We start from the raw sequence: 144,179 nt of genomic DNA, 5'->3' as shown, positions 1-144,179 counted from the left end.
TTCCATCTGTTTGACTTGCAGCCCAAGAAAATAGGTTAGTTCTCCAACTAGACTCATTTCAAATTCAGATTGCATCTGATCAACAAAATGTCTAGTCATCTTGTCTGACATCCCACCAAATACAATATCATCCACATAGATTTGAGCTATCAGAATCTTCCCTCCTTCATCTTTAACAAAGAGAGTTTTATCTATCCCTCCTTTCCTGTATCCGTTGCTAGTAAGAAACTCAGTTAGTCTCTCATACCAAGCTCTAGGGGCTTGTTTCGGACCGTAAAGAGCTTTTCTTAATTTGTATACATGATCAGGATGGTTTGGATCTGCAAAACCTTTAGGTTGTTCTACATAGACTTCCTCATTCAAATATCCATTCAAGAAAGCACTCTTCACATCCATCTGGTATAGTTTGAATTTCAGAATACATGCAATCCCTAACAATAGCCTAATTGACTCAAGTCTGGCAACAGGAGCAAAGGTTTCATCAAAGTCAATTCCTTCAACTTGGGTGTATCCTTGAGCAACTAGCCTTGCTTTGTTTCTGATAACAGTTCCCAGTTCATCTGATTTGTTCTTGTAAACCCATTTAGTTCCAATGACATTAGTACCTTTAGGTCTTGGTACCAGCTCCCATACTTCATTTCTTTCAAACTGGCCTAGTTCTTCTTGCATGGCATTAATCCAGAACTCATCTGTTAATGCTTCCTTGACATTTTTAGGTTCAATTTTTGACACAAAACAAGAGTTTGAGACAACTTCTCTTGACCTTGTAATAACTCCACTGTTGAGATCTCCTATAATAAGATCTTTAGGATGATCTTTCTGAATTCTTATAGAAGGACTCTTGTTAGGGGGTTCAGTCTCAGCTTCTGTGATAGTGGGACTGCAATCATCTTCTCTTGTAGAACCTTCTGCTGTAAAATCCCAGAATGTTCCGACATCTTCTGTGACATCTGCTTGATTGTGAACATCATCAACCACAACATTTATGGATTCCATTATTATTTTGGTTCTTGAGTTGAATACTCTATAGGCTCTACTGTTTGTAGAGTAGCCCAGAAAGATTCCTTCATCACTCTTGGGATCCATCTTCCTCCTGTGATCTCTATCAGCAAGAATGTAACACTTACTACCAAACACATGGAAGTATTTGACAGTGGGTTTTCTTCCCTTCCAGATCTCATATAGGGTGGTAGAGGTTCCTTTTCTTAAGGTAACTCTATTATGGACATAACAAGCAGTATTCATGGCTTCAGCCCAGAAGTAGATAGGAAGATTCTTAGCATGGATCATGGCTCTTGCTGATTCTTGAATAGTTCTATTCTTTCTTTCAACAACCCCATTTTGCTGTGGAGTAATAGGGGAAGAGAATTCATGATGTATTCCTTCAGAGGAGCAGAATTCAGCAAACTTTTGATTCTCAAATTCCTTTCCATGATCACTTCTAATTCTCACAACACCATTTTCTTTTTCTCTTTGAATTCTTTGACATAGGTCCTTGAAAACATCAAACACATCTGACTTTTCTCTGATGAAGTTTACCCAAGTGTACCTGGAGTAGTCATCCACAACCACATAAGCATATTTCTTTCCTCCAAGACTTTCTATTTGCATTGGTCCCATCAAGTCCATATGTAGAAGTTCAAGAACTCTGGAAGTAGTCAGATGTTTAACCTTTGGATGTGACATCCTGGTTTGTTTTCCTACCTGACATTCACCACATATTTTTCCTTCATCAATTTGTAGCTTAGGAATTCCTCTTACAACTTCCAGAGAAATAATTCTTATCATACCTCTTAGATGAAGATGACCAAGTTTTTGGTGACACAGCTTTGCTTCTTCTTCTTTAGAACAAACAGTAGAATAGCTGGATTCATGAGAGACCCACAAGTAGCAGTTATCTTTGGATCTGACACCCCTCATTACAACTTCCTTTTCTTCATTAAAAACCACACACTCAGCTTTGGTGAAGTTGACTTGGTATCCTTGGTCACAGAGTTGACTGATGCTTATGAGATTGGCAGTCAGGCCTTTGACCAACAAAACACCTTCTAAATTTGGCACTCCTGAACAATCTAATTTTCCAACTCCTTTGATTTCTCCTTTAGCTCCATCACCAAAGGTTACATAACTAGTAGAATGACTCTTGATATCAACAAGCAGATTTTTGATTCCAGTCATGTGTCTGGAACATCCACTATCAAAATACCAGTCTTCTTTGGCTGAAACTCTAAGAGATGTATGGGCTATTAAAGCCATACTTTTAGGTTTCCATTGTTGCTTCTGGATGGGCATGATCTGCTTAGGTTTGTAAGAAGGAATTTGATCTGGATATCCATATAGTCTGAAGCAAAAAGGCTTAATGTGTCCAAATCTTCCACAGTAATGACATCTCCATCTTTGAAACTTTCTCTTCATTTTACCTTTCTCGTGATGTTGAGTCACATGTATTGACATCGGCTTCAACATCTCAGCTTCAGGTTTGGTTCTGCTACTATCTTGGACATCTTTCTTTGCACCAACAAATCCTATACCAGACATATCTCTTGAACTCTTTCCAACCTGCAAGATCTCCTCCAACATATCCGTGCCACTGTTTAACATTTTTACTGATTTTGACATCTGATCAAGTTTGGATTGTAACAGGATAATTTCACCATTCAGTTCAGATATAGTTTCATTAAGCTCTTTGTTATTAGCTTCCAACTGGGCTATGTATTTCTTCTGCTTTTCACCTTGTTGACATACTTCAGCACTTCTGATACACAACTTTCTGTAGGAAATTGCCAGATCTTCAAAGGTTAGCTCATCTTCACTAGCATCTTCATCAGAATTGCAAACTCCAGTAAGGGCTGTGACATGTTTGGCTGATTCTTCTTCAAAATCACTCTCAGAATCTTCATCAGACCAGGAGACTGACAGTCCTTTCTTTTGTTTCTTGAGATAAGTAGGGCATTCAGCTCTAATATGTCCATACCCTTCACATCCATGACATTGGATCCCTTTGTTGTGGTTGTACTTTTCTTCTGGTTTAACTCCTCTGCCAGAGTCATAAGAACTATTGATGTCAGATGAGATGTTCTTGACATTAGGTCTTGACTTCTGCTGCATCCTTCTCATAATTTTGTTGAATTGTTTACCAAGCATAGCTATAGATTCAGATGCATTCTCTTCTCTACTTTCCTTAACTTCTTCTTGAGAGTTGGACACAAAGGCTATGCTCTTATTCTTCTTTTCAGAATTTTCACTGATTCCCATCTCAAAGGTTTGAAGAGATCCAATTAACTCTTCTACCTTCATTTTGCTGATGTCCTGTGCCTCTTCTATAGCTGTAACTTTCATATCAAATCTCTTAGGTAGGGATCTAAGGATTTTCCTCACCAACTTTTCATCAGACATTTTTTCTCCCAAAGCTCCTGAGGTATTAGCAATATCGAGTAAATTCATATGAAAATCCTTAATACTTTCATCATCCCTCATCCTTAGATTTTCAAATTTTGTAGTTAGCAGTTGAAGTCTTGACATCTTCACTTTGGAGGTGCCCTCATGAGTAGTCTTTAGGATATCCCAGACATCTTTGGCTAGTTCACACTGGTGAACCAGTCTGAATATATTTTTGTCAATTCCATTGAATAAGGCATTTAGAGCTTTAGAGTTGCCAAGCGCCAATGCCTCTTCATCTTTGTCCCAATCTTCCTCTGGTTTAAGAGTTTTGTTGCCATCTTTATCAGTAATAACAGGATGTTCCCATCCTTTGTTCACAGCTCTCCATGCTTTGCTGTTCACGGATTTCAGAAAAGCCACCATGAGAGGTTTCCAATAATCATAATTAGAGCCATCCAGAATGGGTGGTCTCATTATAAATCCACCACCTTCTTTGTTCATCGAACCAGAAAATACTTTCCCTAGATCTCACCCAGTAAAAACAGGCAGGGTGCCTGCTCTGATACCAATTGAAATTCTGGACTCAGACACGCGATGTCTTACAGGATGTCACGACATCACTATCTGACTGTTTTTAAACAAATGAACAAAGTGTAAACAGAAAACAACACAGGAAAATTGTTAACCCAGTTCGGTGCAAACACACCTACATCTGGGGGCTACCAAGCCAGGGAGGAAGTCCACTATAAGTAATATCAATTCAAGGTAATACAACTCAATATTACGCCTTTCACTTAATATCTACCCAATGCAACTTCAATCTAAACAACTTAGACCAGAGATCCTACTCACTCCCCCTCAATCACAGCAGTGATGAAAAACTAACCAATTAAAAACATAAGAAGACACTCTTCAAAAACACAACTTGATCTTGCTTAAAAGCTTTGATCAAGTACAATAGTACTCTTGCTTAAAAGCTTCGAGTATTTCTACAACTCAAAACAAAAACACCTAGACCAAGACAATCATCATGATGATTGTTTGGCTTACAAGAAGGCTAGTACACAAAACAAAAAAACACCGAACTTCTGGACGGCAAACCCTAAAAATCAACAACAACAACTCTATCCAGCAGCTTCTTCAATTGTTATAAATAACCTTGCAGCAGCTGGGCCTTGGATCCAATAATAGTTTCCATTTCCATAAAGCAAAGATCCTATGAATAACCATCGCATAACGCTGTTCTGAAAACAAATCAATATCCAAAGTTTCCAAAAGAGGCGCGCAAAGACTTAACAGCTCAAACAATCATAACGAGATCATAATACAACACAGCAGCTTAGGATGTCATGACATCGGCCGTGACATCAGGTAAAAACCTGCACAAGAAAAACTTCAAAACAATGCATGTCATGACACCAGGTTTGACATGATAAAGACACTATTTGTTTTACCAAAAAATACAGCCAATCAATAACATCTACACAATTCTCTTCCATATTTGATGTTTTTATTCGGGACACGAAATATTGCGCTATGTTAAGCAGATCACCAAGTGATTTATGTAGAAATCACCCTACAACGAGGCCGGTCAAAACTTTATATGCTAATGCATGCGAGAGAAGCGATATGTAGATCACTCTCCGAAAGCAATACCGCACGAAAAGAAAATAAGGAGCGATCTAGTCTTTACCAAGAATCCATAGAATTCTCAAGGTGTTAAGACTTTCATCGATCAAAAGAAAAAAAAATGAGAAGAAGAAGATAAAATGCATAAATTAAAATCAACTCACACTATCATTAATATCATTCATCTAATATTATGGATTTGGTCATTTCAAACCTATCAACATCCTAGATCCAATGATATTAATGAAATGGAGGAAGAAGAAAGCCAAAACAAGCATAAAAAAGGCAAAAACCACATTCTGCCAGCAGGAAATCGATTTCATGCAAGGGGAAATCGATTTCCATAGTGCAGTTTTCAAAAAAACAAGTTACGTACAGCATGAAATCGATTTCAGCCTTGAGGAAATCGATTTCACCAGTGCAAATTTCAGCAAAAACATCATTTAAAGGCATGAAACTTGATTTGAACAAATATACAAACACCTTATGGTCACACATCAACTTGAGCACAAAATTTCCATCACAAAACCAGCAAATATCATCAATGTAGCATCTAAGATGCATTAAACCAAAACAACAAAGATCTACATCATGGATTTAGCAAATTACCACTTCTTGAACAAAAATCTTGGAGTAGCTTCAAGAACAAGCACAAAGTGTGTAGATCCTTCAAATTTGGAGATGAACAAACAAAGAAAAGAGTGAAATGTAGGAGGTTTAGTTCAAAATTAGCAAGATTCAATGTGAATCTCACTAATTCTATGAGAATGAACTTTGGGTGAGGATTTTGGAAAGGGTGAGAAATGAATTTGCAAGCAATTTTTTGGCTCTCCAAGCTTGAGAAATGAGAGAGTAGTGACCTCTATTTATAGGATGAGAGTAAAAGTAGTGGCAATTTGGTCATTTGCTCTTGGCTAATTAACTTGTGTTTAATTGGTAATTAAATGGCATTTAAATGGTAAAAAATGGTAAAATGAGGTTAAAATGGAATTAATGAAGGGAATTATTTTGGTGAGGTGGAAAATTGGTAAAATGACAAAAATGGTCAAAGAAAATAGGTGCCAAAATCAAATCAAGCTTCCCTCTCTATTTTTTTTGAATTTCGCCTCAAGGAAATCGATTTCCCCAGGAGTGAAATCGATTTCCCCAGGAGTGAAATCGATTTCACTCTGTTCCAGAAGAGAATTTGGCGCAAAATACACTAGGGAAATCGATTTACCCAAGAGGGAAATCGATTTCATGCTGTCAAAATGTGGAAAATGACTTGCTTATGGATGTCTTGGTTTAGTACCTACAAAACAAAAGCGTACAAAGAAACAAAACAATATTTTTGGTCCTTGGTTAGTATAAAACAATCATTGATGCTTGATGATTCCCCTCAGAGATGATCACAATATCAAAGATAGAGCTTCAATATAGTGCTCTTGATTAGTGCAAATGATGTATGATCTTAGGGTCAAAAATTGGGGTATGACAATATGTAAATTGTATGAATGGTATATTGGTGATAATTGTGATTTGGTTACTTGGTATCTTGAATCTATTGATTTATGTCGTACGTATAAACATGTGATATGTATTTATAAAGTGTTGAATACATGTATGCTTGAAGTGTGTGGGATTATTTTGTTATATGTTGTTATACATTGCTTATTATTATATATTCCTATAATGATATGAATTCTTACCCTTCTATTGAAATGATATTTTGTACGACATCGCTTAGGTACCAAGGAGTAGAAATGCTCGTTTTCAAGGATTTAGTCGAAGAGCTATTCCTTTATTTATTCGTTTAGTATTTTTGGGTTTTTAGTGGTGCTCTGATTATGTAACATCGGGGATCATTGTTGATTCATGTTTTGAAGGATACCTTGTATTTCTTTCTATTGTGTTATTTTAATAAAATTATGTGATGTTTGGTCATTATGCCTAAGTTTTTAATAAAGTTAAACTATTAGGAGACAATAATGTGTTTTGTCTGATCGAATATGAATCCGCTACGAAAGTGCATGTGTTGGAGTTATGGAAACATGAAATATATTGAAAGTGTTATTAGGCATGACAAATGTTTATGGTTTTTGAATTATGTGTGACACCCTTGAATTAATATGCATGATATCTTACTCTTATTTATGTTACATTTTTGCGGGATTTAAAAGGGTGTTATATTAGTGGTATCAGAGTAGGTCGGTCTGTCTGGGCAAGTTATTGAGTCAGGGTGGAATGACAGTTGAATACCATCGAAGTGTTTTTCCTTACTACAAGACATGTGTGGGAAACACTGTCAATGCTTTCTTACTTTTCTAATCACTTGTTGGCATGAGTGAGAATAAAGCAAGTGGGAGAGAAGCTTGTGCTTATTTGTGATGGTTCAGGTGTGAGCAGTTGGTGCAGTGTGTCATGAATTACATGAATGTAAATGTAATTAAGGTTGTGTTATTGTCCAATTTCGAAGGAGGTACGGATTCAAGATTTTTCCAAGCAGTTAGGTCGAAGTGTCCTTGTGAGGGAATGATCAGGTGCTCGTGTTGTTCGCATCTCGTGGAGCGGAGGGTGATGTCATGGATAGTGATGTGTCAGTTGTTTGTGAGTCCTGATGTTTTCCTGAGGTTGATTGCAACTTGTCGTTAGCGCGAGATGTTGGATTAACATGATGTTATCCTTGGGCTGAACTGTTTGAAGTTAGACCAAGTGAATACGAATTATTTCAATGAGTCGGTGCAGATTCTCATGCCTGAAGATAGTACAGATTTAAGGGTCCTGTTTGTTGGTCAAGTGAAGATGTCTCTGAGGAAGAACGGTCAGGTATTGCTAAAGGTTGTTTCTTATAGGATAAAGAGTAATGTGATGGCTAGTGATATACCAGTGGTGTGCATTTCCTATTATTTTTCTGAGGATATCTACTAAGCAAGTAGGATACCTATTAGAAGATGAAGCTCATATGGTGGCGATGTTTTCATCACTGTATGTTGATCGTGAATTTTTCAGTGTTGAGTAACCATTGTGTGTGATGTTGACATCTTGAGTGGAGATAGAGTGATGAGTTGTTGTAATTTTTGGTGTTGGAATCATGTTGGTGATGGCAAGGTATCGGCATGTGTCAGGGAGAACTTGGAGAGTTTCTATCACCAACCGGATGTGGGGATGATATTACCGAGATTGCGATTAGAATGAGATTATTAGAATATGGTGCTTTAGGTGACTTTGAGTACAAGTTTTAAGGGGACACTATTATAGCTAGTAATTATGGTTTATACCCCATCATGATTGTCGGCTACCTATTGACAAATTGAGGAACTGAACACCCTTAATCTCTTGTTGATAGTAGACGGGATCGTGTTGGAGGGGATAGACTTGTCTTGCCATCTTGATAGTGCGTAAAGTGTATTACATTATATCGAGCGGATAGTCATTCACCATTTCGGGAGAACCTTGTAACACCCCTCTAATAACCCGCGGCAATTAAATAATTATTAATCAGAGTAAACATACAAGAGGTGTCACAATTCATAAAATAAATAAATAATACACACGTTCGGCACCTGTCATGCATTTACTGAAAACACCTGAGATCATAACTCATTAATCAATTCATGTTTTACACAGCGGAAATACTTCATCAAGTCAAACATCCATCATCAATGTATAAGACTCCAAATAACAAAACAAATAGAGTTATAATCAAACTCCAAAACAAACGTGTTCCCAGTGTTACATCTACCAGAGCATGACACCGACACTATAACTAAAAACCGACTTATGGGCTAATCCTCACCAAGTCGCGCCGCTATCCTCAATCTGAAAATGACAACAAGTAAGGGTGAGTCTCATCACAGTTAACCAATGTTATAGCATCATAAATAATAACATATCAAAGTTATATCATTCACCCAATTGTTTCATATTCAGACAATCATCAACCACACATCCACAGATAAACAGACAAGTCATCATATAACATATATAATCATGTTATAAAACAAATCATGCACATGTATGAAACTGACACTATGCATGTGGTACCAACATCACCAGTGGACATCATCCACCGACCGATCTATCATCATCCAGATACGGCCCTGCCAGCACAGATTCCACACAATGGGAATCTTGCCCTTCACTGAATCCTCTCATCCTTAGGATACAACCCACAACAATGATAATGAATGCATGCAACCACATATATATATATATATATATATATATATATATATATATAACATACCAACATCATCATCTCACTATGAGTAGCATCATCTTTACTCATACATCATCATACATCATCATCATCAAGTATGTTCAAATATATGTACAATTTGCATCATTCAAATAAAATCATATATCAATCAATCATACGATTTATCTCATCTTAGTCATCATAAACCAAACATTATTCCAAACAGATCAGCATTTTAAAAGTTACTCATTACCGAACTCTTAAAATCACAAAACAGCAAAACTCTGCAAGTCACGCTGGCCATACGCGTACCATACGCGTACCAGCAGGGACCAAAAGCCACGCAGCATACACCCATACGCGTATGAACAGAATCAAAATTCCACACAAGACAAACACATACGCGTATCAACAGCCCATACGCGTACCAACACCATGCCATACGCGTATCATACGCGTACCAGCAGAAGGGTACATTCTGATGCACCATGGGGAGCGTACCATATGCGTACCACACCCCCATACGCGTATCATACGTGTACCATACGTGAATGGACAGCAGTTCACAGAAACCTGCAACTTACCATTCATCTTCCTCGCGATTTCACCTGCACAGTCTGCGATTTGGGTCTAAAAACCAGAAAATTCATCTCATAACAGCATACGAATTCACCCAGAAACTACAGTATATGATCCTATAATCAATTTCGTTCATCATACTCTAGATCTACTCAGTTATTAGGGATTAACAGTCATAGATTCAATCCAATTGATGAAAACAGACAGAAAGATTCAGAATATAGAATCAATGGATCCAACAATACTCCTAATCCATACTATCATCTATAATACAATAATAGAGATTAAATGGAGAGTCTCCCCTTACCTTAGACAATTGTTCTTGATCCTTGATATCTCCCTCTACAGTTCTCCTTCACGTTCCTCGTTCCAAACCTCTGTTCTTTCACGTTCTTTCTTCCTTCCCAAATCCAATTGTTTTATGAAAATAATAATAATTTAGTAAAGGGATTATAAAATCACCCTCCCTCTTTTACTATTTACTCACATGGCCCAAATGCCATAAACCATTATTTATTCATTATTTTCACAAAATCTTTATAATTCTAATTATTAATTCAATATTCCAATTAAATTAATATTAAAATTATACGGGTGTTACAACTCTCCCCCACTAAAAGAGTTTTCGTCCTCGAAAACATACCTCAGGTAAAAAGTTCTGGATAAGAGTCCTTCATCTGACTCTCTAGCTCCCAGGTAACATTGCCTTCAGCTGGTCCTCCCCAAGCTACTCTGACCAAAGCTATTTCCTTGCCTCGCAATTGCTTCAGTCTTCGGTCTTCAATCCTCACAGGTAAAGTCTCAACCGTCAAGTTATCTTTCACCTGTACATCATCTACTTGGATCACATGGGACGGATCTGAAATGTATTTCCTCAACTGAGACACATGAAATACATCATGCAAGTTTGCAAGCATCGGCGGTAAAGCGATGCGATAAGCCACTTCCCCCACTCTTTCAGAAATTTGGAATGGTCCAATAAAACGCGGAGTCAACTTCTTTGACTTCAATGCTCAACCAATTCCCGTCATAGGAGTAACTCTCATAAACACATGATCTCCCTCTTGGAACTCAAGTGTTTTCCTCCTTTTGTCGTGATAACTCTTTTGACGACTCTAAGAAGCCTTCATCTTCTCCTGAATCATTTTAATCTTCTCTGTAGTCTGTTGTACAATTTCTGGACCAATCACAGCACTCTCACCAGATTCGCACCAACACAACGGCGTCCTACACCTCCTACCATACAAAGCCTCAAACGGAGCCATACCGATACTCGAATGATAACTGTTGTTGTAGGTAAACTCAATCAAAGGCAGATAACTATCCCAAGCACCTCCTTTTTCCAACACACAAGCTCGCAACAAATCCTCTAACGACTGAATTGTCCTCTCAGTCTGTCCATCAGTCTGCGGATGATAAGCAGAACTCAGTCTCAGCTTAGTACCTAAAGCTTTCTGCAAACCTTCCCAGAACTTAGACGTAAACCTCGGATCTCTATCTGACACGATACTTGAAGGAATACCATGCAGACTCACTATCTTCTCAATATACAACTGAGCCAGCTTTTCCATCGGATAATCCATTCTCACCGGTATAAAATGTGCAAACTTCGTCAACCTGTCTACTATGACCCAGATAGCTTCACAATTTCTGACAGTTCTCGGCAAACCCGACACAAAATCCATTGATATGCTATCCCACTTCCCCTCAGGAATAAACATCGGTTGCATCAACCCAGATGGTTTCTGATGCTCAATCTTTGACTTCTGGCAAGTTAAACAAGAGTACACAAACTCAGCAATTTCCTTCTTCATTCCCGACCACCAAAACAACTTTTTCAAGTCATGATACATCTTGGTAGCACCAGGATGAATACTCAATCCACTACGGTGTCCTTCTTCCAAAATACGCTTCCGGAGTTCATCAATATCAGGAACACAAACTCGGTCACCAAACCTCAGTATACCATTCTCGTCAACTCTGAATTCACCATTCTTGCCTTGATTAATCAAAGTCAACTTATCAATCAATCCAACATCAGCTTTCTGGCCTTCTCTGATTTCTTCAAGAATACCACTAGTCAGCTTCAGCATACCCAATTTGACACTAGTAGGAGTACCTTCACATACTAAACTCAAGTCTCTGAATTGTTCAAACAAATCCAATTCCTTCACCATTAGCATAGACATATGCAAAGTCTTCCTACTCAAAGCGTCAGCAACCACGTTTGCCTTACCCGGATGGTAATTCAAACCAAAATCATAATCCTTCAGAAATTCTAACCACCTTCTCTGCCTCATGTTCAACTCTTTCTGATCAAAGAGATACTTCAGGCTTTTATGATCACTGAATACTTCAAATCTCGAACCATACAAATAGTTTCGCCACAACTTCAACACAAAAACCACAGCTGCCAACTCCAAATCATGAGTCGGATAATTCCTTTCATGCACTTTGAGTTGTCTCGACGTATAAGCGACCACTTATTGATTCTGCATCAATACACCACCTAAACCCATCAGTGACGCATCACAATAAACTACAAATGATTCTGTCGGATTCGGCAAAATCAAAATAGGAGCACTAGTCAACCTCCTCTTCAGCTCTTGGAATCCCTCTTCACACTTTGCATCCCAAATAAAAGCTTGTCCCTTCCTGGTTAATTTAGTTAACGGTAATGCTAACTTTGAAAACCCTTCAATGAATTTTGTGTAGTAACCTGCGAGACCAAGAAAACTACGAATCTCTGACACTGACTTCGGAGCTTCCCACTGAGACACAGCTTCTATCTTTGTAGGATCAACAGCAATACCATTCTTAGAAATCACATGTCCAAGAAAACTGACTTCTTCCAACCAGAATTCACACTTCGACAGTTTGGCAAAAAGTTGCTTTTCTTTCAACAGCTCCAACACAATTCTGAGATGTTCCGCATGTTCTTTCTCACTCTTAGAATATATCAGGATATCATCTATAAATACCACCACAAACTTGTCGAGATACGGATGAAAAATCCTGTTCATATATTCCATAAAAACACCAGGTGCATTAGTAACTCCAAACGGAATTACAGAATACTCATAATGTCCATACCTCGTTCTAAAAGCAGTCTTCTGAATATCGTCATCTTTCACGCGAATCTGATGATACCCAGACCTCAGATCGATTTTACTAAACACACGTGCTCCAACCAACTGATCCATCAAATCATCAATCCTCGGCAATGGATACCGATTCTTGATAGTAACCTTGTTCAATTGTCTGTAATCTACACACAGCCTCATTGAACCCTCTTTCTTCTTTACCAACAACACAGGCGCACCCCACGGCGAAACACTAGGACGAATAAATTTCTTCTCAAGCAATTCCTCTAACTGCTTCTTCAGTTCAGCCAATTCAGACGGCGACATACGATACGGTGCCATCGACACTGGACTAGTTCCCGGAACCAAATCAATAGAAAACTCCACTTCTCTTTCCGGTGGTAATTCATTCACATCTTCTGGAAAAACTTCTGGGAACTCACACACAACAGGCAATTCGCTACTCGCCACTTTCTCCTTCACATTCATCAATGCAAACAACATAAATACTGTTGCACCATCTCCGATAGCCTCATTCACCTGTCTAGCTGTCATTTCTAGACTATCAGGACTAGCCTCTTCAGGAAAAATTACCGTCTTCGCAAAACAGTTGATATGAACACGGTTGAATTCCAACCAGTTCATTCCCAGGATTACATCAAGTTGTTTCAACGGAAGGCACACTAAGTCCATCCCGAATTCTCTACCAAAAATATCAACCGGACAATTCAAGCATGCAGACGAAGTAGTTACTGAACCCGACGCAGGAGTGTCAATAACCATACTTCCATTTATGTCAGATATCTCAAGATTTAACCTCTCAGCACAATCCAAAGAAATAAAAGAGTGAGTTGCTCCAGTATCAATAATTGCAACTAAAGGTGTGCCATGAATGAAACACGTACCTTTAATCAACTTGTCCTCTGGAGTAGTCTCTGACCCGGTTAAAGCAAAAACCTTTCCTCCCGATTGGTTCTTCTTTGGCTTAGGACAATTAGGACTGATATGACCCTCTTCACCACAGTTGTAACAAGTCACAACCCTCCTCTTGCAGTCAGCAGCAATATGACCCACTTGGTCACACTTGTAACACTTCTTCTGATCAAGCTTGCACTCATTCCTACGATGTCCCATCTCACCATAATTGTAACATCTGATACGAGCACTGGAATCTCCCCCACTGGGTTTCTTCCAATCAGCAGGTTTACCTCTACCATATGGCTTACCTCTATCCATATGTTTCTTCCCTTTTCTGTCAACCAACTCGCGAGAGTGAGATGACCTCAGCTTGATGTTATCTTCCTCAAAAATTCTACTACAATCTACCAGGTCAACAAACCTCCGGATTCTCTGGTACCTGATACCCTGCTTGATCTCATCACGAAGACCATTCTCAAATTTGACACATTTCGAGAACTCACTGGCTTCGTCATCATTGTAGTGCACATAATACCTTGCCAGTTCCACAAACTTGGCAGCATACTCTGGTACCGACATATTGCCTTGAACCAGTGCCAAAAATTCAACTTCCTTTCTTCCCCTGACATCTTCAGGAAAATACCTCCTCCGAAATTCCCTCCTGAATACAGTCCAGGTAATTGCTGTACCACCAGCATCCAGCTCAATTCTGGTTGACATCCACCAATCATCAGCTTCCTCAGATAACATGTGGGTACCATACCTCACCTTGAGATCCTTAGCACAGTCAATGACTCTGAAAATCCTCTCGATCTCCTTAAGCCATTTCTGAGCACCTTCAGGATCATGCGTGCCTTTGAACAATGGAGGATTGTTCCTCTGAAAACTGTTCAGTTGTCTGTCAGCACCAATCGCAGCTCCATTGGCATTCCCTCCCAGCACACCAGCAATCATGCCAAGAGCCTCAGCGATAGCATCATCATTTCTTCCTCCTCTTCCAGCCATTGTTCTGCTTAACACAAAAAACCCAGTCAGAACAAAAGTATCGACAATAACTCGTATTAGTCGCATACACGGAAAGACTGACACTAAGACTCTGGTCACAACGACCGACTATGCTCTGATACCACTATTGTAACACCCCTCTAATAACCCGCGACAATTAAATAATTATTAATCAGAGTAAACATACAAGAGGTGTCACAATTCATAAAATAAATAAATAATACACACGTTCGACACCTGTCATGCATTTACTGAAAACACCTGAGATCATAACTCATTAATCAATTCATGTTTTACACAGCGGAAATACTTCATCAAGTCAAACATCCATCATCAATGTATAAGACTCCAAATAACAAAACAAATAGAGTTATAATCAAACTCCAAAAAAAACGTGTTCCCAGTGTTACATCTACCAGAGCATGACACCGACACTATAACTAAAAACCAACTTATGGGCTAATCCTCACCAAGTCGCGCCGCTATCCTCAATCTGAAAATGACAACAAGTAAGGGTGAGTCTCATCACAGTTAACCAATGTTATAGCATCATAAATAATAACATATCAAAGTTATATCATTCACCCAATTGTTTCATATTCAGACAATCATCAACCACACATCCACAGATAAACAGACAAGTCATCATATAACATATATAATCATGTTATAAAACAAATCATGCACATGTATGAAACTGACACTATGCATGTGGTACCAACATCACCAGTGGACATCATCCACCGACCGATCTATCATCATCCAGATACGGCCCTGCCAGAACAGATTCCACACAATAGGAATCTTGCCCTTCACTGAATCCTCTCATCCTTAGGATACAGCCCACAACAATGATTATGAATGCATGCAACCACATATATATATATATATATATATATAACATACCAACATCATCATCTCACTATGAGTAGCATCATCTTTACTCATACATCATCATACATCATCATCATCAAGTATGTTCAAATATATGTATAATTTGCATCATTCAAATAAAATCATATATCAATCAATCAAACGATTTATCTCATCTTAGTCATCATAAACCAAACATTATTCCAAACAGATCAGCATTTTAAAAGTTACTCGTTACCGAACTCTTAAAATCACAAAACAGCAAAACTCTGCAAGTCACGCTGGCCATACGCGTACCATACGCGTACCAGCAGGGACCAAAAGCCACACAACATACACCCATACGCGTATGAACAGAATCAAAATTCCACACAAGACAAACACATACGCGTATCAACAGCCCATACGCGTACCAACACCATGCCATACGCGTATCATACGCGTACCAGCAGAAGGGTACATTCTGATGCACCATGGGGAGCGTACCATACGCGTACCACACCCCCATACGCGTATCATACGCGTACCATACGTGAATGGACGGCAGTTCACATAAACCTGCAACTTACCATTCATCTTCCTCGCGATTTCACCTGCACAGTCTGCGATTTGGGTCTAAAAACCAGAAAATTCATCTCATAACAGCATACAGATTCACCCAGAAACTACAGTATATGATCCTATAATCAATTTCGTTCATCATACTCTAGATCTACTCAGTTATTAGGGATTAACAGTCATAGATTCAATCCAATTGATGAACACAGACAGAAAGATTCAGAATATAGAATCAATGGATCCAACAATACTCCTAATCCATACTATCATCTATAATACAATAATAGAGATTAAATGGAGAGTCTCCCCTTACCTTAGACAATTGTTCTTGATCCTTGATCTCTCCCTCTACAGTTCTCCTTCACGTTCCTCGTTCCAAACCTCTGTTCTTTCACGTTCTTTCTTCCTTCCCAAATCCAATTGTTTTATGAAAATAATAATAATTTAGTAAAAGGATTATAAAATCACCCTCCCTCTTTTACTATTTACTCACATGGCCCAAATGCCATAAACCATTATTTATTCATTATTTTCACAAAATCTTTATAATTCTAATTATTAATTCAATATTCCAATTAAATTAATATTAAAATTATACGGGTGTTACAAACCTAATGGAAAAGTGGCTAAGAAAGAGGTGGGACTTATTGAATAGTTTAGAGACTTGAGTTTGTATATGAGTTGACGACCACTCCTATTTTGATTTTGCCTGATCCGACACAACCGTTTTTGTGTATTGTGATACTTCATTGATGGGTTTAGGAGGTGTGTTGATTTAGACTCGACAAGTGGTAGCTTATGCTTTAAAAAAACTTAAAGTACATGAGAGAAATTATCCGATGCATGACTTAGAGTTGGCTGCTGTTGTGTTTGTGTTGAAACTTTGGAGGCATTATTTGTTTGGATCGAGATTTGATGTGTTCAGTGATCACAAGAGTTTGAAGTATTTGTTCAATCAGAATGAGTTGAATATGAGGCAGAGAAGATGGTTGGAATTCTTGAAGGATTATGATTTTGGATAGAATTACCATCCTGGTAAAGCTTTTGTAGGTGATACATTGAATAGGAAGTCTTTGCACATGTCGATGTTGATGATGCGAGAGTTAGAGTTTCTTGAGCAATTTAGAGATGTGAGTTTGGTTTGTGAAGAGACTTCTTTTGGAGTTAAGCTTGGTATGTTGAAGCTTACTAGTGGAATTCTTGATGAGATTTGGGAAGGTCCGAAATCTAATTTGAGTTTGGTTGATCGATTAACATTGATTAATCAAGGACAAGGTGGTGATTTTAGGATTAATGATAATGGTGATAGAGTTTATGTTTCAGACATGTTTGATTTGAAGAAGAGGATTCTTGAGGAAGGACATCGTAGTGGATTGAGTATCCATCCTGGAGCTATTAAGATGTATCAAGATTTGAGGAAATTATTTTGGTGGCAATGTATGAAGAAAGAGATTGTGGAATTTTTGTATTCTTGTTTGATCTGTCAGAAGTCGAATATTGAACATCAGAATCTGTCTGGTTTGATGCAACCGTTATCCATTCTTGAATTGAAATGGGATAGCATTTATATGGAATTTATGTATGGTTTACCTATGACACCGAGTAAATATGATGCTATTTGGGTTATTATGGATAGATTAACAAAATCTACTCACTTTATTCCGATAAGGATGGATTATCCGATGGAGACGCTTGCAAAGTTGTACATTGAGAGGATTGTCAGTTTCCACGGTATTCGGTCTAGCATTGTTTCTGATACAGATCCGAGGTTTACTTCGAGATTTTTGGAAGATTTGCAAAGTGCTTTGGGTACTAAGTTTTGTTTCAGTCCAGCTTATCATCCGCAAAAAGACTGAGAGGATGATTTAGTCGCTTGAGATCTTTTGAGAGCTTGTGTATTAGAGCAAGGACGTACTTAGGATAGTTACTTGCCTTTGATTGAGTTTACTTATAACAACAATTTCCATTCAAGTATTGGAATGGCAGCGTTTGAGGCTTTGTACGGTAGAAGGTGTAGGCCACCTTTGTGTTAGTACAAGTCGGGAGAAAGTGTTGTGGTTGGACCTGAGATAGTTCAATAGACTACGAACAAGGTTAAGATGATTCAGGAGAAGATGAAGGCTTCTTAGAGTCGTCAGAAGAGTTATCATGATAAGAGGAGGACAAATTTTCGAGGACAATTTTTTTTAAATTCGGGGAGAGTTGTAAAATCCTGATTTTATTTATTAGTTATTTTATTAATTATTTGTTTTATTAATTATTATGTGATATAGTAATTCATTAATTGTGTGGTTTGTGAATATATGTGATATATATGTGTCGGGTTATTGGGTGTGAAATGATAAAATAAGTGATTGGGCCTAATAGTTTGTTAGAATGAGAAAAAGTCGGGGTAAAGTTTAGTAAGCCCATTAAGATAATTTTTGTAGTAATGGTTTAACTAAAACAAAGAAAATATAAAGTTAATGAGAGAAGTGAAGAAAGGAGGAAAAGAGGAGAAATAAGAGAAAAGAGAAAGGGAGAAGAATGAGGCAACCCTGGGGAAGAAAATCATCCAAGGTAAAGGTGGGTTTTTATCTTGTTATGGGATATATGATGCTTGAGTAATGGATTGTAACATGTGTAAGATTGGGGATTTCAATTTTAGGTTTTTGACATGTTAGATTTTGTTTAGAACTCATGATATTGATAGAATAGGTTTGAGGTTTTGGAATTAGGTTGGAATTGAGTTTAGTAGCATAAAAATCTATTTTTTTTGGTTCTAGTACAGTGGAAATTGAATTACTCTTTTTGGAAATCGATTTCCAGGTTGAAAACTGGGAAAAATGGCTTCTGGAGTGGAGGAAATCGATTTATGAAAAGTGGAAATCGATTCCCTAAAGGTTATGACAACAAATTTGCGAACTTCAAACATTCATAACTTTTGAACCGTATCTCCGTTTGGGTCCCCGTTCGAAGAGTTAGAAAGCTAGCGCGCCATTCTTTTTAATAAAAATAGTTTTTGGACAATAGGTTATTTAATCATTATAGGGTTGTGTAAAATGGCATGTATGTGTGTATATATATGTTGAGAATTGATCTTTGGATTACTTTTGAGGCAATTATGTGTATGAAAATAATACTTGAATTTTGCATGTATGTATGTTGTGAATTGAAATTAGTTGAGAATAACATTGTTGAGCTTTGTTTCCTACATGTTATTTGTGGTGTGTTGATTTAGTGAGTGTTATGAAGATGTTTTCATGTGTGATTGATAACATGAATATGTGTATGTTTGTACAAATGTGAGGTGAATTCATATGTGATGAATGGTGGGATATATGATTGTATGATTAAGATTGTGAAATGGTCTTAATTGCATATAAATGTTAATATTTGCACATGCATTCCTTTAATGTGAATGAGACGATGTTCGTTAGTTTCGTGGAAACTAATGACTTGTCCCAAACCTAGAGGATTGGTTTGAGAGCTTAGAGGATGGAATTTTGGTTGTTATCTGTCTGAGGTATGGACGCGGGGAATCCGTTAAGGATAACATTTGGTACAACATGCATTTGCATTGAGTCGCATTGGAGTCACATGTGTCGATGTAAATTGTGTTTTGGTGTACTTATGTGCAAATTGTATGAAGTATATTGGTGATAATTGTGATTTGGTTACATGGTATCTTGAATCTATTGAGTTATGCCGTATGTAAAAACATGTGATATGTATTTATAAAGTGTTGAATACATGTATGCTTGAAGTGCGTGGGATTCTTTTGTTGTGTGTTGTTATACATTTCTTATTATTATTATATATTCCTATAATGATATGGATTCTCACCCTTCTATTGAAATGACGTTTTGTATGACATCGCTCAAGTACCGAGGAGTAGAAGTGCTCGCTTACGAGGATTTAGTCGAGGAGCTACTCCTTTAATTATTTGTTTAGTATTTTTGGGTTTTGAATCATCCTCTGATTATGTAACACCGGGAACGTTGTTGATTCATGTTTTTAAAGATATCTTGTATTCCCTTCTATTATGTTATTTTAATAAAATTATGTGATGTTTGGCCATTATGCCTATTTTTTTAATGAAGTGAAATTATTATGAGACAATAATGTGTTATGTCTGATCGAATATTAATCCACTGTGAAAGTGCATGTGTTGGAGTTTTGGAAACATGAATTATATTTAAAGTGTTATTTAGCATGACAAATGTTTATGGTTTTTGAATTATGTGTGATATCCTTGAATTAATATGCATGATATCTTACTCCGATTTATGTTATATTTTCTGCTGGGTTAAGAAGGGTGTTACATAATGAGTCTACCAAAGTACTTTTGAACGAATGGGATTAACACCGCATGTCACATATTAAACAGGGTGGTCATTAGACCTATTCTAAATAAGATCCCATATGATTACTTAAGGGTAGATAGCCAAATATTTCATACTTATGCATTTGTTTCTGCATATGTTTTATCTTAAATAATGGTAATGACAAGTTAGGTATGTTTGTTGCTAAAGTCAATGAAGGTATATTTCTTGCATTTAATACAAACTTGCATTTAATCAATAAATTAATTTGAACAGAAAAACTAACAACATGAAAACTAAGAAACAAAAATAAATCTAAAGCATGCAAAATTTATACAAAAAGAAAAAAAGTTTGAGTTAGAGAGATGATACATCAAGATTTATATTGGCCTAATTTGTCATCCTCGCTTGCACTTAATCTTTCAGTAGTTGAAATACTTATAACCAACTACTAAGTTATACAGTTCTATTTCTTGATTTTCATTTAACAACACACAACTCACAAGGCTGCCAAAACTCCAAGATTCACGATCTTGAGCAGACACACCTTCAAAAATCTTCAAGAACTCCAAGATCCTGTTCCACATTAATCTTTAATCAACTCTACTGGAAATCCCTTGTTTGAGTCTTGAACTATTGACAGATGATAGAAACTCCAAAAATTCTTAGAGAAGACTTCTTTTTCTTAAATGGAGTTCAATCTCCAAAAATCCACAAACCTAATTTTTCTATCTAAAAATTCTTTAGGATGTAAAATCATTAGTTTATTATAATCAATTTCATTTAACATTTTATTTTTAATTGTTCATAAATTTAACTCATATAAACACTCATTTCATTATTTAAAAAAATAATAATTGAAAAACAATGACAAAATTATTATAAAAAAATAGATATCAAGTCTCTTATCTATCATATAAGAAAACTAAAGCTTTTTCTCATCATATAGGCTGCCACATCAACAACCCTTCTTTCAATTTTCAACGTCAAATGCTAATATATGCTGCCATATTTGTTTCATGCGGCAGTTGCAAAATTAATAACGTTAAACCTCTTCTCATGTTGCAGTTAGTGATTGTTTCAGTTGTGTGCCCATCCACGTTCTAAACTGCTACAACAATAATGGCTTTCATATAATGGGTTTCATATTTATCTCACCATTATCGTTTTCATTTGTATACACCATTTGTAACTTTTGCGGTTATACTTCACGACTCTGTGAAATTGCATGATCATGGCTAGGCCTGTTGAAAAAATATCAGACATCAACGATGGAAAAGAGCTTTGGAAGGTTGCTATTAGGATTCATCACAGATGGAATGTTGTGTCTAACAACAAGGAACATTTTGAAATGATCTTTGTTGACAAATCGGTATTTGACTTCTTTATGATTTATGTATGGTTTTCCCCTTGTTATGTACCATATAATTTACTATTTTGTGTGTGTGTGTCACAGGGTGTTGATATTCATGTTGTTGTTCCAGCACCGCATATGTCGCTGTTCGACCAAAAATGCCTATTAGGCCATACCTATACCGTATCAAATTTTAAGGTCGCGTGTTCAGGCCTTCAAGGCATCAACACACAAATATATGCTAAAGTTTAATGCTGGAACGTCTGTCGTTGATGATGACAAACATGAGATACCCCCAAAGCCGATTGTTTTTACAAGTTTTTCAGACATAATAACAGGGAAGTTTGTCAAAGATGTCCTGTTTGGTAAATATACTTTTCCTGTGTTTCTTTTGTACATTTTCTCATGCTTTTTTAGTGTTGTGAAATTAATATATTTATTTCATATGTCATTGGAATGGTGGACAGTATTGGATATGCACAGACTCAGTCGGGTGCAAAGAAATAACATATTAATACGGTGTTACGAGACCACGGGTTTGTTTGTGCAATTCTTAAGTCTCTCATATAGTAGAATCATTTGGCATACTTTGTATCCCAACCATGTGTTATAGCCTAATGTTTTGTGCTTATGGTTTATGTCATACCCCAAAATTCGCCCATCATATTTTAAAATATTTTGGTTCAAGCACTGAGAAATAAACCTGAGTATTTGTCTCCTAAGCAATCAACCCACAACTAGGGTTGTGCTTCTCTCCAAGTAAAATCAACTTCAGATATTTCAAGTGGACTTCATGGCTTTTCATATGCCTCATAGTATCCCCATGCCAAGTTTCAAGCTCTGACTCATAAGATTGCTCAGTCAACACTTCAAATGGTCAATAGTCGACTAGTTTGACCTAAAAGTCAAGTACGGTCAAATCACAGTCAAAACTCCTGATTTTTGGTCAACAACAATATTTTGAAGTTACATTCATCATTTGATCAAGGGTTGATCATGATTCATCATTGAAAGTTCAGAAATCAACAAAACTCAAAGTTTCTAAATTAGGGTTTTTGACCTAAAAGTCAACTAAACTTTGACCAACCATAACTTTCACATGGAACATCAGAAATTTCCCAACCAAATCCTATTTTGAAGGAAATTGAATTCTCTACAACTTTGCATCTCTAACGCCAAGGCCAAAAAGGTTTCATTTAAGAGATATGGTCCAAAAGATTATAAGTCCTTTTTGAAAGTCAACCAAAAGCAGTTTTTTGTCAGGAGCCATATCTTCAAGATAAAATCCTCAAATCCAAAAAAGGTTTCAAAGTGGCTTAAAGAGGACTTCCTGGGCTTTCCAAAAAATCCTATTATACTTCTATACCATAAAAATTGAGAGAGTTATGCATTGATGAAGTTGACCAATTTTGGAGAAAGTGCATGAAGTCAATATTGGGCAAAATTGAACTTCTTCCAAATGGGCCTACCTTTTTATGTTTGAAACTTGTTTCTAACATGGTCCACGACCCCTAAGCCCACTTATGCTTTTTTCTTTTATTTATTTCATTTATTTTTTATTTTTTTATTCATTAAAAGTCAAATTTAATTAAATAAATAACAAGGAATATAAAATATATGCATGATTTTATTTTTGCAATCAATCTTAAATATATATTCACATACAAATCTAAGGGATTTCGTTGGCCCTTGATTGAGAAAGATTGAATGCAAAATAAACACTTTTTATTCAAATTTAAATCATATCTTTTCATATTTTTTCCTTACCAATCAATTGCTTCTTTCCAAATATTCCAACTCTAATTTCCTCTCTTATATATTCCCAAAGAATGCAGCCTAAAGTGGGATGAAAATTGGGCAAGAAGAATAGGGTTACAAGTTGTCAACTCTTTCAAAGAAAGTGAGAAACTCGTGCCCAAAGATCCAGTCACTTTCAACGTGAACCAACCATCTTAATTTATTCTTGAGGTGAGATAAGGTAGGATTACATTGTTCTCAAGTCTGTATGGTACCTATAATGCTCATATCAAGATCACCATATTCATGCCTAAGTTGAATTTCCGTAACTCTTATTGTATTATGATTTAATACTAACTAACTGTTTGAACGAGTTTCTGGAATGATATAAAGGAGGTCTGGACCATCCACGTGAAGCTTTAGCGTCAAAAATACAAAACACCATGGCTAAGGCATGATGAAGGAGGCACTTCGTTCCCATAGATACAGGCCGTTTCTGGACAAACAAGTCGTACCAGTGAATTCCTAATACCTTAAATAGTGAATCTGGGCTATTATCCGTCCCTGTTATGTTGTTTTTGTAGGTTTTAAGTGTCAAAGGATTTTCCGCAACAAAATTCGCAGGAAAATCCGTGGATGAATCCGCAAGTATGGAGGATAAAGAAGATGAACAATGGAAGGAAACCCACGTGGACATGTGTGTGTGGGAGTAACTGGATGGTCAAACGTTTGTTTTCTCTCCCCTCATTCCATTGGCCAGTCAACCATATTTGATTCTTCTCTCCAATTTTCATTGGTTATGACGTAACAACGTGGACCCCAGTTTGACTATCTCTTTGGATTTAACATTTATGATTTTCTTTTCCTATTTATTGTTTGATGCTCACTTTTTTAACAACAAAACAACTCAACGCAGCTGGCACTGAAGAGAAACCAGTGACCATTAAGACAGGGGTTCGATCCCTAGGTATCCTTACATTTTGTTGAATTAATTTGTTTTCAGATCCCACGCGCGCTACCATAAGAATCTTACAATACACCCTCAGCATCTGCCATTAGATTCACCTGACGTCCGATCTAAAAGATCCAGAAGCTGCCAGCCTACCGTGAGCTAGCATGGGCGCGCCACACGGGAGTGTACGCCCCACCTATTCTCTTTCTTTTTGTCTTGTTTAATTGCTGTTTGTTTTTTATTTTATTTGTTTGTTTAATTAACCACTAAACCACAAATTAGCCAAGCAACTAACCATTAGAATTAGGATTTAAAATCAACCTTCTTTGTTTTAATTCAATTAGAAGTGAGTTTTACTTGATTTAATTCATTTTAGTTATTTTTAGTTTTAACCAAAAATCATAAAATCCTAAAAATACACATTAGGTAGGTTTGCCCATTAACCTTCGTTTATGTTCCCTGTAGATTTATTTTACCCATTAGATTAGTTTACCCATTAGGTTTCTCCCTCAGGCGAATGTTGTCACAGGTTTTTTTAAACCATTAGATTTTTAGGCTAATATATATTTTTAGGCTAATAATTATATTTTTTAGGCTAATTAGTTAATTTTAGGTTTATTAGTTTTAACCTCAAGTTTATTTTTTAGGTCATAATTTATTTAGCCTTAATTTGATTTTAGGTTAACTTCTAAGATTTAAGATTCATCACCGCAAATACCCTCATTTTCTTAATTATAATATTTTATCGTGATTCTCTTCTCATCCCATACTCTGTGTATGTCGCATGCCTTTAATTATTTATTTGTTTGTTTTTTGTATTTATTTTTATTTTTTTGGCATTTCAATTCTAGAAATTATGTATAGGTCGCAAAGAGTTTTCTTGTAATAGTAATTAGGGTTTATATTCATGCCTTTCATTTCTGTATTTTATTTCTGCCTTTCCCCCAGGTTTTTGGTTTGTAATTCCTCCTCCCCGAAGCCTTGTAATAGCGTAGGACTTTTAATTGTTGCCTTTAATTTTGCTTATATTTACTGCGTGGTTAGTAAAATAGGGAGTGACAAGAGTTTAATGAATTTAGTTTGCCTAATACAAAATAAATATCTGAATGTAATCACGTGATTGTTGCACCCACACACCTTTAATGGTAACCTCCCTCTTATGTTGCCTTTTCGATTAAATAATCAAGTCCCTCGAATACGAGGATACCTTAGCCAGTTGCCTACAAATGAAATCATCATATGAGATCTAGTCCCTCGATGTTGCCTCGAATAAAAGGATGATTGTCCCTTCGAATGCTAAGGTATCCTCATGGTTGCCTTAATGACTATTATATCCTTCCCTAAAGACTATCTGCCCTCTTTATGGTAGGGACAACTTTATGGAAAACGATAAGCCTCGATGACCCTTTCAAATCCAATGAAAGGACTACCTGCCCTCTTTATGGTGTGGATAGCCCTTTCCAACTAAAGACTTAAAGAACATAAATTTAACTTAAGGGTAATTGCTTTTAATTGCTTGCTCTTTTTCAAATTCAAAAATATATTTCCCCACTTCTTTCAAATCAATTCAAAAAGACTACGCTTATTTACAAGCTAAAGTTCTTATTCAAAATCCTTTCTTATTCACACACTACACTTCAAATATTTTGAAAACAAAAAGTGTGCTAAGCAATTAAGAGCCCATGGATCACCATGGATACAAAGGGTGCTTACAACTTCTCTTTGTATAACTTACCCCCCGAACTCAAAGTCTTTTTAAAAGGTCTTTTTCTATTCTTTTAGCCTTTCCAATTGGATAAAATAAAAGTCGGTGGCGACTCTTGCTATCTGTAACATTTCAAAAAAGGTCAGTTCTCCCACAGTATTACATTTTAGCAACAACATGTTGAACTGCACTCTTGAGGAAACATATGCGGATCAGTTCATCAGGTTTAACCAAGATACGGTTGATGCGTTGGTTCCGACCATTGTGTTGCTTAAGCATGCCAAAGTGAAGGAAGAAGGTTACCTCCTCAACTATGGAATTCATTTTAAATTAATTTTTCAGTAGTTTTTATTCTGTTAAAAAACCTGAGAATCTCTATTTAATTTGTCTAGGAAAGTATCCATTGTTTGTGACAAACACGTATAATGTGACCCTTTTATGTGTTGATGTTGATTTCCCTCTCATGAAAGACTTTATAGAGAAGTGTGTTGCGAGTACTATCCATTGTGTGTCATTGGTTTATTTTCGGCTTTAATAATTTCTTTATTGCTGTAGAATTCCTAAGGAAAGTAGGGTCACTCTATCTAATCAACTCGGATCTAATTCGTAACTATCCTCACAGAACTCTGAAAATAGTTAGCTTTCTCCTGTGTTAAAATTTCTTTCTAAGGCTGTGGTTTTACCTATTGCTGAGATTATTCAACTTAAGGATGTATGTCTTGCTATTGTTTCATATTATATTTATATCCTAACCATATGTGTTGTTAATTTTTGGTATTGTCCAGATTACATTTTGTGCTACCGTTGCTATAACAAAATTGTTTGTCGCGTCTTCATTCGAATGGTATTATCGTTCCTGGAATATGTGTCAATGTATAGCTCGTGGTGAAAAACCACCGTTTGAGTGTGAAGCCGGTCATTCTACTGAGTCTGAAATCTATAGGTTTTAGTAGTTTCCATATAATTTATGTTGTTACTCTCATGTTTATATCAGTCTCTATGTGGTCTCTATTTTAATGTTACGATTTCTTCTGATGTCTTAGGTATAAGATTGAGATTGAGGTTACACACGGAGGTAAAAATTGCAATTTTGTCTTCTGGAACAGAGAATGTGAACTGCTTTTGGGTTTATCTGCATCTCAACTTCGTCACACTATGATCCAGGTTATATATCTATTGTGATCATGATCGGGTCACTTCTTCTTATAGGGTGGAATTACTGATCCAATGGACTTCCCATTAGCATTCAATAAGATGTTGAAGTTGGAAATGGCTTTTAAGGTTAAGTGGCATCCACACTGGAAGAACTGTTCAGTCGTTATGATTCTAAGAAATGACCCTATTATCAAGAAACTTAAGGCAAAGTGGGAAATAGTTGAGGTAGACTCATATAAACTGTATTATATTTTATTAAAGATTTCCTGCTATTATAACGAACCCGTCGACTGATGTTTTGTTTATTTTATTAACTGAAAAGGAACCTACTCCAATCCAGACTATAATATCAGAGCCTCTGTAGGTACTTAGCTCACCTCTGTGTATCCTTTTTTGTTTGTTTATTATGTTTTTGTTTTTGGTTTTCTACTAGTATATTATACTGTATGACTATGTTTAACTATGTATAGATTAAAGAGAGTGTTGATAAGGCAAAAATAGATGCCCTTGAATAATGTGAATTGGTTACGGTTAGCTTCATTTTTCATTCAATTTTTCGATAATTACGATTTACTTTACTTGCCTACATTTGTATCTACATTTAAGAATCTTAGCATATATACCAAATACATTCTACTAACAAAAGATTCCCAACATATAGTACAACCAGAAAACTTAATTCATAGTACAAAGTTAATTGACAACAGAAGTTAATTCAGCTCCTTTCAACCTTCACATAGATATATGGAGAGAATTGCAACATACTCCACACCAATGTATCGCCGTTATGCAGCTTGAGAGATTTAGCAAATTCGTACCATTCTAACGCCATATACTTTTCATACTGCTGAGGTTCATTGTTCCTAATAGCTTTGTGGACCTGACAAATAAAAATATTCTTTGTCTTTACATCCAGTAGATTAATTTCCTTTTGAAAGACACGAAGGCATCTTTTGGCGATTTCCCTCGGAAAATGCTCCATACAGGAAAATATCATAATCACTCACATTAAATGATTCACTTACCATTATGTTTTGCTGTGTGGTTTTATCATTTGGAACATGGATCTTCCAAATAAATTTCTTAGCACTTGTTGAGCAGTTTACGGTACTTTGGGTCCCCACCCTTGAATTTTTCCTCGCTTTACGTCTTCCTTTCTTACCTGGTTTTGATCTACTTGCTTCAGCAACTACTGGATCTCTTATTTCAAGTGTGTTCCTATCTGTAATTTCCTATTTTACACTTCTAACTCCTCCATTATCATGTCTTCGAACATCTTCCCTATTTCCTGTAACAACAACAATATTTGACACAACAGGGACGGGATTTACATTACTACAGAGTTTGATCGCAGATTCCCTTCCCTTTCTACTTAGAACATCGTGGATGTCACCTTTAACAATATTCGGCGTGGCATGTCTTCTATTAGTCATACTTATAGTACCGTTCTGACTGCCACATCCTTTTTTCCGATGTTTCCTTCTTAGGATCGTAGCCTATCTCACCAACTAATTCTCCTATGATTTCCATAGCCTGTTCGTTGTTGATACAACATCATATATATATATATATATATATATATATATATATATATATATATATATATATATATATATATGAAGAAAACATATATTAAAGATTGTTTAGTATTCTTTTCCTAATATATGCAACAATCGCATGAGCAATAGTCTACAACAATTACAATGGACAATAAACACCACCAGGAAAGAAAAACTACCTACACCCATTAATCAGTTTTGGTGTTAGAATAATGTTTTCATTGATCTATGTTCATTACCATGTGTTTATTCCGGAAACAAAACCCCCAACATTTATACAATAACATTTGATTTCTACAAATCTATCATATACAATACAAGATTAAACAATCTTTTTCCTACAGTCATCACTACGTGCTTATAATCTTTATTACAACCCTAACCTATTTTTCACTGCAATAGGAAAATCAAATCAAATAAGCCCTTCATACCTCATATCATTATCATCATCGGAAGGAATCCGGCCACAAGAACCTCCTTCAGAAGATGCCATTCTAGAAAACCCTAACCCAGACCACTTTCGATGCCCAACCTCTATTTAATGATGTCGTTCGTGCAAATATGTGTCTGAAATACTCAATGCAAGAGAAAACAAACATATGAAACTGTTCACTTTCTATTTTCTTATAATATTTTGTTACACTTATTATGTTTTTAAAACTTTAACCCAGGGATCCAATACAAAATTATTATAATTATATATCATTTCAATTATCTACATTTAACACATAGGACTAAAAAAACTTCCTCAATATTGCTCACATACAAAACTTATCTCTCATAGATACAAATACTGTGTTCTTGCTAAGTTAAGAAACCTTTCTTCTAACTTAAATGTATAACTAATTTCCATACATATTCAGTTCCAATTTCATCTATACTTCAACCATGAATGTCAACCCTTCAATGAACAATACATTTATGTCTTTTTAATACCATCATTGCCTCTGCTATCTATAATTGTAACCATTTAGTATTCACTTGGGTGTTGTAGCCTGCTATACATAAAATAACCACTTTTACATAAACCTATACAAATCCACATTATTTGTAATATTTTCCATACTTTTATTTTTATCATGGTGAGAAATGTTGTTGAAAACAATTCTAATCAAACATCAATTGCTAGAAATATGAGGAAACTTATTCTGAAAGCGAAAAGAGATTTACGTAATGGAGTCAGATCAAACAAACCGACGTCCTTTTTAAATCTGAATTGTTCATCTTCTTCAGCACATTCACTATCTACATTTACATCAGATGAACCAACTTATAACTTCTCTTACATGCCATATGAAACCACTGCTAACCCGGTTATGGCTAGAAAGAGAAGGAAGATAATCTTGGATAACAGAAAAAGATTCTGAAATTTGATAAACACTCAAGTTGCTAAGACCAGGAATGCAAATTCAAGGCTCATGACATTCAATGATGTGGTTCAAATTTCAAATAACATTGTTATTTCAAATCATAAAATGAGTCGGGCATCTACTTTGACTGCTCAAAACTGCAACGATTTTGTAGTGCCTAATATCCAGCTTGACTCTCATTATTCAGACAATGACGGATCAAACTGTTACAATAATTTGAAGGCCCCTAATACTTTAGACTCCAATGACGATACAGAACCTGAACCATTGCAAGAGGCCCATCTCCAAGGTACATTCCATATGATACAATTATAGGAAAATAATACCAACACTATGAATCTTAAATTACATTGGCGGATATTCCCTATTTAGCCGGCCATTACATTTTCTATATTAATACAACTATATGATATGGTGTTTAATGTAATTACTTATTCCGCTGTGCCTTTACAGAACATTATGACATGGGAGACTAAAGTTATGAATGTGCAAATTGTCAATCATGTATATGGTTCCAAGAAAAAGTGGAAAAACAAAAACCAACAACTGCTCCTCGGTTCCATCATTGCTGTCGTGGTGGAAAAATTATCCTTGAGCAACCTCCAAAATTGTTACAAAATCTTCTATTTAATACAACAAATTCGGACAGTAAAAACTACCACAATAACATACAAATGTACAACACGATGTTTTCATTCACTTCACCTGGAATGAAATTCGACACAACATACTCTAAAAGAGGAGGACCCCCTACTTTTAGACTGCACGGCCAGACCTGTCATCGAATCGGTACACTACTACCAGAAACAGGAAATCCTCCCCAATATGCCCAGTTATACATCTACGACACCGACAACAAAGTTGAAAACAGAATTAAATATTTCATGTAAGTCTGTTAACTCACTAATACATAATTTCTTCGCAAATATATTTCCTTCAACCCGTTATAGATGCCTGTTCAAAATCAATAAGGACAACAAAGGCATCCAGTGACACATTGTCAATAACCTGAAGATAATGTTAAATGAGCACAATGTTCATGCCAAAGCTTTTAGAATGGCAGGGGATGTTTTAAAGACTAATTCTTTCACGAATTCAAAATTGAGGCTCATTTCTAATAGACCAGAAGATGGCTGTGTTTATAACAGACCCACAGTGTCGGAGGTTGCTGCACTTATTGTGGGGGACATTGATTCTGCTGATAAAAGAGACATCCTAATTCATCGACGCAATGGTGGTTTGCAACGAATAGATGAGTTTCACCCAGCATATTTGGCGTATCAGTACCCTCTTACATTTCCATATGGGGAGGATGGTTACAGGAATAATATAATGCATAAATATCGGCACGAAATTGAAGTTACGAGGAAAAACCGTCAGAGCGTTAAGGATTGGCTTTCTTACCGCTTACATCAACGTTGCAAGGAAGAAAAAACATTGCTTTACTCAAGACGTCTATTTCAATAATTCTTAGTCGATGGTTATGCTATGATGTAATCCGAATGACTTAATTGGTTGAGGGATAATCAATCAAAGTTAAGAGTAGGAAAATATAATAACTTGAGAAATCAAAGTGATGGTGACAGAAGAAATCAACACCAGAAGCGGGGGAAACGTGTCGTCTTGCCATCTAAATTTGTTGGTAGCAAGAGATACATGGATCATCTATATTTTGATGGTATGGACATTTCAAGTCGATTGGGATTCCCTGATTTATTTGTACATTTACCTGCAATCCTAATTGGCCAGAAATCACACACGCATTATCAGGCACTGGACTAGAACCCCACGATCGGCCATATATCATTACAAAATTTTACAAAATAAAGTTTGATGCACTCGTGGATGATATCACAAAACGCCAGGTCGTGGGAAAAGTATTAGCATGTAAGTCGCTTCATTTAGTTATACTGCACTTTTATCATGTCTATGTGATGTTTAAAAATACTACATGAAGCTAACAATGACTTTTATAGATATGTACACCATTGAATTCCAAAAGCGAGGATTGCCCCATGCGTACATATTGAGATTCCTACACCCTACGAGCAAATACCCAACACCCTCTAACATAGACAAAATAATATCTGCTGAAATACCTAACCCAATTGTTCACCTTAATTTATACAAGTTCGTTAAGGCACATATGATGCACGAACCTTGTGGGCTCTCGCGGATGAACTCACCATATATGAAAAATCGGAGATGCTCTAAATACTATCCTAAAAAGTTCATCGAACACACTGTTGTTGATGTAGAAGGATATCCGCTTTATAGAAAAATATCCAAAACTTCCACTATTGAAAAAAACGGAATCACATATAACACTAGATTTCTTATGAAATACCAGACACATATAAACTTGGAATGGTGTAATCAGAGTAATTCAATAATATATCTTTTCAAATATATCAATAAAGGATATGATAGAATAACAACAGCAATTTCCACAAATGACAATCAAACCATCGATGAAATCCAACAATACCTCGATTGCTGGTATATCTCCCCCAGTGAAGCATGCTGGCGCATTTACTCTTATAATATTCATGGTAGAAAACCTGCTCTAGAACGTATGTTCTATCATTTAGTCGGGGAGAAATCTGTCTACTACACCCATTACACACACATGGAGAATATATTGGAAAATGCAAGTGTGACTGAATCTATGTTTAGTGCATGGCTGGTCGCAAATGCTAAATACAAAGAAGCACAAGCATTAACTTACGGTCAATTTGTGTCAAAGTTTGTTTATCACTAAAAACAAAGAGAATTGAGACCGCGCAAAAAACGCTTCACCATTGGACATCTCATATGGATTCCGCCAACAACCAATGAACTGTTTTATCTCCGCCTGATGTTAACGGTAGCCAAAGGACGAACAACTTATGAGGAAATTAGAATAGTAGGTGACATCCAGTTTGATACATTTAGAGATGCGTGCTTTGCGATGAGATTTCTTGAAGATGACAAAGAATACATAGGTGCTATAAAGGAGGCGAGTCATTGGGGCAGCAGTCATTTTCTTCGAAAACTCTTTGTGGTCATGCTTTTATCAGGAGCTGTTAATCGCCCTGCACATGTTAGGAAACAATCTTGGGTCCTATTATCTGACGGTGTCTTACATGCACAAAGAGTATTAGCTTTGAATCCATGCTTTTGATGATAGGAGAGGGCATAATATCTGATCCTAATGACGGCGTCGCCGAAATAGACATACCACCTGATATTTTGATAATATAATTTGATGATCCTATTGTGACCTTTGTCAATATCACCTACCCTGATTTCATCCATAATTTTTAATCTAATGATTACCTTAAAAGTCAGGCAATTCTGGTTTCTACACTGGAAATTGTTGATCAGATCAACGACCGTATACTTAATTTAATGCCAGGTTATCCTCCGGAAATATATTATTTAACATATTATATAATTATCTATATATATACATATTTCATGCTTTTACTAATTATGTTCAGTCAACAAAATAGGAGACATCTGTGACTACTATAGTGCAAATTCAGTCGATAAGTCTAAGATTCATGACCCCACGGTAGTCGACATCCTCACACTGGAATTTCTAAGTTCCCTCCGTACATCAGGTTTGCCCAACCATCACTTAAAACTAAAGGGTGGAACATCTGTAATGCTCATGAGAAACATAGATCAATCTGAAGGTTTGTGTAACGACACAAGGCTATGCATAACAAAGACGTCAACACATGTTCTTGAGGCTCCAATAATGGGTGGTAAAGGTTTTGGAAATTTGGTTTACATGCCTCAAATGGACACGTCACCATCCCAATCACCATGGCCATTCAAACTGACAGAAGACAATTCCCAATTATGGTTTCCTATGCAATGACAATTAACAAATCCCAGGGACAGTCTTTGGCTAACGTCGGTCTGTACTTACCAAGAGATGTATTTACACACGGCCAAATTTATGTTGCATTGTCAAGAGTAACAACAAAACAGGGAATCAAAATACTGATACATGATGAACACGAAAAATTCAAAGGAAAAACTACAAATGTTGTTTGCAAAGAGTTTTTTAACTACGTCTGATTTTCACGGATTTAACACAATAATTCTGTAAACTCTATAATATACCTATTACTAACAGCATTTTATCTTCCACTTCTTTCACACGTTTAACCAATCATATTTCACCATATTACCTTCATACACAACTATTGTTTTATTATGCTTTCGTCATGAAACAGATAATTTAAAATCAAACTTAATAATGCATAGAGACAAAATAATCTTCTTTGAAAATAACCTTTATTATATATTAATAAAATCTATTACAAAACACTTATAACAAACTTTTACAAAACACGTAAATCAACTGCTATGTCATATCCTACTTCAATTCTTCTTCATCGTCACCAGTATTTCTTTACTACCACAATCCTTTATGTTGAACCCCAAACACTCCCCATCATATAAACCTCTGTCTTTTACAAATTTGTACCAACCACCTCCTAAAAACCTCTCAACACCATGATCCTTTTCGGCTCGATGGAATTCACACTCATACTTAACATCTCTTTCCCAGTCCACCATATCTATAAACCTTACTCCATTTAGAACACCAGTCTTAACAACATGCTCAGGGATTTCCTGGAGTAGTAATATGAAACAACATTATTATTCACATTATCATCATAATCCAAATATGTTTAAATTTAAAACTAACTTACAAGGAGACATGACTAAGCACTCCTTCCATTAATAACATTTTTCTTCCACAAGCAATAACGGAAGCCCGCTGGCTGCTCTACGTACATTTTATCTGAATCAAACTGTTAAATCAGAAATATAACAACATTTCATGAATTCAAAATCATACTAAGAACCGTGTACTAAAAACTTCTAAATAACAGAACATAAACATGTTCAAAGTATTAAACAAAAATAAACATACACAGAGGTATCAGACGCTAAACATTTCCCTCATTCATCTTCTTCAATAAACATTCTTTTCCTGCATGCAAATATACATTTAAGATTCAAGTTCAACAGTAAAACATGTAAACAAATGACACTATACCTTTACCATTTCCTTTTAGTGATTCCACAACATTCAAACTTTTTTGTTTCAATGATTGCGTTCTCTTTGTATTTCCTTTGTCACTTCCAGCAGTTTCTTCAAACTCAAGATTAACCTTATCCATCTCTATTCTTCTCAACACACCAGCAATTTCAACTTCAACATTAAATCTGTTAAACAACATTGTAAAAAATTAAACAAAACAGCAACACATAATCTAAACATGCAAACATAATATTCACAGAAATGAAACATTACCTGCCAGATAGAAATGATCTTACTTTCTTCTCTCCTTCCATCCTGACACAATTTCTAAACGTAACACACACAAGCAAGGTTAGGGTAAGATGATGTACTTCTGAATACCTTGAGACTTCTTATAAATACAACTTTCAACCTTGTTCACATTACTTATATAACACTCTAACAGGTACTGCTTCCCATGCCTATTACTATTCCACCGACCAATGTTTTTCATTTACATTTTTCAGTTAGTTTTTAATGCATTTACATTAATTAAAATCAATAAATCCATTTATTTATTATTTTGGTAATAGACTATACAGTTATTTCACATCAACTCTGCCCATATTCAATTTATCACTTAAATATAATCCATTACAACTATATTATTACTCTTTAATATATTGACTATATTATTATTTAACATATAATCTTATATTTACTATTTAATTCTTAACTCTTCAATTCTTTTTCTTATACCCCATATAATGGAGGCTTTCATGTCAATGACAACCAGCTTTTTCACAATTTATACTGCTACATCAACCAAAAACATAAAAAATGTTTACTCTGTATGCAACTAGAACAGGTTTACTCGACTTCCATAGCCGACTGAATACAATTTCAACTTCAAACATAATAACAACAATTTCAACTGCTTCATTTGCTTATATACCCAAACAACAATTTCAGCAAGGGTTCAAAATATTTAACACTATACAACATTAACAAATGTACTCATCAACAAAAACAAACAAACCAAAATGGTTATATAACACAACAATATTATATGAAACTCACAAACACTAAATTTAAAGCTAAATAATTTATATAATAATAATAAATCAAGAAATAGACTGCTCAATTTTATAAAACTTCCAACAAAATAACTTGAGTTCAATTAAAAACCATCCATAAAACTATACATGTTCATATTTTAACACTTAAAACACTATCAATACAATACATAAACACAAAACCCTTAATTACAACAACAACAAAAATAACAACACAATGATCCTTTCATACACCATCACAGCTTCCCGAATCATCAACTTCATTAAGTTGCACCACTACGCTTCTCTGAAACCATGATGTCTAACACAGGTGGGTATCAGATGACAAAATGGACTTTATCACCTTCCTTCAATTGGGCTTCCCTTGCATAGTCAATCCACTCTCCGCACAAATACTTCTCATTTTTCTTTGGCCTCTTCTTCACATCCACGTCATACAGAACTATCTTCGTAATCCTACTTCGAAGGCACTTGTCGATTACATTTGCTGGAATTTGCTGGAAACCGTGAACACAATGTTAAATACATATAAATCTTAGAGACTTTTTAGATTAAAACATTTCCCAAAAAAACGGGTCATACCAGAACGTTCGAACAAAACTTCTTTGCATTCGTCACTTCACGAGTCCAACACTCTTCATTCAGTTCCTCGCCCCTCCAAATGAATCACAAATGAAAAACATAAAATCAAAATAAATGACTGACTTATATTCGCTTGGAATTCACAACACCTTTACCTTTCGCTATCTGACGAAATAGTTATGCATGAATGTGAGTCATCACTTTCACCATCATCAACAGAAGAAGGTCCCACATATTTAGCCTTCCCTTTATCACGTCTTCCACCTTCACTGTTCCCCTTCAATATATCTACACCTTCGCTATTACCCTATAAGGAATCTTGCCCAGGAATAACTTTTTCCTTTCCTTTGTTTACGCACGTCGTCTTCTTCAACGGTTCATTTCTAATGTCATCACTGTCATAAACCCTTCATGTAGCACATTCAAATATTCATTAATAATATTGATTTACAAGCACAACAACCCAGGATCAATAATAACTTATACTACTTTTCAGACATCTCAAACCAGAATCAGTATTCAAATAAAGCATTCAATAAGAAATATATATTAATTTGCAAACACAACTACCCAGAATAAATAATAACTTATACTACTTTTCAGATATCCCAAACCAAAATCAATATTCAAATAAAACTTTCAATAACAAATACGGATTAAACTTCACTTTCTTAACATACATATATCAATATCTACTATAATAGTATTACCCTTTCATTTCAATATTGATTAAAGAACATTGGTTCTCCAAAACCAATCTTTCACCACAACCAGCATTTCTTTTGAATCCGACTTCAGCAGATGAGTTTGCATGTTACAGTTCACCCTTTTCTCCAACTTCACACGCCCCAACTGCATCTACAATAGAACTTAGCCTTTCAAAAGGGGAAGTGATCAATGACAACCCAGGTGGCTTGAAAAGATAACAACGAAACAGATAACATGTAGTCAACATTAATCTTACAGCAAATTAACAAAGATCGACAGGAACATATGCACCAACCTCAGCCGAAACCCAGCATCACTATCCGATGCCATTGAACTTTACCGAATGTTACGGAAACACCAATGTTGTCTATTACACCAACTTTTGGAAACCCTTTCTAAATTTATGACTCACCCAATGGTTACAAATTATACCATTCAAAATATAATGAAATATTAATAATATTACATTTTTAAACCCTATTAAACCCATCTGATGAGTTTGCATGTTGCGGTTCACCCTTTTCTCCAGCTTCACATGCCCCAACTGCATCTACAACAGAACTTAGCCTTTCAAAATTTTTCGTCCATTCCTCACGTATAATGTCCCTCTCTGATGAGGTTTTCGGTAACTTTATTAATGCAAGCCGTTTCCAGGGGGAAGTGATCAATGACAACCCAGGTGGCCTGAAACGATAACAACGAAACAGATAACATGTAGTCAACATTAACCTTACAACAAATTAACAAAGATCGATAGGAACATATGCACCAACCTCATTCGAAACCCAGCATCCCTATCCGATGCCATCGAACTTTATCGAATGTTACAGAAACACCAATGCTGTCTATTACACCAACTTTTGGAAACCCCTTCTAAATTTATGACTCACCCAACGGTTACAAATTATACCATTCATAATATAATAAAATATTAATAATATTACATTTTTAAACCCTATTGAACCTAACATATTCAGTAAGAATTTAAAATTATTAATTTGGGTTGTCACCCTAAGCCCAACATATTAACATAAACATTTAGGCCCACACAGTTCAACAATAATTTCTGTTTTCCACACACCATTTTTCTTTATGTTAATCTCTGACCTAACTTATAATCTTTTACTAACATCTCTCATTTCCCTCAACCCAAATGCGCTGAAACGACGGGTACCCGTGCGAACGCACAAGTATCACACTAGTTATGTTAAAGAAACAAATATATGTTATCTATACGTGTAGTTTTTAAATTAACAAATTAAACAATAGATATTGTAAATGGTTTTTATTACTATACTTCCATCCCACAATGAATGACCTATTTGCAAAATAAAATTGTCTAAAAATGAAGTATCATTTTTAATTTCCAATGCAATATTAATTACTTTCTCCATTTCTACCTTCTAATTAATACTACTTTCACCATTTCCAATAATTGATCAAGGGTATCTTAATAAAAGTATCATTCTCTCTCTTTCATTTACTTACTATTTTAATATGTGTGAAATGCTCAAATGTGTTACTCACGAGGGATAGGAGAGTATATTTTACATAAATGTTATTATTTAATTGACATATAAAATAATTTAAAATGTTATTTAAAAAAACAATTAATTAAAGCCACACACATTTAAAATAAAAATTTGAGGTCCTAGGCGATAGTATTAGTGGCCTACCCCTAGGGCGGACATTGGATAAATGTAATAAGAATTAGAGTTTAATAACCTACTTCATCCCTAGTTTTGTAAGAAGGATGTCACTTTATATAAATTCGTATTAAGCTCAATATTTAACCAATATGAGATTTGAAATTTTTTTAATACACCATATCACGCTAACACTATAACGCTTGATGCATATATAAACAGTAGGTGACTCGAATTGTGTGGGACTTGATTTTTTTCAACCCTTCATCTTACGCTCAATACTATTGAGCCTTGAGCCTGATGTGCATACATAAATGATGGCTGATCCGAATCGATAGGTTTTTGATACTATGTTAGAGTTAGAATTCAACCTTACTCAATCTTATAAAATCGGTATGCGATATGGTGAATGTCACTCTTTATAAATCTTTGATTAGGCTCTATCTTTTAAGTTTTTTTTCTCAATAAATCAATGATATATCTTATTAAAATTTCATATTAATTTTATATTTTCTATTATTATAACCTTTTTACATACTAGAAATAGTAAAGGTGTATCTTTAAATTATTTTATAATAGTTCACATTAAATTAATCTTCAATTTACTTGATAATGATTTTTTTGAAGTTTTATACTTAAGATTAAATATACTTAATAAAAAATATGAATTCGACAGTTAGTTGAACTAATGAAATATAACCCTGCATCTAAACTCTACGCCGCCCCACTTGAACGCGTGTTTAATTTATTTCAATATAGGTAGACAAACAAGAAAACCACTCATTCTGTTAAGAAACCTCATTATCATCTTCAATCATAATGAACTGTTGTCGGATAGCACTCAAGTTCAGAGGTTCAATTTGCTTAAATATTTGATAGCATATTTATCATCCTAACTGTTTTGAACACATATTGTGCAATGCACATGTCTATGCTTTGAAGGGTTTGTACCAAAACCAACCTGACAAATATATATGAATACATGAACATGCTTCTACCAGCAACCAAACTAATTATTAGCTACTCCTCCAAAGTAGATAGGAAAATTTAACTATAACCAAGCCAAACATTGCAGTACCTTTAATTCTCTTGTATCTAATTATTATATATGGCATTGTCAGCTCTTAAGTTTTGTTTTGTTTGTAAGTTTGAAAGAAAGAAAGAAAAAAAAAAGAAGGTAAATATGGTTTCAAATTCTTACGATTTTTGGTACTTTAAATCCCACCGCCAATATGATCTGGTTAGTAACCAAGTATGTGAAAATTAAAAGGGAGTACAAAAATCGTAAATTAAAAGAAAGTACTCAAAATCTATATGTACTGGGTGAAATCACCTCGTGTGTCTATAAGATTCTTATAAAAGATTCAGACCTATATTACATTACATAAAGGTAAATTCATTTGATATTATATATATATATATATATATATATATATATATATATATATATATATATATATATATATATATATATATATATATATATATATATATATATATATATATATATATATATATATATATATATATATATATATATATATATATATATATATATAATTTGTTTAAACATTTATAAATGATAAATATAATTGTATAAAGAATAATAATATTCATGTATTTGCATAGGTTAGAATAATTTTAATTTTGTATGGTGGTTTTATACTCAAATGCATATTGAAAGCAATATTTATAAAAAAAAATTGCGTGAATTTAACTAATCGTGTCCCGTTACAAATTTATTTATTATGATATAGATTTTATTTAAATAAACATGTAGATATTTTATTGATAGTGCCCGGTAAGAAAAATAAAAATTTTGACATTTGAAAATAAGAATTTTGTGTCTCAAATAAAACAATTGTTAAATAAAATATGTATTTTGCTGATAGTGGGAGTTGGAATGATTTACTGACATTAAATGGGAAATAAATGAGCACAAGTAAGAACTAGTATGGAAATAAATTTAAAAAGATTCATTTTAGTCCCACATTAGGGGAGCACAAATATTAGTAATGTATATATATTCTAACTTGGACAATTTTTGTTGGGCCCAAGGCCACCTACAATTTTTTAAAGGAATGAGGACACACCCATATGCCATAGAGACACACACGGGCGCGCCGACGCAGCCGTCCATCCGGTCGGCTCTGCTCGGTTCGATCTAGATGAATTAATTTTTTTGGAACCCGAATTAGTGGAAATTAATTGTCATTAATTAATTAATTAATTCGGTGAAAAATTAAATATTATTATTTAATAGTAGGAAATTAATTAATATTTAATATTAATTAATTAAGAAATGGTGATGTGTCCTGCGTAGACCAAGTCTTAACCTAAATTTTGACTGGTTTACTTGCCACCAAGAGTTATACGTGTGACTTGCTGACCAAGTGAAAAACGGCTACTTTGACTTGGCCGGTTCCACTCTCCTACGATTTTTTCCACTCAGTTGGATCTGTTGCCTATAAATAGAGTCCTTCCATTCATTTGCAACGTACTCCAGAATTCACATTCGAATTCTCTCTTATCTCTTCCTACTCTGCTTCATCTAAATTCTTTTTTTTCTATTTTCGACTAGATTAATTCCAGATACTACAACAGGTTACTATACCATCTGAAGGTGTACTTTGAACGATCTATCACAGTGCAAGTGATACTCATATTCTCAAAACGGGCTGTTTTATCTTGGAGACGTCGTTAAATCTCGAACTGCATTGCATAATTATTGATAGTACGGTGAAACGTCTTAAAGAAAGCGACCTAGTACGCGACTCGTCTAGACAATTTTATTTGTGGCAATTTTTAAAACCGAAAAACAACAGATCTTCTCAAAAGAGTCGTCTTTCAGGGCGTGTAATGCGACCTACCGCACAGGGCCTCAAAATTCTTAATGTTAAACTATAAGTAAATAGAATCTCATAAAAATTTTGTCCAGTTAATTAATAATTAGGTAGGGTCTCTATTTATTTTTTCATGGTTCAATTGTGATTAACCTACACAGGACCTCCAAAAATTTAAGACGGATCTGCTTCTCAATTATTCAATATAGTTTTTTTCTTTCCTTCGTTAGATTAATTAAACGGCTGAAACCAGAGCAGAATTGGCAGGAGGAATATATATATATATATATATATATATATATATATATATATATATATATATATATATATTCCTCCTGTCAAATCTGTTCTGGTTTAAGCCGTTTAATTAATATAACAAAGGAAAAGAAAAAAATTATGTTAAATAATTGAGAAGATTAGCTTTAATTTTTAATCCAATGGTCACAAACTCCACAAGAGGGAGAGCAGCGGGGAAACAACATAAGAGGATCTTGCTTCATAGCTTCTCCATGAACAATAGACCTCTTTCCTACAGGCTTCAAGGTAGATACTACTTCTCTTGTTTCACAGCTTCGAGAAGAAACATGGTGATCTTCCCACAACCCGGGAGATTCACCTTGACAAACCCTTTACTTCCTCATATTGATCCCCTTTTTTCTAGGTTTCATATCCTTATGTTTATATCTTGTACCCAACTGGATTTGGGCTTCTTATCACAGAAAAACATCAACAAGAAGACATACTCCCATGACAATACCTAGCCAAGACTTATGACTAAGAACAATAACTTTGAGTTTCTTCATAGCTTCCTCCATGAACAATACACCTCTTTCCTGCAGGCTTCAAGGTGGACACTACTTCTCTTGCTTCACAGCTTCGAGAAGAAACATGGTGATCTTCCTACAACCCGGGAGATTCACCTTGACAAACCCTAGACTTCTACATCTCGAGCCTCTTTTTCTAGGTTATAAATCCTTATATTTATATCTTGTACCCAACTGGATTTGGGCTTCTAATCACAGCTTCATAAGTTGTTACAAATCAGCAGTTACTTCTGCTACAAGAGAGGTTTTCAATCATTAGTTTCCTATATAATCTCTTTATTTAGAAACTGTATATTCTTCAATCTTTCTGAATTGATTCTTCTGAAAAAAATCCCTTCAATATTCTGACAATATTCCCTTCAATATCCTACATCTGTTAAAAACAAACTGAATCTCATTAGTCCAACTCAGCAGGCGTGATGTCTAATACTCCCTCATAGGGACTCTTATAGGACATGTTATTCCAGAACATATTCCAACATTCCATATGAAATTTTCTTGCTGTACGTGCTTTGTACCTGTGTTCTATTAGCAAGTTTTACATCCTATTATACATATTGCTTCTACTATAGTTTAGTCAAACATGAATGCCAAACATGAATGCCAATTACATAATTCAAAGAATTAACAATCTCCCCCTTTGACTTATTTTGGCTAAAACTATATATACAAATATAAATACATTTAAACTCAAATAGCAGCAAGACATAAACTAAAAACATAAGAAGCTGTAGTTTTTAGTCTTTATCTTCGACAGTCTTTAAATCTTTCACATATGATTCTTCTTTAATCTTCACTATCTTCATACATACAAGTTCTCTCCCCCTTTTTATCCATAATATGGCAAAGGCAACATTAGGAGGAACAGACATATCTAATTTTTATGTCGGAACATCTTGTTCGACATTTTCACAACATTACCATTTCGGCTCATCAGACTTAATTACCACAGAACCTTAGCTTCAGGATAAGAAGAAACCTGAAGACAGAGGGGTGTATACTCCCCCTTAACACAACAATCTCTAATGAATGCTAAGGCTAAAGTTTGATTCTTAGAGACACGTAAGAACCCTTTAGCAAAAGACACCACTCAACCTGAGCTATCCTATTTTAAGCATAAAGGAGCAGCCTGCAACTCCGGATAACTCAAAACACAGGTCATAACTGTGTTCAAAACTCATATCACTGGTCACAAAGAGGAAACATATCATCCGAATAGGGCATCCTATTCTATTACTTTGTGGTCCTGATACAAACACTAACATCACACTCTAGTGCTTGATCAAAAATTTTCTCTCCCAAATTTAACATAGATTGATAATAAAAGTTCTCACAAAACCATATCCAAGAGGTACTTCACTCGTGCCCAAACAAATGACATATTGGTTGATTAGGCACTAAACAATTGTAATTTGCAGATGGAGATGGAATTACATCTATATATATCCACCTGGAGGCATAGGAAATAATGATGGTCTTGGTCTTAGTCAACAGCAATTGGTATTTTAGGAAAATTACCCGAATCCAAATATTCCTTTCCAACACTACCATTGATTGCCTTTTTTGGCTGAGGATTAATTCTTCTAAATGGAGTCAGTTACCAATAATAGCCCATGCACAATCACATTTATATCCTTCTGACTATACACTATCTTATCTTCCATATAATTTCCTTGTCGGTCTTTAAAGAGATGTATCCTCAAACATGTCCTGACATCCCGTCAGACATTGTTTCACCATGATTTTTCAACACAATCTTTGATATACTCCTTTCTACTGGGCTTAGAAGCACGGAACAAGATATCACCACATCACATGAGGAATACTTAAAAAAAATGCATTTGGTCATATTAACCACTGCGGAAGAGTAAATTCTTGCAGGCATAATCAGACCTGTCTTTTGCAATAGACACCAATAGCTTCACCTGACTAGGATCAACCATGTCTTGTCAAAATTAACAATAAATTTAGGATATCACAACATGTTGTCTGACATCATTCCCTTATAGAATCTTCACAAGATTAAATAGTACTATGGCCAGACAAAACATGTACCGTTGCAGCACCAATCTACAGAGACATACATGACTTCCCATGTCATGTATAACCAATGCTCCAACTGAATATGAAATCTTGAGGATTACTAGAAGGCGTATGAAGATCATCATAGTGACAAATCATCTTTACACATACCTTATGTACCGACTCCGTCAATAGAGTCATTAACAAGGACACATCTGATTCGTATCCTTGCAAATCCACACTCTGTATCGTGGCCTAGAAGACAAACTACCTGTTTAGACTTCAGTATCTGACATCCTTCTTCTGCCCTTACATCCAATAGTAGTTGTTGATACTAGTGGAGTCTTGAATAGACTAGTTATGAATTCACCACACATACTATTGTTGACAGGATTAACGTCTCCACATTCTAATCCTCGTCGTCATAAAAACCATTTTAGACCATAATGCTTGAGCATCCAACTGCACCTGCCCAATCTCAAGCATCTTCCAAATGTAGTCATTAATACACATGATGTTAAGACATTGTTTGAAACAACAACTTCAAAACTCAACTCTGGTTCTTGAATCATTATCCTCGTGGATCATATGTATTTCGGTACTTATGTTCAACTTATTTGTTAATAGAAAAATCTAGTGAGTTACGCCCTCACCTGATTCAGTCTTGATTGAAAGTTTCTTTCCATTTGTTCATGGATTAAATTTCCACAATGGATGATCTGAAATGAGATTGTGCACCTATGTTTGCACCCTTGATTCTGAATGACAAGTTTTGTTGCTATATTCTTGTTTGTTTAATCACCTTCAGTAAAAGTTGGTGTATCCTTTGTATCTACATCCTCAGTAAAAGTCTGTGTTTAAATCTTTTCCTACCTTTAGTAAAGGTTGGTAGCTCAACTTCAGTAAAAGTTGGTGTATCCTTTGTATCTACATCTTCACAAAAAGTTGGTGTATCCTTTGTATCTACATCTTCAGTAATTAAAAGTTTATGTTTAGATCTTTTTCTACCTTTAGTAAAAGTTGATAGCTCTTGTCATCGATTATGACTTGGTGATTTTCTATCCTTAACCTTTCTGATAAGGTGTTTTTCCTAGTGGAGCTTGCTTTCCTAGTGGATTTTTGTCTTCCCCGGTGGAGTCCTTTGTCTGTTCCCCAGTGTGGTTGTGTTTCTCTCTCAACGCCTTCATTAGCATTGCATAAAATCTTAGGTTCAAAAATTGTGTATTTTATATCTAAGTCTCTTCAATCGCATCAAAATGAAGATTTCAATCCTCGTGTATCCGGAAAAAAGAAACTTAAATAGGGGCATCTTTTATACCCTTATTTATTTTACCCTTAGACTATCCATTCATTTGCATTCCAATTATTAATTAAGATCACAATCTTGAGGATTGTTCTTATGATGTTGTGCTAAAAAATATATGTCTTTGTCTCTCATTGCTTTTGATGCAACGTAGGTGTTGAATAAAGTGCATCCACACCTCTCCTAAAATTAGGGTTTTTATGGTGATTCTCAAGAAACAGGGTATTCATGAAAGATAAATGATTTGTAGTTCAAGAGAAGCTTCCCCATCTTCATGGATCATGTCTTATGCATCTATTCACTTCATAAGTTTCACCACTAAGGACCTCACAATCAAGTGTGATTCAAAATAATATCATTGCAAGGTCATATGTGCATTCTCATGCCTTATCATGCAAGAAAAGTGTAAAATATTCCAAGTTGATTAAAGAAGATAGACCTGATTGGATAAGTTCTTGATTCTATGATTAGAAGGGCATAACTTCCTCAATTTAAAACTTTTTTGAGTGCTTACTTTTGCAAACTACCCTCATTGACATCATCGACACTTTCTCTTCACAACTCAAGAAGAATTTTGGTGAAGAAAGTCATCAAAAGTTAGAAGAAGTTACAAGTCTCGTTTGAAAGTTAAGGAATTACGTACTAACTTCAAAAGATCATAACTTGGCCAATTTTTATCATCTTGAACCCATTATTTTTTAATAGTGATCTTGAGTGAGTCTACTTTGATTCATATTTGAAGTTCAAGAGCAAAATATAAGTGGAAGATCATGTTTGAAGAGAAAAGATTATAGGTCATGTGGAGTGCCTAGGGTTTTAAGGCCAATTGGTGCAAATTTCACTTTCTCCTGCATAACTTTTGTACTTAAACTTATTTTTCTATTCTCTACAACTTTCATGTTGGGAATTTTGGCAAATTCAAGTTGTAAGACGAATTTTTGGCATATGCACCAAGGTGTTTTATGAAATGACCTCAAAGAAATGCCTTGTTTTTGTCCAAGTATCCAAAGCTATATATTTTGATTCATGGCACCTATGAATTTTATTATTTTTGCATCAAATTCTATGAAATGATAAGAGTATTTGGCTCAAATAAAATTAGAAAAAGCAAGAGCCAATTGTGAGAGGCCTAAGGTTGAAGTGAGCCAACCAAGATTCTCTAAAATTGCTAAATTTGTCTAAGTGTTTTATGCATCGTTTTCTTCCACTTTGAAGAATCATAACTTTTTATTCATATTACCAAATGCTATCATTCTTAACACATTGTAAGCCTTGTAACAAGGCCTTTCAAATGCAAAAAGAATGAGATCATAAAGGTCCCTACATTGCTTGCCCCATGATGGTGAAGTTTGTACCTTGAAACTGAAGAAAGCTCATGATCACTTTTGCAAATCTCCAAATTACTCAATTTTAATCCAATGTAGCATGCGTTTTTGCTCTTAAGCATGTTTAGAAACCTTCCAGAAGGAGTTTAGTGCTTTGAAACTCAAGTTTTGGTTGTGTTTTGAGTGAATTACAAGTCACACATTTCATGCTTCAAACTTCACACGAATTCACTTAAATGATGATCATCTCACACGTATGAACACACCATGAGCTCACCTATAAATAGAGGATCATTCTCCTATCATTCCCGAAGCTTTTGAGAGCCAAATCGCCCCTGTTCAGATCCCACACGAACTCTGAACTTGAATTTTCGTTTTCTTCATTCCTCACTTTAATTCATTAAATTTTCCATTCAATTAGTTTCATTAAACTTCTCTGAAGCTAACCACATCATTTGCTAGAAGAATCGTTCCCTGAATCAAACATACGAACTCCATTTTCAGAGCTTCCAATATGAACTTCTGCATGTAGATTCCTTCATCAATTCATCGCAAATTTTGGCTAAAATGTAGCTCTCATCACTCTGATGCATGTGGTATGGTTTATTGTTAGTAGGAAGTTGTCATACCCCAAAATTTGCCCTCCTATATTCAATAAAGGTTTCCTCATTTCATCTCCAATAACTCAAGGCTCAAGGCTCCTTCTCAAGCAACAGTCTTCTAATCAAGGACTTCTAAAATTAGGGTTTTCATTTCATCAAAGGATTATGAATATTCAAGGCTCAATGGTTAAACTCAAGTCACTCTCTCCTGCTCAAAGGTTCAGATCAGGGTTTTTTAAACAAAAAGTCGACAAGAAACACCTTTTGGGTCAAGGCTCATAACTTGAGCATAGAAGCTCTAATCGAGGTGAAACCAAAAGGAGGTTTTAAAGGACTCTCTGAGTTTTCCAAAGAGTCATGGAACATGGTTATAAGGCGAATAATGAGGGAGAAACAATGCGCACAAGTTAGTCGATTTTCAAGAGATACATGAAACCCTAAGTGCACAACTTTGCATTCTTTGATTTGATAAGACTAAGATTTTGATTCAAACAACCTTGTGACCTAAAAAAACCGACTCCTAAGACCATCCTCATATTTTCATTATTTTTACTCATACTTATTTAAATTTTATTTAACTAAAAGGGCAAATAAGTTGAGTAAATATGAAAATAATTGGATTAATTCACATGAGTTTGATTGTTATGTTTGGAAGGCCCATATTACACTTCATGAGATGCCCAAAAATGTGAGGGTTGGTGGAGAATGAGAGATGACCAATTTTGGAAGGTTTTTATACAAATTATGTAAAGTTACCAAAATCTCATAACCTAAGGATGGAGGCCCACAATGCTAACCTAATTCTGTTCATATATATGCTGAAATATTTACTAATAGAGAGGAGGACGAAATTAGGAGAAAGGAGACAAAGGCTGCATGATACAAAAAATAACAAAGCTAGGGCATAAGAAAAGAGATTTTTTTTACAGCAGTTTTCAACCAAAACTAGGAGCTCATTCACGCTCCTGAGACCACCAGGAGCTGAACACGATCCTCAGGAAGGAATAGGCGCAGTCAGAACGTCCTTAACGCAAGCTCGCCGGAGGTAAGGTTCTTTAATCTCAAATTCGTTGATTCACGTATTTCTAATCGATCTCTTGTGTATAGTCACGCTCAGGGATATATTTAGGATCGTTTTGACGTATCACATGTAAGGTTCTGGACCGGAAACTCTATATGCCATTATTAGGGCAACAACATTCATCTTCCTCGTATGGACGTTTACAGAGGTTTTCAGCCAAATATAATGGCACCACGAGGTTCGCAAGGTCCCAATTAGGGTGACTGGGTGCTTCCCTTTTTCTTTTACCGTCATTTTTGCAGGTGCGCCGCCGGGAGTGATCGGAGAAGACAACCGAAAACACTGTTCCGGTGGCTTCTTTTCTCAAGGCCAGTCAAGGTGCTCGCGTGGCACCCTCGGACACATCTGATTGGATAGTCAAATTGTCACTCCACTTTCGCGCGTTCTGATTCGTCAATCCTAATTCTTGGGGGGCCCACTTCGCATCCATTAGTTTTCTTTTTCATTTATCACGTTTGTTTATATTTATTTCATTTTGGTTGCTTACAAAACAGCAAAAGCACGTAGCTAAGTTGCTTACACGCAGGCGCTGTAGATCCATTGGTCCTGGGTTCGAACCCAGGATGGTGACAATATTTTTTGAGTTATTCAGCTTACAGATTCTGTACAATGACCCCAACGCAAGACTATGGAGGAGCCTCGTTATCAGCCATTGGATCACCAATGATTCCAATCTAACGCATCAGGGATTGAGGGCATATCATGGAGCTTCAAGGGTCAGCTGCACAGAACCATTCCCAGGTTTATTTATTTATTTATTTTTATTTAATTAGTTAGATTAAATTGATAATTAAATTGTGTTAGTTTTAATCAAATTATTCAATTAGGGTTAGAATTATTCAATTAGAGTTAGGATTAGATATAAATTAGGATTAGGCTCATAATTAGGGTTTAGAATTATTTTCCCGATTACTCAATTATCTTGACTAATTTATTTAATCATTTTTAATTATTAATCACAATAAAAACCCTAGATAGGTTATAGGTGTTAGGGTTCACCCAATCCCATTTGGGCAAAATTTTCAATTGATTCTTGATTAATTTTAAATTTTCTCCTCGAACCGACTATACTTATTAGTCGCATTAGACGAGAAATAATTCTCTCCTCGACCCGACTAAATCTATAAGTCACATTAGACGAGAGATAAAAAATACATAAAATCAAAACACATTTAATTTGCTGCCCGCGACGATCAATATATCGATCTGAGTAACCAGCAATGCCCCTTAATCCGTTAGTTATACTGACCAAATCTATTGGTCATCGCATCTAACGGTGCTATATCAAATCAGGGTTGTACGTCCAAACACTTAAAACACATCCAACCACAAACCAGAGATTTTCATCTCTTCAATACTGCGAAACTACGAAGGTAATTCAAAATACCTTTTCAAAACTGCGAAACGGTAATTCAAAATACCGTCAACACATTCATATCAAATTCAAAAGGCGTACAACCCTGTGCCCCGAACTACGTTGACTCTGATTCTCCATAAGGAGATACGTAGGCACTTGGATAACCAAGGCGAATTCCCTTCCCTAAAATCTCAATTTTCCCCTATTCAATTCCTTAGCTATTAACCTTAACTTTTAGCCATAAAACTTGACCCTTAGATTCAAAGCCAATAGGAAAGGGTTGAGGGTGCCTAACACCTTCCCTCAACCTGATTATAATAACTTACCCCGATCTCTAAACTGCGTAGGGTTTCCTATTCGCCTTTCAGAATAGGTGGCGACTCTAAACCTTTAATTTTTAGGACAGGTTGCTACAGCTGGCGACTCTGCTGGGGAAATATACTATAGGTGAATTATTATGCTCCTAAGGCTTGAGAGGGTATAGGTTTAGGTTTGTGGCAAACGGTTTAGGTTTTTGGCAAAATTTTTAGGGTTTGGCTAAGTCGCCATTTTAGGGTTTATGGTTTATTGTAAATATTTAAATTTTATTTATTTATTTATTTACTTGCAATTTCAATTATTTACAACAATTACATTTATTTACAGTAATTTAATTAAATATTTGTTTACATGAATATTTGCTATTTTACTGCACTTTTTGGGTATATATAAATTGCGTTAAACCTAAGCGTGGGAATTATAATAATGACCAGAGGGGAATTACATCGCCTACGAGTCTTATTATAATTCCACTCAGAGTGGGTTGAATATCTGGAAAGGTCTGATACGAGGCTTGACCTTGTTGAGGGCTGGACTTGGTATTTGGCTGATCTCTCCGGGAACCTACCCCTAAAACTCGAACCTCATGGATAAATGAGTTGTTCTAAAATCCAAAGAGACAAAAAGTCTCGGCGGCTACGAACGATCCCATGAGACCTTCTAGAACATACCATTGGGAAGGGTAGGCACCCTAAGCCGTTACGTCAAACCTATGAACCTAGGGCTTATGTGCTTACGTGCTTATTATATATATGCAATTTATATACTGCGGATGTCTTGCAATTTTGTTTTTGCAGGTGTTCCTACAAGTTCCCTGGTCTGCAGGGACCCCATTTCTAAGACCATGTCCTTCCCACGAAGGACACTTCCATTTAGGCACGTTGATTGGCCTCTCGATGGCCATGAGACCTAGTGACTGTCATGAACGGTCACTCCGCGCCTGCATCTACGCATTCCCTAACCTGTAGGGAGTTTCTTCTTAAATCTTTGTATTCTTACAAATACGTGTCCTTCCCACGAAGGATATCTTCGTTTACGCACGTCAATTGGCCTCTCGATGGCCATGCGATCTAGTGACTACTTTGAACAGTCACCTCGTGCCTACATCTACGCATTCCCTAGCCTGTAGGGATTCTAATTCCAAAATCGCATCCTTCGTACGAAGGACATCTCCGTTAGCATACGTCAATTGGCCTCTCGATGGCCATGCGATCTAGTGACTGTCTGGAACAGTCACCCGTGCTTACTCCTACGTATTCCCTAGCCTATAGGGATTTTCTTTTACATCCATGTGTTTTCACAATGACGCGTCCTTCCTCGAAGGACAACTTCATTAGCATGCGTTCTATTGGCCTCTCGATGGCTATGCGATCTAGTGACTGTCCTGAACGGTCACTCCATGCTTTGTTTCCACGCACCCTCTAACTTGTAGGGTTTGGATTTCCATCTGTACATCTTTCATCCCTAACCTGTAGGGATTTCATTTCATCCAATATCGTCCTTATATAGGTTGTGTTCCGCATAGAGAACCTTCCCACCAAGGACAACTTCATTGGTACACGTTGATTGGCCTCTCGATGGCCATGAGACTTGGGGACTGTCTTGAACGGTCACCAGCCGCTACCTTCTTCATATTCCCTAATCTAAAGGATTTCCATTGGCATGTTATAACATCTATCCTGCAAAGATTCCACGAGGGTCTAATGTCGCCTCTAAGGCTATCCCTAGGATCATACGTCACACATCTGCATTGCATACACGGAGTTATAATACAAGGAGTCTCTCGCGTACGCGTGCATTCGCATTTTCATGCATTCATACATTTACATTCGCATCTTCGCCCGCATCCATACTTTCCGTGCTAGCCGATTTCCCGAGACTCGCAAAGAAAAATCCAAAGGATCATAAACTATGGAGAAAGGAGGATCAATTATTAGGAGTGAGCCTGGTCCTACAAAGGAAAGAGAGGATGCCTTTCACCATGCCAGCCGCATGTCTATGCCTTGTCGTAACAGGATTGCAAATACAACAGAGGTTATCATCAAGCAAGGATTAGTTCACCAAAGAAGTTCCCTCGTAGATACACTCAAGGGGTATCTAGTCATAATGGGGTTCGCCTTAGAAGATATCCAACTTATAAGAACGCTCTACGATAACCTGGGGGCAAGGATTAGTCCAACTGGGGCAAAATCCTAAACAAAGATGCCTATTTACAATGGAGGAAAAGCGACATATGTTAACCCCCCATCAAGGGTCAAAAGGGTCACAGATTTTCTTTATCAATCCACAAACCCTGGAGATTGCAAATGGTGTGATACTATCCTTTGGAAAGGCAAAAGAGGTTCAGTCTAAGGAAACTCATGAAGTTCCGAAACGACGAAAACCCAACGCTAACAATTTATTCCCGAAAACTTTGACGTGCCCAAGGAGAATTCGAGGTTACCCTTTACTTGTACAAGTCTAAAGAACTAAGTAGTAAAACAAGATCAATGAATCTACAAAAGAGATTGTCCCTAGGATCAATAGGTGCTTATCATGTCAGAATTTCAACCCCTATAATCGCTAAGTGTTACTCAGGATAAAAGTTGTATCTTCGGATTAGCAATTCTAATGGGATGACCATGCAGGTTCTGGAATCAATTCATTCGCTTCATTCGTGCACTTCTATTTTCAATCTCAGGTTTAGGATTATTAAAAAACTTAAGGGAGAATGACGAATACAAATAACTAAGTCCAACTAAACATATGCTTTCAAGGTAAGACCGAGCCGAGGATGTACATGCATTGTTTCAATTCCCAAACAGTGGAGATATAAGGATGTTAATCCCTCGTTACCCCCCTCGAGCCAGGTGTTGGAGTTTGTTTCTACTTTCCAAATAAACCTTGATTTCAACCAGGGGCAGGGTAGATTTCAATTAATTCAACGGTGTATTTTGGTTGTCAAGAGAATCAGTCAATCCAAGCAAAGGTTCAAGCAAAGGATCAAGCAAAGCAAAGCTTCAAGCATATCTTCTTCCTCGCGTTCATCCAAGGTTGAGGAAGCAATGGAGATAACATTCAAAACTTACTTCCTCAATACATCATTCAAGATCGAGGAAGTATCAGAATCGAAGCTTACAAATCAAAGTCAACATGGCAGTCACAGTATTCCAAATCCAAGGATCAAAAGGAGTATTCAAAAAGAAAAAGGAGAAAAACGCTCGCTAAGTCAAAATGGAAAATATCATAAAAGAAAACAAAAATGGCTTAGGCAAAAATTAGGGCATCCCGATGGATCAAATTCAAAGGATTTGGTTCATGCAAAATAAGGGATAAAAACAAAGGCGAAATACAAAGGATAATCTTGTGACTGCTAAACCATCAAAGCTTCACATCAATGCTTGGATTTTCACTAAAAGCTTCTGCTCAACTGAACTGATTCTCTTACAAACATGGCACATCCATTGGATTAGGCGAATCTTAGGATCTGGAGGACATCAAGGAGAAAGGGGTGGGATAAATAAATTTTTGAGCCTTATATCCATTGTTTCTTAAAACATGAACCAGGCCAAGTTACAACATGCAAACGACCTAATTGAGGCAAGGTTAACCATGAAAGCATATTAAGCAGGATTTGTTATACTGACTCCTATGTTTGTTAAAACTATTTCTAAACCACCACGCTTCTTCAAGCATTCACCCAGTCCTAATTCATAACGAACTTCGATTTCAAAACTTGCATACGCATCGCATTGGAGTTATTTCCCAAAGGGTACAACGTCATCTACGAATATACACTTAGCATCAAGGATATCCCGAAATTGGTTTAATCAAAGGTGATCATTTCTAATAAAGACTCTGGAATGGGGGGAACCACATCTAGAGGATTCTCCTAAACAGGGGCAAAAGTTCAAGAATCACCGGCGCATGCAATCGAACATCCTATTAACTAAGGGCATTCTTCCTAAGGTTCAATCGACTTGGGGCACATCTCGAAGCAACAGCAAGCAGGGGCATGTCAAACATGGGAAGAACTTAAAAGGATAGAACATCATGGATAACCTTCCATATCCTAGATATCAATGGCACACCCTTTAATCTAAACGTCGAAGCATCTAACGAGGATATTTCTCGGGGTACTTCCTTCATGGCTCGAAGATCATAGGCATCCTTTTCCACTAAACAGTGGGGCATTGGATAGCAAATCCATAAGGTAAACAATTCAAAGGTTAAAGGCGTGAAGAACCTCAAAAGGTTAAAGGCGTGGAGTAATTCAAAGGGTTAAACCGGGGCAAGGCGCACAACAAAAGGAAAAGGCGTTCGCACACTTTACACTGCGATCTTCAAAATTAAAAAAAAACAGGGATTGGGAAGTCGCGCTAGCATCACACCCTCTCAAACAAACCTACAACTCCACCGAGCTATATACGCTTTGGTTGTCAACAACCTATCATTGGAGCATCATGCAAATATACATAAGTCACGCATTACATACATTGGTTGATACATCACACCATACCTTTTCAGGTAGTCTTCTTTAAGACAAAACCCACGATCCTTTCTAGGAGCCTCCTCAAGCAGTCTTATTCAAGACAAATTGTCATCCTTTCCAGGAACCTTTTCAGGAACCTCTTCAGGTGGTATTCTTTAAGACATTCTATGAACCCTTCTGGGTGATCTTTTCTAAGACATTCACTGTCCTCTCCAAGAACCTCTTTAGGTAGTCTTTGTAAAACATTTTCAACCTTTCCAGGTAGTCTTCTTTAAGACAAATTTCTATCCATTCTAAGAACTTCCTCATGTAGTCTTCTTCAAGACAAATTTTCATATCCATTCCAGAAACCTTTTCAGGTAGTCTTATAGAAGACATTACTTCGTTCCACTCATTACATCAATCAACATAAGCATGAGCATAAGCATTATCCCATACATAAAAAAACTCTGGTGCTAAGCTATACTATCCACCTGCTTCCCGGTAACCTTACCGATGACAGTAACCCTACTGTTGGTGTATTTCCAATCACCTGATTGATGTACCCCGGTAACCTTACCGATGATAGCAACCTTGTTGTTCAATCTATGTATACGCATGTGCATAAGCATTATCCACATTACCAAGCCGGCATAAGCATAGCCGTGGCGTAGGTGCAAATATGGTCTAAACAGGTTCAATAAGGAGATAAAATCTTAGGATTAACATCAGCATCAGCATACATACGCATTAGCATATGCATATCATCTAGTGCATTCACTTACTACAAAAGCCCAGTTTCCAACCCTCGTGTTGTGATAGGTGTATTTTCCGACCCACGTGTCGTGAGTTTCCAACCCTCGTGTTGTGATAGGTGTATTTTCCGACCCACGTGTCGTGAGTTTCCAACCCTCATGGTGTGGTTGGTGTATTTTTTCGACCCACGTGTCGTGAGTTTCCAACCCTCGTGTTGTAAAAGGTGTATTTTCTCCGACCCTCGAGTCGTGAGTCTCCAAACAGGTGAATCTTTTTTTTCATGCAGGTAAGTTTGCTAGAACTATAGCAAATGATTACTCTTATGCAGGTACGCTTGTCAGAACCATGGCAGGTAATTCCTTTGATGCAGGTGAAATTTTTCCGAACCAGGACAAATGATCCTAAATGGGGCAGGTGAGTTTGCTACAAGCACGGCAAATGATCCTAAATGGGGCAGGTGAGTTTGCTACAAGCACGGCAAATGATCCTAAATGGTGCGGGTGAGTTTGCTACAAGCACGGCAAATGATCCTAAATGGGGCAGGTGAGTTTGCTACAAGCACGGCAAATAATCCTAAATGGTGCGGGTGAGTTTGCTACAAGCAAGGCAAATGATCCTAAATGGGGCAGGTGAGTTTGCTACAAGCACGGCAAATGATCCTAAATGGTGCGGGTGAGTTTGCTACAAGCACGGCAAATGATCCTAAATGGGGCAGGTGAGTTTGCTACAAGCACGACAAATGATCCTAAATGGTGCGGGTGAGTTTGCTACAAGCACGGCAAATGATCCTAAATGGGGCAGGTGAGTTTGCTACAAGCACGGCAAATGATCCTAAATGGTGCGGGTGAGTTTGCTAGAAGCACGGCAAATGATCCTAAATGGGGCAGGTGAGTTTGCTACAAGCACGACAAATGATCTTAAATGGTGCGGGTGAGTTTGCTACAAGCACGGAAAATGATCCTAAATGGGGCAGGTGAGTTTGCTACAAGCACGGCAAATGATCCTAAATGGTGCGGGTGAGTTTGCTACAAGCACGGCAAATGATCCTAAATGGTGCGGGTGAGTTTGCTACAAGCACGGCAAATGATCCTAAATGGGGCAGGTGAGTTGCTATAAGCATAGCAAATTATTCTAAATGGTGCAGGTGAAGTTGCTATGAGCATAGCAAATTATCCTAAATGGTGCAGGTGAGTTTGCTATAGCTATGGTAAATGATCCTATTGGTGCAGTCCTTTTCAGGAACCTTGTCAGGCAGTCTTCTTTAAGACGTATTCCATCCTTTCTAGGAGCTTTTCCAAGCAAACAGGGTTTTACAAAGGATTTTACAACAAAGATTTTCAAAAGGTTTCTCAATTGGGTTTATCACGTTAGTCCCTCAGCAGTGATATTCTCCAAAACATCATCAATAACAATCAAAGGTGTTATCTTTCTTTTCAGAGCTACTAACATACTTTAACTGACAATCATGCATCATTCAACTAACACACCTCATTCATACATATTGCATATACATACACCGCTCTCATTTATTTTGAGAAGCTCACTGCATCATGCATCGCATGCATCATAAACATTACATAAAGTCAAAGTTGCCTTTTTAGGCCACGCTACGATCTAAATGCGTAGCTCCTTCAAAAAAAAGAGCGTATGCTTCACAGTAAAAAAAAGAGAAGAGAGAGAAAGAATGGTATTCACCTTGGGTGGCATCTGTAAGCCCATCTCCCACATAACTTCTTCCCAACAAGTGCAAATTTTAGGGCATTCTCAATGTTCAATCATCTTCCACCTTCAGATCACGATAGGCAGACGTGTTTATCCGATTCTTCAGGTTTAAGAGGATTGAACAGGGGCAGCTGTCATACCCCAAAATTTGCCCTCCTATATTCAATAAAGGTTTCCTCATTTCATCTCCAATAACTCAAGGCTCAAGGCTCCTTCTCAAGCAACAGTCTTCTAATCAAGGACTTCTAAAATTAGGGTTTTCATTTCATCAAAGGATTATGAATATTCAAGGCTCAATGGTTAAACTCAAGTCACTCTCTCCTGCTCAAAGGTTCAGATCAGGGTTTTTTAAACAAAAAGTCGACAAGAAACACCTTTTGGGTCAAGGCTCATAACTTGAGCATAGAAGCTCTAATCGAGGTGAAACCAAAAGGAGGTTTTAAAGGACTCTCTGAGTTTTCCAAAGAGTCATGGAACATGGTTATAAGGCGAATAATGAGGGAGAAACAATGCGCACAAGTTAGTCGATTTTCAAGAGATACATGAAACCCTAAGTGCACAACTTTGCATTCTTTGATTTGATAAGACTAAGATTTTGATTCAAACAACCTTGTGACCTAAAAAAACCGACTCCTAAGACCATCCTCATATTTTCATTATTTTTACTCATACTTATTTAAATTTTATTTAATTAAAAGGGCAAATAAGTTGAGTAAATATGAAAATAATTGGATTAATCCACATGAGTTTGATTGTTATGTTTGGAAGGCCCATATTACACTTCATGAGATGCCCAAAAACGTGAGGGTTGGTGGAGAATGAGAGATGACCAATTTTGGAAGGTTTTTATACAAATTATGTAAAGTTACCAAAATCTCATAACCTAAGGATGGAGGCCCACAATGCTAACCTAATTCTGTTCATATATATGCTGAAACATTTACTAATAGAGAGGAGGACGAAATTAGGAGAAAGGAGACAAAGGCTGCATGATACAAAAAATAACAAAGCTAGGGCATAAGAAAAGAGATTTTTTTTGCAGCAGTTTTCAACCAAAACTAGGAGCTCATTCACGCTCCTAAGACCACCAGGAGCTGAACACGATCCTCAGGAAGGAATAGGCGCAGTCAGAACGTCCTTAACGCAAGCTCGCCGGAGGTAAGGTTCTTTAATCTCAAATTCGTTGATTCACGTATTTTTAATCGATCTCTTGTGTATAGTCACGCTCAGGGATATATTTAGGATCGTTTTGACGTATCACATGTAAGGTTCTGGACCGGAAACTCTATATGCCATTATTAGGGCAACAACATTCATCCTCCTTGTATGGACGTTTACAGAGGTTTTCAGCCAAAACTAATGGCACCACGAGGTTCGCAAGGTCCCAATTAGGGTGAGTGGGTGCTTCCCTTTTTCTTTTACCGTCATTTTTGCAGGTGCGCCGCCGGGAGTGATCGGAGAAGACAACCGGAAACACTGTTCCGGTGGCTTCTTTTCTCAAGGCCAGTCAAGGTGCTCGCGTGGCACCCTCGGACGCATCTGATTGGACAGTCAAATTGTCACTCCACTTTCGCGCGTTCTGATTCGTCAATCCTAATTCTTGGGGGGCCCACTTCGCATCCATTAGTTTTCTTTTTCATTTATCACGTTTGTTTATATTTATTTCTGTAGGTGTTATTGATTGGCTGTTTTTTTTGGTAAAACAAATAGTGTCTTTATCTTGTCAATCCTGATGTCTAGACGCTCAGTGGTTTGAAGTTTTTCTTGTAGTTTTTATTGTGCAGGCGTTTACCTGATGTCAAGACTGATGTCAAGACATCCGAAGCTGCTGTGTTATGTTCGCCTTTGGTTATTTGATCAGTTAAGACTTTGCGCGCCTCTTTTGGAAACTTTGGATATTGTTGTGTTTCAGAACAATGTTATGCGATGGATCTTTGCCCTATCGGAAATGGTTTTAATGAGGTTTAAAACTGATATTGGATCCAAGGCCCAGCTGCTGCAAGGTTATATAAAACAAATGAAGAAGCTGCTGGACGTGTGTGTTTTTTTAGGGTTTGCCGTCCAGAAGATTGTTGTGTTGTTCGTCTGTGTATTAGATTTCTTGTAAGCCAAACAATCATCATGATGATTGTCTTGGTCTAGGCGGTTTTCTTTTGAGTTGTAAGAGGTACTCGAAGCTTTTAAGCAAGAGTACTATTGTACTTGATCAAAGCTTTTAAGCAAGATCAAGTTGTGTCTTTGAAGAGTGTCTTCTGTTATTACTTGTTTGTCAGTTTTCATCACTGCTGTGATTGAGGGGGAGTGAGTAGGATCTCTGGTCTAGTGATTTAGATTGAAGTTGCATTGGGTAGATATTAAGTGAAAGGCGTAATATTGAGTTGTATTACCTTGAATTGATATTACTTATAGTGGACTTCCTCCCTGGCTTGGTAGCCCCCAGATGTAGGTTTGTTAGAACCGAACTGGGTTAACAATTTTCTTGTGTTATTTTTTTTCTGTTTACACTTTGTTCGTTTGTTTAAAAACATTCAGATAGTGATGTCGTGACATCCTGTAAGACATCGCGTGTCTGAGTCCAGAATTTCAATTGGCATCAGAGCAGGCACCCTGCCTGTTTTTACTGGGTGAGATCTAGGGAAAGTATTTTCTGGTTCGATGGACAAAGAAGGTGGTGGATTTATAATGAGACCACCCATTCTGGATGGTTCTAATTATGATTATTGGAAACCTCTCATGGTGGCTTTTCTGAAATCTGTGAACAGCAAAGCATGGAGAGCTGTGAACAAAGGATGGGAACATCCTGTTATTACTGATAAAGATGGCAACAAGACTCTTAAACCAGAGGAAGATTGGGACAAAGATGAAGAAGCATTGGCGCTTGGCAACTCTAAAGCCCTAAATGCTTTATTCAATGGAATTGACAAAAATATATTCAGACTGGTTCACCAGTGTGAACTAGCCAAAGATGTCTGGGATATCCTAAAGACTACTCATGAGGGCACCTCCAAAGTGAAGATGTCAAGACTTCAACTGCTAACTACAAAATTTGAAAATCTAAGGATGAGGGACGATGAAAGTATTAAGGATTTTCATATGAATTTACTCGATATTGCTAATACCTCAGGAGCTTTGGGAGAAAAAATGTCTGATGAAAAGTTAGTGAGGAAAATCCTTAGATCCCTACCTAAGAGATTTGATATGAAAGTCACAGCTATAGAAGAGGCACAGGACATCAGCCAAATGAAGGTAGAAGAGTTAATTGGATCTCTACAAACTTTTGAGATGGGAATCAATGAAAATTCTGAAAAGAAGAACAAGAGCATAGCCTTTGTGTCCAACTCTCAAGAGGAAGTAGAGGAAAGTAGAGAAGAGAATCTATCTGATTCTATAGCTATGCTTGGCAAACAATTCAACAAAATTATAAGAAGAATGGATCAGAAGCCAAGACCTAATGTCAAGAACATCTCATCTGACATCAGCAGATCTTATGACTCTGGCAGAAGAGATAAACCAGAAGAAAAATACAATCACAGTAAAGGGATTCAATGTCATGGATGTGAAGGGTATGGACATATTAGAGCTGAATGCCCTACCTATCTCAAGAAACAAAAGAAAGGATTGTCAGTCTCCTGGTCTGATGAAGATTCTGAGAGTGATTTTGAAGAAGAATCAGCCAAACATGTCACAGCCCTTACTGGAATTTGCAATTCAGATGAAGATTCTAGGAAAGACGAGCTAACCTTTGAAGAACTGGCAGGCTCCTACAGAAAGCTGTGTATCAAATGTGCTGAAGTGTGTCAACAAGGTGAAGATCAGAAGAAATACATAGCTCAGTTGGAGGCAGATAACAAAGAGCTGAGTGAAACTATATCTGAACTGAATGGTGAAACTATCCTGTTACAATCCAAACTTGATCAGATGTCTAAATCAGTAAAAATGTTGAACAATGGCACGGATATGCTGGAGGAGATCTTGCAGGTTGGAAAAAGTTCAAGAGATATGTCTGGCATAGGATTTGTTAGTACAAAGAAATATGTCCAAGATAGTAGCAGAACTAAACCTGAAGCTGAGATGTCGAAGCCAATGTCAAAACATGTGACTCAACATCACGAGAAAGGTGAAATGAAGAGAAAATTTCAAAGATGGAGATGTCATCACTGTGGAAGATTTGGACACATTAAGCCTTTTTGCTTCAGACTATATGGATATCCAGATCAAGCTCCTTCTTACAAACCTAAGCAGATCATGCCCATCCAGAAGCAACATTGGAAACCTAAAAGTATGGCTTTAATAGCCCATACATCACTTAGAGTTTCAGCCAAAGAAGACTGGTATTTTGATAGTGGATGTTCCAGACACATGACTGGACTCAAGAACCTGCTTGTTGATATCAAGAGTCATTCCACTAGCTATGTAACCTTTGGTGATGGTGCTAAAGGAGAAATCAAAGGAGTTGGAAAATTAGACTGTTCAGGAGTGCCAAACTTAGAAGGTGTTTTGTTAGTCAAGGGCCTGACAGCTAACCTCATAAGCATCAGTCAACTATGTGACCAAGGATACCAAGTCAATTTCACCAAAGATGAGTGTGTGGTTACTAGTAAAGAAAAGGAAGTAGTAATGAGGGGTGTCAGATCCAAAGATAACTGCTACTTGTGGGTGTCTCATGAATCCAGCTACTCTACTGTGTGCTCTAAAGAAGAAGAAGCAAAGCAGTGGCACCAAAAACTTGGTCACCTTCATCTAAGAGGTATGAAAAGAATTATTTCTCTGGAAGCTGTAAGAGGAATTCCTAAGCTACAAATTGATGAAGGAAAAATATGTGGTGAGTGTCAGGTAGGAAAACAAACCAGGATGTCACACCCAAAGGTTACACATTTGACTACTTCCAGAGTTCTTGAACTCCTACATATGGACCTGATGGGACCAATGCAGATAGAAAGTCTTGGAGGAAAGAAATATGCTTATGTGGTTGTGGATGACTACTCCAGGTACACTTGGGTAAACTTCATCAGAGAAAAGTCAGACGTGTTTGATGTTTTCAAGGACCTATGTCAAAGAATTCAAAGAGAAAAAGAGAATAATGTTGTGAGAATCAGAAGTGATCATGGAAAGGAATTTGAGAATCAAAAGTTTGCTGAATTCTGCTCCTCTGAAGGAATACACCATGAATTCTCTTCCCCTATTACTCCACAGCAAAATGGGGTTGTTGAAAGAAAGAATAGAACTATTCAAGAATCAGCAAGAGCTATGATCCATGCTAAGAATCTCCCTATCTACTTCTGGGCTGAAGCCATGAATACTGCTTGCTATGTCCATAATAGAGTCACCTTAAGAAAAGGAACCTCTACCACCCTATATGAGATCTGGAAGGGAAGGAAACCCACTGTCAAATACTTTCATGTGTTTGGTAGTAAGTGTTACATTCTTGCTGATAGAGATCACAGGAGGAAGATGGATCCCAAGAGTGATGAAGGAATCTTTTTGGGCTACTCTACAAATAGTAGAGCCTATAGAGTATTCAACTCAAGAACCAAAACAATAATGGAATCCATAAATGTTGTGGTTGATGATATTCACAATCAAGCAGATGTCACAGGAGATGTCGGAACATTCTGGGATCTTACAGCAGAAGGGTCTACAAGAGAAGATGATTGCAGTCCCACTATCACAGAAGCTGAGACTGAACCCCCTAACAAGATTCCTTCTATAAGACTTCAGAAAGATCATCCTAAAGAACTTATTATAGGGGATCTCAACAGTGGAGTTATTACAAGGTCAAGAGAAGTTGTCTCAAACTCTTGTTTTGTATCAAAGATTGAACCCAAAAATGTCAAGGAAGCATTAACAGATGAGTTCTGGATTAATGCCATGCAGGAAGAACTAGGCCAGTTTGAAAGAAATGAAGTATGGGAGCTGGTACCAAGACCTAAAGGTACTAATGTCATTGGAACTAAATGGGTTTACAAGAACAAGTCAGATGAACTGGGAACTGTTATCAGAAACAAAGCAAGGCTAGTTGCTCAAGGATACACCCAAGTTGAAGGAATTGACTTTGATGAAACCTTTGCCCCTGTTGCCAGACTTGAGTCAATTAGGCTAATGTTGGGGATTGCCTGTATTCTGAAATTCAAACTATACCAGATGGATGTGAAGAGTGCTTTCTTGAATGGGTATTTGAATGAGGAAGTCTATGTAGAGCAACCTAAAGGTTTTGCAGATCCAAATCATCCTGATCATGTTTACAAACTAAGAAAAGCTCTTTATGGTTTGAAACAAGCCCCTAGAGCTTGGTATGAGAGACTAACTGAGTTTCTTACTAGCAATGGATACAGGAAAGGAGGGATAGATAAAACACTTTTTGTCAAAGATGAAGGAGGGAAGATTCTGATAGCTCAAATCTATGTGGATGATATTGTATTTGGTGGAATGTCAGACAAGATGACTAGACAATTTGTTGATCAGATGCAATCTGAATTTGAAATGAGTCTAGTTGGAGAATTAACCTATTTTCTTGGGCTGCAAGTCAAACAGATGGAAGACTCAATCTTTCTCTCTCAGAGCAAGTATGCTAGAAACATTGTCAAAAAGTTTGGAATGGAAAGTGCTTCTCACAAAAGGACACCAGCACCTACCCATTTGAAGCTGACCAAAGATGAAAAGGGAACCAGTGTTGATCAAAGCCTATACAGAAGCATGATAGGAAGTCTGCTGTATCTTACAGCCAGTAGACCTGATATTGCCTTTGCTGTTGGGGTATGTGCCAGGTATCAAGCAGAACCCAAAACCAGCCATATCAATCAAGTCAAGAGGATCCTGAAATATGTGAATGGTACTTGTGAATATGGAATGCTCTACTCTCATGGGTGTGAACCCATTCTCACTGGGTATTGTGATGCAGACTGGGCAGGAAGTGCTGATGACAGAAAAAGCACTTCAGGAGGATGTTTCTTCTTGGGTAATAATCTTATTTCATGGTTCAGCAAGAAACAAAATTGTGTGTCTCTGTCCACTGCAGAGGCAGAATACATTGCAGCTGGAAGTAGTTGCTCTCAGCTTGTTTGGATGAAACAGATGTTATCAGAATACAATGTCACACAAGATGTCATGACACTATATTGTGACAATTTAAGTGCCATTAACATTTCAAAGAATCCTATTCAGCATAGCAGGACCAAGCACATTGATATTAGACATCATTACATTAGAGATCTTGTTGAAAATAAAACAATTGTCTTGGAACATGTTGCTACAAACCTTCAACTAGCTGATATTTTCACAAAAGCCTTGGATGCAAATCAATTTGAAAATCTAAGAAGCAAACTAGGCATTTGTCTTTGTGAAGGATTATAGCAATCAATTGGTTGTGGGACCAGCACTATTACTTCCTTGACTGTCAAGTATACTCTGCTGATGGTGGTGAAGATCATACTGGTGAGAGTGATGGCTGAGGAGGGTGAGGATGCTGATGCCCGAACTAGTAGCTCCAATGGTGTGGAGATGAGTAAGGAGAATGATTCTGAAGTGTATATCTTCATCTGTTGTTTGGCTTCTTTTGTGGCTAGAAAGGGGGAGAAGTGATGTAGATGATGATATAGTTGTTGGCTATCAGAATTTATTTTTATGTTGTTGGCTGCGTGTGTGTACAGAATTTATTTTTCTGTTGTTGGCTGCTGCGTGTACTCTGATCTCTGATGGTATCATCACCTGTTGTTTTAGCCAAAAAATTCGCCAAAGGGGGAGTTTGTAGGTGTTATTGATTGGCTGGTTTTTTTGGTAAAACAAATAGTGTCTTTATCTTGTCAATCCTGATGTCTAGACGCTCAGTGGTTTGAAGTTTTTCTTGTAGTTTTTATTGTGCAGGCGTTTACCTGATGTCAAGACTGATGTCAAGACATCCGAAGCTGCTGTGTTATGTTCGCCTTTGGTTATTTGATCAGTTAAGACTTTGCGCGCCTCTTTTGGAAACTTTGGATATTGTTGTGTTTCAGAACAATGTTATGCGATGGATCTTTGCCCTATCGGAAATGGTTTTAATGAGGTTTAAAACTGATATTGGATCCAAGGCCCAGCTGCTGCAAGGTTATATAAAACAAATGAAGAAGCTGCTGGACGTGTGTGTTTTTTTAGGGTTTGCCGTCCAGAAGATTGTTGTGTTGTTCGTCTGTGTATTAGATTTCTTGTAAGCCAAACAATCATCATGATGATTGTCTTGGTCTAGGCGGTTTTCTTTTGAGTTGTAAGAGGTACTCGAAGCTTTTAAGCAAGAGTACTATTGTACTTGATCAAAGCTTTTAAGCAAGATCAAGTTGTGTCTTTGAAGAGTGTCTTCTGTTATTACTTGTTTGTCAGTTTTCATCACTGCTGTGATTGAGGGGGAGTGAGTAGGATCTCTGGTCTAGTGATTTAGATTGAAGTTGCATTGGGTAGATATTAAGTGAAAGGCGTAATATTGAGTTGTATTACCTTGAATTGATATTACTTATAGTGGACTTCCTCCCTGGCTTGGTAGCCCCCAGATGTAGGTTTGTTAGAACCGAACTGGGTTAACAATTTTCTTGTGTTATTTTTTTTCTGTTTACACTTTGTTCGTTTGTTTAAAAACATTCAGATAGTGATGTCGTGACATCCTGTAAGACATCGCGTGTCTGAGTCCAGAATTTCAATTTCATGTTGGTTGCTTATAAAACAGCAAAAGCACGTAGCTGAGTTGCTTACACGCAGGCGCTGTAGATCCATTGGTCCTGGGTTCAAACCCAGGATGGTGACAATATTTTTTGAGTTATTCAGCTTACAGATTCTGTACAATAACCCCAACGCAAGACTATGGAGGAGCCTCGTTATCAGCCATTGGATCACCAATGATTCCAATCTAACGCATCAGGGATTGAGGGCATATCATGGAGCTTCAAGGGTCAGCTGCACAGAACCATTCCCAGGTTTATTTATTTATTTATTTTTATTTAATTAGTTAGATTAAATTGATAATTAAATTGTGTTAGTTTTAATCAAATTATTCAATTAGGGTTAGAATTATTCAATTAGAGTTAGGATTAGATATAAATTAGGATAGGCTCATAATTAGGGTTTAGAATTATTTTCCCGATTACTCAATTATCTTGACAAATTTATTTAATCATTTTTAATTATTAATCACAATAAAAACCCTAGAAAGGTTATAGGTGTTAGGGTTCGCCCAATCCCATTTGGGCAAAATTTTCAATTGATTCTTGATTAATTTTAAATTTTCTCCTCGAACCGACTATACCTATTAGTCGCATTAGACGAGAAATAATTCTCTCCTCGACCCGACTAAATCTATTAGTCACAGTAGACGAGAGATAAAAAATACATAAAATCAAAACACATTTAATTTGCTGCCCGCGACGATCAATCTATCGATCTGAGTAACCAGTAATGCCCCTTAATCCGTTAGTTATACTGACCAAATCTATTGGTCATCGCATCTAACGGTGCTATATCAAATCAGGGTTGTACGCCCAAACACTTAAAACACATCCAACCACAAACCAGAGATTTTCATCTCTTCAATACTGCGAAACTACGAAGGTAATTCAAAATACCTTTTCAAAACTGCGAAATGGTAATTCAAAATACCTTCAACACATTCATATCAAATTCAAAAGGCGTACAACCCTGTGCCCCGAACTACGTTGACTCTGATTCTCCATAAGGAGATACGTAGGCACTTGGATAACCAAGGCGAGTTCCCTTCCCGAAAATCTCAATTTTTCCCCTATTCAATTCCTTAGCTATTAACCTTAACTTTTAGCCATAAAACTTGACCCTTAGATTCAAAGCCAATAGGAAAGGGTTGAGGGTGCCTAACACCTTCCCTCAACCTGATTATAATAACTTACCCGATCTCTAAACTGCGTAGGGTTTCCTATTCGCCCTTCAGAATAGGTGGCGACTCTAAACCTTTAATTTTTAGGGCAGGTTGCTACAGAAGTGAGTTTAGGTTATGTATTTTTCAAATCCCTTTCAATTTGTTCTTCTAGTTTTTTCCAAAACGTGTAAGCTATGGTTTAAATAAATTTTTCACGAAGGTACCATTGTAATCGTCTTGAACAGGCGAAGAAAATGGCATAGATCTTGATCTCTAATTTTACAGTTGGGGAAATCTGGTTTTGGCCTTGGCGAGAGGTTAAAGATGATAACGTGGTCATCTTCAGCCAATGATGTGTTGACACGCTTTTTTTAAATTTTGTTTTAAACGTTTTGATTAAGTGCTTCATTCATTAAAGTCCATATCATGCACGGCGCGCCATGTCCTTAGATGTGATTACTAACGCGTTTTGACGCTGATCCAATGGCCTACATCATTTCTATTTTATTTTATTTTTCTTTTATTTAGCTTTTTAATTGATTTAACTTCAAAAATTAATAACTCTTTCATTTTAATTCCAAAAAATACAATTGTTTTTTGCTAAAATTTTCTTTTAATTTTCTCTTTTTGATTTATATTTTTACGTATTTTATTTTTGTTTTAATATTTTCTTGTTTTTTTTTCTTTATTAGCTTTGTTTTAATTGGTTAAGAATTTTTTTCTTACTTTCAAAAATTATTAAAAAAAAATTTGTCTACACATGTTGACTGTGACCTATAGTTAATTTTTTGGATCTTTGTTTGATGTTATGATACCATTTATGTATTTCATCACAAAATTTCAATTAATTAATCATTTTTGGTGATTTTTAAATAGACCTTTTCCTAAAAATCATATATAGTTTTTTCTGATTTTACTATGGTCTTACGAGAAATTTATCTGGTGTTTGGATACCACTTAAGTATTCATCAATAATATCTTATTTTAGACCATTTTAAAATCACTTTTTTTTTTATGTTTTAAATAATAGTTTTTGTTTCTTGGATGATTGGTTCTGACTTTGTGAATATTCTACTTCAATAAAAAAAGAGTCTGCCTCCCGTTCTTTCCATGAGATGTTTCGTAGTGCTGGATTCATACACCTAACTCCTCTAGAGGGGGATGCTATCATTGAAGACAAACCAGAGACTGGGATGCCAAATTTTGTGATACGTGGAAAAGTGGTCAAAAATTGGATCTCCATTAATGCTCTTGAGTTTACTCATGTTTTAAAGTAATTTGTTTTATGTTTTTCAAAAATCCTTTCACTTTGCCCAAGGTGAAAGTGAATTTTTAGGGCTTTTCTATTTGTTTCAAATGTTAAAATCAACAATAAAAGTCATTTTGTTCCTGCATATATGTGCTTTTTATCTTTTTGCTTTTCTTTGGAAAAATGGTAACACAAAAAATGTTTAAATAAATAACATTAATGGTTGTCATAATCAGCATGATTACTCGTTTGTGTATTTCTTTTCCTAAAATCAAATAATCACATTGTGTAGATTAATCAATAAAATCGTTGAAAGTAATGATCCTGCAACCCTTCCTAACTTTGAATATCTTATGTACGAGGCATAAGAAGATGGTGAAGAATGTATTCCCGATTTCTTGAGGTTGAGGAAGATACCATTTGGTCGTACAAAGAGCCATTAGAAGTAATTAAACCGGGTTCTGAAGAGTATAAAAGGGAGTTAAGATCAGAGCACTGCTGGATCTAGATATCAAGAAGAGGATGGTAGAGCTTTTGAGAGAATATGTTGATATTTTTGCTTGGTCCTATCAAGATATGCCTGATTTGGATACATATATTCTGGAGCATCGATTGCCATTGAATCCTGAATGTTCCCCCTGTTAAGCAAAAGTTGAGAAGAAGTCATCCCGACATGGCCGAAAAGATTAAGAATGAGGTTCTAAAGCAGATAGACGTAAGTTTCCTTGTCACATCATTATAACGTCAATGGATTTCCATTATTGTGCCAGTACCAAAGAAAGATGGGAAAGTTCACATGTGTGTTGATTATAAATATTTGAACAAGGCTAGTTCAAAAGATGATTTTCTGCTACCGCACATTGGTATGTTGGTGGAAAGTATAACCAAGTTTGATGTTTTCTCTTTCATGGATGGTTTTTCGGGATATAATCAGATCAAGATGAAACCTAAGGACATGGGAAAAATAACATTCATCACACCCGGGGAACTTTCTGCTATAGAGTGATGCCTTTTGGATTGAAGAATGTTGGTGAGACGTACCAGAGGGCCATGACGACTTTGTTCCATGATATGATGCACAAAGAGATCGAGGTATATGTGGATGACATGATTGCCAAGTCTCAATCATAGGAAGAGCATATGAAAGATCTACTAAAGTTGTTTCAGCGTTTGAATCCAAACAAAGGTACTTTTGGTGTGCGTTCAGGAAAATTGTTGGCCTTCATTGTCAGCCAGAAAGGTATCGAAGAAGATCCTGATAAAGTCAAAGCTATTCAAGAAATGCTAGTACCAAGTACTCATAAACAAGTAAGAGGTTTCCTTGGACGTTTGAATTATATCTCCATGTTCATTTCCAATATGATTGTTACTTGTGAGTCGATCTTTAAGTTGTTAAAGATGTTAGAACAAGATTTGTTCTGATCAATATTCTTGTTTTGATGATAACATTATATATGAATTTTGTATAATACAATATGGTACTATAATCCTTTGCATTTTCCATTTCATGAAATACTTAAAGAGTATCCACAATTCAGCGCTCAGAAGCACTGACTCAAAAGGTTCTGGATGGCTGCATCAGAACATGCTCTGGCAATACATCAGAAGATGGTCAAGCAGAATCAGAACATGGACTATGAAGCATCAGAAGAACATGAAGTCAGAAGCAGAAGCACTAATGTTCTGAACGGTATCACGCTCAAGCACTTCAAGGTCAGAAGACAAGAATTTGCTCTGCACCAAGCTGATTGACTCTGATATGCAAACGTTGTATTCACAAATCTGAGTTCAGAAGCAAGTACAAGATGACGGGCTATTAAATCTAATCTCTGACTGACAAAAGGAACGTTAGAAGCTACAAAAGGCAAAGTCAGTAAAAGCAGCAAAAGCATGGCTCGAGGTAGTTGACAAAAGTGTGTAACATTAAATGCAATGATGTACTATTCACGCAATGCATTAAATGCAACCCAACGACCATCTTCTCAAACGCCTATAAATATGGAAGTTCTGATCAGAAGCAGCTAATGAATTCTTGCACAAAATACTGAAACGCTGTCAAATTCAAAGCTCACGAACTTCATCTTCAACCTCACAACTCTTGTAATATTTAGTGAGTGTTAAGCTTAGAACTTAAGAGAAATATGACTGTTGTGATTATAGATTTATAAGAAGCAATTCATACTCTTGTAAAAAAATTTTTACATTGATTGTAAAAGGTTCCTAGAGTGATCAGTAGGCTCTAGAAGACTTAGAGGTTATCTAAGTGGTAATTTCCTAGAGGGATCAAGTTGTGATCTGTATACTCTAGAAGACGTAGAGGTTATCTAAGTGGAAAACCATTGTAATCAGATTGATTAGTGGATTAAATCCTTTGTTGAGGTAAATCACTCTAAGGGGGTGAACTGGAGTAGTTTCGTTAATAACGAACTAGGATAAAAATAATCGTGTTCATTGTTTTTATCTAATAAGTTTTAAAAGTCACACTTATTCAACCCCCCCCCCCCTTTTCTAAGATCAGGGATGTGTGTGGACCGTGGATTGTAAAATGCTTTCGACAATATCAAAGAATATATGATTGATCCTCCGATTTTGCTAACACCTGTTGAACGAAAGCCTCTGATTATGTACTTAACTGTGTAAGACCGTTCCATGGGTTGTGTATTGGGTCCGCAAGATGAGACTGGAAAGAAAAAGTATGTCATCTACTATTTGAGTAAGAAATTCAAAGATTGTGAGTCATGGTATTCGTCGCTTGAAAAGACTTGTTGTGCGCTAGCTTGGGCTGCGAAAAGATTGAGACAATATATGTTGAATCATACTACTTGGTTAATCTCCAAAATCGATCCAATCAAGTATATATTTGAAAAGCCTGCGTTGATTGGAAGAATCGCCCACTGGAAGATGTTGTTATCCGAATACGATATTGAGTATTATGCTTAAGAAACACAATTATTGTCTTTCAAAGATATTTTACATTATCAATTCGAAATACTTCATATATCATTTTATCTCCTTTACCTTTTCCAGTTGAAGTCTTTATTTTCAGAGTCATTTGATATGATTTTCTATTTTCCTTTAAGTTTTCAGTTTAAACCTTTAAATTCCAAACATTTAGAATTCAGGGTCGAAGTCCTCTTTACCTACATTGTTAGATAGTTATAACACTTAGAGAATTCTTATTGTTTTCATGGAATACGATCCTGTAAGTCACCAAAATATTTAATTTGGAAGACTAGCGGTTGTTTTACTAGAAATCACTGTAAACACATGTCCGATGCCCGGGGATTTCTTTATTCTTCTTGTAAGTTCTCTATTTTTAGGATTGGCATTAATTTTAGTAAACCAAATAATAGCAGCAGTATGTAAAATAGGATGTATATACTTTCTAAGAAGAACACGTACAACAAGATGTCCTATGAAATGTCAGAACATGTTGTGTTGAAGTTATTCAACATCTGGAACAACATGTCGAAGAAGATGTCCTATGAGGGAACATTCAACATCGCGCCTGCTGAGCTGTATTAATGAGATTCAGATCAAAATTAACAGAAGTAGAATATTCAGAGGATATTATGCAATCCTATGTGATGCAGATTTAAAGGTCTAGAAGATTCAATCAGAAGTCAAGGAGAATGAAGACTTTCTAAATAAGGAGATTATTTAGGAAACAAACGACTAAAAACCTTAATTGTAACAGAAGTTTATGCTGATTTGTAACAGCTGAAGTGTTGTGATATAAAGCCCAAATCTAGTTGGGTATAGGTTATAAATAGAAGCTTTGTAACCTAGGTTTAGTGAGCCAGCCGAATTCATTAAGATGCAATCATTAAGGATGAGTCTTAGGGCTACTCTCTAGGAGAGTTGGTAAAGTGAACCGCACGGGTTGTGAGGTGGTCACTTTGTTCTCACTCTGAAACCTTTAGGTAATGAGCTGAGTATTGTTCTTGGAGGAAGAATTGAAGCAACTCCAAGTTGTTGTTTTTTATTAGGAGTAAAGTTGTAAACAGTGAGTTTTAGCTTTAGGTCTTGGTTAGTTTGAGGAAGTGTATCTTCCTGTTGTTGTTTAAATAGTTGTTGTAGGGTTGTAACACTTAGGTATCACTAGGGAGTGAGCAGAGGTTCTCTTATCCTATATTGAGTTCTAAGATAAAGGTTGCATTGAGTAGTGACTAGGTAAACCAGAGGTTGTTTATCTGTAAACCAGAGGTTGTTTACATAAAATAGTACTACTGAAAGTGGAGTCTTCTTCCTGACTTGGTAGCCCCCAGAGTAGGTAGTTAGACCGAACTGGGTTAACAAATCCTGTGTGTTCTTTATCCTTTTAGTACCTATTTTATCTATTATACGCCTTGCCATGTTTTCTGTCAGATATGATGTCTCGACATTCTATAGGACATCTGAGTTTTGTCATACCAGAATTTCAATTAGTATCAGAGCGGGCATCCTGTTCAATTTTCTCGGTGAGATCCTAGGGAAGATACTTTCTGGTTATGGGAAAGGTAGAAGGTACCTACTAAAAATATTTTTGAACTTGGAGAAGTTCATATTGTTGTTTGAATGGTCCCTAGAAGTTGAAGATGGACTATTCATGACAGGGTGATAATTGGATATGTCTGTTGTTTTTCAGGCATGTAGCTTTGGTGATTAGCTTTTGTATAGTTTGATTTATTTTCAAACCTATGTTGTGGCTGAAGGGAGTTGAGGAGGTTGTGCCTGTGTATTCTGCTGCATGGTATTTGATGTACCCTGGTTGTTCCACGTAAGGTATTTTATTGGAAAAGAATTTGGGTTTGGTCTCCTCAGTAGGTGTATCCTATGGTGATAGGATGTATGCAAAGCTGTTTTTAACCAACCGTATAAAGTTGCCAACGAGACTTGAGCTTTATTTCTCAAGTCCTCTCAAAAAGGAACTTTAGTATGTGGTGATGCATTTTTCAATAAGCTTGTCTTGCCGGCTGTTTAAGAATGATTAGAGCCATTTATTTTGGTTTCTAAAAGGGTCTTCCTAATACTTGACCTAATTAGGTAAGTGATTCTAAGTCTTGTTGTTGTTGGTGTAACTGGAGCTTGGATTTATTGTACACCTTGAAGGTGATCAAGGGTTGTCATGTTTTTCTGTAAGCAGTGACAACTACAGAACCAAGCTTAGTTTTTTTGTGTTCCATAAGAAGGGAACTAATGTCCTACCAGATGTTGGGACATCATGTCAGTAGGTGTGCGGATTCCTGCTGCATAATAGATGCCCTGGGTGCTGAACAAATGTGTAATGATCACGTATGTTTAGAACCTACTTCTGATTTGGAAGAGGACGCATCTAGGCTGTGTATCTAAGATGTTTGTCCAGAAAACATGTCTTTGATTGGTTGGTTGAATAATGGTAAACCAAATTGTCTACTTCTTGGTTTGGTTTATTTCTGATTCAAGTAAGTAGGAAGTGTAGAGGTTGAGCTTCAGTGTCCAAGAGAAATTTGTTATCTCAACCAGATTTTTGAATATGAAGGTCAAGTTCATATGTCAAGAACATTATCTCTAATATTTGGGAGATCCTTCTGATCAAAGGAGCTAGATTTATGGAACATTGCTTGTGTGCATGGAACAGATTCTGTTGAGAGAGCTTTGTGTGGGTGTGCACTAACCACATGTTGTGCTACTATTAAGGAGGAGAATATTTGATTCTCAAGGAGTTTATGGCAGTTGATGATGAAGAATCCCAAATCTGGAGTTGGAGATTCTTGAGATGCCAGATATAATGTCTTGACATCTTTGTACTAAGAATTTATTTTTCTCAATATGTACGACTAGTGTTTCTCTCATACAGGATAGAGGTTGTTTACTCAAACTTAATATCACTTGTCAAGTCTATGGGAACATGGAAATCTTGTTTTGATAAATTAGGAGAAACATACAAGAGGTTGTGTGAAATGGAGATGCATCAACCTATGTTAAGTTAATATTCTGGAAAATTATCTTACAGTCATGTGTGATTCAGCTAATGGTCTATTGGTATCACCCAAGTTGCTTGGGATGAATTGTTTAAGGCTGAAGAATGGGAGAAGCAAACTTGTTTCGACAGTCTGTTCATGGTATGATGATTAGTAAATACCATGGTTATTGTGGTCTGCTTGAAGAGGGAATCTCCTATTTGGTGCAGAAGGATAGCACCGTATAGCTCAAAGTCACAGGTGGTCTGAAACTTGAATGTAAAGAAACTCTTTGGTGTATGGTGATAGTTGCTGATGGTTCTGTATAAAAGGTTAATTGTTGAAGTGTGACGCTCTTATGGTCTCCCTCTAGAGTTTTCGTATGAAAAAGCTATGGGTGTTATCTCCAGAACCATAGTAATAATGGATGATGTCATATAAAATATTGGAACATCATCTCGAGAGTTGTTATTGCCTCCTCAGCCAAGAAAGTATAATGTTTTGGAGCAGAATGTTTTGGCTGCTGTGACTGGATATTAGGTAGAAAAAGTCATCAAGTACCACACGTGTGAAGAAGAAGGCTATCAAATAAATTGTCTACCTAGTGTGAAAAGGTAGTCTTATCTGACTAATAATAAATACATTGACGGGGGCTGAGTATTTATCTGAGGTTTTACATAAGAACTGACTACAGATATTTTGACGGGAGCTAAGTTTTTTTCAGACGTATGTACGCAAATCTGAATTCTGAACACTATTTCAGAAAATGGTGGAGAATTTATTTCTCTCTATGGTATTTTGTTGTGTGGTTACATTATGAAGATGAGATCTCTTGAGATCCTTTTGTGTAATTGGTGTAAGTTCTCTGTTTTTAGGGTTGGCTTAATTTTTTGTAAAACAAATAATAACAACAATAATGGGGTGTAAAATATGCTAAGAAGAACAGGTATAGCAAGAAGTCCAAATAGAATGTTAGAACATATTATGTTGAACTACTTCAACATCTGGAATAACATATCATATGAGATGTTACATCATCATGCCTGAGCTGAAGAGATTTAGCTAAATCTGTTATGATTTAACTACTGCAGAATATATCTCGGATATGATGCAGTCATAAAAGGCGTTTTATATTTAACAGGTCAGAAGAATCAATCAGAATATTTGAAGAATATACAGTTTTATTTAGTTTCTAAATATGGATATATTTTATGAAACTAAAGATTGATGACCTTGTTTGTAGCAGAAGTTACTGCGCATCTGTAACAGCAAATTAGCTTCGATTAGAAGCCCAAATCCAGTTGGGTTTCGGTTATGGTTTAGATATAAATGTAAGGATTTGTAACCCAGGTTGATAACAGATTCAAGATGTAGAATTCCAGGGTTTGTTAAGGGTGAATCTCCCGGCCTATGGGAAGATCACCATGTCTGTCTTGAAGTTGTGAAGCAAGAGATGTTGTGTCTACATCGAAGCCTGTAGGTAAGAGGTGTATTGTTCTTGGAGGAAGCTTTGAAGTAACTCCAAGTTATTGTTATTAGTCAAGAGTTTTGGGTAGTTATTTTCATGGAAGGGTGTCTTCTAATATCGTGTGTTTGTGTGATTAGAATGTTGGTGATTAAGTCGTTGTTACAAATCCTGGGACTGGAAAACTGTACAACATCACTGAGGTGATTAGAAGTGGGATGGAGATATTCCATATCTAGAGAGGATATAAGTAGAAGGGTCATTGGGTAGGGATTAAGTGAAGAGTTGTAAACGGGGTAGTTTAGCTCTAAATTAATATTGTTGATAGTGGACTTCATTCCTAGCTTGGTAGCCCCCAGAGTAGGTGTGTTTGTCACTGAACTGGGTCAACAATTGATTGTGTTCTTTACCTTTCAGTACTGCATGAAATTATTTATATTTTTCCTACGTAGTTTATGACAAACTGGATGTCTCGACATTCGATAGGACATCTGGATCTGGAGCGCCAAAATTTTAATTAGGGAGTCTATCTGGACCTCTATGGAGATAAGTCCATTGAATGGTGATTCCAGAACCAAAGCTGATGAAGGATAGAAAAACACTTAGAAAGGGGGGTTTGAATAAGTGTGACTTTAAAAACTTGTAAGATAAAAACAATGAACACAATTATTTTTATCCTGGTTCGTTGTTAACGAAACTACTCCAGTCCACCCCCTTAGAGTGATTTACCTCAACTGAGGATTTAATCCACTAATCCAACTGATTACAATGGTTTTCCACTTAGATAACCTCTAAGTCTTCTAGAGTATACAGATCACAATTTGATCACTCTAGGAATTCACCACTTAGATAACCTCTAAGTCTTCTAGAGTCTACTGATCACACTGATCACTCTAGGAACCTTTTAAAATCAATGTAAAATAAAGCTTACAAGAGTATGAATTGCTTCTTATAAAGCTATAATCACAATAGTGATATTTATCTTAAGTTCTAAGCTTAACACTCACTAAATATTACAAGAGTTTGTGAGGTTGAAGATGAAGTTCGTGAGCTTTGATTTTAACAGCGTTTTGGTATAATGTGCAAGAGTTGGTTAGCTGCTTCTGATTAGAACTTCCATATATATAGGCGTCTGAGAAGATGACCATTGGGTTGCATTTAATACTTTGCGTGAATAGTACATCATTGCATTTAATGTTTCACACTTTTGTCAACTACCTCGAGCCATGCTTTTGCTGCTTTTATTGACTTTGCCTTTTGTAGCTTCTAACGTTCCTTTTGTCAGTCAGAGATTAGACTTAATAGCCTGTCATCTTGTACTTGCTTCTGAACATAAATTTGTGAATACAACGTTTGAATATCAGAGTTAATCAGCTTGGTGGAGAGCATCTTCTTGTCTTCTGACTTTGAAGTGCTTGAGCGTGATACCGTTCAGAACTTCAGTGCTTCTGCTTCTGACTTCAAGTTCTTTTGAGGCTTCATAATCCATGTTCTGATTCTGCTTGACCATCTTCTGATGTCTTGCCAGAGCATGTTCTGATGTAGCCATCCAGAACCTTCTGAGTCAGTGCTCTTGAGCACTGAATTGTGCATACTCTTTATGTATTTCCTGAAATGGAAAATGCAAAGGATTAGAGTACCACATTGTCTTATACAAAATTCATATATAATGTTATCATCAAAACAAGAATATTGATCAGAACAAATCTTGTTCTAACAATATCTCCCTTTTTGATGATGACAAAAACATATATAATTGATATGAATTTGTAACCATGATATCAGATGACAAAAGACAATTACATTGATATAGCATAAGCATATAATCAGAGTGTGTGAATATGTCTCCCCCTGAGATTAACAATCTCCCCCTAAAATAAATACTAGAAGAATTTATAAATAAAAGACTTCCATGAGTATTTTTCCATTTCAGTCGAGACTTTCACTTTGCATAGAACTTCAAAATATTCAGAGCTTCTGCTTCTTGCTTCCATAGGACATCTTCAGAGCTTTGAATATCTCCTTTGTAATCAATTGAAACATAGCATGCTTGATTGAATCAGAACATTCTTGAATGTATCAGAGCATCTTTACATCCTGGAATGTATCAGAGCATACTAAACAAGATGTATTAGAGCATGAATGTATCAGAGCATTCTTGAGAAAGAATATGTATCAGAGCATTCTAAGAAGAATATATTAGATAATTCTAAAATGAATATCAAAACATTCTTCATGCTTCTGATCTTGAAGCTTCACAGCACTAAGCTAGCTTCAATTCTCCAAGAGCATGCTTCTTTATAGAATTGCTTTTCCCCATGTATTTGCTTCTCATGTTGAGCTTTTTCAGAATACCTTCAATCCTGCAAAAAATCTCAAAGACATAGAACTTGCAAATAATGTTAGGAAATGTTGAGACTTAATCCCAACAACTGATATAATAAACCAAATCAATTATCATGTTTCTCCCCCTTTTTGTCATAACATCAAAAAGCATTAAAAGATTCAGATGATAAAAGACACACAGAGTGAAGAAGATAACATTTCATTTATTAAAATATCAGAAGATACAACAAAGATTGAAACAGATGCAAGTCAAAGCAGATGCATAGAAACAAAGAAAACAACTAAGACCAAGACACACTACGACGGTCCAAGCCTATTAACTAAGATGGCCAGAAGGTTTTTAATCTCAGTAGTGTCTTCCTTCTGAGTCTTCATGAATGATCTGAACTCATCATGAGTATCCTCATGCTTGTTCAGACGGGTAGCCAAGTCAGCTTGATTCTGTTGAAGAGCCTTCATAGTGTTTATCAAAACAGAGGCAGAAGGTCCAGCAAAAGAAGCATCAAAGCTATTGTCCATAAGAGGAGAATTCTCAGCATTTGCATCAACCATGAGAACATCATCTTGATTATCCTTAGCATGAGATTTCTCAGCAGAATGATTCTCAGCATCATGATTCTCAGCATCAGCTTTTGATTCAGAAGTATCTTCAGCATACACAGGAGCAGGGATCTCAGCATCTGGATTTTCAAGAGCCAGAAGAATGTCAGCCAGATTCTCTGGAGGTGTTGGAGAAACCGGTTCTGATGGGTATTCAACTTCTGGATATACCATACTTGGTGCTTTAACAGAGGGATTCTCCCTAAGCCAGTTGAATATAGACTGAAAGTCTCCAGTCAGAACGTTGTATTAAGGCTTCCACACAACCAAAGCCAGAGGATGCACTTCTTCAAGCTCATCAACAGTTTCTTTCTCTTCAAGAGATTTCCAGCTTCTGATGGGATAGAAGTAGTTGTCTTCAAAGACCCCAAAAAATCCAGAAGGACCAGGAGCATCAGCCAAACAAGCTTCTTGCAACTTCAGAAGGTCTGAATTGATCTCTCTTCTAAAAGCTCTCCAGAGTTTCTCAGAAGCAACATAATCCACGTTGGCATTATGTGCTACCTTCAGTGCATCTAAACCTGCCTGTACCTTAAGCTTTAAGAATTCAAAACGTACACCAACAGAAAGTTCAGAAGGTTTGGTTTTGAAATTTTTGGTTGAGGAGTTTGGGTTCAGAATGAAGTAAGGTTCAGGTTCTCTATCAAGAGAAAGCAATGATTATGATTCATCCTCAGAATCCAAGACTACAAAAGTAGGGTCAGGTCGAGGTTTAGGTTTATAATTGCTAGAACGAAAGAGGTCTTTTAAGGAATCAGAATTTGTGGATTCTGATGCAGTGGCATTATTGGTAACAGAGTTAGCAACAGGAGAATAGTTTGAATGAGGAGGAGGTTGAGAAGATGGGATAGAGGTGTGAGGAGGAAAGAGTGTTTGGAGGGGTAAGATTTCTAGGATAGGTTCAGAAACAGGGTGGTCAGAAACAAGATTAGGCGCAGTGCCTTTAGAGTTGGGTGAAGGAGGAGGGGTGAGAACTTTGGTGGTTGGAGGTGATTTGGCTGGGGCTTTTTTTGGTTGAATATCTGGTTGAGAGAGTGGGAGAACTTCTGTTGGTACAGATTTTGAAATTAAAACAGATACAGAATCAGGTTCAGAGATATGAATACCTGAAGATCTCTTCTTGTGAGGCCTCTTAGATTCATCTCCAACAACCTTCCTCTTCTTTTGAATCACCACCTTCTGCTTTCGTTGTGAAATTTCTTTCTTCCTTGCTTCTTCCTTCTTTTCATCTTCTTTTTGTTCTTCTCCTTCCTTCTTCTTTTCTTTTTCAACGACCTTCTTTTCTTCTTTCTTTTTCTTGTCTTTCTTTTTCTTATCTTTCTTCTTTTTCTTTTTCTTTTCTTCGTCCTTCTTATCATCCTTATCATCTTCCTTCTTATCATTCTTCTTATCTTCATTCTTCTGCTTCTTCTTTTCTATTTCAGCTTCTTTCTTTTGAATCTCCTTCTGTTCCTCGGCCTCCTTTTCATTTCTCTTCTCTTCACTAATAGATGGAAGGTCTAGCTTTCGCTTTGTTCTTCTTTCTTGATGGGGCGCAACTTCTGGAAAGACTTCTGATACTCCATCCTTAGTAGTCAGAAGCTTCTGCATGCTTATCCCAATAGGAGCATTTACAGAACCATCTTGTCTACTATCTATCTATTACTAAGAAATTGACCAAACTGTCAAAATTACCCTTCCCACTAAAAAACATTATACTACAAATTGGACAAAAATAGTAACTAACAAAATCACTCAACCACTTTTCTATTGTCCAATGAAAATCAACTTTTTTGCCAAGTGTCAATTGCATTTTTATGATTCAACTTTTTCTCCTAAACACACATCTTCTCTCTCTTACTTAAAATTTCAAATTTCTTTTACATTTCATTTTCCCACACTTTCTTACTTTCATTTTAATTTTTCTTAATTTATTTATTATCACAAAAAATATCAATAATCTATTTTTAAATTTTAATATTACTAAAAATTTCAAATTTCTTTCACATTTCATTTCTCCATACTTTCTTACTTTCATTTTAATTTTTCTACATTTATCTATTATCACAAAAAATATTAATAATCGATCATTTAATTATTATCCCCAAAAATATTTAATTATTTCACGGGTCACTATCAACTCAATATTTAATTTTTTTAATCGATCATTACACATTTTCTCTATCTTAATTAAAATTTCAAATTTCTCTCACATTTTATTCACACTTTCTTACTTTCATTTTATTTTTTTCTCTATTTATTTATTATCTCACGGGTCACTATCAACATAATGTCTATTTTATTTTAATCAATCATTGTCTTTATTTGAAAGATAATATCTTTATTTTTATTTTTTTCTCCATCTCACGAGTTTTTATTATTATTTAATACAATTAAATTTCCATGATTATTGTTTATTTTACATTTGTTTTTAAATATATTTTATATCGCATCAAATAATTTTTTTATTTCACGGGTCATTATCAACATAGTAGCTATGTTATTTTAATCAACAATTACTATTAATTGAGAGATAATTTTTATTTTTAAATGTTAATATTTCATTTTTATCATCTCCATCTTATAGTATCTTTTTTTATATGATTATTTAATATAATTGAATTTATATGAATATTTTTCATTTATAATTAAACCATTCATTTTTAATTTATACGTATCTAATTAAATTTTATTTAATATTAAATAAATTTACTCGTGCGGAAGCACGGGTATCTTACTAGTTTGAGAATATTAAGATAATGAATCTTAACATCTGGTTGTTCATTTTTGAAGAACATCTCAAAATCAGCTAAAACCGGAACCCTTCTGTTTCTAACATCTGGATTTGCTTGAGGAGTAGAATCAATTGCTTGAACTAAGCCCATTTTCTTCAGAGTATGAGCGTTCAGAGCACTCCCAATAATGGTGTAAGGATTATTGATTACTCCAGCAGTTTCCAACTTTTCAACCATCTTGGTTTGAACCAGAAGATTTGTAATGATCCTCCCAAAAGGAATTACATTTCTCTTATGCTTCATTCTGTTTTCATCTCTGGAATCTTTCACAGCATTCCACAAGTGATTGAAAATGATGAAAGGGATATCCACCTTCGTTTGCGTACCAAGGTAATACATGATGTATTGTTGGTCTCTATTGATGAAATATGATGAACTTATTGATTTCCTGTGGTAGAAACAACCTAGAAGAATCTTTGTCCATATCTTGTATATGTTCTTCAGATCCTTGACTTTTTGATTTCTTCCCATCTGAAAAGATTTCAGCGTAGACAACATCCCAATCGGTTCTTGGAGCTGCTTCAGTCTCACCTTTAGAATTCATCAACCCAAACAACATTCTCAAGGTGGTTTCAGTGATGGGGAAGAATCTACCATGAACGAAGGAGACTATAGCTTTAGGAATAACTGTAACACCCGTATAATTTTATTATTAATTTAAATTGGAATATTTAATTAATAATTATAATTATTAGGGATTTTGAGGAAATAATGAATAAATAATGGTTTAAGGCATTTGGGCCATATGAGGAAATAGTAAAGATGGGGGTGTAATTTAGTAAAGCTTTCACTAATCTCAATAATATTATTTTCATAAAATAATTGGAAATTGGGAAACAAAGAAAGAACGTGAAAGAACAGAATTGGGAACAAGGAACGTGAAGGAGAACTGTAGAGGGAGAGACCAAGAACCAAGACTTTTATCTGAGGTAAGGGGAGACTCTCCGTTTAATCTCTTTTATCGTATTATGGGTGATAGTATGGATTAGGAGTATGATTGGATCCATTGATTCTATATTCTGAATTTTCATCTGTGTTCATCATTGAATTTGGACTGTTAATCCCTAATAACTGATAAATTTAGGGTATGATGAATGAAATTGATTATGGGATCATATACTATGGTTATGGACGTATTCGTATGCTGTTTAGATGTGATTTTTCTGGTTTTTAGACTCAAAATCGTGGACTGGTATGAGTACAAACGAATGGGTTTTGGACTGTTACGAATTCTGCAGGTTCTGGGCATTTTCTGGTGTTTCGCGTATGAAACAGTGCCATACGCGTATGGGATGAGGTCATACGCGTATGGGGGACACTCCCAATGGGCTATACACGTATGATACGCAGTTGCCCTGTCCCAAATACCACGTACTGGTGTTTTGCGTATGAGAGCGTATGAGGATGCTCATACGCGTATGGGAATTTGGAAAGAGGAAAATTATTCTGGTGATACGCGTATGGCTATACTGATACGCGTATGAGGTTGCTTGTAGGAAAAATCTGATTCTGTTGAGATGCGTATGATACGCGTATGAGGCAAGGGGATACGCGTATGGACGCGTATGGGCCCTATGATACGCTTATGGCTTCCTGTATGTGAAATTTCTGTTTTGTGATTTTTCTGGAAAGTTCGATGATGTGTAACTTTCGATTTGTAGGCCTGTTTGTATGTTGTTTGAGATTGTGTAAACCTTGTGATGTGATTCTGTGGTTTACTGATGATTGATTGTATTGAATGATGTCAATGTATATATGAACATGCTTAGTATTGATGATGATGATGATGATGAAATGAGTATAGATGATGCTACTCATAGAATGGTAATGATGAAAGTATGTTATATATATATATATATATATATATATATATATATATATATATATATATATATATATATATATATATATATATTGCATGCATTCATAAACATGGGCTGAATCCTATATGATGAGAGGATTCAGCGAGGGGCAGAATTCCCATTGTGTGGAATTTGTGCTGGCAGGGCCATATCTGGATGATGATAGATCGGTCGGTGGATGATTTCAACTGGTGATGATTTGGTACCACATGCATAGTGTCAGTTTCATACATGTGCATGATTTGTTTATAGCATGATGATATATGTTATATGATGACTTGTCTGTTTATCTGTGGATGTGTGAATGACGTTTTGTCTGGATATGAAACAATTGGGTGAATGATATAACTATGAAGTGTTATTATTTATGATGCAATAACATTGGTTAACTGTGATGAGACTCACCCTTACTTGTTGTCATTTTTCAGATTGAGGATAGCGGCGCGACTTGGTGAGGATTAGCTCATAAGTCGGTTTTTAGTTATAGTGTCGGTGTCATGCTCTGGTAGATGTAACACTGGGAACACGTTCGTTTTGAGTTGATTATAACTCTAATTGGCTTTGTTGGTTGAGTCGGATGCATTAATGATGAATGTTGACTCTGTGCTTTTAATTCCGCTGTGTAAAACATGATTTTATTTAATAAGTTATAATTTCAGTTGTTTCAGTGAATGCATGATATGTACCGACGTGTGTTTTATTACTTATACAATTGTGGTGCCTCTCTACATGTTACTCTGATTTAATAATTGTTATTGCCGCGGGTTATTAGAGGGGTGTTACAATAGTGGTTTCAGAGCATAGTTGGTCGTTGTGACCAGAGTCTTAGTGTCAGTCCTTCTGTGTATGCGACTAATACGAGCTATTTGTCGATACTTTTGTTCTGATTAGGTTGTTTGTGTTAAGCAGAACAATGGCTGGAAGAGGAGGAAGAAACGACGATGCTATTGCTGAGGCTCTGGGCATGATTGCTGGTGTGCTAGGAGGGAATGCCAATGGAGCTGCGATTGGTGCTGACAGACAACTGAACAGTTTCTAGAGGAACAATCCTCCATTGTTCAAGGGCACGCATGATCATGAGGGTGCTCAGAAATGGCTTAAGGAGATCGAGAGGATTTTCAGAGTCATTGATTGTGCTGAGGATCTCAAGGTGAGATATGGCACTCACATGTTATCTGAAGAAGCTGATGACTGGTGGATGTCAACCAGAGCTGAGCTGGATGCTGATGGTACAGCAATTACCTGGACTGTATTCAGGAGGGAATTTCTGAGGAGGTATTTTCCTGAAGATGTCAGGGGAAGAAAGGAAGTTGAATTTCTGGCACTGGTTCAAGGCAATATGTCAGTACCGGAGTATGCTGCCAAGTTCGTGGAACTGGCAAGGTACTATGTGCACTACAATGATGACGAAGCCAGTGAGTTCTCGAAATGTGTCAAATTTGAGAATGGTCTTCGTGATGAGATCAAGCAAGGTATCAGGTACCAGAGAATCCGGATAGAGGTAAGCCATATGGTAGAGGTAAACCTGTTGATTGGAAGAAACCCAGTGGGGGAGATTCCAGTGCTCGTATCAGGTGTTACAATTGTGGTGAGATGGGACATCGTAGGAATGAATGCAAGGTTGATCAAAAGAAGTGTTACAAGTGTGACCAAGTGGGTCATATTGCTGCTGACTGCAAGAAGAGGGTTGTGACTTGCTACAACTGTGGTGAAGAGGGTCACATCAGTCCTAATTGTCCTAAGCCGAAGAAACAACCAATCGGGAGGAAAGGTTTTTGCTTTGACCGGGTCAGAGACCACTCCAGAGGACAGGTTGATTAAAGGTACGTGTTTCATTCATGGCACACCTTTAGTTGCAATTATTGATACTGGAGAAACTCATTCTTTTATTTCTTTGGATTGTGCTATGAGGTTGAATCTTGAGATATCTGATATAAATGGAAGTATGGTTATTGACACTCCTGCGTCGGGTTCAGTAACTACTTCGTCTGCATGCTTGAATTGTCCGGTTGACATTTTTGGTAGGGAATTCGGGATGGACTTAGTGTGCCTTCCGTTGAAGCAACTTGATGTAATCCTGGGAATGAACTGGTTGGAATTCAACCGTGTTCATATCAACTGTTTTACGAAGACGGTAATTTTTCCTGAAGAGGTTAGTAATGATGATCTGGAAATGACAGCTAGACAAGTGAATGAAGCCATCGGAGATGGGGCAACAGTGTTTATGTTGTTCGCATTGACGAATGTGAAGGAGAAAGTGGCGAGTGGCGAATTGCCTGTGGTGTGTGAGTTTCCAGAACTCTTTCCAGAAGATGTGAATGAATTACCACCAGAAAGAGAAGTGGAATTTTCTATTGATTTGGTTCCGGGAACTAGTCCTGTGTCGATGGCGCCGTATCGTATGTCGCCGTCTGAATTGGCTGAACTGAAGAAGCAGTTAGAGGAATTGCTTGAGAAGAAATTTATTCGTCCTAGTGTTTCTCCGTGGGGTGCGCCTGTGTTACTGGTAAAGAAGAAAGAGGGTTCAATGAGACTGTGTGTAGATTACAGACAATTGAACAAGGTTACTATCAAGAATCGGTATCCATTGCCGAGGATTGATGACTTGATGGATCAGTTGGTTGGAGCACGTGTGTTTAGTAAGATTGATCTGAGATCGGGGTATCATCAGATACGTGTGAAAGATGATGATATTCAGAAGACTGCTTTTAGAACGAGGTATGGACATTATGAGTATTCTGTAATGCCGTTTAGGGTTACTAATGCACCTAGTGTTTTTATGGAATATATGAACAGGATCTTTCATCCTTATCTTGACAAGTTTGTAGTGGTGTTTATAGACGATATCCTGATATATTCTAAGAGTAAGGAAGAACATGCAAAGCATCTCAGAACTGTGTTAGAACTGTTGAAAGAGAAGCAACTTTTTGCCAAACTGTCGAAGTGTGAATTCTGGTTGGAAGAAGTCAGTTTTCTTGGACATGTGATTTCTAAGAATGGTATTGCTGTTGATCCTACAAAGATATAAGCTGTGTCTCAGTGGGAAGCTCCGAAGTCAGTATCTGAGATTCGTAGTTTTCTTGGCCTCGCAGGTTATTACAGAAAGTTCATTGAAGGATTTTCAAAGTTAGCATTACCGTTAACTAAACTGACCAGGAAGGGACAAGCCTTTATATGGGATGCCAAGTGTGAAGAAGGATTCCAAGAGTTGAAGAGGAGGTTGACTAGTGCTCCTATTTTGATTTTGCCGAATCCGACAGAATCATTTGTGATTTATTGTGACGCATCACTGATGGGTTTAGGTGGTGTATTGATGCAGAATCAACAAGTGGTCGCTTATGCGTCGAGACAACTCAAAGTGCATGAGAGGAATTATCCGACTCATGATTTGGAGTTGGCAGTTGTGGTTTTTGTTTTGAAGTTGTGGCGACACTATTTGTATGGTTCGAGATTTGAGGTGTTCAGTGATCATAAGAGCCTGAAGTATCTCTTTGATCAGAAAGAGTTGAACATGAGGCAGAGAAGGTGGTTAGAATTTCTGAAAGATTATGATTTTGGTTTGAATTACCATCCGTGTAAGGCAAACGTTGTTGTTGATGCATTGAGTAGGAAGACCTTGCATATGTCTAAGCTAATGGTGAAGGAATTGGATTTGATTGAGCAATTCAGAGACTTGAGTTTAGTGTGTGAAAGTACTCCTACTAGTGTTAAGTTGGGTATGCTGAAACTGACCAATGGTATTCTTGAAGAAATCAGAGAGGGTCAGAAGGATGATGTCGAATTGGTCGACAAGATGACTTTGATTAACCAGGGCAAGAGTGGTGAATTCAGAGTGGATGAGAATGGTATACTGAGGTTCGGTGACAGAGTTTGTGTTCCTAATGTTGATGAACTCCGAAAACGTATTCTGGAAGAAGGACATCGTAGTGGACTGAGCATTCATCCTGGTGCTACCAAGATGTATCATGATTTGAAAAAGTTGTTTTGGTGGCCTGGTATGAAGAAAGAAGTCGCTGAGTTTGTGTATTCTTGTTTGACTTGCCAGAAGTCAAAGATCGAGCATCAGAAACCGTCTGGGTTGATGCAACCGATGTTTATTCCTGAGTGGAAGTGGGACACCATCTCAATGGATTTTGTGTCGGGCTTGCCGAGAACTGTCAGAAATTGTGAAGCTATCTGGGTCGTGGTAGACAGGTTGACGAAGTCTGCTCATTTTATACCGGTGAGAATGGATTATCCAATGGAGAAGCTAGCTCAGTTGTATATTGAGAAGATAGTTAGTCTTCATGGTATTCCTTCAAGTATCGTGTCAGACAGAGATCTGAGGTTTACATCAAAGTTCTGGGAAGGGTTGCAGAAAGCTTTGGGTACTAAGCTGAGATTGAGTTCTGCTTACCATCCGCAGACTGATGGACAGACTGAGAGAACGATTCAGTCGTTAGAGGATTTGTTGCGTGCTTGTGTGTTGGAAAAAGGAGGTACTTGGGATAGTTATCTGCCTTTGATTGAGTTTACCTACAACAACAGTTTTCATTCGAGTATCGGTATGGCTCCGTTTGAGGCTTTGTATGGTAGGAGATGTAGGACGCCGTTGTGTTGGTACGAATCTGGCGAGGGTGCTGTGATTGTTCCAGAAATTGTATAATAGACTACAGAGAAGATTAAAATGATTCAAGAGAAGAAGAAGGCTTCTCAGAGTCGTCAGAAGAGCTATCATGACAAGAGGAGGAAAACACTTGAGTTTCAAGAGGGAGATCATGTGTTTATGAGAGTTACTCCTATGACAGGGATTTGTCGGGCATTGAAGTCGAAGAAGTTGACTCCGCGTTTTATCGGACCATTCCAAATTTTCTGAAAGAGTAGGAGAAGTGGCTTATCGTATCGCTTTACCGCCGATGCTTGCAAATTTACATGATGTATTTCATGTGTCTCAGTTGAGGAAATACATTTCAGATCCGCCCCATGTGATCCAAGTAGATGATGTACAGGTGAAAGATAACTTGACGGTTGAGACTTTACCTTTGAGGATAGAGGACCGAAGGCTGAAACAATTGCGGGGCAAGGAAATAGCTTTGGTCAGAGTAGCTTGGGGAGGCCTGCTGAGGGAAATGTTACTTGGGAGCTAGAGAGTTAGATGAAAGACTCTTATCCAGAACTTTTTACCTGAGGTATGTTTTTGAGGACGAAAACTCTTTTAGTGGGGGAGAGTTGTAACACCCGTATAATTTTATTATTAATTTAAATTGGAATATTTAATTAATAATTTGAATTATTAGGGATTTTGAGGAAATAATGAATAAATAATGGTTTAAGGCATTTGGGCCATATGAGGAAATAGTAAAGATGGGGGTGTAATTTAGTAAAGCTTTCACTATTCTCAATATTATTATTTTTCATAAAATAATTGGAAATTGGGAAACAAAGAAAGAACGTGAAAGAACAGAATTGGGAACAAGGAACGTGAAGGAGAACGGTAGAGGGAGAGACCAAGAACCAAGACTTTTATCTGAGGTAAGGGGAGACTCTCCGTTTAATCTCTTTTATCGTATTATGGGTGATAGTATGGATTAGGAGTATGACTGGATCCATTGATTCTATATTCTAAATTTTCATCTGTGTTCATCATTGAATTTGGACTGTTAATCCCTAATAACTGATAGATTTAGGGTATGATGAATGAAATTGACTATGGGATCATATACTATGGTTATGGACGAATTCGTATGCTGTTTAGATGTGATTTTTCTGGTTTTTAGACTCAAAATCGTGGACTGGTATGAGTAAAAACGAATGGGTTTTGGACTGTTACGAATTCTGCAGGTTCTGGGCATTTTCTGGTGTTTCGCGTATGAAATAGTGCCATACGCGTATGGGATGAGGTCATACGCGTATGGGGGACACTCCCAATGGGCTATACACGTATGATACGCAGTTGCCCTGTCCCAAATACCACGTACTGGTGTTTTGCGTATGAGAGCGTATGAGGATGCTCATACGCGTATGGGAATTTGGAAAGAGGAAAATTATTCTGGTGATACGCGTATGGCTATACTGATACGCGTATGAGGTTGCTTGTAGGCAAAATCTGATTCTGTTGAGATGCTTATGATACGCGTATGAGGCAAGGGGATACGCGTATGGACGCGTATGGGCCCTATGATACGCGTATGGCTTCCTGTATGTGAAATTTCTGTTTTGTGATTTTTATGGAAAGTTCGATGATGTGTAACTTTCGATTTGTAGGCCTGTTTGTATGCTGTTTGAGATTGTGTAAACCTTGTGATGTGATTCTGTGGTTTACTGATGATTGATTGTATTGAATGATGTCAATGTATATATGAACATGCTTAGTATTGATGATGATGATGATGAAATGAGTATAGATGATGCTACTCATAGAATGGTAATGATGAAAGTATGTTATATATATATATATATATATATATATATATATATATATATATATATATTGCATGCATTCATAAACATGGGCTGAATCCTATATGATGAGAGGATTCAGCGAGGGGCAGAATTCCCATTGTGTGGAATTTGTGCTGGCAGGGCCGTATCTGGATGATGATAGATCGGTCGGTGGATGATTTCCACTGGTGATGATTTGGTACCACATGCATAGTGTCAGTTTCATACATGTGCATGATTTGTTTATAGCATGATGATATATGTTATATGATGACTTGTCTGTTTATCTGTGGATGTGTGAATGACGTTTTGTCTGGATATGAAACAATTGGGTGAATGATATAACTATGAAGTGTTATTATTTATGATGCAATAACATTGGTTAACTGTGATGAGACTCACCCTTACTTGTTGTCATTTTTCAGATTGAGGATAGCGGCGCGACTTGGTGAGGATTAGCTCATAAGTCGGTTTTTAGTTATAGTGTCGGTGTCATGCTCTGGTAGATGTAACACTGGGAACACGTTCGTTTTGAGTTGATTATAACTCTAATTGGCTTTGTTGGTTGAGTCGGATGCATTAATGATGAATGTTGACTCTGTGCTTTTAATTCCGCTGTGTAAAACATGATTTTATTTAATAAGTTATAATTTCAGTTGTTTCAGTGAATGCATGATATGTACCGACGTGTGTTTTAATACTTATACAATTGTGGTGCCTCTCTACATGTTACTCTGATTTAATAATTGTTATTGCCGCGGGTTATTAGAGGGGTGTTACAATAACAGTTGCATGAAACCAGAATTCCTTCACTAAGTATGGATAGACGGGTCCACAGAATTCATAGAACAATGGTGCCCATCCTTGAAACACCAAATTCTCTTTGAGATGAATTTCATGTTCTTCCAGATTATTAACATCTACCATTAATTCACAGATGATTTCCAATTGATCCAAAGGAATCGAACAGGTGATTTTTGGAATGAGTTGTTGCTCTTGTTCTTGTTCATTGTGATGTTATTGCTAAGGAGATGAACTAGCATTCTGACACGAGGAGAAAGCCATGGAAGCACTTCTGAGATTTCTGTGTTTTCTTTTAGGGTTTAAGAAATGAGAGAAAAGGTTGCAGAAATGCATACACAAGAGAGAATGAATGCGTGAAAAGAGAAAATGAGGTTATGAGAGATGTATAAATAGACACGGATTTGAAAACAAAATGCAATTAAATTCTGAGAATGAACAGTTACAGAATGCAGAGAATCAAATGCATTTATTGTTGAGTGACGTTAGGGTAAAACGTGATATTTGAAATGATTTGCACAGTTACCTAGGGCGGCGTCTTATCAACTAAACGCATGCTTGTCCGTTCAGAGTGAACACGTGTTCATCTTCTGGAATAGCTGGTGACAGCTGTTTTACTTTAAAAGAGATTCTGAATCAACTTAGACATATGAAACGTTAGCAATCACAGAATCAGAATATCTAACTTATCAACATTTTCAGAACTTCTTATAAGAAAATAAATACTCGTTTCAAATCTAATCCATATATCAGAACTTCTCATCCTTTCATTCTGGGCATAAATCCATACTGATATTCTTCAGAATGAACTTAAACCTATCTTCAGCAAGGGGTTTTGTAAAGATATCAGCCCATTGATGGTCTATATCAACAAAGTTTAAAGATAGAACACCCTTCTGAACATAGTCCCTAATGAAATGATGTTTAATCTCAATATGTTTAGCTTTTGAATGTAAGATTGGATTCTTAGATAAACAAATAGCAGAAGTATTATCATAGAAGATAGGAATGTTACTCTCATATATATGATAATCTTCTAGCTGACTCTTCATCCAGAGCATCTATGTACTACATCCAACAGCAGCAACATATTCTGCTTCTGTTGTAGAGAGGGCAATTGTGGCTTGCTACTTGCTGTACCAGGAGATCAGATGACTTCCAAGAAATTGACAAATTCCAGAAGTACTTTTCCTTTCAACTCTATCTCCAGCGTAATCAGCATCACAAAATCCTACTAAGTTGTATTCTTCGATCTTATGTAGACTAAACCAACATTAGTAGTACCTTTCAGATACCTCAGAATTCTCTTAACAGCAGTTAAGTGAGATTCTCTAGGATCTGATTGGAATCTTGCACACAGACAAACACTGAATAAAATGTCAGGTCTAGAAGCAGTAAGATATAGAAGAGATCCAATCATACCTCTGTAGAGCTTCTGATCTACCTTCTTACTTACATCATCCTTACCTAGAACACACGTTGGATGCATATGAGTTTTTGCTTCTTTGCTTTCTGAAAGGTTAAACTTCTTCAGAAGTTCTTTCACATACATGGTCTGATGAACATAAGTTCCTTCAGAAGTTTGATTGATCTGGATCCCAAGGAAGTACTTGAGTTCTCCCATCATGCTCATTTCAAACTCAGCCTGCATAGACTTAGCAAACTCCTTTCCAAGTGTAGCATTAGAGGTTCCAAAGATAATATCATCAACATATATTTGACAAATTAAAATATCATTTTTAAAGGTTTTATAGAAGAGAGTTGTATCCACTTTTCCTCTAGTGAAACCATTATCCAGAAGGAAAGAACTTAATCTTTCATACCAAGCTCTAGGAGCTTGCTTCAGGCCATATAATTATTTCTTTAATTGGAAAACATGTTCTGGAGACTTAGAGTCTTCAAAACTAGGATGTTGGTGGACATATACTTCCTCATCTATATAACCATTTAAGAAGGCACTCTTAACATCCATCTGATACAGAGTGATGTTATGATGAGTGGCAAAAGAAATTAATAAGCGAATAGATTCTAACCTGGGCACTGGTGCAAAGGTTTCAGTATAGTCAATATCTTCTTGTTGACTATAGCCCTGAGCAACCATTCTGGCTTTGTTTCTTACAACTTCTCCTTTTTCGCTTAGCTTGTTTCTGAAGACCCACTTAGTTTCAATGATGTTAAATCCTTTTGGTCTTGGAACCAGATCCCAAACACCAGTCCTTATAAACTGATTTAGTTCTTCTTGCATGGCAATTATCCAGTCAGCATCCTCCAGAGCTTGATCAATAGAAGTTGGCTCAATTAGAGATACTAGACCAAATTGACATTCTGCATTGTTCTTAAGGAATACTTTTGTTCTGATAGGATCTTCTTTCTTTCCAATGATCACATCTTCGGAGTGAGCAGAGTTGAGTCTAGAAGATCTTCTGATAGTTGGCTCTTCATAAATTCTAAGATTCTCTAATGAAGCAGCAACTTGATCTTCTGAAACTTTGCTTCCGGTTTCTTCAGAGTCTGAATTAGAGATTTCTATATCTGCAAAATTCTCAAACTGCTTTGGCTTTTCAAGACCAAGCTTATCATCAAATCTGATATTGATTGATTCTTCAACAACCAATGTTTTAGTATTGTATACTCTGTAGCCTTTAGAGAGTTCAGAATATCCAAGAAGGAAACACTTATGTGCCTTAGAATCAAACTTATGCAGATGATCTTTAGTTTTCAGAATATAACGTATACATCCAAATGGATGAAAATAAGAAATGTTGCGCTTTCTGTTCTTCCACAATTCATAAGGAGTCTTATTAAGAGTAGGTCTTATGGAGATTCTATTCTGAATATAACATGCAGTGTTGATTGCTTCTGCCCAGAAATGCTTAGCCATATTGGTTTCATTGATCATGGTTCTGGCCATTTCTTGTAGAGTCCTATTCTTTCGTTCTACAACTCCATTTTTTTGTGGAGTTCTAGGACAAGAGAAATCATGGGCAATACCATTTTCTTTGAAATAAATCTTAAAGAATCTGTTCTTAAATTCACCACCATGATCTCTTCTGACCTTTATGATTTTACACTGTTTCTCAGATTGAATCTGAGTGCAGAAGTCAAAGAACACTGTATGAGACTCATCCTTGTGTTTCAAGAACTTTACCCACGTCCATCTGCTATAGTCGTCTGCGATGACTAATCCATATTTCTTCCCTCTGATTGATGTTGTTTTGACTGGGCCAAAAAGATCAATGTTCAGAAGTTCTAGCAGCCTAGAGGAAGAGACAACATTCTTAGACTTGAATGCAGGTTTGGAAAACTTCCCTTTTTGACATGCTTCGCAAAGAGCATCTGATTTGTATTCCAGATTGGGGAGTCCTCTGACCAGATTAAGTTTGTTGATCTGAGAAATCTTTCTCAAACTAGCATGACCTAATCTTTTGTGCCAGACCCATTGATCTTCGCTAACAGACGTAAGGCAAGTAACCTTCTGATTCTTAAGATCTTGAAGATCAATCTTGTAAATGTTGTTCTTTCTCTTGCCTGTAAATAGGATTGAGCCATCCTTCTGACTAATAGCTTTACAAGACTTTTGATTGAAGATTATGTCATAACCATTGTCACTTAATTGACTTATGGACAATAAGCTATGAACTAATCCATCTACTAGTAGAACATTAGTTATAGAGGGAGAGTTACCGATGCTTATGGTTCCAGAGCCAATGATCTTGCCCTTCTGGTTCCCTCCGAACTTTACTTCTCCAGCAGATTTAAGCACCAGGTCTTGGAACATAGACCTTTTCCCCGTCATGTGCCGCGAGCATCCAGAGTCCAGGTACCATGACATGTTTTCCTTTGTCTTCTTGGCTGCCAAGGATATCTACAACAGGAATTATCTTTTCCTTAGGTACCCACATTTTCTTGGGTCCTTTTGGGTTAGTTCTCCTCAAGTTCTGATTGAACTTGGGTTTAGCATGATAATTAACAGGAGGTACAACATGATATTCCCTATTCTGAGTAGCATGATATTTTATAGTATGTGTCACATGCTTCTTGATGTGTGTAATGTGGAAACTCTTAGCATGTGATGTGAGTCTAATATCATGGGAGTGGCCATACTTGAATTTATCATACAGAGGTTTGTATGTGATTTTCATATCATCAACAGATTCAAGTTTATATGGGGTTTCACCCTCATAGCCTATGCCAACTCTCTTGTTTCCACTAACTGCATATATCATAGAGGCTAGCTGACTTCTGCCTATACGTCTAGATAAAAAATTCCTGAAACTCAAGTCATATTCCTTAAGAATATTGTTCATGCTTGGAATAGACTTTTCTGAACTAGAAGATGATTCAGCATCTTTAGATAGTTGTAAAACTTTTTTACTAAGTTCAGAATTTTCTAATTCAAGCTTCTTAGTGTCAGATGCAAAGAGCTTCTTCAGCTTCTTGTATTTGATACTAAGTTGAGCCTTGATTTCCAGAAGTTCAGTTAGACTAGAAACTAACTCTTCCTTAGAAAGTTCAGAAAATACCTCTTCAGAATCTGAGTCTGATGTAGATTCTGATTCATCATCAACAGTGGCCATCGGCGCAATGTCTGCCTGCTCATCTTCAGAGTCTGACTCCTGAATCAGAAGAATCTGAGTCATCCCAAGTAGCCATCAATCCTTTCTTCTTTTCAAATTTCTTCTTGGGCTTTTCCCTCTGAAGCTTTGGACACTCATTCTTGTAATGACCAGGTTCCTTGCATTCAAAGCATGTCACCTTCTTTTTGCCAGATCTTCTGTGTCCAGAAGATTCTCCTCTTTCAGGCCTTTTAGAACTTCTGAAGTTCTTGAACTTTCTTTGCTTACCCTTCCAGAGTTGATTTACTCTTCTGGAGATCATAGAGAGTTCATCTTCTTCTTCTTCTGATTCTGACTCTTCAGAATCTTTTTCTTCAGCCTGAAAAGCATTAGTGCATTTTTTTATTATCTGATTTTAAAGCAATTGACTTACCTTTCTTCTGAGGTTCATTAGCATCCAGCTCTATTTCATGACTCCTCAAAGCACTGATCAGCTCTTCAAGAGAAACTTCATTCAGATTCTTGGCAATCTTGAATGCAGTTACCATTGGGTCCCATCTTCTGGGCAAGCTTCTGATGATCTTCTTCACATGATCAGCCTTTGTATATCCCTTGTCAAGCACTCTTAATCCAGCAGTCAGAGTCTGGAATCTTGAGAACATTGCGTCAATGTTTTCATCTTCCTCCATCTTGAAAGCTTCATACTTCTGGATTAAAGCAAGAGCTTTTGTCTCCTTGACTTGGGAATTACCTTCATGAGTCATCTTCAAGGATTCAAAGATGTCATAGGCAGTTTCTCTGTTTGTTATTTTCTCATTTTCAGCATGAGAAATAGCATTCAGCAGAATAGTCCTTGACTTGTGATGATTCTTGAATTGTTTCTTTTGATCATCACTCATTTCTTGTCTTAACATCTTTACTCCACGAGCATTTACAGGATGTCTGTAACCATCCAAGATTAGATCCCATAAGTCACCATCATGACAAAGAAAGTAACTTTCGAGTCTATCTTTCCAATATTCAAAATTTTCACCATCAAAGACTAGTGGTCTATTATATCCATTGAAGTTACTGCTTCCATTACCATTGTTGTTTTGTTCAGGTGTAGGAGTAGATGTAGTTTCAACCATATTGACTTTGTGTTTTTCTCCCTGAATCTTTTATCTAACACGGTTAAGTGCTTGCACCTAGAACCGACGCTCGGATGCCAATTGAAGGATAGAAAAACACTTAGAAAGGGGGGGTTTGAATAAGTGTGACTTTAAAAACTTGTAAGATAAAAATAATGAACACAATTATTTTTATCCTGGTTCGTTGTTAACGAAACTACTCCAGTCCACCTCCTTAGAGTGATTTACCTTAACTGAGGATTTAATCCACTAATCCAACTGATTACAATGGTTTTCCACTTAAATAACCTCTAAGTCTTCTAGAGTATACAGATCACAACTTGATCACTCTAGGAATTCACCACTTAGATAACCTCTAAGTCTTCTAGAGTCTACTGATCACACTGATCACTCTAGGAACCTTTTACAATAAATGTAAAATAAAGTTTACAAGAATATGAATTGCTTCTTATAAATCTATAATCACAATAGTGATATTTCTCTTAAGTTCTAAGCTTAACACTCACTAAATATTACAAGAGTTTGTGAGGTTGAAGGTGAAGTTTGTGAGCTTTGATTTTGACAGCGTTTTGGTATAATGTGTAAGAGTTGGTTAGCTGCTTCTGATCAGAACTTCCATATATATAGGCGTTTGAGAAGATGACTGTTGGGTTGCATTTAATGCTTTGCGTGAATAGTACAGCATTGCATTTAATGTTTCACACTTTTGTCAACTACCTCGAGCCATGCTTTTGCTGCTTTTGCTGACTTTGCCTTTTGTAGCTTCTAACGTTCCTTTTGTCAGTCAGAGATTAGACTTAATAGCCTATCATCTTGTACTTGCTTCTGAACTCAGATTTGTGAATATAACGTTTGAATATCAAAGTCAATCAGCTGGGTGTAGAGCATCTTCTTGTCTTATGACTTTGAAGTGCTTGAGCGTGATACCGTTCAGAACTTCAGTGCTTCTGCTTCTGACTTTATGTTCTTCTGATGCTTCAGAGTCCATGTTCTGATTCTGCTTGACCATCTTCTGATGTCTTGCCAGAGCATGGTCTGATGTAGCCATCCAGAATCTTCTGAGTCAGTGCTTCTGAGCGCTGAATTGTGCATACTCTTTATGTATTTCCTGAAATGGGAAATGCAAAGGATTAGAGTACCACATTGTCTTATAGAAAATTCATATATAATGTTATCATCAAAACAAGAATATTGATCAGAACAAATCTTATTCTAACAGCTGATAAGTTATATGGTAAAGTTGCTGATGTCCCAAATGCTGTTGTAACATCATTATTGATGATAGTCTGTGGAAGAGACTTGGGACCATGAATCTTAATATTCAAACACCATGTTCAGAAGTGGCAGTTCTATATATGGGTTAGAATAAGAAGATTCTGATTTTGTTTCGAGTAGTATGCTCAGGAAATGCATTACTACTATGATGCTCTGAAGACTTCACAAGTATCGACAACTACTAGTGATTGTGAAAGGTTGATTTGATCAGCATGTTGTTTAAGGGGTATTCCTTCTATTATTATTAGAGAGTCTGAAATCTTAGTAAAGCTTTTAAGCACACTAAGAAATGGTTGAAGGTTGGTTTCAGACTATGGTTGCATGACATCTTAGCCCCCAAAAGAGTCATGACAACATGTGTGAGGGTATAGGGGCACGAATCACAAGTGTTGATGTTATGTGGACATCACATGGTACTTGATATCTCTCTCAAGGAGCTTTTGGTTCTAGATCAGTAAAAGTCAGGACTGATTTTAGAGTATGAAGTCATACTCAACTGGTATGTCCAACCAGGAGTATGTAATAATGGTTACCCTACTCTATGGGAAGTTGAAGTTCCTTAGGAGTCTTCAACCTGTGCTTCAAGGTTCATCTTCAACTGAAGCATTGTTGTCCATAACAAGAGAAGTATTGGACTTGTTCATGGACGGGAGCTGCAGTTGTGGGGTGGAAATGTCAGACAACATGTCGTGACATTTCAGTATGCTTGATAGGGCATAGATGGTTGAACTATATGAAGATGATTGGTTTAATCATCTAATCTCACTATTCTCAAGATGGACTCTGAGAGATTATAGGGAGTCTGGGAGAATTTAATTTTCTCTGCAGAATCTGAAGGGGTATTGAGATCAGCACAGACAGTGTACTTCTGCTTCTAAACTTAGGGAAAGTCATTCAAGGACTAATATTTTCAAGTTTGGAGGATAATGTCGAACATGAAGTCAGGATATATCTCAAGACATGTTTTATCCTTGAAGACCAGCAAGGATCATTCTTAAACGTTTTATCTAAGACGTGTCATGATTGTGTGTATCACGTGTTCTGACTACTGTGCATGTTTTGGAAACTGTCATTTCTAGAAAAACTGATTCAGAAGTATTCATTTCTTTTGGCCGGCGCACAAACTTACCTTATGCGGTTTCTGTTGAAGTGGTATTTCTTGACCAAGACAGTTGTTAGAGTCTAGCTGTGTTATTTTGGTTGCTCAGGTATTTAGAGTGTCCTTTGTTTGTTTTTATTTCCTTCACTTTTGTTTATGTCTTTGTTCGTTGTGTTCCTATGTCCTTCATTTGGATATGAGTAAGTATATAGTCTGTGAAGGTTATGTTTGTCATCTTGTGGCAAACATGGGGAAAAAGGGTAGTGTTCAGATGTTGTTGAGTCTGAGGTTAATCTTTGCAGGTGTTTTGTCGAGATATCGAATAGAATGTTCTATTATGAGTTTGTTTTTGTTTCAGTTTTGCAAGTCTTTCTTTTTGTGTCTTTTTTTTGTTCTGAACACAAATTGTGTCCTGTGTTCTGAGTTATCCAATATAGAAGTTTGGTTTCTCTATGTCGGTGAATGGATACTTCATGCATTTTTTTCTTTTGGTGTGTTTCCTCTTATGCTCTAAAAGATGATGTTATGTTAATCTGTGTCTTAGCATAGTTCTCTGTTTGAGGGAAAGTCTTTAGTATCTTCTTCCTCATGAGCATCATGGCGTCAGCTTTTCTCCTTGTATGTGAAATTGGTGTCTGTGGTGTTATGTTTTCTGTGCTATAGTGAGTTCTCCTTCAAGAAGCCTTTGTCATATTATAGCTAAAAAGGGGTGTAACTCGGTTTTTTGAACTGACTCCTTCTCTTTTCTTTTTTTTTCCGCAAAGCAAAAATGTTTGGTGGCAGATTTGTTTTTTGCAAGAGTCGCCACCGACTTTTATTTTATCCAATTATATAAGGAAAGGCATAAAAGAACAGGAAAGACCTTTTGACAGATTTTTGGGTTTGGGGGGTTGGTTATACAAAGGGAAGGTTTTAAGCACCCTTTATATCCATGGTTATCCATGGGCTCTTAATTGCTTAGCTCACTTTTGTTTGAATGCTTGAAATGATTGTTTGATGGAAAATAGTTTTGAAATTTGATTTAAAAATAGAAGAAGTGAAGATGGACACTAGGTCACATAGGTCTCTGAAGAGTTTCACCGGGAATAATGCCCTTCAAATACCAGAAGAAAGTTTTTGAAAATAGATGAGAAGTTTTGAAAACACGTTGTTTGAAAATGAAAGGTATTTGAGCAAGCAATTAGGATTTACCTACTCTCAATTTATAAGATCTTTCCTATGCGTTTAATACTTTTCTTAAATGATGGTATGATTAAAAAAAAGTAACAAGAGGGGAAACCCTAGAGGTGCAAGTGTGCGAAGTGTGTTGTATTCAGATATTTATATCCTGAGTTAGTTAACTAGAGATTCAATTATTATCTTATCACCTAATTACTAACAATATGTACAGGAAATTAAATCCTACGCTATTACATCGCTTTGGGAGATTAACATGATTATTGGTGCAAAAAGTAAATGCGAGAAAATTGAATCTACGCTATTACATTGATTTGCAACCTATACATTTATCTAAGAATTTAAATTGCAATAGGTAAATAAACATGTTTTTGATTTTTTTTGAAGGTATAATTAGGTTAAGAGAAAGTAAGATAACAAAATCCTAAATCTAAAAACAAATTAAACCTAATTCATTTTTTTGTTTTTTTATGTTTTTAATTAAATTAAAAGTCTAATTAATCTAATTAAAAGTCCAAATGATAGAAATAAAATCAAGCCTAATTAATAAGTCAAGATAATAAGTCTAAAATGATTAGTCCATTAAACCTAATAAACTAATATATATTTTTTTTGTGATTTTTGAAATTGATTTTAAGTTAATTAAAAGCTAATTAAACAAATAATTATACAAATAATTAAACTTAACAAGAAAAATATTCTTTTTTATGTCAAAAATTAAATTATAAAAATATAAACCTAAATTTAAAGGGAAAATATTTTTTGGAGTTTTTTTTATTGGTTGAAAAATAATTAAAAGCAATATTTACATAATTACTAATTAATTAAGCAAAATAAATTAATTATGAAGGAAAATAAAATATTTTTATGTTAAAAATTAAATAAACATTTTATCAACTTAAAACTGAAATTAAAATATTTTTTTGGTTTTTTTAAAGTATTTTTAATTAATTACGCAAAGAAAATAAATTAATTAATGTGTATCATCTGCAAATAGTCAGGTCTTTCAGTGATGCAATTCAGGAACTTAAATCCATAAGGAAATCTATGCATTGGAGCTGTTCTATCAATAAGGATCTTCAAAGGAGCATGATCAGAGATGTGAGGTTTCAGCACTTCAGCCTCACTCTGAGGATATTGTTGATACCATGTTGTATTACAAATAGCCCGATCAATTCTGGAATAAATCATGCCATTCACCTGCTTATTTGGCCATGTGAAATGGCCCCCTCGAGTCTCATGTTCAGTGAGCCCTACTGTTTCCATCATTGTGACCAAGGCTGCATACTCAGTAGGTTGGACATCCTTCCCACCAATTATGTCAGCTGTAGTTAACACATTGTTAAAATCACCTATAATCATCCAGGGTCCTCTCACATTATTTGCTATACCTTCTATATCCTTCCAAAGGCTTAGTCTCTTTAGAAGTTGGTTCTGAGCATAGACAATAGTGAGGCTACAAGCTTTTTCCCCATTGAGATGGTACACCTCACAATGAAGAAATTGATCAGAGCTATCTAACTTGTGAACCCCCCCATCCATCTTTCCTCCATATAAACCATATTCTACCATTCTGATGGTGTTCATAGTTATCACTATAGTCCCAGTGCTGACCAAAGGCTTTACAAATATTTTCAGCTTTATTGATTTTCACCCTAGTTTCTAAAAGAGCATAACAAGATACCTGTTGTTTGTTGAGGTGGGCTGCAACCTCCAAATATCTTGCTTTTTTATTGAGCCCTCGAACGTTCCAGCTGATCAGCATGGCACAGTCTCATTGACTGTGGAGCATTCGCCAACTCCCAAGATATCAAAGACATTCGTGCAATCCAGTACCTCCTTATCCTCAAATCTAAGTGCTCTGGATGGTTTACCATTTGAAGTCACTTGCAACCAAGGATCGGCCTCTTCCTCAATCTCCTTTTGTTTCCCTTTCGCCACTGCAGGATCCTGTTTCGTTGGCTTCTCTGCTTCAGGGGGGAGGTTTTGGTTTTGGAATCCATGCTTTCTTAACTGCTTCTTTCTTCTTGCACTCATGGCCCACTTTATTACATTGTTTGCAAAATGGTGGTCGCCATTCATATTCAATTTGCTGTACCATTCTGATTCCACTTGGAGTCTTGATGTTAATAGAGTCCTTAAGTTCTGTGGTGACATCAATTTCAATGAGCACACGGGCATAGGATACTCTCAATTTCTTGGCTGTGCATTCATCCATCATTAGTGGTTTGCCCAAAGCACTTGCAATTTTCCCAATACTCTCCTCTCCCCAATACAACAATGGCAGCTGAGGGAAAATGACCCACAACGGTAAAACTCTGAGCAAGTCATCTTTAAGCTGAAATTCAGGTGTCCACTCGTGAAGGAACATGGGTTTTCTGTAGATAGTATAGGGCCCTATTAGCAGCAGAGAATCCTTGTCTTCCCGTGTGTTGAATTTGATCAGAAAGTAGCCCTCTTGATTATAGAAGAGCTCTGGCAGGGCTACAAAATTCCATGTGTTAGTCATGAACTTCTTTACAGCGTTCATCGAAAGCGGTTCTCCAATAGCATACATAATCAGTGCATTTTCATGGAGGAAGCTTGTGAGACTCCAACCCATCTTGAGGCAATATACTAGAAGAGAAACTGAAGGTGTTAGGAAAATTCAAGAGAGTTGAGACAATCTAGAGAAAGTTCAGCTAATGCTTGAGAGAGATAGATTCAATCAAGACCTGATTGCCCAAGCAAAGGAGTGGACTGAAAAAATCATACAAAGCACAAAGATGGAGGAAAAGATTCTTAGTCAGAAGGCAAAAGTAGATTGGCTGCAGCTGGGAGATTCAAATAGTGCTTATTTCCATGCAATTGTCAGGGGGAAAAACAAGCAAACAGGGCTGTACAAATTGGAGAATCAGCAAGGCACAACCCTTGTGGATTTCCACGACATTGAGGCTGAAGTCATAAACTTCTACCAGGGCTTGGTAGGAGACACAGCTCAGACTCTTAGACACATTGATGTAGAAGTCCTTAGAAATGGAAAGCAACTCAGTAGGGAGCAACAAAATTATCTTATTCAGCAAGTCACTGAGAAGGAGATAAAGGATGCAATTCAAGGGATTGGTAATAACAAAGCCCCGGGGTGGATTGATTTAACGCGAAATTTTTCAAGGCCAGCTGGGATATCATAAAACAGGATGTAGTAAAAGCTGTCATGGATTTCTTTGATAATAATAGGATGCTTGCAGCTGTGAATTGCACCCTAGTGACTCTAATACCTAAGTCAGCCAATGCCAAAACAACGAAGGACCTTAGGCCAATAGCATGCTGCACCACCATTTACAAGATTATATCAAAAATCCTTACCACAAGACTGAGTAGAGTGATTGCTGACATTGTTGATGATACACAAGCTGCCTTTGTCCCAGGCAGAGTTATCCATGATAACATCATCATTGCACATGAGCTGTTGAGAGGCTATAGCTGCAAGCATGTCTCCCCCAGGTGTGCCATACAGATGGACCTCCAAAAGGCATATGATACAATTGAATGGGGAGCTTTGGAGGGAATTTTGAGAGAGATGAGCTTCCCACCTCGATTTGTTAAATGGATTATGATTTGTATTTCCACTGTGTCTTATAGGTATGTTGTGCAGGGACATAGGAGTGCAATTGTGAAGGCCAGAAGAGGAATAAGACAAGGTGATCCAATATCACCTCTCTTATTTGTTCTGGTAATGGAGTATTTACACAGAAGCCTACAGAGAGTAAATAGTCAGCCCATGTTCAAGTATCACCACAAATGTGCAAAACTGAAGATTATTGATATAACATTTGCTGATGATCTGATTCTGTTTAGTAGAGGGGATGTCAACTCTGTGCAAGCTATTATGACAGAATTCCACAAGTTTTCTGATGCAACAGGCCTTAAAGTGAATCCCCAGAAGTGCAAAGTATATTTTGGAGGGACATTGGAGCATGACCAACAACAAATCTGTGCTGCTACTGGATTTGATATAGGTGCTCTCCCTTTCAAGTACCTAGGAGTGCCTCTCTCGAGTAGAAGACTCTCTATTATCCAATGCCAGCCATTAATAGCAAAAATTGTACAAAGGATTCAGCACTGGACCTCAAGATTGTTAAGTTATGCAGGAAGATGTCAATTAATAAAGAGTGTTTTATTTTCTATCTCTTCCTATTGGATGCAGGTGTTCCCTCTTCCCAAGAAGGTCATCCACCATATTGAAGGGCTGTGTAGAAATTTCCTGTGGAGTGGCAAAGAGGAGAGGAGTTTCAAGGCTCCTGTAGCTTGGGATAGCATATGCACACCAAAGAATGCTGGAGGACTGAATGTCACTGACATGTGCAGGTGGAATACAGCCACAATTGCAAAGCTCCTTTGGAATGTGCAATCAAAGGCGGACAAGCTTTGGGTGCGATGGCTGAATGCCTATTACCTGAAGAATCAAGACGTAATGCAGTGGCAACACCCTCACAATTGCTCATGGATGATAAAGAGAATACTAAAAGTGAGGGAACAAGTGCAACATACTCAGTATTGGCAAATTGCTACTAGCCAAAGGGACAGGTTTAGTACATCAAAGCTATATAAAGAAATACGAGGAGGACTAGACCAAATGAGCTGGAGAAAGATTTTCTTCACCAACTATGCGAGACCTCGAGCAGTGTTCATTTTGTGGCTCACTTTCAGGGGGCGAATTCAGACAAAAAATAGGCTGATCAGGTATGGCATTAATGTTGATCCTAGATGCGTTTTCTGCTCTGAGGAAGAAACGGTGGACCATCTTATGTTTCAATGCAGAATTACGAACGGAATCTGGAAAAATATATTAGGGTGGATCGGGTATCACAGGAACCCTGATCATTGGATGCGTGAGCAAATTTGGCTAACTGCTGAAGCAAACAAAAAGGGATGGAGAAGAATCCTCTTGAAAGCTGCTGTTGCTGAGACTGTATATGCCATTTGGAGGATGCGCAATGATGTGATCTTCAAGCAACACACTTTGGATGATACAATTACAAACAAGATAAAGGAAGCCATAGCTTTAAGATGCATAGGTTATAGAAATATAGCCAAACATATCAACATAGAAAGCCTTGATATTGTTTAGTTTCTTGAGGAACATTTGTTTATTTTGATTCCTGGATCCATGGGATCGGATTGTATTACAAGTTTTTGGATTAATAAAAGTTCATATTGCTCCAAAAAAAAAAATAATTAAAAGATATTAAAGAAAATTAAATAAAAGGATCCTGTGTGGTAGACCCTGAGGGTCTATGGTGAGGATGCAGGCTCAGGAGCGTTGGATTGATGAGCTGATTGATCACCCAGAATTTTTTAACAAATCAGCTGGGGCCCACGAGCATGACATAGTTGACCAGCCAATGGTAGCGCTCCAAACTCCCACGCGTACTGGTCAAAGAGTTTCCTTTACTATTCATCTTCTTCTTCAATTTTCCTGCGGATTCTGCCATGGATTTACCTGCAGAATTACCTGCGGATTTTTTCTTTCTTTTTCCATGCTTTTGAAAACCTCCAAAAATCAATGATTCGAAATAATACAAGTGCCCAGATCACCTAATTCGACGCTCCTGAACGCGATGGTGACATTAGTTTTTCCTAAAAGTGCTTGTAACTATGAAAATGAAGCAGCTCAAACTTTGAAACTTAAGAATGGTATCTCATGATTCATGGCCTATGCTTCACATGGGTTACGTTAGATCTTCTCTAAACCTCATATGGAACTTAAATATATCATTAGATTTCATTAAAACATAACAATAATAAAAATATGAGAAATTGAAATATGTATAAATATGGAAATTTTAATACATGAGCTCCAAGCATTATTACATGTTACAAACTACATTGTACTTACTCTATAATATCCCAGGAGTGGAATAGAGTGATTGGAATTGATTGAAAATGTTTATTTGAATGAGTCTTGATTTTTACAAGTTTCTTGAAATTTTTGGTTATGGATGGTGTTCTTGAGCTATGGCTTTTGTTCCTCTCCCCTTGAATGAAGAAAATGAAGCTCTATTTATAGCCAAAGGATCTGATATGGAGGCCTTGCAAGTTGAGATTGTCATGAGTGATTTTGGAAAAGAAGATAAAATGGAATGTTTTTTCAATGAGTGCATTTCTTTAACCATGGTTAAAACACTCAAGTGTTATTCTCTCAAATCTCAAATCTGATCTTAGATGCTTTGAATAGGTCATTGCTTGTATCACATGAGCATCTTTGATAATATCTTTGAATTATCTCACTTTAATTAAATTTTAAATGAATAAAATTAAAAAAAATGAAATAAAATGTCATGAACCATGGATAGGTCTTGAATTCCCTTAGCCATATGAGAACCAAGATGGAATCACAAAAGAATTGGCCTTTTTGAAAAAGAATCAAGTTTTGGTCATTACTTGTTTCAATGCATTTTTCCAAAAAAAGGTCAACTTCATCAAGGCATATCTCTCTCAATTTTGAATCCATGAAAGTGTTCTTGTACTTTTTGGAAAGCCTAAGATGTCCACTACAAGCTACTTTGGAAGCTTTTTTGCATTTGGAGAAGTTATCTTGATGATATGGGCTTTGACAAAAAACTGCTTTTTGTTGACTTTCAAAATGACCTGTAATGTTTTCACTCATATCTCCCAAATGGTGAATCTAATGATCATTGGACCAATTGCATTTGTTAGATAATTGAATTTCCTTTAAAATGAGCTTTGGTTGGAATTTTTCTGATGAATCAGGAGAGAGTTATGGCTGGTCAAAGTTCAGTTGACTTTTAGGTCAAAAACTCTAATTTTGCAATTTTGAGTTTTGTTGATTTCTGAACTTTTATTGATGAATTATGATCAATCCTTGATCAAATGATGAAAATTACTTCAAATAATTGATGTTGACCAAAAATCTTGATTTTTTACTGTAGTTAACTTTTTTCAGATGAACTGCAGTTTTGCGATCTTTCAATGAATCAAGGTCTTCTCCTTCGTTAAATGACATGAATTGACTATAATTTTGATTTGAAGGCCTTTGAATCATATTTTGAGTCTTGGAATCATCTCCTGATTAAAAGTCAATCCTCTAGTGAGATTAGGTTAAAACCCTAATTTGGCGCTTCGGGCGATCTTGAGAGTTGTCTGCCTTAAACTAAGCCATCCTTGGACTTGAATATTGATTGGAGGGACCTTTGAATCTTGAGAGAATGTTGAACCTATTGTGGGCCTCAAAACCCTAATTTCTTCAGCTTTCTCTTGATCATTATCCTGTTTTTAACACACAAGCAACAAACTTTTTTTCTTTTATATTTTTTTTTGTTAGTAAATAAAATATGCATGATGATAAATGATAATGATAATGATCATAACACTTAGAAAATGATGGGATCTCAGAGGTCAAAAATTGGGGTATGATAAGGGGTGAAATGGTTATGTTATGCTATCTCTGTAGAGCATCTTTTAAGGGAGAGAAACTATGTGTTATCCGTGGATCCTTAAAAGAGAGAGAGAGAGAGAGAGAGAGAGAGAGAGAGAGAGAGAGAGAGAGAGAGAGAGAGAGAGAGAGAGAGAGAGAGAGAGAGAGAGAGAGAGAGAGCATTAGAGTTTGGACAGCCAGAAAGATGTCTTGGTATGTCTTGGTATGATGTCGTGGTTTTGTGAAGGCCTCCTTTGTCAACTTTTGGCCAAAAAGGGGGAGAAAGGGTTTGTTGCTTGAATGTTCAGCCAGAAGTTTGTATTCACAGCTCTGATGTTCAGCCAGGAGTTTGTATTCATAAATACTGTTCAAACATAGTTTTGTATTCACACTTATGATTTGTGTTCTAAGTTAAGAAGAGGTTCTCTTATGCCACCATTGGTCTTCTATGTTAAGAAGAGGTTCCTGGCTTAAGGGGGAGTGAAAGCTACCTTCTACTATCTTCTTCCTCGTGTGCGCCAAACAACTTCAGGACTTTCCTTCCTTTAATCCTGAAGCTGCTGTTCTTTGGTGTTGTTGCAACGGAGTTCATTCAGAGTGCTGCAAAGAAGATGTCGAACAAAATGTTGTTACATTATTTCAAAACTGAAGATCTATTGTTGTGTGCAGTAGCTTCTGAACACTACTGCTAATAGGTGTAGTTTTTGTATTGCTGTAATCTCCTAGATTGTAATTTTTAATTATTTGTTTTAGCCAAAATTTGTCAAAGGGGGAGATTGTAAGTTCTCTATTTTTAGGATTGACATTAATTTTAGTAAAAAATATAATAACAGTAGTATGTAAAATAAGATGTATATACTTACTAAGAAGAACAAGTACAACAAGATGTCCTATGAAATGTTAGAACATGTTGTGTTGAAGTTATTCAACATCTGGAACAACATGTAGAAGAAGATGTCCTATGAGGGAGCATTCGACATCGCGCCTGCTGAGCTGGATTAATGAGATTCAGATCAAAATCAACAGAAGCATAATATTTAGAGAATATTATGCAACCCTATGTGGTGCAGATTTAAAGGTCTATAAGATTCAATCAGGAATCAAGGAGAATGAAAACTTTCTAAATAAGGAGATTATTTAGGAAACAAACTATTGAAGACCTTTGTTGTAGTAGAAGTTTCTGCTGATTTGTAACAGTTGAAGTGATGTGATTGAAGGCCCAAATCCACTTGGGTATATGTTATAAATAGAAGCTTTATAACCTAGGTTTAGTGAGCCATCCAAATTCATTAAGATGTAATCATTTGGGCTGAGTCTTAGGGCTACTCTCTACGAGAGTTGGTAAAGTGAACCACACGGGCTGTGAGTTGGTCACTCTGTTCTCACTCAGAAACCTTTAAGTAATGAGTTGAGTATTGTAATTAGAGGAAGCTTTGAAGCAACTCCAAGTTGTTGTTCTTGATTAAGAGTAAAGTTATAAATAGTGAGTTTTAGCTTTAGGTCCTGGTTAAGTCAAGGAAGTGAGTCTTCTTTTTTTGTTTAAATAGTTGTTGTAGGGTTGTAACAGTTAGGTATCACTAGGGAGTGAGCAGAGGTTCTCCTGTCATATATGGAGTTCTAAGATAAAGATTGCATTGGGTAGTGACTAGGTAAACTAGAGGTTGTTTATCTGTAAACCAGAGGTTGTTAACATAAAGTAGTACTACTTATAGTGGCATCTTCTTCCTTGCTTGGTAGCCCTTAGAGTAGGTAGTTAGACCAAATTGGGTTAACAAATCCTCTGTGTTGTTTATCCTTTTGGTACCTATTTTATCTGTTATACGCCTTGCCATGTTTTCTGTTAGATCAGATGTCTCGATATCCTATAGGATATTTGTGTTCTGTCATACCGGAATTTCACTTGGGATCCAGAGAAGATCGACCATGTCGGGGAGAGTCTTGACTTCGCTTCTTGGCTACCGATCATTCGGGCTCCCCTCGGTGTCAGTGTTTGCATGGTCAAGGAGAAGGACTTCAGGATTTCCTATGGTGTTCCCGAGGAGGGGATCCGAAGGGTGTGCTTGCTCCAACGCCCCTATCCTTTCGTTCTTTTCGAGGATAAGAGTGTTGGTCTTGGGGCAACAGGCACCAATGAATGAGTTGTTATGCCTTTTGGCCTAAAGAATGCTGGGGTAACTTACCAAAGGGCAATGAACTCAATACTTCATGATTATATAGAAACCTTTGTGCAGGTGTACATAGATGACATTGTGATAAAATCTATATCAGACGAAAGTCATATGGATCATCCTCGCCAATCATTCGAAAGAATGCGAAAACATGGCATGAAGATGAATCCTCTTAAATGTGCCTTCTTTGTGCAGGCTAGAGATTTCTTGAGCTTTGTGGTCCATAAGAAGGGGATAGAAATCAACCAAAACAAGACAAATTCTATCATGGAAAAAAAAGCACCATCAACAAAAAAGAAGTTACAGTCATTATTAGGAAAGATAAACTTCCTGAGAATATTAATCTCCAATTTAAGTGGTTGAACTCAAGCTTTTTCTCCCCTCCTTCGTCTGAAAAAAGGAAAGTTTGAGTGAAATACAAAACACCAAGAAGCATTCGACGTGATTAAGCAATACATGATGCATCCACCCATTCTATCACCTCTTATTTTATATCTTCGAAACAACTTCCACCTTCTTGCTTTCTAGTTGAGACAACTTCCCACCGGGTGTGCCAATTTGTTTAGAGTGATTTCTGGTAAACAACCGCTAGTCCTCCAAATTATAAAATGTATTTTGGTAACTTGCAGGATCGACTAGATTGATCCTACGACATGTGTGTGAAAGTTTTTATTTTAATGGTTGAATTCATATTCTAAAAGTCTATTCGAATGTGAAATTACAGTATAGACAATACAATATGTAAAGATGAAATTCGAAGAAAAGACTTAAAAGGTTTCGACAATAAATCTAAAAGACATGACTTGAAAGAGAAGTGTATGTAAATGACTTGAATTTGTAAAACTGAGAGCAATATAAAAATATAAATGGTGTTACACGTACATTCTCAACGAAACTCTTTCTCTTTCACTTGATAGTTGAGCGATTTTTTGAGTAATTTGTGTCGCACGCTCGCGAAAAATGAACAGAGTCGCCACCAATATATTTATCCCATAAGGGAAAGGAATATCAGAAAACCTAACAAAGGAAGGAACAGGGTCTTGCGACCAGAGAATCTAGGTACGGGAGTCGGTTACGCAAGGGGAAGGTGCTAGCACCCCTCGCGCCCATCGTACTCGATGGTATCCACCTATGTTTGTTTCTATCTAAAGGGTGTATCTATGTCTAAACCTAAATGCGAATGCATGCAAAAAGAAATACGGGGAAAAGAAGGAATATTTACAAGTGTGCTCGTTCAAGCCCCGCGACTTGATGCCTACGTATCCTTTTCAGGAATCAGAGCGCCGTAGTTCGGCTCCATAGTTTTGTTTGTTTTTGTGTTTTTTAGTTGGGCGGAGTTAACGCTCGCGCTCTTGCATAAGGGGACAGCCTAGGATGCAATAGAGCGGAGATAACAATGCCCTTAAGAAAGGAGAGAAAGAGAGAGAGTTTGAGTGTTTCGAGGAAATCCCTAAAGCAAGGGAAACTCGAGTTACTCTTTGGTTTGTGTCTTTTAGAATCTGGGAACTTACGCCCGAATGGAACCCTAAAGCAAGGGAAATCCAGGCACTCGAATGATTCCCTAAAGCAAGGGAGATCCAAGCTTTCATTCCCTTTTTAATGATTTTCACTTTTTATTAATATTTTTTAAGTATTTTCTTGGTGTTTTTTAATGGGAGTTTATTTGAATATTTTTAGATGTTTTAGTGTTGTAAAAGAAAAAGAATGAAAAGTGTAACATCCCAAAATTTATTATTTAATTAATTTAATTAAGTTTTAAATTAATTAATTTGAATTAGCATTTTATTGGAATTATGTGGGAAGAAATAATAAAATGTAGTGTTGGGCCATTGGTGGAGTTAGTAATGTGGGGGTGTTAATATGAAGGAGCCCATTACTAAATTATATGCTATGTTTTCATAAAATAAGAAAATAAGAAGAATTTGAGAAATAGAGGAGACAAACCTAACATGGAGAAATGGAGAAGTCATGGACAAGAGCATTTTCGTATTCATGATGCAGCCCTCACAAAATGGGTCATAACTTTCTGCTCGTAAATCCAAATCAGGGAGGTTCTCGATGAGGGATATAAGCGAGTTTGAAGATGGGAGACTCTTGCTGAATTTGAGGGAAAAAGGGCTTACGGGTTTGATGAAGAAGAAGGGGAAAAGTCCAGATTTTTGGCTAAGGTAAGGGGGGACTCTTCCGGTTAACATCTTTTATCGTATTATAGATGATGGGACTGATTTAGATGCATTGTTTGTGTCAAATTGTTATATGCTAGATTGGGGTTTTGGGATGATTTTGATGGGAATTGTATGATGTGATGAATTGCATGATTATATGACTGTTATGATGATTGAATGATCCTCTTTATGTGTTATATTTGTGTTATAACATGTATGTGGCTGATATGGTGGTATTTGAGGTTCATGATATAACTTGATTTGGGTTTTGGGGATTTTGGGATGAATCCCGTAATGCTGTCAATCGATGTGAGATCTTTGGTTTTTGCCAGTTCGCGCCGCGAAGGTGGGTGCGCGCCGCGAAGGCGGAGTAATTTTCTCGTTCCGCGCCGCGAACCTGTGTTTGCACCGCGAAGGCGTGTTTTCTATTCGTTACGCGCCGCGGACTGTGGGTGGCGCCGCGTGCTGTAGCGATAATTGTTTTCTTTGAAAAATGTAAAGATGTGTAACTTTCAAACCGTAAGTCCGTTTTAGACGCCGTTTGGGACGTTGTTCCTTAAATTGAATGCTCTACCACATGAAATGAGTAAAACAATAATAACTTGATTTTATTTTAAAAAGTATCATTTCTTCAAATGTGGTTTATCCTGGTTTTGCATAGTTGATGAGATGCAATGGTTGTGGTGTGCATAATTGGATATGTGCAATGATGTATGTCGTGATAATGTGGTTGCTTCTGTTAATTGTGCAAATGGGTATTATTGTTGTTGAACTGTATGATGAATGATTTACCTGTTATGAGGTTGTGGTTGTAATTGGTGTTTGTTATACATATATTGTTGATGTGGAATATGTATTTTATTGTGGTTGAGAAATAGCATAACTGTGTATGGCTATTGATTATTGTGGTGGTTGATGATTATGACATTTGGTTGATTTATGTGGGTGATAAGCATGTTATGGTTGATACATGCATTCATAATCATTATGTGGCTGATCCTTGACGATGGTGGATCAGTGGTAGCTAATTCCCATTGTGTGGAATTAGTGAGTGGGTGTTGCCGTATCCTTGACGATGGTGGATCGGTGAGTTGGGTTATCCCAGATTTTGGTACCACATGCATATAGTTGCATTTGCATTAGGTTACTTGTGTTATTATAACATGAATGGAAGATTGTCCAATGTTATAATATGTGATGATTGTGTGATGGTTATGATTTGTTTGGATGAATTATGGTGTTGCCTCTTGGTAATGTATTCTATTTGTGTTGTGTGTTGATGAGTACTTCCTGACAACCTGAATATAACGAAATTGGATGAATAATGTGACTATGATGTGTTATTGTTTATGATTCGATAACATTTGTTAATTGTGAATGAGACTCACCCTTACTTTGATGATTTCAGATTGGCGAGTAGCGGCTTTTGGCTCTGGTGAGGATAGCTCATAGGCCAGTTTGTTTAAGTATAGCGTCGGTGTCATGCTCTGATATTGTAACACTGGGGAAACGTTAGATTAGAGTTTATGATGATACTCTATCGTGTTGTTATTGTATTAAATTTTGTGAGATATTGCATAGATGATGTTATGCTTATCTGTTGATTAATTTTCCGCTGTGTAAACATGAGATGTTTATGTATTATGACAGATTGTTCCTTAGTGAAAGCATGACAATTGATTTATGATAATTTGTTTTAATTGAATTGTGGCACCCTTGTTTTCATGTTTTACTCTGAATTATTTTATTAATTTCCGCGGGGTTTAGAAGGGTGTTACAATAGTGGTATCAGAGCAGGTCGGTCCGTCCGGCCAATTGTTGAGTCAGTTGAGTTGCGCGACAGTTGTATATTGTCGGCATTTTATTCCTTGGTACGCGACATGTGAGTGAATCACTGTCGGTACTTGGTTGTTTGTTGCAGGTGTTGGATTGAAACAAGTGGGGGAGAAGCTCTGCTTCTCGGTTATGTTTCAGTTGTAAGAAGATTGATTCAGTAGGCTGTTGTTGGCAACAGGGCGAGCGTTGTCGGAGTTTGTTGTTTCCCGAGTTGAAGGTGACTTGGAATTAAGACTTCATTGGGAAGTGAGTTGGAACATCTTGAAGGAATATGATTAGAGGTAATTGACCGTTATTGTAAGAGAAGGAAATCGGAAAGTTGCAATGTGTCAGCTCTACTGGTGTACTGCGAAGATGTCAGTTGAGTAGCTTTACGTCTCGGAAGAGATTCAGCTGCAAGTTTGCAAAGAGGATTGCTGTCGAAATGTTCCAGAAATCGCACTTCGGCGATAGGATGTGTTGCTCAAGTCATAAGAATGTTTGGAAGTGAAGAGATACGATAAGGGGCTGTTTGGAATGTGATAGAGTTGAAGAGAATGAGTTTTGGAGTGAGATTTTCGTAAGCAAAACGCAGGAAAATTGCTGAATAGCTGCAGAACTTCGAAAATTCATAACTGGAGTTCAGGACGTCCGATTTGAGTTCCGTTTGAAGCGTCGGAAAGCTAACGAGATGAACTTTGTTATAAAAATGGTTGCAGCAGCTGTAACATAATTAATTGTGACAGGATGATGTTGGAAAGAGGTGAAGTTACGGTTACTCTGGTTCTTATAACTAGACTTGCTTATTGGTACTGCACGGGATGTCAGTGTCAGTGTTGAATGGATCGAAGGAATACTTGGAAGGTTTTTTGAGAAGTAATTTTAAGAATTGAATTTACCAATTGAAGAGTTTTGGATATATCGTATAGAGTGTCGCTGCATGATGTCAGTGTTGCATTTTCGGACAATGATTGGAAAATTCATATCTTGAGTTCCGAGTGTCGGATAAATGTGCCGTTTGAACCTACGAGGAGGAGGGATTGTGTTCTAATTTATGGAAGAGTTATAAATACAGTAGGGTGACCCTATGAGGAGAGGTTCTGAATTCGGTTATGGAAGCGTGAAACTTGTTGAATAAGAATGTCTACTACCGATTATTTGAAACGAAGTTGAGTAAGACATGTTGTTGATGAATAAGTCGATGAGATATTCAATAATAAAGATGATTTGAATGCCGATGGATTTTAGTGAAGAGTGAATTAGTAGTAAAGAAGGAATAAACTTTAGAACTCTTGGAATCTTATTTGTGATGGCAAAGTAACGATAAGTATAAAAGAAGAATTGTAGAGAATTTCTAACATCTGTTAATGTGAGGAAGACCTTGTTGAGATTCCGAGTGGAGTGATATTTGGACGTGAAGGATGTCATGGAATTTGGATTAAAACCACGAGTTATGAATGTTGTGTTATTGTGTTGCGTAGAAAGTCCTTAAAAATGTCGGTGCTAAAGGATGAATGAGTTGGATTTAATTGGACAATTTAGAGACTTGAGTTGGTATGTGAAGGTGATCCTAATAGTGTTAGATTGAGTATGCTAGAAGATGACTAGTGGTATTCTTAACGAGATTAGAGAAGGTCAGAAAGATGATGTTGAGTTGATCGATAGGTTGACTTTGAATTACCAAGGTAAAGGCGGTGAATTCAGAATTGACGGGAATAATATAATGAGGTTGAGTGATTGGATTTGTGTAACTGATGTTTTGAGCTCCGGAAGAATATTCTAGAAGAAGGACACCGTAGTGGATTATTGAACTATGACGATGTTAATGAGTTTGGGTGCAAACTCGGAAAAGGACACTATTATGTAGTAATGACAGTTTATGCTTAAATATGGTTGTCGGCTAACTATTGACAAATTGAGGACTTGATCACCCTTAATCTCTTGTTGGTAGTAGACGGAAATCATATAGATGGGATGAACTTGTTTTGTTACCTTAATGGTTTGGGATGTGAAGAAATACTAAGCCGTGAGAGTAATCACTCACCATGTTGTGTGAACTGATGAAGAAGTGAATACGAAAGAGTGCAATATATTGGACGATGACTTAAGACGGGTAATCAGAGTCGCGCAGCGAAAGTGTGATGTGGAGTATGTTATGAGTACTACTCGCGGGAAGTAAGGAATTAATATGTCGGAAGCCTACATAGAGAATATGTCTTGAGCTATAAGTTGGATTTAGGATCCAGTGGATGTAAGGATGTCGTGTCGAAGAATTATAACTCTTTTGAATAATTACCGAGATGATGAATACGTTATTACGGTTGTACGTAGTTAACGAGTATATATTCGGCGAAATTAAAACGACGAGTTGATACTATATGATGCTATAATAATTTTATTTCGTTGTTAAGGTGGTATTGTGGATTCCAGATATAATGAGGAATTACACTCTATGAAGGACGGAGTTGATTTGATTCTTAGTAGAGAGCGTGACTTAGTTGAGCTATTTTGTAAGCGATGGTATATTGAGGCTGATGAGTGTGTACTTGTTCTGATGGTTAGGATGTTTAAATAGAGGAAGTGAATCGGGAATTGGTTTTCGTTGGATGCGAGTAAGGATTGCTAAATGGTAGATTAGTACCATGAATGATGAAGAATGATTCTTGGACGAATGAGTGAAGAGAATCGGAATCGGGTGAAACTCAGAAATCTATTTGGTATAGATGATTGTGATGAGTAATCAGAGTAGTGCAAAAAAAAAAAAAAAAAAAAAAAAAAAAAAAAAAAAAAAAACGGAATGTAAAGTGTTGGATAATTGATGGCTTGACTTAAGAGGAGTCAGATAATTGGAATTCAATGGTATAGGAATATGAGTATTGAGTTTCTTGAAGGAAGCGGTTGGTGAAAAGTGTAAGTAGTATTTTATCGCTCAGATGGAAGAGTATGTCTAAGGTTGGTATGTTGGTAGATGGTATGCATTACTGCAGTGTTGATCTGTGCGATCATACTATAGATCGTGTAATTGTATTACTCGGCTGTTGAGCGTATTGTATAGGTTGTTAACCTTTTGGAGCTATAGCGAGTGGTATACGTTTAGATAGTCAAATGCGACGTAAGAATTGGGATTTGAATGTATGAAACATGTTTTCTGTTGGTTATGTCAGATGGATTTTGAGGATTGATCGATAGTAATGTTGATAGGGAGCTGGAGAGTCAGGTGGAGGACTCTTATACGAGCTGGTTACTTGAGGTATGTTTTCGAGGACGAAAACTCTTTTAGTGGGGGAGAGTTGTAACATCCCAAAATTTATTATTTAATTAATTTAATTAAGTTTTAAATTAATTAATTTGAATTAGCATTTTATTGAAATTATGTGGGAAGAAATAATAAAATGTAGTGTTGGGCCATTGGTGGAGTTAGTAATGTGGGGGTGTTAATATGAAGGAGCCCATTACTAAATTATATGCTATGTTTTCATAAAATAAGAAAATAAGAAGAATTTGAGAAATAGAGGAGACAAACCTAACATGGAGAGATGGAGAAGTCATGGACAAGAGCATTTTCGTATTCATGATGCAGCCCTCACAAAATGGGTCATAACTTTCTGCTCGTAAATCCAAATCAGGGAGGTTCTCGATGAGGGATATAAGCGAGTTTGAAGATGGGAGACTCTTGCTGAATTTGAGGGAAAAAGGGCTTACGGGTTTGATGAAGAAGAAGGGGAAAAGTCCAGATTTTTGGCTAAGGTAAGGGGGGACTCTTCCGGTTAACATCTTTTATCGTATTATAGATGATGGGACTGATTTAGATGCATTGTTTGTGTCAAATTGTTATATGCTAGATTGGGGTTTTGGGATGATTTTGATGGGAATTGTATGATGTGATGAATTGCATGATTATATGACTGTTATGATGATTGAATGATCCTCTTTATGTGTTATATTTGTGTTATAACATGTATGTGGCTGATATGGTGGTATTTGAGGTTCATGATATAACTTGATTTGGGTTTTGGGGATTTTGGGATGAATCCCGTAATGCTGTCAATCGATGTGAGATCTTTGGTTTTTGCCAGTTCGCGCCGCGAAGGTGGGTGCGCGCCGCGAAGGCGGAGTAATTTTCTCGTTCCGCGCCGCGAACCTGTGTTTGCACCGCGAAGGCGTGTTTTCTATTCGTTACGCGCCGCGGACTGTGGGTGGCGCCGCGTGCTGTAGCGATAATTGTTTTCTTTGAAAAATGTAAAGATGTGTAACTTTCAAACCGTAAGTCCGTTTTAGACGCCGTTTGGGACGTTGTTCCTTAAATTGAATGCTCTACCACATGAAATGAGTAAAACAATAATAACTTGATTTTATTTTAAAAAGTATCATTTCTTCAAATGTGGTTTATCCTGGTTTTGCATAGTTGATGAGATGCAATGGTTGTGGTGTGCATAATTGGATATGTGCAATGATGTATGTCGTGATAATGTGGTTGCTTCTGTTAATTGTGCAAATGGGTATTATTGTTGTTGAACTGTATGATGAATGATTTACCTGTTATGAGGTTGTGGTTGTAATTGGTGTTTGTTATACATATATTGTTGATGTGGAATATGTATTTTATTGTGGTTGAGAAATAGCATAACTGTGTATGGCTATTGATTATTGTGGTGGTTGATGATTATGACATTTGGTTGATTTATGTGGGTGATAAGCATGTTATGGTTGATACATGCATTCATAATCATTATGTGGCTGATCCTTGACGATGGTGGATCAGTGGTAGCTAATTCCCATTGTGTGGAATTAGTGAGTGGGTGTTGCCGTATCCTTGACGATGGTGGATCGGTGAGTTGGGTTATCCCAGATTTTGGTACCACATGCATATAGTTGCATTTGCATTAGGTTACTTGTGTTATTATAACATGAATGGAAGATTGTCCAATGTTATAATATGTGATGATTGTGTGATGGTTATGATTTGTTTGGATGAATTATGGTGTTGCCTCTTGGTAATGTATTCTATTTGTGTTGTGTGTTGATGAGTACTTCCTGACAACCTGAATATAACGAAATTGGATGAATAATGTGACTATGATGTGTTATTGTTTATGATTCGATAACATTTGTTAATTGTGAATGAGACTCACCCTTACTTTGATGATTTCAGATTGGCGAGTAGCGGCTTTTGGCTCTGGTGAGGATAGCTCATAGGCCAGTTTGTTTAAGTATAGCGTCGGTGTCATGCTCTGATATTGTAACACTGGGGAAACGTTAGATTAGAGTTTATGATGATACTCTATCGTGTTGTTATTGTATTAAATTTTGTGAGATATTGCATAGATGATGTTATGCTTATCTGTTGATTAATTTTCCGCTGTGTAAACATGAGATGTTTATGTATTATGACAGATTGTTCCTTAGTGAAAGCATGACAATTGATTTATGATAATTTGTTTTAATTGAATTGTGGCACCCTTGTTTTCATGTTTTACTCTGAATTATTTTATTAATTTCCGCGGGGTTTAGAAGGGTGTTACAAAAAGGGGGAGACTAGCCTAATTTCTAAGCCTAATTGTTATTCTAATTCTAATAGAAAGGAAGAAAAGTTTATCTAAGCATTTCACAATATATTGAAAATTTCACAAAAAGAAAAGAATTAAAGCTAAACTATTTATGAAAATATATTCACAAGCAACTTCATTTTTATTCATGATTAAAACTAATTTGAATTAACAAAAAAACTATTCATTTTATAGTTCATCAATCAATTAAAAATCAAAGAAAACACTAACTAAAAAATTCAATTAAAAGGAAACAAAATTTCTAAAAATCTAATTGGATGAAAAAGTATTTTTGTCATTTTTGTTTAAGAAAAATTCAATTAATTGAAAAGGAAAATAGAAGGAAAATCACTTTATTATTTGTTTTCTACTAACAGCAAAGGGGGTGTATTAGTACTTTTCATATGAACTAAAAAAAATAGTTGAAGCTGAAAACTGGGCTCGAACAGGGGATGGGGATAGCGTGAAGTGTACAGGCCCAGATCTTATGCGTTGTGGTGCACTAGCAAGCCAGGGGTGTGATTTGGAAAAGTCTCCAGGCCCAGACGCGTATGCGGCCCAAACAGTCATCAAACCAACCATTTCAATTATCATCTCATTTGTTTTATTACCAGCATGCCATTATTTTTTTTATAAAATTTCACCAAAACGTAGCAACATGATATCAATTGGTGCAAATCATTTAAGTCATGTAAAGACAAAATTACTCACGAGCCAGTCATAATTCACCACGCCATGTCTCCAATCATTGCAATAGGATAAAGCATGATAATAACAAAAAGGAAAACACCAGTACATGAGAGCCACGTCACCGTCTGAAATGTGATCCTCAAAACAAAACGCCGGCGCCGGACTCGCTCCGGTCACCCTCTCCGACGGCCTCGCGGCGGCGCTACGCGCCTTTTTTCCAGAATTTTAAGAGATCGACACCGTTCCGCTCGGATTTTTACGTAGAGTCCAGATCTGCAACTAGATTTTCCTGAACCTCTCTCTATCATCCCTACCGAACACAATAGCTAAACCCTAACTTAATGTACTTCACCACAAACGCGTGTTAACATCGTCACTCATCTCATTATTAGCAGGCACATCGTTAATACTACCAGAGCACCACAAACATAAGCAGTAATCATGTATTTCTAAGCAAATCAGAAACATACACTGAATCCACTAAATGCATCACATATTCATGCTTAGTTCATGTTGCTAGAATGATAAGGAGGTTCAAGATCTTACTTGTGCGAATCTTGAACTTCAAAGAAGAAGGAGTTCTTGAGTTGATAGAAGGAAGATAATCTTCAACCTTGCTACCACACGAACAAGATGGAAATGGTGATGTTAAGCTCCAGATTCTTGACTTCAGCTGAACTTAGAGCATCCTTGCAGTGATAGAGGCATTGGACTCGTTTCAGAAAAGGTGAAGTGGTGAGAATGCTGCGATGAAGATCCACTGAGTTTGTTAAAAGTTTGTTGGAGGTTGCGTGGTGGTGATGAGTTACGGTGGTGGCTGAAGCTATGAAGATGACGGTTGCGGTGGCCGGAGTTTGTTACAGTTCGTAACAAACTCAGATGGAGGAGGAGAGAGTGAACTGAAGGGTAGAGGGAGTGTGGAGAGAGGTTGAGTGCAAAATGAGAGAGAGAGAGAGAAGAGAGTATGGAGTGAGGGAATTTTCAGAATGAGCGTGTCCTCTTCAATAGTGATGCTGTAGCCTCACTTATATATAGCCAATGATTGAGGAATGATGATGATTTCTTGAGTGTGGAGCCTAGGAGTGTGATTGGCAACAACTTTCTCATTTTCTTTGATGTGGGACTGGAGGTAACACTTAATACATAAGTTTGGGCTATTTGTAGTGTGGTTCTTTGTGAGCTTTTTGGAATCAGCACTGCTGCATGGATTGAAGTGGCAATATAGCATTGCATGGAAAGCATTTTATGCCAGGGATAGACAGCTCATGATCACGACTTTACACACACATAACTATCATTCTAGACCTCCATTTGGCTCAAATTCAAGCTCCTTGTAAAGAGGTGATGGAAGTGATGAATTAATGTGTTGAAACTCCCTTGAAATAATGCTTGGACAGATGACAATGATGCTTGAAATGTGGTGGTACACAAATGTATGATGGCTGCATGCACGTGACTCGGTTTCTGCCCAGTTGCTAGCTCCAATACATACTCTTCGAGTGCATGACTTTGGACGCCCCTTACTAGCTCCACACATGCTCAAAATTGATGAGATTAGATTCAATGGATAGGGGACACAGCAAAGAGTGCTTTGAGATCATGCTTGTTCAATGCGGAGACTTGTGGAGGAAGAAAATCGAATCTGAATCTAGCCCACCATGTGCTTGATGATATGCATGCGTGTCCGGAATTTTATGCCCAGCCTTATGCTGCCTTCTGGCCAGTGTGAGGACATGACTTTTGGGGGCTTGCCATTTATTCAATATTCATCCAATTCACTCAATTCTTGTTTCAATGGATAGAGGAGATGGCAAGGAAGAGATGCATACCAAGTTTGAACTCATGGCACTTCTGTAGAGCTCTAAAATTGGCTTGAGATTTGGCATGCCATGTGTTTGTTAAAATGCCAGGTCATGACCTGACTTGTGACCTGGATTATGACTTGGTTTGAATGAGTTTTCAGAAACTTTACACCACTTTACCTCTTCATACAAGCTTCAAATGAAAAAGTGTCCAACTACAAAGTTGTTCTTCTCCATGAGAGGAACAACTTTGATGTTGGAATTTTCTTCAAAAAATGCCATTTGCCACGTGTAATCTAGTGCTGAAGTGGACTGCTCATCAAGATTTAAAGTTCCAAAAAAATTTCTAAGTGTTGGAAACTTGTCTTTTTGCTATTTTGGCAACTTTTTGTCAAACTCCCGATTTTATCCATTCTTCGACTTTTCTTGATTAATTTTCCACCAAAAGTCAATATTTGAATAATTCTCCTGATTTTGACCCAAAAGTCAACTGTTCTGATTTTTTCGACTATTGATGAAATTCCCGATTAAATCTCTCCCAGTCAAATCCAGTCAAACAAACACATCCACATAATCAGCATGAGAAGCTTTTCATACATAGAAACCATTCCTGCTCAAATGTTGGCCAGAAAGTCAACTGGTTGACTTTGGTCAAAGAAAACCCCGATTTGGGGGACCAGATGATTTGCAAGCTAGTATCCTTCAACCAATGCCTTGACTTGAGACAGAGAGAAACCCCAATCCAGGAGGGCTTCCTTGAACATAGAACCACATGATTACACCTCAGTCTCCTTACTCTCTAATCAAAATTCTTTGCAACAAAGCTTTTCTTGCTAGCCTCTGAATAGCACCAATGATATGAATGCATGAGTGTGAGTTATGACCTAAGTGATGTATGTACATGAATGTAAAAGCCTAAGCCAGTTAGAGGTTAAAGGGTAGGACAAATTTGGGGTATGACAGCTGCCCCTATTTAATCGTCTTGAACCTGAAGGTGAGATTGGCGTTAGCCTTTCGAACATTTGAGGTGGAAGACTATTAAATACCAAAACCAGAAATTTGTCCTGAAGAGAAGATGGTGTAAATGTTATCCTTATTTTTGTTTTGATATCTGCTGGGGAAAGAGAATTGTTTTTTCTTTTTCTAGTGGAGAAGTTACAGTGAGTAGTTGTCGAATGGTGATAGCTTGTAACGTAGCCTGGGGTGCCAATACAAGGTTCTCAAAAGATGTGTTATATGAAACAATGACTGGAGGGGAATAGATCTCGTGCGATCTACGACTCAATATCCACTCGACTACAGGAGAGGATCTCGTTCGATCTTCAGGACAGAAAGGAAAAGATCTCGTGCGATCTATGACTCAACATCGACTCGACAACAGGAGAGGATCTCGTACGATCTCCAGGACAGAAAGGAAAAAGATCTCGTGCGATCTATGACTCAACATCGACTCGACAACAGAAGAGGATCTCGTACGATCTTCAGGAGTGGAAGGGAAAAGATCTCGTGCGATCTACGACTCAACATCGACTCGACATCAGGAGAGGATCTCGTACGATCTTCAGGACAGAAAGGAAATAGACCTCTTGTGATCTACGACTCAACATCGACTCAACATTAGGAGAAGATCTCGTACGACCTTCAAAACAGAAAGATATAGATCTCGTGCGATCTACGACTCAACATCGGGAGGAGATCTCGTACGACCCTCAAAACAGAAAGATATAGATCTCGTGCGATCTACGACTCAACATCGACTCGACGATAGGAGGAGGGAAACAGAAAGACATTGTGTCCGACATTTGTCGGGGATTGAGGACACCTCGTATCGGCACCGCAGCTTAACAGTGTTTATGATATGATAGTAGATATCAGGTGAAGTTTGTAAGGGTAACAACTTTGGGAGGATGTGTCATTGTCCTGATCCACCATTGACTCCTATTATCCGGCTTACGCTCTGTATGCATGTTTGAGTTTAATGGAGTAATGATCCAATGTAATGGATATGCCACGCTTTTGAGGATGCAATGCTGTATGCAATGGATTCTATATGCAAAGAGTGCCAAATAAAGGCCCTGGTGGAACAGATGAGTAGGATCATTGGGGTCCGTTTCCTGTGATCTTGAGACGCCATTGTGGGTGGGCGTTGGAAACCTCATAGAACCAAAGATTATTGGCAACTGTGTGGAGGATTAGAACATAACTCCGTTGGGGAGGAAATGACTTTGCTCGACTTTCCTTACATCCTATACTGCTTGGGGAATCATGAGTTTTGAGAGACCATTCTTCGTCTGCCATATGGAAGAGGGATATGGACCTCTTCGAGTGCCCCATGCTTACCATTATTGATGAATTATACTCTTGAACTTTCAAGCGGGATGATGACGACCTTTGTGACATGTCATAAGCCAAGATGACGGCTAGAACCTGCAACCTGCACAGAAAACAACATTTGCATGCAAATGGTGCCCCTTAGAGCACTTTTATGTTTGTGTGACATCATGTTTCGCTTTGATTTGTGATTATTATTCCCCCATGTTTTCAATGCACTGTTTAATAACGAATTAAATCACCTCGCATGCGAAAAATGAAAAGAAAAAATGAAAGCTTTTGTCAGAAGATCATTTTATTGATGGAGTGCCTATGAATAGGCTTCTGTACAAGGAAGCAACTCCTAAATGAGGTAGTTGCGAAAAAGAAAATAAAATCACAAATAGGCAAAATGGCAAGGAGAAATGCTCGAATTTCCATAAAAACTAGTATTGCTACAGTTCCCATATCCTTGATCCTCTCAATGCTTTGCTTCAGAAGCGTAATGGTTGGATTGATCTGTCCGCTTTGCCAAGGGTGTATAGTGGTTTTTGTGAAGGGTATTCAGACTGCAGCCTCTCGCTTTTGATCCCTAACTTTTGCCTGGATCGCCCTTTCGAGTTTTCAATCCAGCGGGATACCCCTTTTTGCCTAAGTCGCCCTTTCGGGTTTTCGACTTAGCGGGTTGTTCTCTTTTGTTTTATCCCTGATTTTTGCCCAAACCCTTTTGGTTTGCCGGGATGCCCTTATTTTTGCCTAGATACGTCGACCTAGCGGGTCTTTTATGCGTAGTACTTTTTGACTGAGTCTGAATTGACTGGAAGCGGAACGTCTTCCCCATCCATCTTTGTCAAAATTAAAGCACCACCTGAGAATGCTTTCTTCACAATGTATGGTCCCTCATAATTGGGAGTCCATTTGCCCCTTGGGTCGGTGTGAATTGGCAAGATCTTCCTTACGACTAGGTCACCTGTGTGGAACTCTCGAGGCCGAATTTTCTTGTCATACGCTTTCTTGATCCTCTTTTGGTACAACTAGCCATGGCAGATAGCGGATAAGCGTTTCTCCTCAATTAGATTGAGATGGTCAAGCCTCGTTTGAACCCATTCTGTTTCATCGAGTTTGGCATCCATCAAGACTCTCAACGAAGGAATTTCCACTTCGACAGGTAATACGGCCTCCATACCGTAGACAAGAGAGAAGGGAGTTGCCCCAGTTGAAGTGCGAACTGAAGTTCTGTAGCCATGCAAAGCAAATGGTAACATCTCATGCCAGTCTTTGTACGTTCTAACCATTTTTTGGACGATCTTCTTTATGTTCTTGTTAGCAGCTTTGACTGCGCCGTTCATCTTTGGCCGATAGGGTGATGAATTGTGATGTTCAATCTTGAACTCTTCACACAACTCCGTCATCATCTTGTTATTAAGATTGGACCCGTTATCAGTGATGATCTTATTCGGAACCCCATATCGACATATGATTTCTCTCTTGATGAAGCGAGTAACGACTTGCTTGGTTACGTTCTTGTAAGAAGCAGCTTCAACCCATTTGGTGAAGTAGTCGATAGCATCAAGAATAAATCTATGTCCATTTGAAGCTTGTGGCTCTATCCGTCCAATCATGTCTATGCCCCACATAGCAAAGGGCCAAGGCGACGTCAGGACATTCAAAGGAGTTGGAGGAACATGAATTCTGTCAGCATACACTTGGCATTTGTGACATTTCTTCACATACACATAACAATCACTTTCAATCGTCATCCAATAATATCCTGCTCGCAAGATCTTTTTTGCCATAGAGTGTCCACTGGAATGGGTTCCAAAAGATCCTTCATGAATTTCCCGCATGATCAATTCTGCTTCGTGTCTATCCACGCATCTGAGCAAAACTGAATCATAGTTTCTTTTGTACAGGACGTCTCCTGACAAGAAGAATCTGGATGCTAACCTTCGAAGCGTTCGCTTATCACCAATTGTAGCCTCTTCGGGATACTCTTGCTTCTCGACATACCTTTTGATGTCATAATACCATGGCTTTTCGTCATACACCCCTTCAGCAGTAAGACAATGAGCAGGAAATACATGTGCAGGTTCTTTGTAACGGAGGATCCTTATGTCTGGCACTTCTTTAGGGGAGCTAACTCTTAACATAGCTGCCAAAGTAGCCAGAGCGTCTGCCAATTGATTCTCCTCTCGTGGGATGTGATCAAAAGTGATTTCCTCGAACGCGGGCAACAACTCCAAGATATAGTCCCTATAAGGAACTAAATTGGGGTGTCGTGTTTCCCAATCACCCCTTACTTGATGTATGACCAAGGCAAAATCCCCATAAACCTCAAGGATCTTGATCCTCATATCAATGGCTGCTTCGAGGCCCATTATGTAGGCTTCGTACTCTGCGACATTGTTTGTGCAATCAAAGCATATTCTAGCTGTGAAAGGGATGTGAGTTTGACGAGGAGAAGTCAAAACTGCCCCAATACCATGGCCCATAGCATTTGATGCACCATCGAACGTGAGAGTCCATCGCTCTCCTGGTTCAGGTCCTTCATTATCATCCAGTTTCATGATATCTTCATCAGGAAAGTCAAACTTCATTGACTGATACTCTTCTAATGGCTGATGAGCAAGATGATCTGCAAGGACACTTCCTTTGATGGCCTTCTGTGTGACATACTGGATGTCGTATTCTGATAAAAGCATTTGCCATCGGGCTAGTCTTCCTGTAAGGGCCGGTTTTTCAAAGATGTACTCTATCGGGTCCATTTTTGAGATCAATAGAGTGGTGTGAGTCAACATATACTGCCTCAGTCGGCGAGCAGCCCATACCAAAGCACAGCAAGTTTTCTCGAGTAGTGAGTAACGGGATTCACAATCGGTAAACTTTTTGCTCAGGTAATAAATGGCGCACTCTTTTCGACCAGATTCGTCATGCTGGCCCAGCACACACCCCATAGATCCTTCAAGCACAGTTAAGTACATAAGAAGCGGTCTTCCAGGGACCGGAGGCATGAGGATTGGTGGCTCTTGGAGATACTGTTTGATCTTTTCGAAGGCTTCTTGATAATGATCATCCCAACGGATATCTTGATTCTTGCGCAACAACTTAAAGATGGGTTCACAAGTGTCAGTGAGATGAGAAATGAACCTGGCTATATAATTCAATCTCCCAAGGAACCCTCGAACTTCTTTTTCATTCTTCGGTGTTGGCATATTCTGTATTGCTCTTACTTTATCAGGGTCGACCTCAATCCCTCGTTGACTCACAATGAATCCAAGTAGCTTTCCCGATCGCACTCCAAAAGTGCACTTGTTTGGATTAAGCCTCAACTTGAATTTTCGCAAACGAGCAAACAATTTCTCAAGATATACCAAATGTTCCTCCTCAGTTTGGGATTTTGCAATCATATCATCGACGTACACCTCAATCTCTTTATGGATCATGTCATGGAAGAGAGTCACCATTGCTCGTTGATATGTTGCACCGGCATTCTTAAGACCAAAAGGCATCACCTTATAACAATACGTACCCCACGGAGTGGTAAAAGTAGTCTTGGTCATATCTTCAGGAGCCATCTTTATTTGATTATAGCCAGAAAAACCATCCATGAAGGAGAACACCGAATACTGAGCAGTGTTGTCGACTAGCACATCAATATGAGGCAGAGGGAAATTATCCTTCGGACTTGCCCTATTCAAATCTCGGTAGTCAACACACATGCGTACCTTTCCGTCCTTCTTAGGAACAGGTACTATGTTTGCAATCCAAGGAGGATACTCACACACAGATAAGAAACCAGCCTTCAACTGTTTTTCAACTTCTTCCTTGATTTTCAAAGCCATATCGGGTCGAGTTCTTCGTGGTTTTTGCTTTACAGGCGGAAATTCTGGTTTGAGCGGTAGCCTATGCATAACTATATCCGTGTCTAGACCAGGCATGTCTTCATATGACCAGGCGAAGATATCAACATACTCTCGAAGCAGCTCAATCAACCTTCTCTTTACATCACTTTGCAAAGCGGCACCTATCTTGACCTCTCTCTTTGCTTCTTCTGTACCGAGGTTGATGATTTCTATGGCTTCTTGATGCGGCTGAATGGATTTCTCCTCTTGTCTCAAAAGTCTTGCCAATTCCTCAGGGACTTCACAATCTTCCCCACCATCCTCATCAGCTTGGTCAATTGGATTCTCAAGGATATTAAGACGTGGAACTGTAACATTATCATTTTTTATGGAATTCGAGCCGGATCTGCACGATGGATGATTTATGCCTTAGAATGCAACACATAAAAAGGAAAAAAGAAAAGCTTTGCCATTTTTGAAAAATTTTTTAAAGTAAAAACAAAAATGAAAGAAATGGACCAGTAATTGCATGCGAAGATATGATTTTCATTCAATATTAAACAACATGGGGGCCCTTCTTTATACAAGTGGTCAAAATGCTTAGGGCGAAGCATATGACTTATCGAAACAAGAAAATTACATCTCCATAAAAGTGACTCTGGGGATGTCCAAGATAGTCCAATTGTTGAGTTCCTGTCCAGGCGCAGCATGGCAAATGAATCTGGAGAGATCTTCTTCATCATCATCATCCACGGCGAGAACCTGACTTCCAGAACTGGTGCTTGCACTGACGAACACTTGAGAAATGGGGGGAATCACCTTCTTTCCAGGAATTATACTGAGCTGAGTAGAAGAAGATGGTTGATACCCAAGGCCATACTTATCTCGCTTCTCATGGACATCAATCAGCTTGCCCCATGCACTGTGGGGAGTACCAGCTTCTAAGAAGGCCTTAGCATCATTTAAAGACGAGAGGGGTGCTCCGAGTTCCTTCTTATTCTCAATCACGGGGAGTTTATCAACCGACACAATCTCTAAGGCTTGAAAAGGTGTCTCTTGTATCTCTCCCTCCACTTCAACATAACGGTATGATGCCAGATTATTGACTATCAAATCCTCTTCACCAGTGATCACAACAATCTTGTCATTCACAACAAATTTCAAACACTGATGGAGGGTAGATGTCACAGCCCCAGCAGCATGGATCCAAGGACGACCCAAGAGGCAAGTGTATGAAGGACGTATATCCATAACATAGAAGGCAATATAGAACATGTGAGGGCCAATCAAGACAGGCAGATCAATTTCCCCTTCTACGGACCTTTTAGAACCATCAAACGCTCTGACACTCATAGTGCATGGTCTCATCATAATCCCATCCATACTCAGCTTAAACAAAGTGGTCTTGGGCATCACATTAAGAGAAGAACCTGTATCAATCAGAACTCGAGACAACACAGCATCCAGACACTTGACGGAGATATGCAACGCTTTGTTGTGTGCTCTACCCTCAGGTGGAAGTTCCTCATCACAAAAACCCAAACAGTTACCAGCAGCAATGTTGGTCACAACCCCTTCAAACTGAGGCACGGTAATGTCTTGAGTCACATGAGCGGAAGCCACAACTTTCATTAGAGCATCACGTAGCTTCCGAGTGCACCAAAAGGGACAAGATAGAAATCTTAGCTTGAGTCTGATCAAGTTGATCAATCACTTTGTAATCACTTTTCTTAATGATCCTCAAGAGTTGCTCGGCATCTTGTGCATTACGTGTTACAGGAGGGTCGACAGCAACTTGCTTTCCCTTTGCTTGTGCATTAGCGTCCTTATTGGTCTCTTTAGGAAGCGGAGGAGGGGCAGCAAAGATCCGACCACTACGGGTAATGCCACCAGTGCCAGCAATATTTGTGATGCTCGAATTACCCACTGGAGGACAGTCATACTTCTTCCCTCGAATATACATAGCATTATAACTCCAAGGAACAGCCTTAGAATCATTCACAGGAGAGAGAACGAGAGATGAGGTTGAAGGAGTTGAAGGAGCATTTGGAACCTAAATAACCATCGGAGTTCTCGTAGCTTGAATGGTCAATGGAGCACTCGGTGCATGAATAACCAGCGGGGTCCTTGGTGCTTGAATGGCCAAAGGCGTGCTCTGAGTTTTTGACGCCTCAGCAGGATGGTAAGGGATTTCTAGGATGGCCACATCTTCAATAGGAACGACCCTTTCCACTCTAAGAACACCTTCGTCCATTAGTTTCTGGATTTCTTCTTTCAACCTAGCGCACTCCTCAGGATTAGAAGAACATTGCAAACAGTAGTCATGTAGCTCACACAAAACCTTTTGTTGCAAAAGATGTTCTCTGATAGTTGCTAGCGGCATCTTAACCTCACTAACATCATTCACCAGGATCTGATCATCACATAACTCAATAGCATTGGTCGCACCAGCATGAGGAGGCATAGGGTTATTCTTCCCGTTGGGACCAGTGGGAGTGAATAAGATAAGCTTGTCATCAAGAAGATCCTGAACCTTTAACTTGAATGCTCTACACTTCTCAATAGTATGGCCTGGGGCCCCTGAATGAAATTCACAACGAGCATTAACATCGTAACCAGGAGGGAGAGGGCTAGGTGGAGGTCCAAGTTCACGGAGTTGTACCAATTGACCAGCAAGCAACTAAGGGAGAAGTTGGGCATATGACATCGGAACCGGATCAATACGCCTATCTTGGAATCTTGTTCTTTGTGGGCCCCTTTGACCTTGAGGCCTAGGGTTCTGTTGACGATTCTGGGGAGCAGCAGCTTGTTGTTGTGGTACGAAAGGCTGTTGGGGTGCCATCCATGGTTGTGGAAGAGCAGCAGCATATGCTTGAGGGACATATGGACCAGGAACAGCATAAGGCATCGGATAATAAGGAGGTGGAACAGCAGAATATGCAGGAGCCCGGCCTTGGTCAACAGAAGCGGTGCTAGTCTCACCTTCCTTCTTCTTCACAAACCCAGAATACGACTTCTTACCATTACCACTTGAGGTGCTAGGACTAGTAACACCTTGAATGGTACCAGCTTTGACACAGTTCTCAACCCTCTCACCAATGATGACCACATCCGAAAAGGAAGGAGAAGTATTACTAACCATGTGCGGAAGATACGACCCTTTCAGAGTTCCCATAAACAGATCAATCAACTCTCGGTCCAATAAAGGAGGTTGGACTCGAGCAGCAAGTTCACGCCACCTCTGGGCGTATTCCTTAAAAGACTCTTCAGATTTCTGTGACATATTTTGCAGCTGTGCACGGCTAGGAGCCATAGCAGTATTGTAGTGGTATTGTTTCAAGAAGGCATCAACAAGTTCTCCCCAAGTACTAACATTAAACCTCTCGAGCTTCATATACCATTCTAACGGGGCTCCAGTGAGGCTATCCTGGAAGAAATGCATAAGCAGAGGTTCATTCTCAGCGTGAGCGGCCATCTTACGGCAGTAGGAACGAATGTGAGTCTCTGGGCAGGTAACTCCCTTGTACTTATCAAAATCTGGCACCTTGAACTTCGGGGGAATAACAATCCCAGGTACCAAGCACATAGCAGCAGTGTCGAAACTCGAAGTTTTAGCAACCTCGACGGCCTTAAGGCGTTCTTCAAGAGCTTGATACATCTTAGCAGTCTCAGTCAACTCAGCAGTAAGATCATGTTCAAGATCAATAACCTCATGGTGGTCATCCAATACTTTAAGTGTCTCATTGATAGGAGTCTCCTTAGTTTTCACCCCTCCATCAACAGAATTGGTAGGAGTATCTTTGATCAACCCAGCAACGCTCTTTCTGAGCTCTTCCTGTCCTTGGACAACGACATGGAGAGTCTCCATAAGTTGGGTCATTCTTTCCCCCATAACATCCATATCCCTACGGAGGGCAGCTTGATTCTGTTCAAATTGGTCCATGATTCTCTTCTCGTTGTTTCTGGTGCGGTAGGGATGTAAGAAAATCAGCTTCGTCGTCGGAAAAGAAATCTGTTGTTGGAAGGGACCCCAATTAGAATCTGATAAAAACCTGTAAATGCAATATGATATGAGTGCATGGGTGCATGTGTGCATGTTTTATTATTTTCAAGACTTTTTAGCTTTGTCTCAAACCAACAACACAAGATAACGGAGAAGATAGTGAAGCATAACCAAGATAAGCACAACCAGGATAAGCAAACATAATCGATTAATTCTGCAACCACGTTCTTGAAGTACAAAATATTCTGCTCCCATGAGCCAACAAATACAAAAATAAAATCAGGAATCCCATCCAACAGGTCTGGTGGTGATTCTACAACAATATCAGCATTAAGCAGGGTCCTCCATATTCACATGACGGAGGGGGCTCTCTCCGATGTTCTTATCACTCCAAGTCTTCATTTCTTCAAAGAGCTTATTGGTCTCAACACGGGTAGGCCTCTTAATGATCTCTTGAATCAGCAGGTCTTTTCTGAAATGCATTGTTTCCATGTGGCGATTCTTCACCTCCCAATACCTAGCTTCCTCTTGAACTTGGGCATTACTCTGGTCTTTTTCTCTTATCTGGCCCTTCAGCTTTCGGATCTCTTCATAACACTTCTCTATGGTACTCTGGCGATCCAACAAGAGTTTGTCTGCTTTCTTGCGGCGAGATTTCTCTGAATTGGCATTTTCAGTCTGAATCCGGAGCTTTTTAGTCAACTCTGCCAACTGAGCCTCATAATGTTCTTTTATTTTCTTCTCTTGGGTTTCAGTAGATTTAGAACTCACAGTCATTCTTGGCCTCTTATGAGAAGTGCTCCCTCTAGCATATAATTCTTCAAGCTCTATTTCCCTTAATTTCAACTTATGAAGAGCAGAAAGCTTCTCTTGTCTAGCAGTGTTCATCTCAACATGCATCGCTTCCACTTGTTCAGTCAATTTTTGATTCTCTTCCACAGTTTGGTTGTAACGGGGCATGGAAACAATGTTGGGTTGTTTACCAGCAGGGGGGTACAAAGGGTCTTGAGGGGATAAAGGCATCCCTTGAGTATCAGCAATAGATTTGACCCAATTAGTATAATCCTCATAAGTAGCACAGTCTCTCTGACCAAAATGTTTCTTATCTCTCAAACAAATACTCTTCCAAGCTTGGGTGGCTTCTGCCATTTGCCCACTGTCAGTGGCTGAATGATAGAAAATATTCTCAGCAATCTCTGTTTGTTCAGGAGGACTTACAAAAGCGTATCCAAACGTTCTCCTAGCCAGGACGGGATTATAGTTGATTCCACCTCTAAGGCCCATAAGAGGTACTTTCTTGAACTTTCCGCAACTCATAACAACTTCCATGTCTTCTAAAGCTTTATTATACCAGACAATATCTTTAGCCCTTAGCCCCATAATCCTCTCAGCCCACTTAGATGTGTGCCTATTATCAACGAAAGCGCCACGCTCAGGCAGATGTGACCTAAACCATCGGTATAACAACGGAGCACAGAATCTACCCCGACCTCCCTTCTGACTACTCTTGTGATGAATGGAGTGATAAACATCCCCCAAAAGTGTAGGAACCGGATTCTGCAAGATGAATATATGAATTGCATTCATGTCAACAAAGTTAGGAACGTTTGAGAACATCACGATGCCATATATACTTAGAGCCAAGATAGCCCTAAATGTGTCCCATTCTTTTGCTTCAGCAGCATCACAACCCCTTTTGACCAGAAACTCCATGCAAAAACCAAGACCTCCTCCCTTCTTAGTGAGATTTGCTTCCACGACCGACTTGCTCAAATAAAGAGCCTTAGCAATTTCAATGGAATCAGGGGCCTTCATGGTGCCATAGTATGGTACTTCCTTCTTTATAGGAACGCCAAGAAATAAGGAATACTCTTCTAATGTCGGAACCAAGAGGTAGTCGGTGAACGTGAAGCAGCGAAGGGAAGGATTATAGAACTGAAGCAAAGTATGAACTCCCTCTTGCTCGTACTTAGTGAACGACATCTTGAGAAGACTCAAAATGTACCCATATTTTTCTCGGAAATTGGTTGACTCATCTGGCGTAATCTTCTTTGCTAAACACCCAAGGGAATCCAGATTCGGATCCAGGAAAGAATAAGAGGGATTGCGTCTACCAGTCTTCATTGGTGGGGCCATGTGTTGGTCGGGGACAAAGCCAAAAATTCCTGAAAATAAATAAACATGCATGTTAAATGATATGGTGGAATGCATTTCATCGGGAGAATCCTAAAGTCTTTTCATTATTTCTTTTCGTTTCTTTTCTTTTCTTCTCTTTTTTTTTTGCAAAAAGTGTACATTTTGTCACTATTTTTTGGAAATAGACTTTAGGATTCTCCACGAATGAAGTGAGGTGGATGCAATAACATGATGTGTCATGTGTGTGATGCGGTGAGAGACTGAATGTCCCTCGCAGCTCTGGATATCTGGGTAACACTGAGTGTAGCAGGTTCAAAATTCCGGCTTCAGATTGCAAAATGGAAATCAGGGTATGATGAAGGCTAGTATCCTGTCCCACCCCAAACTCACGGGTATGAATTCTAGACACGGACAGGTGGTCCCTAATGGTCACTAGGGTCTACAGTTCCCATGGGGTACAAAGTATTTGAGGCAGCAAGCGTGCCAGACACAGTGTTCCATGAAAGAACCTCGCCCAGTTGTGGTACCCCATGTCAAGCTCGATCGTAGCAAGAGCCACGGGAGTCAACATGAGCATCCACGCTAATCCTATGTGTCACTGGCCTGGGTAGTGGGCCTTTTACCTCACAAAACCCCCCACCTGCAAAACAAAGCAGAAAAATATGTGGTCCCCACGGGGACCCATAATATAGTCCAGATGCATGATATGAAAGCAGAAATAAACATGATATGCAAGTAGAAAATAAACATGCAAACATATATACAAGACATAAACATAAAAACAAATAAACACCCAATGAAACAAACAACAAACAAAGGCTAGGATCGACTTGCTTAGGTTATCCCCAGCAGAGTCGCCAACTGTCGCACACTCGCGAAAAATGAACAGAGTCGCCACCAATATATTTATCCCATAAGGGAAAGGAATATCAGAAAACCTAACAAAGGAAGGAACAGGGTCTTGCGACCAGAGAATATAGGTACGGGAGTCGGTTACGCAAGGGGAAGGTGCTAGCACCCTTCGCGCCCATCGTACTCGATGATATCCACCTATGTTTGTTTCTATCTAAAGGGTGTATCTATGTCTAAACCTAAATGCGAATGCATGCAAAAAGAAATACGGGGAAAAGAAGGAATATTTACAAGTGTGCTCGTTCAAGCCCCGCGACTTGATGCCTACGTATCCTTTTCAGGAATCAGAGCGCCGTAGTTCGGCTCCATAGTTTTGTTTGTTTTTGTGTTTTTTAGTTGGGCGGAGTTAACGCTCGCGCTCTTGCATAAGGGGACAGCCTAGGATGCAATAGAGCGGAGATAACAATGCCCTTAAGAAAGGAGAGAAAGAGAGAGAGTTTGAGTGTTTCGAGGAAATCCCTAAAGCAAGGGAAACTCGAGTTACTCTTTGGTTTGTGTCTTTTAGAATCTGGGAACTTACGCCCGAATGGAACCCTAAAGCAAGGGAAATCCAGGCACTCGAATGATTCCCTAAAGCAAGGGAGATCCAAGCTTCCATTCCCTTTTTAATGATTTTCACTTTTTATTAATATTTTTTAAGTATTTTCTTGGTGTTTTTTAATGGGAGTTTATTTGAATATTTTTAGATGTTTTAGTGTTGTAAAAGAAAAAGAATGAAAAGGGAGAGACTAGCCTAATTTCTAAGCCTAATTGTTATTCTAATTCTAATAGAAAGGAAGAAAAGTTTATCTAAGCATTTCACAATATATTGAAAATTTCACAAAAAGAAAAGAATTAAAGCTAAACTATTTATGAAAATATATTCACAAGCAACTTCATTTTTATTCATGATTAAAACTAATTTGAATTAACAAAAAAACTATTCATTTTATAGTTCATCAATCAATTAAAAATCAAAGAAAACACTAACTAAAAAATTCAATTAAAAGGAAACAAAATTTCTAAAAATCTAATTGGATGAAAAAGTATTTTTGTCATTTTTGTTTAAGAAAAATTCAATTAATTGAAAAGGAAAATAGAAGGAAAATCACTTTATTATTTGTTTTCTACTAACAGCAAAGGGGGTGTATCAGTACTTTTCATATGAACTAAAAAAAATAGTTGAAGCAGAAAATTGGGCTCGAACAGGGGGTGGGGATAGCGTGAAGTGTACAGGCCCAGATCTTATGCGTTGTGGTGCACTAGCAAGCCAGGGGTGTGATTTGGAAAAGTCTCCAGGCCCAGACGCGTATGCGGCCCAAACAGTCATCAAACCAACCATTTCAATTATCATCTCATTTGTTTTATTACCAGCATGCCATTATTTTTTTATAAAATTTCACCAAAACAACATGATATCAATTGGTGCAAATCATTTAAGTCGTGTAAAGACAAAATTACTCACGAGCCAGTCATAGTTCACCACGCCATGTCTCCAATCATTGCAATAGGATAAAGCATGATAATAACAAAAAGGAAAACACCAGTACATGAGAGCCACGTCACCGTCTGAAACGTGATCCTCAAAACAAAACGTCGGGGCCGGACTCGCTCCGGTCACCCTCTCCGACGGCCTCGAGGCGGCGCTACGCGCCTTTTTTCCAGAATTTTAAGAGACCGACACCGTTCCGCTCGGTTTTTTACGTAGAGTCCAGATCTGCAACTAGATTTTCCTGAACCTCTCTCTATCATCCCTACCGAACACAATAGCTAAATCCTAACTTAATGTACTTCACCACAAACGCGTGTTAACATCGTCACTCATCTCATTATTAGCAGGCACATCGTTAATACTACCAGAGCACCACAAACATAAGCAGTAATCATGTATTTCTAAGCAAATCAGAAACATACACTGAATCCATTAAATGCATCACATATTCATGCTTAGTTCATGTTGCTAGAATGATAAGGAGGTTCAAGATCTTACTTGTGCGAATCTTGAACTTCAAAGAAGAAGGAGTTCTTGAGTTGATAGAAGGAAGATAATTTTCAACCTTGCTACCACACGAACAAGATGGAGATGGTGATGTTAAGCTCCAGATTCTTGACTTCAGCTGAACTTAGAGCATCCTTGCAGTGATAGAGGCATTGGACTCGTTTCAGAAAAGGTGAAGTGGTGAGAATGCTGCGATGAAGATCCACTGAGTTTGTTAAATGTTTGTTGGAGGTTGCGTGGTGGTAATGAGTTACGGTGGTGGCTGAAGCTATGAAGATGACGGTTGCGGTGGCCGGAGTTTGTTACAGTTCGTAACAAACTCAGATGGAGGAGGAGAGAGTGAACTGAAGGGTAGAGGGAGTGTGGAGAGAGGTTGAGTGCAAAATGAGAGAGAGAGAGAGAGAGAGAGAGAGAGAGAGAGAGAGAGAGAGAAGAGAGTATGGAGTGAGGGAATTTTCAGAATGAGCGTGTCCTCTTCAATAGTGATGTTGTAGCCTCACTTATATATAACCAATGATTGAGGAATGATGATGATTTCTTGAGTGTGGAGCCTAGGAGTGTGATTGGAAACAACTTTCTCATTTTCTTTGATGTGGGACTTGAGGTAACACTTAATACACAAGTTTGGGCTATTTGTAGTGTGGTTCTTTGTGAGCTTTTTGGAATCAGCACTGCTGCATGGCTTGATGTGGCAATATAGCATTGCATGGAAAGCATTTTATGCCAGGGATAGACAGCTCATGATCACGACTTTACACACACATAACTATCATTCTAGACCTCCATTTGACTCAAATTCAAGCTCCTTGTAAAGAGGTGATGGAAGTGATGAATTAATATGTTGAAGCTCCCTTGAAATAATGCTTGGACAGATGACAATGATGCTTGAAATGTGGTGGTACACAAATGTATGATGGCTGCATGCACGTGACTCGGTTTCTGCCCAGTTGCTAGCTCCAATACATACTCTTCGAGTGCATGACTTTGGACGCCCCTTACTAGCTCCACACATGCTCAAAATTGATGAGATTAGATTCAATGGATAGGGGACACAGCAAAGAGTGCTTTGAGATCATGCTTGTTCAATGTGGAGACTTGTGGAGGAAGAAAATCGAATCTGAATCTAGCCCACCATGTGCTTGATGATATGCATGCGTGTCCGGAATTTTAATGCCAGCCTTATGCTGCCTTCTGGCCAGTGTGAGGACATGACTTTTGGGGGCTTGCCATTTATTCAATATTCATCCAATTCACTCAATTCTTGTTTCAATGGATAGAGGAGATGGCAAGGAAGAGATGCATACCAAGTTTGAACTCATGGCACTTCTGTAGAGCTCTAAAATTGGCTTGAGATTTGGCATGCCATTTGTTTGTTAAAATGCCAGGTCATGACCTGACTTGTGACCTGGATTATGACTTGGTTTGAATGAGTTTTCAGAAACTTCACACCACTTTACCTCTTCATACAAGCTTCAAATGAAAAAGTGTCCAACTACAAAGTTGTTCTTCTCCATGAGAGGAACAACTTTGATGTTGGAATTTTCTTCAAAAAATGCCATTTGCCACGTGTAATCTAGTGCTGAAGTGGACTGCTCATCAAGATTTAAAGTTCCAAAAAATTTTCTAAGTGTTGGAAACTTGTCTTTTTGCTATTTTGGCAACTTTTTGTCAAACTCCCGATTTTATCCATTCTTCGACTTTTCTTGATTAATTTTCCACCAAAAGTCAATATTTGAATAATTCTCCTGATTTTGACCCAAAAGTCAACTGTTCTGATTTTTCCGACTATTGATGAAATTCCCGATTAAATCTCTCCCAGTCAAATCCAGTCAAACAAACACATCCACATAATCAGCATGAGAAGCTTTTCATACATAGAAACCATTCCTGCTCAAATATTGGCCAGAAAGTCAACTGGTTGACTTTGGTCAAAGAAAACCCCGATTTGGGGGACCAGATGATTTGCAAGCTAGTATCCTTCAACCAATGCCTTGACTTGAGACAGAGAGAAACCCCAATCCAGGAGGGCTTCCTTGAACATAGAACCACATGATTACACCTCAGTCTCCTTACTCTCTAATCAAAATTCTTTGCAACAAAGCTTTTCTTGCTAGCCTCTGAATAGCACCAATGATATGAATGCATGAGTGTGAGTTATGACCTAAGTGATGTATGTACATGAATGTAAAAGCCTAAGCCAGTTAGAGGTTAAAGGGTAGGACAAATTTGGGGTATGACAATTTGTACAAAATGAATACCCCAAATCCTAACATTAAGATCCCGATTTATACTAATTTGACCCTAACGGTCTTACTCTAATGAAATGCCACGTTGCCCTTTTGCATGTGTTTCGATTCCCTGATGCTTCCACGTGTCCTTCTGACTAAAATGAATCACTTTGAAATTCAAAACATTTCCGCTCGAAGTTCTGAAGTGCGAAACAACGTGATTTTGTCGAAAAGTATCTTTGAAATATCCTAAGTATTTTATTCCTTCGACTTTGAAGTCGTTTCAACTTATGCCTTACTTTGACCTAGAGAAAATCTTCAACGTGAAGAATCTTAAAAATAGCCTTACAAAGCTATTCTCCCCATTGTTGCACCCCAATTTTCGACCACTGAGATTCCACCATATTCCAAATATTAGGATCATCATCATTATCATTATCATTATCATCATGCACATATCATTTGCTAACCAAAAATACAAAAATTGTTGCTTGTTATTTGTGTCCCAAGACAAGAGACTGATCAAAGAGGAGACTGAGCAAATTAGGGTTTTGAGGCCCACAAGGAAATTCAACCTTCTCTTATGAATCAAAGGGTTTTCTCATGAATATCCAAGTCCAAAGATGGCCCAATTTAAGATCAACAACCCTCAAGATCACCTGAAGCCCCAAATTAGGGTTTTTGACCTAATTCCACTAGAGGGTTGACTTTTAATCAGGACATGGCTCCAAGACTCAAACCATGATTCAAGGGCATCCAAATCAAAATTGTAATCCACTCACATTATTAATTTGAAGAGGAGACCTTGATTCATATAGAACCCACAAAACTGCAGTTCATTTGGAAAAGTCAATTGTGTGGGTCAACCTTTGACTTTTGAGAAAAATGGTCAACCATGAGCTTTTAAGGATTCAAATCATCATCATATGAATATTGAAGACATTTGACCAAGAGAAATCAAGAAAATTCATCAAGAATCAAAAAGTCAACAAAAGTCAAAATTAGGGTTTGTCATACCCCAAAATTTGCCCTCCTGATTTTATTTCTACAAAGTTTATGCTTTGCATATTATTTGCGTAATTGTGCATTTGTTCATACATATGTTCATTTTACGCGTTTTTATTCTAGTGTATCATGGTTTATGGGTTTTAATATTTAATTCAATTTTAATTTAAATGGAATTTTAAATTAAAACTATTAAACCATTTTTAATTCATTATACTAATATTTTTATCTTTTGTATTGTTTGTTTGCTCTTATTAATAGGTACAAAAAGAAAAAAGCCCAATCTTACCTCCAAGAAAGCCCATGACCCAAATATATTTTTCTCTTTCTTGATTTTAGTTCACTTTATTTGTATTTTATTAACTTAAATATAAATTAAATCAAATAAATCTTGAATTAATAAAGGAAGGTAATATATATTTGATTGGTTAAATTTTAAATCAAAAAAAATCAGTAAGGGGCATAAGACAAAACGTGGAAGGAAGATTGGAAAAGAGCCATGGACCTAAATGGAAAGAATTCATGTGATATTTTCTATCAAAGATTCATCATAAAAACACAAGATTAGATTGGATTCTTTCAGGTTTTGTTGACCTAGCAGCATGTACTATAAGTGCTAAAAAACATTCACAAGTAAGGGGATGGTTTTTCTGCCGTAAAAGACCCTAAAAAGCTTCAAAAAAATCAAGAAGAAGTCCAATTCGGTTTGGAAGTTGCAAGCATTCTCAAACCAAATTAAAGGTAAAAAGGTAATCTTGGGAGTATTCTGAAACCTCCCCAATCATTCATAGGCATTGCAGCGCCGAGAATAACAACACACACGAAATCGGTTTGCTCTTCTTTTGCATAGCTTCGATTTCAATGTTTTATGAATTGTAAGTGTAATCTAACTGCATAATCATGTTCATGATCGTATTTGCAATCTTTCTGGGCACTTTGATTTGAGTTTCAACGCAGGAGATGTAATCTGCCATTGCTAGGTTTTATATGCTCGAAATTGGGAACTCGAGTTGTAGGCCGAATTAATCCAAACCGATTGCGTTTTCATGTTCAGAGGCTCGATTATGTCCGATTTAGGTTGTTCTTTTGTGTTTGTTGATGAGCTTTTGCAGGTTTGGAGAATGGAGGCTTACGGCTACGCTCAAAAAACCGTGGTCTAAGAGCCTGTTGTTTCAGAAAATCCACGAGGAAGATGACGAAGCTGGGCGCGAGAGCGTTTCAGTTTGAATTTTGTCCATACGTTTCTTACATATTGATGTTAATGTGTTTTATTATCAAACATAGTGAATGGCGCAGCTGGCAGAGGACTTTAGGAGCATCAACAAGAACCTGGGTTCGATCCCCAGGCTTGCCATTTATTTTTACAATTCATGAACCGGGCAGATCCAGCGTGGCCATTCAACATGCAGCGCACGTTACACCCCCAGGTTTCCACCATTGGATCCGCGTAAGATCATATCTGAAGGCTCAGGATATACAAGCTCCACCATGGTCCTTCTCTGCCAACCACACTGAATTGAAGCTAAGAAATTTTCTATTTTTTTATTATTATTTTTTCAATCACATAATTTAGTTTATTTATTTGTTTATATTTATTCTTTCAAAACTTTTATTAAAATATTTTCTCCTTTATTAAATTTGGTATAAATTTTCTTTTTTCTCACAAGACCTTAAAAATAAAAAAGATATTTTCTTAATTTAATTATTAATATTATCTTTTGTTGATTAAATTAACTGACTTATGTTTATTACACGTTAGGGTTAAGATATTTAATCAAAATTTTATTGTTCACCGATTTAATTAATTAGGTTGAAAAATCAATAATTAATTAATTTGGCCTTTAGTTATTTTATTAACCATGGTTAACTTGTGTCATAATCAGGGGTTACGAAGATCGTTCCCTACACTGAAAAATCTTCTTCTTTTGTGCCTTTTCAGGGTTAACCCCGAGGCTTCCCGCTAACCATATCAGATCAAATTCGAAGCTAAGTTCTTATTCATATTTAATTTCTCTTTGACATTTTTTATTAATTTAGGGTTAACTCTAATTCTCACTGAATTAGCCATGCACTCACCCTCTTCTGTTTATTCTTCCTTTTCAATTTTCAGGGTTTGATGACCGCCGAAGCTACGAGTTTGGTAACCCTAAAACCCTAACCTGGATATTTTTCTTTGTTTATTATTACTTATGTCAAACCCTATTAAGGGATCCGCTGGTTACAATTTCCCTCCCCATATTTGTTAATTATTTCTGTTAAACTGCGTGGTTAGTAATTTAGGGAGTGCAAGATTGTAATTAACCTAGAATCACTAATTTACAAGATAATATATTGAATTAACCACGTGATTGTTGCACACACGCACCCTTTTGGGGTAACCCTCTCTGCTGCCTTGTTGCCTTGTTGCCTGTTGCCTCGTATTTTTGCAGAATAAGCCATGTCCCTCGAATACGAGGATACCTCAGTCTGTTGCCTCGATAATTAAAAGGTCATGCGACCCTAAATGATGCTGCCTTCGATACACAATTATGACCTCGACCCTCGGATGTTGCCTACGGAAAATGGCTGAGGTATCTTCTGGCTGCCTACGAAATGGCTTATTCTGATCCTTGCCTCAGACTACCTGCCCTTCTATGGCATGGGACAGTCTTATGGCAAAGGATGCTTCGATGACCCTTCAACCTCCAAACGAAAGGCTTCCTGCCCTCTTATGGCAAGGATTGACCCTTTCATTCTGAAAGGCTGAAAAGAGACCTATCATCTGAGTTTAAGGTAATTGCCCCTAATTGCCTTGCAATGCTCAAACCTTTTTATTATATTCTTTCTCATAATTTTTCAAAAGGGCAACGCTTATTCACAAGCTAAAGTCCCTATCTCTTTCATCTACATTTTCTAAACAAACAAGCAAGCAAAGCAATTAAGAGCCCATGGAAAACCATGGATGCAAAGGGTGCCTTACACCTTCCCTTCGCATAAATTACCCCCCGAACTCAGATTTCTTAAAAGGTTTTTTTCTGTTTCTTTTTGCCTTTCCGAATATAGTTTGGATAAAATAAAAGTCGGTGGCGACTCATGCTTAACCGCGACATTTCGATCGATAAAAAGTCAGTTCACCGTATTACAGGGTTTTAAAGTGATTTTGACCTCATTTTGGGAATTTCAAATTTCACCTACACACTCAAAAATCTGCCAACATGAAAGTTGTAGATCTTAATCAAATAAACAACTTTTTCTCCACTCATGGTTTGATCAAAAGTGATTATTTTGAGAGATATAGAATTATGAAGATTATGTTCAAAAAACTTATAATTTTTTTAAGTGTTTTCACTTGAATTTTTCCTAACTTTGTGGCCATTTTTCTCCATGATCCCAAAAGATTTTGAGGAAACTTTTAACAAGTGAATTGAAGTATGAGGCAAGGGCTTTCCAAAGAGATCAATAGCATGAAATTCCATGGCTTGATCTAGGAGATATGATTTTGTCAATATGGCTCCATGAACATATGAAGAATGATGAAGAACATGAAGAACCAACTTGCAAATTTGTTCAAATCTGTAGGAGTCTTCCAAGTACAGCCCCTCTAACTTGTTCAAGAGGCCAAACTTAGAAGATTACACAATCTTTTGAACTATGAACCAAGTGATTTAAGAATTGTCCTAGT

The 144,179-nt window shown here is 37.4% G+C and overlaps 1 protein-coding gene across 1 annotated transcript; it reads right to left on the bottom strand.

The window, feature by feature from the left end:
- Nucleotides 1-102,473: 102,473 nt before the first annotated feature.
- LOC131648792 (uncharacterized) lies at nt 102,474-103,103 on the bottom strand. Its single transcript, XM_058918518.1, has one exon. It carries the CDS (start codon nt 103,101-103,103, stop codon nt 102,474-102,476), a length of 630 nt encoding a protein of 209 aa, XP_058774501.1.
- Between the last annotated feature and the right edge of the window lie 41,076 nt (nt 103,104-144,179).

The sequence above is a fragment of the Vicia villosa genome, linkage group LG2 (genome assembly GCF_029867415.1).
Source record: "Vicia villosa cultivar HV-30 ecotype Madison, WI linkage group LG2, Vvil1.0, whole genome shotgun sequence".
Taxonomy (NCBI): Eukaryota; Viridiplantae; Streptophyta; class Magnoliopsida; order Fabales; family Fabaceae; genus Vicia; species Vicia villosa.
This window is presented reverse-complemented; position numbering and strand designations above follow the sequence as displayed.

Bases quoted from the DNA above. Each gene is read 5' to 3' on its own strand.
- LOC131648792 (XM_058918518.1), bottom strand. From the start codon at position 103,103: ATGGGTTGGAGTCTCACAAGCTTCCTCCATGAAAATGCACTGATTATG.